This window comes from Aythya fuligula, chromosome 1 (assembly GCF_009819795.1).
Source record: "Aythya fuligula isolate bAytFul2 chromosome 1, bAytFul2.pri, whole genome shotgun sequence".
Taxonomy (NCBI): Eukaryota; Metazoa; Chordata; class Aves; order Anseriformes; family Anatidae; genus Aythya; species Aythya fuligula.
The window spans coordinates 38,757,192-38,901,370 of record NC_045559.1 but is presented as its reverse complement, the minus strand read 5'-3'; the positions used below and the strand labels follow the sequence as shown (position 1 = coordinate 38,901,370).

General features: G+C 39.4%; 4 protein-coding genes across 5 annotated transcripts in view; 1 reads left to right on the top strand and 3 right to left on the bottom strand.

Annotated features, from left to right (window-relative positions):
* The window catches only part of TBC1D15 (TBC1 domain family member 15), a 31,563-nt gene extending 7,939 nt beyond the window's left edge, over nucleotides 1-23,624 (bottom strand). The window contains exons 1-10 of the mRNA XM_032198938.1: nucleotides 23,562-23,624; nucleotides 12,128-12,226; nucleotides 11,822-11,896; nucleotides 11,055-11,193; nucleotides 9,419-9,629; nucleotides 5,629-5,731; nucleotides 4,487-4,684; nucleotides 2,883-3,011; nucleotides 871-974; nucleotides 500-594 (exon numbers count right to left, since the gene is read on the bottom strand). Of these exons, the coding sequence (XP_032054829.1) occupies nucleotides 500-594; nucleotides 871-974; nucleotides 2,883-3,011; nucleotides 4,487-4,684; nucleotides 5,629-5,731; nucleotides 9,419-9,629; nucleotides 11,055-11,193; nucleotides 11,822-11,896; nucleotides 12,128-12,226; nucleotides 23,562-23,585 (1,177 nt within the window). The 5' untranslated portion in view covers nucleotides 23,586-23,624. The remainder of the gene's footprint in view (nucleotides 1-499; nucleotides 595-870; nucleotides 975-2,882; nucleotides 3,012-4,486; nucleotides 4,685-5,628; nucleotides 5,732-9,418; nucleotides 9,630-11,054; nucleotides 11,194-11,821; nucleotides 11,897-12,127; nucleotides 12,227-23,561) is intronic.
* An 11,042-nt stretch (nucleotides 23,625-34,666) lies between these two features.
* On the bottom strand, nucleotides 34,667-47,575 carry RAB21 (RAB21, member RAS oncogene family). The gene is made up of 7 exons (XM_032207904.1): nucleotides 47,211-47,575; nucleotides 40,982-41,041; nucleotides 40,670-40,777; nucleotides 39,026-39,089; nucleotides 38,199-38,253; nucleotides 37,694-37,782; nucleotides 34,667-36,820 (listed from the first exon to the last, which is right to left on the bottom strand). The coding sequence occupies exons 1-7, from the start codon at nucleotides 47,376-47,378 to the stop codon at nucleotides 36,681-36,683; spliced, it is 684 nt and encodes a 227-aa protein (XP_032063795.1). The 5' UTR covers nucleotides 47,379-47,575; the 3' UTR covers nucleotides 34,667-36,680.
* A 21,922-nt stretch (nucleotides 47,576-69,497) lies between these two features.
* TMEM19 (transmembrane protein 19) lies at nucleotides 69,498-84,384 on the bottom strand. 2 transcript variants are annotated; one of them, XM_032198385.1, is made up of 7 exons: nucleotides 84,323-84,373; nucleotides 84,088-84,238; nucleotides 77,136-77,249; nucleotides 75,499-75,636; nucleotides 74,941-75,195; nucleotides 73,650-73,859; nucleotides 69,498-71,306 (listed from the first exon to the last, which is right to left on the bottom strand). In XM_032198385.1, the coding sequence occupies exons 1-7, from the start codon at nucleotides 84,326-84,328 to the stop codon at nucleotides 71,143-71,145; spliced, it is 1,038 nt and encodes a 345-aa protein (XP_032054276.1). In that variant the 5' UTR covers nucleotides 84,329-84,373; the 3' UTR covers nucleotides 69,498-71,142. The 2 variants fall into 2 exon arrangements, with proteins under 2 accessions (XP_032054276.1, XP_032054268.1); XM_032198377.1 differs by having other exon boundaries at nucleotides 84,088-84,384.
* An 18,383-nt stretch (nucleotides 84,385-102,767) lies between these two features.
* Nucleotides 102,768-141,434, top strand: ZFC3H1 (zinc finger C3H1-type containing). Its single transcript, XM_032183307.1, is given in 36 exon segments — nucleotides 102,768-103,396; nucleotides 107,665-108,081; nucleotides 110,501-110,565; nucleotides 110,827-111,006; nucleotides 111,008-111,026; nucleotides 111,686-111,912; nucleotides 112,386-112,509; nucleotides 113,249-113,346; nucleotides 114,250-114,453; nucleotides 115,140-115,304; nucleotides 117,046-117,183; nucleotides 117,618-117,736; nucleotides 118,088-118,234; nucleotides 119,292-119,466; nucleotides 119,638-119,769; nucleotides 120,465-121,013; nucleotides 121,091-121,200; nucleotides 122,365-122,496; nucleotides 123,551-123,672; nucleotides 124,206-124,307; nucleotides 124,652-124,768; nucleotides 125,347-125,530; nucleotides 127,453-127,639; nucleotides 128,119-128,310; nucleotides 130,247-130,484; nucleotides 131,586-131,691; nucleotides 131,771-131,969; nucleotides 132,426-132,520; nucleotides 133,500-133,610; nucleotides 135,330-135,434; nucleotides 135,515-135,680; nucleotides 136,470-136,570; nucleotides 137,726-137,827; nucleotides 138,411-138,450; nucleotides 140,398-140,460; nucleotides 140,586-141,434. Coding segments are annotated over 36 exon segments (5,994 nt in total). The 5' UTR covers nucleotides 102,768-102,771; the 3' UTR covers nucleotides 140,724-141,434.
* The last annotated feature ends 2,745 nt before the right edge of the window (nucleotides 141,435-144,179 follow it).

The following is a 144,179-nucleotide window of genomic DNA, read 5'->3' as shown; positions in this document are numbered from 1 at the left end:
AGCCAGGATCTAATGAATTCAGGATAGTTTAAGTGATTTTTTTGTCAAACACTGTTTCAAAGGTTTGAATACTGTAAGACAACAACTACATCACGGAATGTCATTTTGAAATAAAGTAAAAAAATCCTTCCTGTCTTGAATGAAAAGGTTCACTTGTAAATGGATTTGAAACCCTTTTAAAAAAAAATGTTTAATTTTTAATGGCATAATTACTGATTATAATTCAGAGGACATGTTCTTTAACTACCAGGATTAAGAACAATTTTATGTAAGTTATCGATACAATGTTAATTGTATCTGTAATAGTAAGATGTAAAGCTCTGAATTACACCAAAGAAGTTTCAATGTTGAGCATATAACAGAATTTATGACACCTTTGAGAATAGCAGCATGTTAGTTTTTAGTGGTTTTTCATACATGTTACTCAAGATTATAGTTATTTCAAGTTGAACTATAAATGTTTGAGAATTCAGTTACATGTTTCTGAAACTAAATTTACCTATAAGACTCCGGTAGTCTCTTAATCTTGAATTTCGTTTTTCCTGTTCCTCACTGACAGATTTCCACTGCAGTTTCATCCTGAAATATTCGTCCCTGAAGAAGAAAGATTATTTTGAAACCAAAACATGCTCAGTCATTACTTTTTTTTTTTTTTTTTTTTTTTTAATTTAAGCATTCATTCTACTTGTTATTTGGACTAAACAGGCTAAAAGCAATTTGTTTATGTAACATTTTTCTTTGCACAGAACAATCTTTTTAAGGTCTCAAACACTTCACTGTATTGAACAAACTTTAATAGCTGTCTCTAAAGATGTGTCTTAAGAAAAGAAACTTTTCATGTATTTTCTAACCTAATAAAACCGTACTCACGTTTTCCTCTTTTGCAAATTTGCTCTCTCTTCTTTAGTGCTATTCCAAGGAAAATACCCCAGAAGAAATTTCCATGCCTCTTTTCTTAAAGTATGGCAGAGTCCCTAGGGAAAAATAGATAAGAAACATTAATAAAAAGACCATTTCAATTTGGGGAGGAAATGCTTCTACATGAATACAATGCTTCTTGAAGCAACAACATTAAAAAAAAACTGTTTTCTCTTTCTACATTATAGCCAAATCTTATCTGCTAAGTACATAACACATTTGCAGGAAAAAGAGGGAGAAAATATGATTAAGCAGCAATACAACTTAAGACTATGAAAAAAAATGGAATGAAAACCAGTTTAACATGTCCTACAAACCACAGAAGCGCTGGATTCATCTTTAGAACATAAAACAAACTTTACAAAAGGTATTTCTTTATATATTTTTGCTTCACTGCTTGGTATAAAAACCTTAAGGGCATCACAGATACTAAGAAATTAAAAAAAAAAAAAGTACCTTTAAAATTTATATATTTAAACATGATGCTGTGTAACTGTCAAACATTTGGTCTCTCCACAAATTGATCTTGAGTACTAGCCTCCTACTTCATTTTACTTTTTTAAAACAAATAGTTATGTCTATCAAGACATGGCCAACATACAGATGAACCTTCCATGCAATTCAAAATACCACTGTCTACTCAAGGACACTACTTGCCAGAGATCTAAATAAAACTCATTTTTATATGATAAAAATGCAGTAGCTGAATCCTATCCCACTTAACAAAAGAGATTCTTCCAACTCCTGCAGTATAGTCATAAGAATAAAGCACTTCTGCTACAACACTCTGGAATTTACCAATCCAAGGCTAGTCCGCATGCTGGGGACACAATGCTTCATGCCTCACTGTATTTTTTCACTTACCATTAAGTTGAGGCAAGGAAGGTAAGTGCTGCAAATAGCATCAGCCACTGAAATTTGGTGCTCTAGCCAAGCAGTAACTGGAACTTTTTCAGTAATATGCAAACAATTTAAGAGAATCATGCTCTTATAAGAGAATCTGCATTTAACATATTGGAAGTTACATTGGTTTCAGAGTCATGAATAACACTGGGCACTCACTCGTCTGGCAATGGACAACAGAGAGGACAGAGAAACTTCAGCTGTTGGGAAAAAAGTTTTGTAGAAATCATCATGAAGGGTCCTTAACTAGATGCCTCAGGGCAAAAATATATAAAAGAACAGTCAAACAAGCTGTAAAGGGTCTTAGTTTTGGTTTGCCCTCTTCACAGTTCATTCCTTAATATGTATTTTTAAGAAAAAAGACTGTAATTTTAATTTTATTATTCTCTATCCCTGCTTAAACTCCCAGAACAGGAGACTGCACGCTTATAAACATGCACCAACAGGTGCACAAAGAATGCATGATTAAGGCAGCTGGATTCCCATTAAAAAACCACTTGCTTAAAAAAAAAAAAAAAGTATGTTGGGTAGAATAGCTACAGTATAGTTAAAAGTTTTAAAAATTGTGCTGCCAAGACTGAATTCACATTCACGTTGCAGTTCAATAATAAATTTCGGCAAACGATGAGTACTGAGGGCAAAATCCAGGTAAACTGCTCAGCAAAGAAAGAAGCTTTTGTTGGAAAAAGAAGAGAAAACGCCCTTAAGAAGGAAAGAATAAAATAGATACCCTAACATTGCAGTGTTTTTCTGAAAGACACTTTGATTTCTCCCCTCAATCACTCAGGCCTCTGTCTTTCCAGCTCACTCCCTTTAGCCATCCACTGTAAGATCTCTCTACCTGTACAGCACACTGTCTGGCTGCAAGACTCAGGAGGTATTCAATTAGCATTAAATCATTTTTATAAAGTCTCTCCAGCAATACTGACTGGCTTGTGCCTGAAGTCCTGCATATAAAGCATTACATGTATAAAGAAAACAGTATAACCACAGTTTGGGATGGAGAGAAAAGGGACCAGAAGCTAGCCACAGGTCTTGCTAACTTTAGAAAAACAAGTTACCCCTTTGAATATTGATTGCTTTATGTAGTCAACATTTAAAATTCTTCCTTCGGAATCCATATTCTTCGCCCATTCTTCAGTTGACACAGGCTCTCTTCTACTAACTTCAGGTTGTTTTCCTAGATCAATCTGAAACAAACACAAAGGTGTTCTATGAATCCCAATGAAATGCTTCAGTATTTTTGAACAGTCACACAAAGCTTGCCAGTTCCTTATGTTCAGTTCGACTGTATTTTCCCATGTGCATATTCAAATTCACCTTAGATCCTTACAGTTAGTAACTCTACATTAGCAAATAGCGTGGACCAATGCAGGCAGAAAGAACAAGACACTTTGTGCTAAGAACCTGGCTATCTATGCTACTATTGCATATTTCAGAGGAGGTTGTGTGTTTTAAATAGCCTTCCACCAACACCAGACATCTCTGAACTGACTTCAGCCTAGTCCCACAGACTGAATGCCTCTAAGCAACCTGAAACGCATTAAGTATGTGCAGCACAGCAAACAGGGACAATAGGGAGCTTCACTTCAAAAGCACGTTCTTTTAAGAGAGAACAAACTCAGGTTCATGAATGTTATGCCCACACAGTCCAAACAGTGTGGCTCTAAGATCAAATACATTACACTATCCCTTGAAAACAAGGGAAATTATTTTCAGAACTCCTAATGCCTGAAGTTCCATAGTTCAGCTGTTAGTCTTACTCCAACTTGCATGTTTAAACACTAAAGAATTTAGCAGACAGCTGATCCTTATTTTCTAGAATCATTTAGTAACCACCAAACCAATTTATTTTTCACGTTTTCAAAGTTTTTGACTGAGAAGTCAAGGGCGTTAGCCAGATTAACACAGGTCAGTATTGTTTTTAATATGTAGTTCATACGTAGTTCATACTGTTACTGACAAGCTATTAACACTATTTTGAACTCAAGGAGAAACTGACAAAACAGTGAAACACTAAGAAACATGAGCTGCTTGAATGGTAATCACAAGCATTTAAAATACATCTTTTCCACTGATCAGTGGAAGAAAACAACAGGAGCCCACAAAAAGTGATTCATGACACAATTACAAGTTCATTCTAGTTTTGGTTCAAGCGATACATCAATCTGTACATTTATACACCACAGACATTAGTTATCCAGTTAAATATTTCATTTTAATCTTTTTAAACCATCTTAATTCTCTTAAAACAAATTGAAAAGTTAAAGTGATCAGCCATGGAAGTTAGGTATTAGCTTGCACACCCCAATTTTACTTAATACTGTTTCCTATCTGACCAAAGAGGAAACACTAAGCATGAAGTGAGACAGTTCGGTTTGCAGGGTAGTTATTCTATAAGATAAGGATAATCTTAAAGATAATAATAAGGATTATCCCTGCTTCAGTTGTGAGAATTTTTTTAAGCAAAATTTGTACTTACAGGCATAAAACTGATATTCAAGAAGTGGCTCCTTATCTTAATCTCATCAACAAATGGCAGGGCAGCACATGCCACAATTGCCAAACAAACACCACAAGTCATCAAGCTTCAAGCTTACAGTTCCTTCAAATGTATACATAAAAAGAACCAAAGCATCTGTACTATATTCATTTACACACTCACTCGTGTAATGACTTCAAATCCTGGTTCTTCCTGCTGATTTATCTTTAGCCCTGGGATAGCATCATTAAGAAAGTCTGCCATTTCTGATGGTGGTCGCCGCTGAGTTGAAGGGTCACTTGATCGGAAACTGTCAAAAATATAGTTTGTGACTTTGGAAAATCTTCCCATTGTTACTGTGTATGGATCTTTCTTCCATTTCTGTGTTATAACAAAGAAAACAAGCAAAATATGAAAAACCTCAGATTATTTGGAATTCTTGTACTCAACATAGACAACAAGTCTAATATCTACAGTAGGTCTCAAAGCTATTGAAGTTTCATGTATAAGTATTTTCATACAGTACATTCACTATACAATAAAAACAAGTATGAGATCTTAAGTGTTAAGATAATACTACTGGTTGATTTGAAAAATTGGATAGCAGTATGCTGACATATGTATAAGATCAGATTTAGTTTTTACTTTCCTGTGATTAAGGCCACAAAACATCTTCCTTCTGCCTACCTTCTCTACCTGCACAGAGGAAAAGCATCTTGAAACATCACATACTCTGCTGGCAGCATCACACAAAACGCTTTTCTGACAAGTCAAGAAACTAATGCAATTCACTTATGAAGATTTAATTTATTTAAATGAACCAGTGTGTCAGAACTCTGGCCTCACTAGAAATTTTGCTGCTGACTTTCATAAGGCCACAAACTCCACCTAATGATAACCAGTTTTAAGATTAAAAACCTCTTAAGCAATACTGTGCTCTTTGCTGCTCAATTTCCAGCATCCCTTCAAAAACGTCACAAACCAGGAAAAGAATATTTGGTCAAAGAAAGTTTAAGAAACCCTAGCTGATACATTTTGATAACACCTACAATTTTCCCTCTTTCAATTTCTAAAACTATTTGTACCTAAATGTATACAGGCAAAATTAACTTGAATAGGTATGAAATAGCTCACAGGGAGGTAAAGAAATTAGTAGCATACTAAACTTACAAGTAAGTGTATTTTCTACAGCAAACAGTTGTTTTAGGATGCCATCAACAGTTCCAGAATGGCAATGATTCAGGGGATATTTATGATACAGAAAGGTTGTCTTTTTTCTTTCAATAAATGGTTCAGAATTAAAAAAAAAATCAAACAATGCATACTTGCAGTAAGCCATATGATGGTTCATCAAGGAGATTTTCAAAAGACTGAGACAGAGACTTGTTCTGAGAATTCACAAGGAGAATTCGTTTATCCTGTGGAGATCTGCAAGAAAATTAAAGCATGGTGTTTCTGTAAGTACCACCAGTTTTTCCTGAAAATGTTTTATAACTTTTAAAGGTTTTGGAAGTCACATTTCAGGTTTTGTGCAAGGAAAACAGGCTTGATGTAAGATCATTCTTGTCGAAAGTCCACATGCTAACACATTATACCACAGGACATTCATGTTCCGTAAGATCAGTCATACTCATTCTCCATTATATTCTTTAGGTTTTCAAAATATTACAATGTTGTACAGAGAAAGTACATGTGGGTTGTAAAAGTTATCTTTCAGAGCAAGTATTTTCTACATTTGATAGTGGACAAAGAGAGGTGACATGGGAAAGGACATTTAGTGAGAGACAGTCAACCCCAATACACACACTGAAACACCTCTAATGTAACCGGGCAAATGAAAAGAACCCCTGTCACCATAAGCAGTTAAAGGATTCGCTCTACTGATCAGAAAATCTTACATTAAGACATACTGTTAAACATTTCATAAAGGAATACAAACTGCCTTTCAATGTACAAAAGCACATCAACAAATTTCTAACCAACAGTACTACAATAGCTACTGTCAACATAATTTTAAAAATTATCCCAGTAAGAGTTTATTAACACCACAGCCATTGTGTTGTGAAACAGGAATGCCTCATTACAGCCACACAAATATATTTTTGTGTAGACTCCAAATGCTAAATGAACACAACTGATTTGACTTAATTCACTGTTTTGGGGGTTGTTTTTTTCTTTTTCTTGTACTTCAGGCTTGCACAGTCAGATGAAAACTATACCAAAGGCAGCTGGGACTATGCTGTTCCTTTTTCTTTAATCCTTTTTTTTTTTTTTTTTTTTGTTATCATTCCCTCTACATCCTCGTCACTCCTCTGGTATGGACACCTGATCAATTCATTAATTGGCTTCTGAATCACCACAGTTTACAGCTTAATATAATACAGCAGAGAGAACAGTTCAGAAGTCACTTTGACATACAAGCCTTGGAGTTAGTAGCCAGGCTGGAGAAAGCTAAGCACCTTGCCATCTGATCCTAATACATTGAACAGACTTACATTTACAAAATACATTTTTCTGTTGTTCTCTCCCAAAGTTTAAATCCACCATTTCTAGTTTTAAAAAGAAAAAAAAAAAAAAACCTTTTACTTTTATGATTACCTGCATCATCTGCCATGTTATTAAAGTCAAAGATAAGAATTTTTTAATAAACCTTATCTGTCTTCAATTCCAACATGACAGGACACTGTTAACATTGACGGATATGAAATCCGACAAGAGATCTCATTTTGGAACAGCCAGACACCATAGTCACAGCAGCAACAGTTAATGAAGCTCAACTGGCTTGTGCTAAAAAAGCAGCATAGGGACACAGGCTGAGTCACGTACCATGCCTTTTCCTAACTAAAAGAACAAAAACTTTGTACAATATTTCCATTTTAATTAAACATTTGCTCTGGACAGCTTGTTCAGTATGGGCAGCTACTTAGGTAATGTTCAAAACATATTTGTTTCAAAACATATTTGTGAGCTAGACACTTCAATAAACATTTATTCATAATACTACTGCTTAGAAAGGGTCATCAGTATGGTATTTTCCTCAATATTACCCTGGTGCAGCCAAACTAGGAAAAAAAAAAAAAAAAAAGAATCTCTAAAGCAAGAGATTACAAGTACTTTGTTCAGGTTCAGTTACTTCACACATACCAATTTCAGCAATGTCATGACATTTTATAATGGTGTTAAAGAAATGCAAACAGCTTTGAGGTAACAGAAAGGTATTTTAGGAGAATGCTCTGTCATAACATCAGTACCTGCAATCTAGACAGATGTAGAGGCTGGAAAAACAAGTAATTACATTGCCATCTACTTCTCTATGCAATTCAGAAAATTGAGTATGCATCTTTCCTTAAAAGAGGCTGTTAGCTTATATACACCATATATTAAAGCATAAGTAACTATTAGGAAAGGACAGGAACATATAAAAAATAAAGTTTGCTACTTGCACAAGTTGTGGCATATTCTTTTCAACAGAAGAATCACGCATGACTAGACCACAGACTTTGGTGCCAAAATTACATCTTAACTGGAAAAGAAGAATCTAAGTAAGAAAACTAAAACTGGAAGTTCCTGTTCAACTCAATGCCTGACTTCATGCAAATTTCATTTCCATAGCTGCATCAGCTTTTTGCTTTAACTTTCCCAAACTATCTGCTGTTCCATTCTGTAACGCTCTGTACTTTTTCAGGCAGCAATACTACAGAGCTCAGCACATCCCAAATGAACATGCCCTCAAGTTTCCCCATCTTCCCTGGCTCGGGAACTCCTGAACCCTCCAGTGGGGACACCTGCTGGATCAGACTGCACAAGCTTTACACACTGCTTTCTTTTAAGAACAGACATGAGAGCCTCTCTTTCTACACTTCTCCTCAGCCTGAGGAGAAATGTTGTTTTGCACTGTCCCAGCAGGAATATCCACATTACCTGGCAAGAAGCTATGAAGGGCAAGAATCAAACAACTAATGGATCAAAGAAAAGAATGTTAAAGTGCCCAATCCCTCACCACAGACCATGTGAAAAAGTCTTTTGAACACGAACAAAAATCATTATCTGCTCCATTTCCATTCAGGGACTCACCAATAAGCACCAATTTTACATAGCAATATGAATTACAATTATTTGTACCACATGACTGTGTAGAACTGGAAGTAAATAAATTTGCCATCCAGGATTTCCTAGTCTACAATTATATAGAGAATATTCTTAATTATCTCTACCTCAGCTTCTTAATGCCCTCCTGCTTTTGTGTTCATTAATTTTCTCTCTTGAAAAGCCCACCAACAAGTACCATTTCACCAGCTGGTCTCACCGACTCTGCCACCTTCTCCAAGCAGTTGACAAGTTCAGAGTGTCCCAAATTCAATCACCACCATACTGCCAAAGCCTTTTGCAAATCAATTCAGTGACTACACTACACTCATATCCCATTGGCTTGCACTCCAACCTGACAATATTAACAAGGCCTCAGCTTTACCTACTTGCAGAAGAAAATTCTGACCTTCTTAACGCTCCCAACATGAGAACAGTTCTCCATTAACATTCTCAAAGCCACGTCACTATCTGCCTTCAAATCTTTCATCAGAGTATGTTGTTGCAAGTGATGCTAAAAAAAAACATGTCTGAAAACACAACACCTGTTACACTGATGAAATACCTCATGGTTTCTTCATGCTCTACCTACCCTTTCATTTCATTTCACTGAAAATACTCTAAGTTAACTCACAGGGCAACATCAATACTCATATATTTTACTTATAGTAGGATATCCAAAATTTTAAATGAGTTATCCCATTTAATAGTAGTGGTTCATGAAGAAGGATTTAACTTTAAATTATCTGAGAGTTCCTGAGAAGCTTCTATATCCACAAGAGGGAGCTACACTTCAGCAAGTTCTGAATAGTTTATAAATCGATCCAAGTTTAAAAGCTTCAGCCCACATTCTGAGTGTGTATGTGAATTTTCAGCTTTAGTCACCTTGACAATTGATTCTACTAATAGAAAAGGGACATAAAAGTACCTCACGAAGCATTAATCTGAACCTCACTGCAGAATTAAAAAAATAAAAGTAAACCAACAATCCATACTTTAAATCAGAACTAAGAGTTGTCTGATACTTACTCACTCAGCACAACATGATTTTCAAGGCATTTAATTAGGAGTTTGCTATCTCCATGATGGAAGTGAAGAGCTGGAAGCTTCACATCATCCTTCAGACAGAACACCAAATAAGACCATCCCATGCCTTCTTTGTTTTGTTTGATTGATTTTAAATCTGCCAAACTGAACAGGAACGACCACTTGCTTTCTCCATTTGCATGAGCTGTAGCATCTTAAAAACAAAATTACCACAAGATTTTAGTTTGCCTTCCATTATTAGCAACTACAAAGCTTTATCTGTCACTGTTTCTAAAAACAAACTAAAAAAAACACGAAACTCAAAATCCAGAAATAGTTCTAATAATAAAATATACTGTAATTACTACAACGATTTCTCATTGTGCCTTCTGTTCTGCAGACTTAAAATAATAACCAGTTCCGTCAGACTGCTTCCCTAAAGCTCTGTCGACAATTTAAGAAAGCAATCCAGCAGATAAGCATGTAACTGCTGTATCAAGTATCAGCAGCAGATGAATCCCATCAGCACCTCTGCCTGGTAGTAGTGCTCACTCGAGCTAAATGTAATATACATTACAGTACTGTATGCTGTGCACTGCACACCACGCACATGTCTTGTCAGGTTGCACTCAAGACACAGAAGAAGGAATTGAAAAGCTTCCCCCACACCTCTTACCGTGCAAGTATATATACACTCTATGCAAGAATACTGTGCAAGACTGTATAAATTAAAAACTAAAGGATTGGTTACGCTACTGTGGGACACAAAATTGCCAGATTGCCTACAAGGACTCTGGCACATATCCCACTCTACCCTGATCAAATTACAGCAACTGGAAATAAGCAGAAAGTGGCAGAGCATCATCCCTGTCACTAGTGCCCACTAACACTCACTTTGGAGCAAGATGTACTCTGCCTCTTAAAAATGCAAAAAAGTATTCTATAAACAAAGACTGTGCTTCACCCCCAAACATTCACAATCTTAAATCCAAACCCTGAACTCATAAATGACATATGACAACATACGACTGCTAGCACCATTTAAAACCATCACAGATGGGAGGAAACAAGTGTCTCCAGTTACAGACTACAAGAATCAGAGGGAAAAGCTGACTGGATAATTTTATTTATTTATTTATTTTAAGCACATCTACTGAAACAGTGTAACCTAAATAATGTAGCCATGAAATTATTTTGCCAAAGTACATTCACTACACAAAAATTGGTTTTCTAAGCTTCCACATAAAGAGACCCATGTACCAATATAGCTGTACATTCCATCTCCCCCTGCTGCTCCAATATTGAAATGTATTTGAGTAAACTTTTTTTTTTCCTTCATTTTCCTTTCTAATAAGGCATCTCGTTTGAATTCCATTTGTTTGAAAGAATTTAAGAAGAGCACAATGCACATAAAACTGCTGCATCATTTAAAGATCCTGACAGCATGATGTTAGATTTAACATTTACTTTCTATACACTTCTCTACTAATTTAAGGAATAAATGAGATTGGAAGAAGAAAACAGGTATTCCATTGTGGGCTTTTGTTTTTTTACACACTCATATACTGTATATAGCAGACAATTCTTCAGTTACAGGTTAATAAAAAGAAAAAAGAAAATCCACTTATTTTTGAAGTACCTCCATTTGAATGAGGTTTCTTTTTAAAAGAGACTGTGGTAACCATGTCCCATTCTGCTTCATAGCTATTTGGACGGTCTGCTCCTCGGGCAAGTTTTTCTTTGGGAGCTGGAGTCCACTCTACAACAGAGCTGGAATCCTAAGCAAAAAAGGTAACCATCAAAAAAGCACAAGACATGAAAACTGGGCTAAGAAACAATACAATTCAAGACAGGAAATTTTACTTATGACCAAGACTAAAAGGTTTTACTTAAATCCAGTATAGTGCTAAAATATCCTAGCCTCTCTCACAGACTCTACCAACATAAAACTCTATTTAAATGTAAAACTAAAGCAGAAAGATTAGTAACATTCTCTTAACACTGCTTATATATTACTGGCTCTTGGAACCTCCATAGACTTCTTTATTTACTTTGCATTAGAACAGTGTCCCTCTGTTTTGAGTTTAATTATGAAGAATGAATCACCAGAACCCAGCATAATAGATGCGGGGAGACCAGTGACTGTGATTTGCTTTACACTCATTTGGTCTTTACTATTCAAATAGACAGTTCCCTTCTATTTTATGTATGAACCAAGCACAATCACCTAAATATTATATCCCAGTAACCTGAACCGGGCTGTAGTCCACAAATGAGATTCCTACACATAGCTATTAATACTGATAGTCACAGAAATAGATTTTGCTGCCAGTTATGAGATCATCTACCCAAAAGTTACCACAAAATGGAAACAGAATGAAAAACACTCAAAACCAACAAACATACCTTTCCAGCGCAGAGGATATTAGAAGTATCCAAAGTATCATCCAGTGGCCTCCAGTCTACTATTACTTCATTTTCCTACAATACAACCAATCAATCAATGTGAAGTACACATCTCCCTCTTTACCCAGAGTATGATTCAGGCATAACTTACATTATACATATATATAAATGATGCAGATGGTATCAAACATGCAATGTTCATTCACTAATGAATTCCAGTACTTGAGAACATTTGAGATTTATCAAATACATTTTGTGCTTGGCCAACAAATGTAAGGAGTTCCCATAGTTGTTTAACACCAATACCTTTTCTATGACACGTAGTACTCCTGATATTAAGTTGTCCTGATCATCGTTTTTTCCGCAGGATGAATGAATGCAAACTCCTTCTTGCTCATATACAACCTATAACAAAGAAGAAATCGAAGATTTTAAAACTTTATTTCCTGTTATATTGGCATTTTGATTCACCTACTTAAGTAGAAGCAATCAACTAGCAGTTGTTACAGTTTTCTACCTTTCCTTTTATTTCCCTTTCTAAGACAAGAGTCTTTCACATAAGTCAAGAAAAAATAGAAACTGGAACTTATTAATTCTATTCTCTAAGCAGTAAATTTGAGCACTACACAGCATTTGAAACATTTGAAGGCTCTCTTACATAGCCTTCTCTAAGGCATCTCTTACATAGTTTGCCTTTTCCCCACTTGTTACCTAAGCATGTTGAAATGGTAACCATTTACACTGAATTTACAGCGAACTTTACAATAAATTTACTTTACAGTAAATTTACACTGAACTGTCCTTTTTCTTAGTTTACTAAAGATGAATTCCAAAGACATTTAAAATTGCAGCCTTAAACTAAAAAACAGCCATGTACACTCAGGTTGAATAGCAAAGGTTCCATTGCAAACATAGAATGTGAGTCACATAAGAGTGGCCTGCAGGACTGCGCACTGCCCACCAAACCTCAGCATTCAGATGTTAACTGAAATACAACCAAGGGCAACAGAACTCCAATCATGCTCTTAACAAAATATAATAAAACCAAGAATTGTTCTGTCAAAATTCAGCAGGTTCTTCAAAGCTACATTCTATATAAGAGTTCCTAAGAACTGTATAAACAATATAAAGAAGTTATTTTTTCCACAACTCTTCCAGAAAAGATGGAAAAGTCCCTAATACACCAAGCTAAAATTTTGGGGAAGTGAAATTCATAAGAAGTAACAGTAATTTACTATAATAACTTTAGGTTTTCAAACCAAGCAGAAAACAACACTGCTTTAAGAAATACATATTTTTAAAAGCAAAATAAAATAATTTCTTAACTTATCAGGGAGAGAGATTACGTTTCTTCAGTACTAAAACATCATTATCTCTTTTTCTCAACTTACTCATTCATCAATTTTTTTAAATCATCACAACTGCAGTCAGGCCAACAAGCTACAAGTCTAGGTATGTAAGCTGAACAGCGCTGAAAAATACCAATGAAACTCTGATTTACTTGTCCTTTCTGTTGTATATATATTTCTTAAATTTCTCTTCAATAGAAATTTCTAAAGTGTCAGGTTTAATCACAAAAATACTGCTCGGAAGAGACCTCTAGAGGTCACTTAACTCTAATCTCCCTCTTGAAGGATTATTGCCAACACTTTATTAAATTCCCTTCCAAATACTTGAGGTCTTTTTTCCTGTTCACTATTGCAGGTTTTCTTTCTTCTACCAAAAATGATCCCCCTTTTATTTCTACCAAATACCTGCTTTGAAATTCAGTCCCTGTTTAAACACTGCAACTTTGCACATTCATTTCAGTTTTACCTTCTAGTATTTGGACCTGATCTATTAAGACTGAACCAAGAAGCGATCAATCACTGGGACAGCCGTTTCAGACAAGCCACCCGTTTCAAAGTTGCTCTGGTAGACCTGCACTTCTGCCAATAGTTTTACTATCAAAGTACACCTCCTCAGTCTAGAAACACTTGGTACAATGTATTACACCAGTTACTCCATGCCATCAAATCAGCCCTACTACTAACAGTCTAACAATTCGTGCTTTTATTATTTTCCAACCGTTGATCTCTCAGAAGGACAAACTTTTCCTTTCACAGGAAAAGACAAAGTGACCCCCATGCCCCAGTTCTTTGACTCCATGCCACAGAGGTCACCTAGCTGGAAAGTCCTGCATTGCTCCACACATCTATTCCTGTGATGTGATTCCACATTGCTCTGCGTAACAGATCCACCTCTGTTATGATGAAATCAAAGAACGAGGAACATGCTCAGAAGAAGACATCTGTAAAATAGAGCACTTTCCACAATGCAGTTTATTTCCTTCCTAGCATTACTCAAGAAAAAGTTTCTCCAAGTTTCAAAGGCCAGAAAGTCAAGCTGTCAGGTTTTATCCTTATTCGACAACAGGTATAACCTTGTATTTGTTTTTTCCAATTGTTATAAAGTCTTTAACACAACTGACCTTAGAGTGCCTTTTTTTTTAAAAAAAAAAAAAAATAACTTGTTTCAATTGTTGAAGAAGGCTGAGTCTCTCCAATGTTTTCATAAATGACTTGGATGTAGAACTAGATGTTCTAAGTAACTTTGCAGACAGCACTATAATTGGAACAAGTTGGCTCAACTGAGGGTAGACATGCCTTGCAGAGAGATCTTGACAAATCAGAGAGAGGACTGGGCAATCACCAGCTATATGAAGTTTAACAAGAGCAAGTGCTGGATTCTGCACCAGAGAAGGGGCAGCCCTGGCTTTACATATGGACTGGTGGGGCAAGAGGCTGGAGGGCAGCCCCACAGAAAGGGGCCTGGGGGTTCTTGTCGACAGCAAGCTGAAGACGAGCCAGCAGCGTGCCCTGGCAGCCAGGAGGCCAACCGCACCCTGGGGTGCATCTGGCCCAGCACTGCCAGCCAGGCGAGGGAAGGGATTGTCCCGCTCTGCTCTGCAGTCTCACTTCAAGTACCATGTGCGAAGTTCTAGGTGCCACAACATGAGAAGGACATAAAACTACCAGAGAGTGTCCAAAGGAGGGCTACAAAGATGATGCAGGGTCTAGAGGGCAAGATGTGTGAGGAGCAGCTGAGGCCCCTTGGTTTGTTCAGCCCCGAGCAGAGCAGGCTGAGGGGAGGCCTCATGGCGGCCTGCAGCTCCCTCATGAGGGGAGCGGAGGGGCAGGCGCTGAGCTCTGCTCTCTGGGGACAGCGACAGGACCCGAGGGGACGGCATGGAGCTGGGACAGGGGAGGGTCAGGCTGGGGGTTAGGGAAAGGGTCTGCACCCAGAGGGTGCTCGAGCACTGGGACAGGCGCCCCAGGGCAGTGGTCACTACACCGAGCCTGCTCAAGTTCAAGCAGCATTTGGACAATGCTCTCAGACAGAGGGTCTGATTTTTGGGTGGTGCTGTGTGGGGTCAGGAGTTGGACTTGATGTTCCTTGTGGGTCCCTTCCAGCTCAGGATATTCTATGATTCTAAGTCACACATAGGTGGTAGTCTAGAAGATGCAATAACATAACTAGTTTGAAGAAAAATACGGCACCAATCTTACAAAAGAATACCTAGAAAGTGCTTTAACAATTTATTCCATTACAAAGCATTTTATAAGTCATCATATTTGAATTATCTTAAATATTGAGTTGCTCTCTTTAGCTGCATTTTATGAATTAATTACATAGCTGAATGTGAATAAGTTGGTTTTGAGAGTACGATTTCATAGTGGTAGCACTTGAAGGCTGGCTACACTTGGCTGTGTTTCACACAACGTTCTTAGCAAGCTGAAAACTCAAAAATTCCAAGAGTATTCTGACGGCACGTTACAGCAAGATGTAATTTGTGACGTATTTTTGTTTTCTTGTATGACGGCAATGGCAAGCTATTAGTCCATTAAAAGACGGAAACCAACATTAAATTACACATACAAGTACTAAGGAAATGCCTAAATTAAAAGCCGGTATACCAATAGTTAGATCTGAATAAAAGCCATCCCTCAGTAGGCAACTACTAAAACACTGCACAGCTTGACCTGGCGCACCGTGCAGCCCACAAGGTGTTTGCTCAGCGCCTCACAGCCCAGCAACCAGGCAAATGTCTCATCACCACATGTGGGCTTCTTGAACAGCCAAAAAAACAGATGTTTCAAAACCAGGCAGTTGCAGCAAGTAGTCTCTTGCCTGAACAGCACGTTACTGCAAAATACGTATGATGGGAACCTTTAAAGAAGATGAGGGAGAACAGACAGCAAATGCTGGAGAACAATCAGAAGCATCATTAAAATAGTTAGGACTTGTGTAAAATGTGCAACCACAATCTTTGCAGTGAGCTCCTGGTACGTACAGACAGTGAAGGAAGTGCTATGAGCAGGGCAGCATAATGTGCTCCAGTTGCCCCATTATTAGCAGTTAAAGTAACCATGACCCCCAAAACATAACTTAATCCTATCTGTATTACCTGTCAACACCCTCTGTGCACTAAAGCATCCTGTTCTACTTCAAATCTTGATAACTTTTTAGCTTCAGCGACAGGTCTGATCTAGAAAAGTCTCGTTATCTGCTACGTGGAAGAACTCAGCAGTTTCAGGAGCCCCACCTGTTCAGTTCGTTGCCTATGCTTCTTTTATTACAAGGCAGGAAGGTATGCTACTAGCTCACCTTGATTTTGTACTAGTCCTTATTTTACGTATTTCATCAGTCTCTTTTTCAAAGGCAAGAAGTAGGTGGACTCTAGCTTAATCTTTCATTTCCTTTTCATATGATTAAAGCCATCACTTTTACTTCCTCTATATCTATACATTAACAACCCCATCATGAAAAAAGTTGAAGTTAATAAGCACACAACAAAGGTGACTAGATAAGTTGATGTGCCCCTAGGATTTTAAACCCAAAGGTACTCCTCACCCCAATATTACACCCCCACGGCCACCAGTAAGAAACCTGTGCTCTGCAGAGTCAAAGGACCAGCCGTGGAAACAAAACCCCAGGGAAGCAAAGCAGCACACATTACTCACCTGCTGGAGGCCAGAGAAGTTGTCCAGCCATGAAACACCTAACTACTCTGATTTAAACAACTGTATTCGCTTTTTTCCACGCCTGTTTGAAAGCATATGTTGAACTGTCCAGAGTTCCTCAGGCTTAGATGTTATTACACATGTAAGAAGTCAGACCCTCTGGTCCCACAACTATAATAAAATGAAGAACGAACGAAGAACATTCAACACAAATGCAACTAAAACAAATGAAGATGTAATATGACAAGCAAAACAACTTTACAATAACTTGATTTTAAATACATTTGAATTGTCTTGCAACTGCACATATAATAATTCAAAGGTTTTCAGACATCTTATAACTTACAGACAGTTCTATGAAAAAGTTTCCTTAATATCACAGTAAAATAAGAGTAACCAAATCCAGGTTTATCTACCTATGATATCCTTAAGTTCCTCAAATGTTTAAAGTATTATCACCTAAGGAGTGCTATCACTAAAAGCATCCAGTTGGCAACTGTTCCCTAAAAAAGTGGTGGAGAAAAAAAAATCTTTACGTATTTTTTAATAATCTTAAAATGTCACGCTTGCCAGCTGTAAGCATGAAATTGTACTAGGTCTATTTTCCTAATTCTACAGAATGAAAACGAGACACACTGCCACTTTGATGCAGAATCTTACCAAAAGATAAAAAATTGATGCAACAGTTCCCAGACACTGTTAAGCCACCTGTTTTGTTTGTTGCTTTTTTTTTTTTTTTTTTTTCCTGTAACTGCAGGGAAAAAAGCCACTGCTTGACCTGCTTGTTTTTTTTCCCTGTAAGTACTACAGAAGTCAAAGGCAGATTCACAATTCATCCCAGGCAGTCACGAACAACTCTGTGCCACGTGGGGACAGCAGCTATTCTACCAAGTAAACTGACAGAGGGTCTACAGAAACAGGGAACCACAGCACAAAATTCAGGAAAGCCACGGAAGAGCTGTTTACCACCTCCTATGAAAAGCAGAAGGAAGAAGCAGGATGTTGGCTCACTTTACCCAAGACAGCCCCTAAGAAGCACCCCCCGCTGTGCTCCTCTACGACCTGCCATGGCCTGTGCCTGTTCAGGTTATGGAAAACTGTTCAAGTATTTATAATCCCTGTCCAGCAGAGTAACTTTCTGAAGTCCCACTACTATGCCAGTAACATTTTCTCAGAAACAGGAGGTACCATTCTTAATACTGTAAGGACAGTGCATGGATTTTTTTTTTTTTTTTAATTTTATCGCCCGGGACGTACATCAGGAGGCCTTCACCAAAACCACACTGACAATTACAACATATGCCAGAACACAAGTAAAGTTTTGGATTAAATGCTTGCCGTTCAAAGGCAATTTATGGCCCTGTGCAACCATCTAGTGAGAGATTGACAACACTGCACTGAAAGACAATGAGGTGTGGGCAACAGAAAAGGAGAGCTACCCCACAGCAGGGCACTCCTGCCCTCCTTACTTGCCATTTCCCATCCTGTCTGTGCTGGGCACAAAGCAGTGAGCTGGCAACGTGCACCTGCAGCCCAGAAAGCCAGCCGTGTCCTGGGCTGCACCAAAAGCAGAGTGGCCAGCAGGGTGAGGGAGGGGATTGTCCCCCCTCTGCTCTGCCCTCATGAGACCCCATCTGGAGCCCTGCGTTCAGCTCTGGGGCGCCCAGCACAAAAAGGACATGGACCTGTTAGAGCACATCCAGAGGAGGGCCACAAAGGCTGGAGCACCTCTACTATGAGAACAGGCTGAGGGAGGTGGGGTTGTTCAGCCTGGAGAATACAGGGCTCTGGGGAGACCTTGTTGTGGCCTTCCAGTGCCTAAAGGAGGCCTGCAGGAACGCTGGGGAGGGACTCTGTGTCAGGGAGTGTAGTGATAGGGCAAGGGGGAATGGCTTTAAACTAAAAGAGGGGAGGTTTAGGTTAAATGTTAGGAAGAAATTCTTCCCTCAGAGGGTGGTGAGGCACTGGCACAGGCTGCCCAGAGAAGCTGTGAGTGCCCCATCCCTGGAGGTGCTCAAGGCCAGGCTGGATGGGGCTTTGAGTTTTGGATGGGGTGGGAGGTGTCCCTGCCCATGGCAGAGGGGTTGGAACTGGGTTGTCTTTAAGGTCCCTTCCAACCCAAAGCATTCTGTGTCTATGATACCACATGCACTCATTGTTAGTACCTCAAATTCCTCCTCTTACCTGTTGCACACCAACAACCCACCAAACACGGGACACTTCAGAGAATGGAGAAGCACTGCAACTCTCCAAACTAGTCCCACCTTTCAGATACTTCATATTCCTTCCCCATGTTCTTGAGCACATTCTCCTTTTCTGCCAGAGTATGACCTGGGACCGCTGTCACTCTGCCAGATGCCATCCAGCTTATGACAGACACAGCCTGTAGCACTTGTGCAGTGAGACAGCCACCACGCTGGGGTCACTGAGCAATTGTGGCACTGTGCAAGTCTGGACTCTAACAACTTTTCAACAGCGGTTCTTTCATTTTTGCCTTATATTATAGCATCAGGTAAAGGACCTCATTGTGGATTCAACAGCTGAAGTAGCAAGCAGGCATGCTCATAAGAAAATAACTCTATTAGAAAGTCTGAATGCTCCCCAGACTACAAATTAAGGAAAAAATTGGTCTGTCTGCAAACATTAACAAGATGCTAATCAGCCGCTCTATCTGTTATTTCCAGATCCTGACAGGAGGTAAACAGAACAAAAGATGCAACACCGAGGAAACAAGTACAGGCCAATAAAATAAATCCAATTTAGTCAATGGCTGCTCTGAGATACCTTACATCAACAAAACATAATAAAGCCAAGCTCTAAACTAAGCTAAGTCAGAAGAAATGGATCTCAATTTAAAAATCTGTATCATGCTGCTTTCATTTCCACCTCCCTCTCTGGAATAGCCGAGGTTTCCCCAGAGCACAGTCGCACAACCACTGCTGATCTGTCAGTGTCCAAACTGCACCAACAGCCCGCTTCCAGGGCCCACAGATCGCTATATCTGAGTGCTCTGCAAAGCATCAAGCTAACATTATTGACCAGCATCATCTTTTGCTCCAAAGACACCCAAGAACATCTGGCATTTGAATTCAAGTTTTAGTAAGAGTACAAACCATACCCTTGTACGTCATGTTTGCTGCGCCTCTGCTCAACCTGTTTCCTAGGACAGTAAAATTTCTCACCCCACTGGTCTTAGAAGCGTAGAACTCTCACACAAAGTTTCTAAGCGGGTGGAAAAAAGCACAAATATTCATATTGTGATAAATATGACAAAGCTCCCAACAGTAGGAACCACATATCAAAGAAAATACTTCCTGTTTTACAACAATAAGCTTTTTAAGTTCTGCCTCTGCAGGTTTCTGGAATCAGGTATTTCTGCTACTTATGCAACAACTGTGGGATATCAGCAAACGTAAAAGTCTGGAGTAAGTGCTTGAGACAGATCACAGCATTTCTACCACAAACACTTCTGCAAGAGAAGTCCTTAAGGAATAACTATACAATGGAAAGAATACACAAGAATTTCAGAATGATCAGTGCACTGCTTTAGTCAAACATAACGAAACCTTTACTAAATTAAAAAGAGGCAAAAGCAGGCAGAGGTTTTGTTCACAGAAAAACCTATCAAGTACAAGATATTCAGCAAAGATTACGATTCTATCCATAGTAAATGATAAAGGGTAAAAAAGATATAAATCAAATGCTTCACAGAATAGCACAACCCACAGAATAGGAGTTTTGAAGCCCCAAAATTCAACTAGTTGGTGCAGCAAAACGCTGCTTACACCAGAGCAATGTATATCTACATTGAAAAGTCTGCTGCATACGTGCCAACAAGCTACCTAGGGAACACAAAGCTCATTTTAACAGACTGTATTGTAAATCTTTGTTGATCCTAATATAAAAAAAAAAAAAAAAACTCAACCACACTCCCCCCAAACACTACAGCTTTTACATCACAGTTTAGGAACATGTACGGTGTTATTTGAACACTTGTAGTTGCTACACGCTGGCCAAATAGCTGAGCTTAGACCACGATTTAGCTTCAAGAAAAAGGGCACAAGCAAATGAAAAACAACTTCTGACAGCTCGTGTGCCAACTAGTAATTTGAGGAAGATCTAACAGCCCATATGCTGAAGATAGACTCAACTCCAAGAACATGAAACAAAAATCATTACTGTCTTTAGCCCAGCTGTAATAATAGCCTATACACTGACAGGCTAAATTTATACTTGTCCCCACGCCAACTTTTTGCCTCATTTTCTAACATAGTTTTCTGTTATAAGGGTGAGAGACGGTCCAGAGACTTCTCTGAAATCAGGGAAACAAAATACCACTTGCTAAAGCAACAAAGAAGAGGTAATATACCTGCTTTCATGTCAAAAGCACTGAAACCAAAAGACCTCACTGCCAAGTTACACACAGAAAAACCTAGAAGCTCTAAGAAAGGGCCAAAAATATGAAGTTCACACTGTTCTAGGGCAAGTGGTCATTAATAAAGTATGAGTCAGGACTTCAGAACTCTTCGGCAATAACCTCAGTCTTCTGGAACTGAGTTAACTGTACATAGAAAAGCAGGGAAAAGAACCTTCACAGTAACAAAATAGGATAAAATTCTAAGGAAAGCAGTACATACAGTTACATGAGGTGACTGAACTTACAGTTCATACCACATTCATATAAGAAGCTGAAACTAGAGCTCTGCAAAAAGAGATGAGACAATATGAAATAGCTGAGTTGTGAACCCATTGCTTTTAACGATGTCTGGGAAATAAACACAATGGAAGGAGAAAGTGAATGGGGTCCAACTAAAACCCTCAACCTTATATGGCCTGCTGAAATAAGGTTTCATGAAGTCCGAAACAATGCAGGCTATCCCAGCTATTTAATATGTCGCCCCATGCACTCTGTGGAATTACCTTGTGGAATATTTTTCAAAAAAGAATGAATACATTCAAATACGTTAGTTTCATATTACTATGCCAAATGAGACTAAAGTACCCCACAAGGTAGTACCTACCACTCTCCCAGATATTTACTACCTGCAATACCTCATCAAAACACCTCACAGACAGAAGGAAAAATTGAATCAATTTAGGACACCCACAGTTTGGAAATACACCAAAAAGCAGAACGCCCTACATGAGAATATCTGGTCTGTACCAAGTTACACTGCACATTCCACCTGGATTGAAGGTTTGCTAGTTTGTGAGCCCATCTAACATTCTCCTGACATCCAAAGAAAGAATTTGTGGTCCAGTGCATCCCCCAAACCAAAAAAAAATGAACCCAGCCAAAAATAAATTCACAGTTTTATGTATTTTTTTTTTTCAGCTCACTAAATCAGATCACTTAGAAATCAAACGAGTACAGTATCCAAGCAAGCAGAAGTGCACCATACAGGTGGGGAGAGCCACAGAAGAGTGAAACTGCTTCTCATGACAGCAGTAAAACTTCAAATCAGCCACTATGTGAGGTTTTAGGAAACGCAACTGTCACTTTGTTCTCTGTATCAAGAGCTTTTACTTTGGTGAGATACCATAATTAAAGTACTTGAACACTAAGGACACAATTAGAAGTTGTGTTAACAAGCTGCATTAGCATTGTGGATGCAGAATTATTGGACCATAATCTTGCAGCAACTTAAGAGACTTACAGAAGTCCCAGGTAAACAGACTCATAAAAACGTGAAAAAAAATATGAAAATAATTATTATCACCCAATTAGCTACTGATCTTTACATGGACAAAAATCACAGATTTCATTTGGGCTGGATTTTAAAGAGCAACAAGATTTCAAAGTTTATTTTCCAGGCTTTTTGGAAAGACTTCAAGGGAGCTGCATCGAGAGAGGCATGGCCAGCAGGTCAAGGGAGGTGACTATCCCCCCTTTACTCTGCCCTCACGAGGCCCTACTTGGGAGTGCTGCGTTAGGTCTGGGGCCCCCAGCACAAGAAGGATGTGGCGCTGTTAGAACGGGTCCAGAGGAGGGCCACAGAGATGATCAGAGAGCTGGAGCACGTCTCCTGTGAAGACAGGCTGAGAGAGCTGGGGATGTTCAGGCTGGCAAAGAGAAGGCTCCATTGAGACCTCACTGCGGCCTTTCAGTACTTACAGGGGTCTTATAAAAAGGATGGAGAGGAGCTCTTTACTTGTGTAAATAATGACAGGACAAGAGAGAATGGTTTTAAACTGAAAGAGGGGAGATTTAGATTGGGTGTTAGGAAGAAATTCTTCCCTCAGAGGGCAGTGAGGCCCTGGCACAGGCTGCCCAGAGCAGCTGTGGATGCCCCATCCCTGGAGGTGCTCAAGGCCAGGCTGGATGGGGCTTTGGGCAACCTGGGCTGGTGGGAGGTGTCCCTGCCATGGCAGGGGGCTGGAGCTGGGTGGGCTTTGAGGCCCCTTCCAGCCCAAATCGTTCTGTGATTCCATGACATTTCTCAGTGAGACGAGTACCCCTGCATCAAGACGCCAAGAGCCTCGAATAAGCGGGCAGGTCACCGGGCCTACCCCCACCCCGACCCCGGGGCAGCCCGGAGCCCCCCGGGCCACCCCTCACACACCTCCACACCTCCCCCGCCCGCCCCTGCGCACAGGAGGCCGCCCAGCGCACCGAGGCGGCTCCCGGCCGAGCCGGGAGGCCCAGCACCGGCGGAGCGGGCCGCAGAGGGGCCGAGCCGCGGGGCCGGGCCCTGCCGGGAGCGGCCTCCCCCCGCCGGCCCCGCGCCAGCCGTTACCTTGCCGCTCGGAGGCGCCGCCATCTTGCCTACGAGTGTTTATGGTGACGTTGCGCTCCTCACGTGCTGCCCCCCCCCGCCCCACAACAAGCCCCGTCAGCCCCTCGGCCGCCGGCGCATGCGCGCTCGGGGGGGGACCCGCCCCTTGAATCCCCGCCCTATAAGCCCCGCCCCCAGCAACCACCTCTCCTCGCAGCCCCGCCCCGCCGAGGCCTACACAGGCTTTCTCCTGAGTCCCCCCCCCCCCCCGACTGTACCCACAGAAGCACAGAGCCACTCTGCTATTGAGATTTAATCATCCCCACCTTGAGATTGTGCTTAATTTGTGCCTTATTGCAAATCTGACGTAAAATCACTCTCCAGTTGGTTCCCTTCCATTCTTCCGCAACATCAACGCTAAGGAAACACCAGCCCCATATGCACCGTCAAGCTGCCCTAATGCCAGATTTTTGTTGTCAGTGAAAAATGCAGCATCTTGTAGATGAGATTTCCCTTGGCTTTCAACACCTAACACATTCATATTCATAATGGGATAAAGCCAAATTTTAATGACAATCTCGACAGCGTTAGCAAATGTTCAGCATTTGGATGTGTGCGGGTTTACAAACTGAAATAATTCTCCTGCTGATATCAGCGAATTTTCATTCATCATCTTTAGCTGTAAAAGCACATAATATGTTACTACTTAAATATAAAAAAATAAAGTCTGATTAAATAAAAAAAACTTACCTTTAACCCAGTAAGTCTGAAATATTTGGTCCTGTTGACAGCCATAAATCAAGTTGTTTTTTAAGACTACTTTTTTATATATTCAAACACCTTATAAAATGTTTTGAGCAAGCAGTGTATCCCCCAATTTGTGTAACCCCAATTTTGTTTACTCAAAACAAGTAGATGGGATGCTCACAGGGAAGTGGTTTGCTACTCCAAAGGAGCAAAAGTAATTGGGCCTTTTTTGTCTCTCATAAAATAGCAGTATAATTTGCTTCTGGCTTCTCAAATTTAAAACTCTTCAGCTAGATTAATATCTATACTGTACTTTTGACCATTGAAAAACACTTTTGTAAGTCGTCAGGTACATCTCTCTACTCAAAGCAGGACAAATTCTGCAGTTGGGTCAGATTGCTCAGGATCACTTTTGCTCAGGACAATGTACAACCTCTTGGCACACACAGGAAAACAGCTACAAAAGCATTGGATTCAGCTGCAAAGCATGATTCTCAGCTGAAAGAGAGATCAAAATCAGTGTGTAGGAGTTAGACATACCCAGTGTTAACATGCTTACAGAAGATCCTGCTCTGAGCAAGACAGATTTTGCTTTTTCTCACCTGAGGGTGGGCGAAAGTCTTGCTTACTCCTGACCCAAATTAGGTCTGATAGCTGCTTTTGAAGGAGCTATTTGAAGGGTCATTTAAAGGAAAGCCTGTTCAAGATACTGCCACCTTTCAAGAGACTGGCTTATGGACCAGGGTTAGAGACCAGGCTACAAAAATCTAGCACAGCAGGATCTTGATCCTTGATGAGATTTTGAAGGTAATGTCGTAATCTAATACTACTGAAAGCTGCTTCTTGTAATGTTCCCATGGCTAGAAGCATGCTAACTGACAGTTGATTACAGTGCATCTGTAGGCTCACTAAATTCTAACCTGTGCTCTCCTATGCATCTTCCCTTAAGCTTCCAGCTTTCCCACATCAATTTGTATGGGCACTCAAGGAGAATATAAACATTGTGTAGAAATTAAAAATTGCTAAGGTGTGGTACTGTTAGAAACTCTATATATGAGTGGGTTTGTGTATCTATGCACACAGCCAAAGTTGCTTTGCCAAACATGGAACCACAACTCAAAATAATGGCCAAAGTGTTCTACATAAGGACAGAAGAGGATTACTTAGCAGAGGCCAGGCTAGTACAAAGAAACTCAGCAGAAATGTTTGAAGGAGGTGGAGCTGTGAAAATATCCAGGAAGTGGTAAATTATTTCTAGACTATTTTTCTTAAATGTTTTAATCTAGATAACGAAAATTTAATTAGGACTGGTTATTGTTGCCAGACTTGTGCTGAGGTAATCAGTATTTGTCTAGGGAACTATAGCTCACTCAAAACCTGAGCAAAAAGACAAAAAGCTATTTTCCATCATTTACTAAGAAAAGCAACAGCTAGGGCTTTGGACGCTGGACTTGGAGAAGCCGAGTTATAAGAAAGGTACCCTCTTCAAAAATCATTGACCAGCAAATTCTTGATCATCCCTGAAGCTCAATGGAGCCTGAATGCCTATACCTAACATCACAGTGTTCTGGATACAATGTCTTGAGAAGAAAATAATAATAAATAAATAAGCAAATAAATAAATAAATAAATAACATGAGAAGACAATGACCGGGCTTAGCTTTGAGACTTTATGTTCCACTGATGGAGATGTGTTCATTGCAGCTTCCTTCTCCTTCCTCCAGTCATAGGAAATGAGTTTCTGCCAGAAGATTCCTTGGTGAGGGCTTAACAGTTCCCACAGGACTCTTCCTGGGACTCCTTTCCCACTGCAGTCCTTTCACAGAGTCCCATTCACAAGAACACAGAATTTTCTTGGTCGCACAGAGCAATTTAATCCCTGAGATGCTTTACCACTTTCTAGCTAGTTTCCTAATCTCCCGGATATTCCCCTTGGGCCATTCTCCCTTGTTCTTTTGCAAGCTCTCATTGCATAACATTGAACATGTCGTTATTCAAGATGGAGAGCAAAATGACTCTTCACTTCCAGGTTGCAATATCACAGGATCACAGAAAGGTTGAGGTTGGTGGGAACCTATAGATATTACCTGGTCCAGCCCTCCTGCTTAGAGCAGTATCAACTAGAACAGATTGCTCAGGATCCTGTCCAGGTGGATTTTGACTATCTCCAAGGATAAAGACACCACAACCTCCCCCATCAAGCTGTTCCAGTGTTTGACCTCTTGGAGTGAAAAATATATTTCTTATGCTTAAATGGATTTTCATGTATTTCAATGGGTGCCTGTTTCCTCTTGTCCTGCTACTGGACACCACTGAGAAAAGTCTGGCTCCCTCTTCCTTAAGGCCACTATGAGCACAAGGTGGCATTACACAGATCTATGTCAGCATCCAGCCCCTTGCACACTGCACAGATCTTCTTAGGAAGATCTGTGCAAGGAAGGTACCATCAGCTTGGTGGCCCACACTCCTTTGGATTTTAAGTAGCCATCTGCTCTAATGAGGAATCTTCTGCAACATAAAGGTAGTCACTGACTGTGCAGCCAGAAAGAGTTCCTGGCTTTCCTGTGGTTTCTGTTGCTGTCACAGCTGCAAGTGGAGCTATTATTGCTATGCCAAGAGCTGCAGCAGCTGCTATTGTTCACACAGCTATTTCAGCAGAGCTCCAGGCTCCAGTCCCGTATTCAGAAGTGTCATCTGCCCACATGCCCGACCACATGAAAACCTGGCCTGCACAAGACAAGTACAGATTCTGTCAAGTCCCTCCATCACAGGCTTAATTTGTACAAACAAAAACCTCACAGCAGAGAAACAAAGATACACAGTACCAAAAAAAAAAAAAAAAAAAAAAAAAAAAAAAAAGTTCCCATGACCTCTTTTTCACTTACAGCAAAAGGTTATGTTTCAAGCTTTGCTTTGACAAATGCAACCTATAATTTTTCCAGGCCATCCCAGTTTGTCACAGGTGACAAGCAGACAATAAATGTGGTACTGTCTTGGACTCCAGTTGCAGCAGAAGACCCCAGAGGAAGTTGCAGTCCAGGCTTGAGTTCCTCATATTCTAAGAGGTGCCAGTCCTCAGCATGAATTATATCACAAAGGATATCCCTATCCCAGGATTTACCTGTCACATATTATCATTTTCCACATACAAGAGGAACAGAAAATAAAATAAACCTCCCATCCTACTTCACAATTAAAAGAATAGGAGGGAGACCAGGCTGCAGTTACATGAAATAAACCAAGCAAGCCTGGGGTACTGACCTCCCATCGTCCTTGCTGTTTCATCATTAGCGTGCTTCTGTGTATAACTGTGGTCCATAGCATTCAGGTTGTCTACAGGCCAATATCTAGATACAGTGTGGTGAACACACAGCCATCCCAAGCAGGCAGTGTATAGGAGTTTTTCAAAGGGGAACAGATGGTTTAGGCACATGGATGAGAAGCTGTACTGTGCCATTTGCTCTCAAGGCCAGAAGTCCTTATGCCCGGGCCTAATTTACACAGTAAAAATAAAATGTAGCCTTTGGGACCATTTAGCATCTCCTACACTCAGTTATCATCTCTCCCTCAATGTGAAAACCAAGAAGCTCTTTCCTACCTGTTCCTTTAAAAAAAAACATGCAACACCTAACCTGCGGAAGCAGAGCACACTGGTACATTTATGTTCCATGCTTGGCTTCCTTCTGCTGCAAGGTTAGACAAGGACAGAGACAAAGGAACTACACAGACTGAAATTATAAGGAAGAAAATCCCTTTCCCCACTAGCATTTATTTGCATTTGGAGTGTGAAGGCATAGAGACGTATGCGATATGAAGGCAGTACACAAGATGAGGAGCTTTCTTCAAGCATTTGTGACATGTCACACTTCATATATATACATAACCACAACTGTGAGTTTGTTTGTGAACCAGATTATTATTTTTTTGAATCTGTGCATATCGAATACTAACAGAATTCCAGAATATGAAACAACCTAAAACATACAAGAATCAACATAAGAAAATATTACGGTTTATAAGACTGATGACAAGTTTACAATGTTCTCTTGGTGGGACAAGACATTTTATTTTTATTATTTAAATATAAAACAAGCAGAACAGACACCAACACGAAATGCTCTGTATTTGCCATGCAAGGAAAGATTCACGATTGCATCAGCCACCAGAGAGGAGCTGGAAACTATCCGAGAGTGATGACTAAACAGAAACTGATCTGTTGTTTGCTGAGCTGATTGGCATAAACCAGCATTGCCAAAGCGAGGAATTCAGAGAGCAAAGACAAGCAGTAGTACCCCAAATGCTTCTACATATGCATTACAACACCACCAACCAGAAACGTTTCCCAGAAAGAACAGGAAACCAATAGAACAATTCTTTTAGGGTGGGGGTAGCCAAGGCTGTATTTCATCTTAACTACTCAAGAAGCAATGCCAGATAGGCGTCTTGTCTTTAACAAATAATTCTTTCCTATTTGCCACCATAATCCACTCCAGGGATCACTGTTTCCTATACAAGCTGAAATCCTTAAGTCCTGAAAACCCGTCAAGGTCTCACGGCACCAAGCACTGCAGTATTCACATACCAAAAGGATTGTCAGGATTCCCAGAACGCTCCAATCAAAGCACAATCTAATATTTTAAAACTTCAAACCAACTTTTCTAACAAGTACAGGCACATCTTATGGTCAAGGATTGTTTTATCGTTTTGTTATTCTAACTAAAGACACCAAACAATGGCACGAGCAGAGGTGCATTGGATGCTGCTGCCTCTCGCTACCTGAAACGTTCCCCACAGGACGCTGACCTTGTGAGATGCTGACAGTGTGTGGGAAGAATAAATCAGTGAAAGCACTACATTTACTCAGAAAAAAACTTAAGATCTTACTTTTTTGATCAATAAACTACTCAAACAGAAAATATACCCCTTGATGCAAAGATAGTCAGATTTTTGAAAAGTGCAGACGAAGGGGTTGAGAACAACCAATGCAGCAACTGTGCAGCCCTTCTGTTCCTGTTGCTTGCTACTTTCTCTCAGTGTCCATCCAGTTCAAACCCTCAGCATCTGCCAAACAGTGACTTTCACTGGGGAAGTGTGCACAAACATTCGTTACAGAGGTGGGACATCAGTATACTATCAACACAGCACTGTCGGTAAATTCTCAGTCTTGTTGGTTCAACAGACATGGAACCAAACGTGGTTCAACAGCATCTGCTTCTCCCTTAGCAACTGCTCTGGGTTTTGAGTATTAAAGCTTCATTTTGATGAGTCCTTGCTCACCCTACAGTCCCTGGGGCATGTTAGCACAGTCAGAGCAGCCTTTCTGAACCAGATTTCACCTCTTAAAGCCATCTTTCAGCAGATTATATTCAGATGTGTTCAGACATTGTAGCATGAAAAAAAAAACTTTAGCCTCTTTTTTTTTTTTTTTTTTAACCAAACCTATTCATAAGCCAGCTCTTCCCCAGCCCCCAGCAATTTTCAGAGCCACTTTATTTCAGACTGTTCAGGTTTCAAATTTTATCATTTATTATATGTGAGAGAATTTTCAGATACGACAGTAACAAGTTTTTAGCTTTTCTACCCTATTAGACTGCCCAACTCTGTTTTTTTCATACATATTTTTTTTTCCAATACACATTTTGCACATCTGTTGATCCATTCCTGCTTAGGCACACATTCAGTTTTTATATCAGACATTGACAGAACAGCAGTCATGCTAAAGTTGTTCTTGTGTTCTTACTTTATTTATCATTTGGAATTAATTTATCACAGAACTATCCCTATTTAAATGTGTACAAAATATTCTGAGAAGTATTTGGGAACTTCAGCTGCAGCAATACAGTGGGAAAAATTAAGGCTTGCAAAGCATCTTCTAGATATTTTCAAAATACCTTTTAAAAAAATCTTTTATCCACAAGATACAAATAGAGCATTCCTACAGCATCGACAATGTCATGTTACCTGATGTTAAAAATTGCCACGTCCTTTCCAGTGTTGCCTTCTGTCCTGCTAACATGTTCTTTGGGTTCAGGAAAAAAAAATAATAAATTTGTTTGATTGAGCCTGGGAAGCTCAGTGAGCTTATCTGACGAGAAACTGTACAATGCCTGTATGATCAAGTAGCACTGACAGCATTCAAGTGTTTTGGTATTAAGTGTTTTCTTCTTTTATTTCCACTAATAAACTGCCTCATGCTATTTTTAGTTTCCTATTCTGAAAAGGAGACAACACTTGTTACCTTACAACATGAATTCCAAGTCTGTGGCCCTTTTGGAATGGAGTGCTGGTTAACCTGAAGAGTTTGCAGTCTAAGTTTCAACAGCTCAAAAGGACCTGTTACATGAGTTTGGATCTGTCACAGGACAGTGAGCAAAGATGAGAAGGGGTTCTTGCTATCTCCAATCCTCTCTACTTGGATTTCCTTCTAAGCTACTTTCAGTACCCTAGAATCAGGATTCAGGTCCCAGAGATAGCAAGGACTCTACCAACTTTCCAACGTCTTCCTTCACTGGTTTGGAGGCAGGATACGACCAACTGCTACAGCAGACCAGGGAAGATCATTGCATAATATACTCACCCTCCTCTGTTTCTGTAGTTTCAAATTGCATTGCTTCCAAGTAACCTACAAATGAAGTATTAACCCTCACTCCACCACCACCACCCTGCATCCCCCGAGACATCAGCAGGACTAAGTACATTGAACAGTGAAAACAAGTATCAATAAGTTAAAAAAAGCTCCCCTTAAGAAAAACTGTTCTCAAAAAAAGTTTTCAATTCAGGAAGGACTGTGTATTACTGCTGCAGAAGAGCTACTAAAGCAAGCAGAGACTACAGGTTTCCTTTCTTCTACAGGAGGTATTCTGTAGTAGCGATTCATTAACCATGAGGAACAGGGCAGCCAGCAAGCAGGAAAAGAGGGACATGAGCTCCTTAGTGACAGCCACGTCAGGTCGTGCTGTTTGCCTGAGTGCACAAATCAGTGGGAAATAGAAACTATCAAACTATTCTTTCAGGCTACATTTCAACATCCTGGTATTGGACATAATCACAGCTCTACACTGCCCAGTGGAACGAATGCTCAGCTACTCCCTGCAGTGAGACATTTTGGGGCTGTACAACCTGCCAACCAATTGACCTTTTTGGCCCAGCTTAGTAAACTTGTCAGTCTCAAAGAGCAATCAAAATACATTACCCTGAAATAAATTTCATTTGAAGTAATTTGAACAATTTAGATTTTTAAACATTTTTTTTCTAAGCCAGAATATTTTAATTTATCTTGGACACAATAATGCCTCAGAACGGAGACAGTTTCATAGATTCTCACTTTCCAAGCCAGCTCAAGACGAGAAACATTGCGGATTTCCCATTTCTCAAAGCTGTTTCTCTGTCTCACTCTGCTCTACACACAGCAGCTGATGACAGCTCTGAGAACACAGGAAGGGAAAGAATACACATTATTATTTCATAGAGAAAGCCCAAGTTCAGTAGATGGCTACAGCGCTGAAATAGCACAGGTTGGCCCTAAAGTAAAAATGCCAGTGTTGATCAGAATCCACCCCAGAAAACAGCATGAGCAATATGCCCAGTTAAAAGGGAGATGATTTGTCTTTGTGCTTGTGCAACAACTAAAGCCAAAGATCTTAGTCTTCATCTGCTACTCCCTGACACAACAGCAGTTATCAGAACTTCTTTCAGTGAAGACCAATCAGGAAAAAATCCCAGAATTTGATGTGAAAATTAACAAGATCAAGTAACCAAATACTTCATAAAGGAACATATTTTAATCAATCTTTAGGTAGGGTAGTATCGTGCCCAAAAGCCCATTCAAAATTAGTTGTATTATCTTCTTTAAGGCAAGGAAATACCAAACCAAACCAACCCCCCCCCCCCCCCAAAAAAAAAACAAAAAAAAAAAACAACACAGTATTTCACAGAGGAAAACTAACTTAGGATATCATCTTAGAAAGGTCTGGAATTAGGCAATTACTGAAAGGAGATGCTAGCAGCTCTCTTAAAAGCTGGTTAACTTAGCCCACACAGTCCATTACCAACACCTTCAGTTTTTCCTACCTCTCTTATTCCCTCACTCTATCCACTCATCCCACTTGTTTGCTTTCAGCTTCTGAAGATTTCTGATCTCCATTTATCCTCAAGCAGGCCTTCCATTCCTCTTACTTTCTTTAAACTTTTCTGACAGCACCCAATATCTTCTCTGTACCTCATTTGAGTTCCAAACACATTCTGAGACCTCCTAACTTTCTTAAAAAATTTTCACACGCCTTGGAAGCTACAGCAGAAATTGAAAAGCTGTAGGCAGACACAAGTTAAACACCTAGAGCAATTAAAAGTGGCAGCATAAAAGAGCTAAGGGGTACTTTTTGATGTGGTAGTAAGCACGAATGCTTGTCCATAATGTGTCAATATTGTCAGAGAAAAACATAAATCAAGGCAACACTCCATTACTTAACTGTCTCAAGAGACCAGTCAATGCAGTTCATCTGGACATTAGATTTCCAAATCTTGGAATTCTATGCAAATCCACTGCAAACCACATTAAGAAACCACCCCAGATCTTTAGCACTAGTTACACTCATCTCTGAGTACCACAGATCTGAAATGATTTAGTAGAGCGTCCTTGTCTCAGTTGGCCTACCTGGTCATGTAGAACTTGTGAACTAGTGCCTAAATACATTAAAGCTGCATCCATAAACAACTATTAATAGAGATACAAAACTGCTGCATTCATGTTTTTGGACTTGGGATTGTTAGACATTATTTCAGCAAGTCATAAAACTTTGTATGTCTCTCAGGTATTTATAGCAACAGCACAACCGTGAGCAGCTAAAAGTTGTTTTAGAAAGGTATTTATACTCACATACTACAATAAAAAGGTCTCATACTAATCTCTGTCAAGATTTACCCTGAGGAAGGGAGTTCCATGTTGCAAGCACTTTTAAAGTTGACTTACATGCTGTAGCAAATGCCTGGCTGGTATTACCTATGCAACCATAGAGGTACTTGGTAAAGACATAGGTGTTCTCTTGCACTAATCTTGGGAGAATGAGAAATAGAGAAATAGTTTTCTTGTTGGCAGCAAAAGAAAACGCTTTTCCCTAAACAGATACTTCAGACATACAAACCACGCAATTTAGATCTCAAAGGCAAGATTCCTGAAAACCCAAGCCATGCAGTAGTAACGCTAGGTTACTCAAGGAAGATCCTTGAGATCAAGCATAGAAAACCAAGCTATCTGTACCTCCTTGCACACTTGGTCCATGTGATCTAGATAACCTCTGTAAATAATAAAAATGCCTCTTCCAGGAACAGAGGTACTTTGGCAAGAATGAGTAGCTTATGTTAGTCAGTTTCAAGAACTAATAGTATTCTCTGGTGTCTTGGAAACAAACTTTCATAAATTCATATTCACCTTGAGACATTTACTTTTTCAATTTCTTCCACCTCAAGCCTTTGTTTTAGATACACAAGCTAATTCAGTCTTTTCAAACTTTGAAAGAAACCACAAATATTCTAGTCTATGCCACACATCAGTAGGTAATACTAAGGAAACAGGCTTCAGGTGACATTCACTACTCATGCAATTAAACACAGTTGTTACTTCTGGCTAAGAAAACTCACTGACAGGGCACAATTCTTCCCCCCCTTTCACGGAAGGATCAGTCTTGTTACAAGCATTTATAAATAACTCTGATATTAATCCTTACTGTAGTCTATGGCATTTGCCTGAGACATTAGGCTGTCACACATATATTGTAATACCTATGTCAGAAATACTTTTAGTTTTTTTAGAACTGTACTCATTAGATAATAAACATTTGTGCTTAGCAAGGTATCAAGTTCTACAGATAAAGTCCAGGCCAACTGCAGCTTAGACAGAAAAGCTCCATTCAAGATTTGTCTTGCTGTAGTTTCACTGAATTTAAGGACAGTAACTTCTGACAATTTCTTTTAAAAGGTATTTTGTAAATAATAGTAGTAGTAGCCAAAACTTTTTTTTTTTTTTTAAAAGATACAAAGGTGTCAGCTTATCCCCACCCAAGTTTTCAGTAGTTAATAGTTTTAGTCTTGCAAGTGACTTATGAGTTGGTATAACATGGCTTTGTTGGTGAGACCAAAGTCTCACACCACCCCTACTACAGAATACACTACATTAAGACAGACTACTTAAGTTTGACACTTCAGTAGTCAAACATAACATTCCCTTTGGTAAACATCTTGTATCAATTACCAGGCCAGGACGACAGCTGTCTAGTTCAACAAAGCAGGGAAAGCTCTGCTCTGGAGAAAACAAGCTCTAATGCATTATCTATGCCAGAGCATATCTGCTTCCTTATCAAGCCTAGTGGAGTTGTTTTTTGGTTTTTTTTTTTTGCATCTTTGTAAAATCTGAAATGGGAATCCAAAAATCTGCAACTCTTCTTACAATGAAATTTCAATCTTGAGCAGTCTCACCGATTTCACTCCTCATATCAGTATTTTGTTACTTACAAGACTGACTTCTCTAGTGTATGGATTTGAAGGTACTATTTGTTGAATCAAGCTGACCCAATTTTAATTTGGGCAAAGCTCACTTAAGTGAGATATAATATCAGGATGTTGGCTTAACACAGTGTCGCAATATACACATATACTCATGAATTTTAGATTCACAGCAAGGCTCTGTACAGTCAAGTAACTTTGTCTTCACTAACAAAAACAGAGCACCTTTGCCCATCACACATACAACAACGTCAGAAGAGCACACCAGTGTCAGCTTTAGAGAAAGTACACCGCAGTTTTGGCAGAAAGAAAAGAAATAAAGAGCATTGGGACCAATCTGTAGCAAAGCCATCTATTATTTCAGAGAAAATAAGTCAGATGAAGACAGCACACTTCTTACATGTCAGACTGATTAGTTACTACTACTCCTGTTGTGCATTGTAATACACCCACACCATTAAATGCATTTATATGCAATACTAATTCTACCCTTCAGAAAAAGGAAGGCCAAGGAATATTCTATTTTGTCATAGACATCACCTTTACTGTTTTTCCAAGCATGACAACTTAAGTAAAAAAAAAAAAAAAAGTCAGACCACAAAACATTTTGAAGTTTCAACTACCACCATTTGTTTTCCTTCTGTGATAGTAATTTATACACTTTATTTCTGAACACCCTCCTCCCAAACCTTAAGTGGACTTCAAAAAGCTTTACAAGAGAAAGAGCAAGTCAAGATTAAGTTCAGTTTTGTCTATTATTCCCAAAGTTACAATTGCATCTGGCAGTTCCATATCTTCCACATAATCACTCAAAAATCAGAAGCAGTTCTCATTAATGCCAATTCATTTGTTCACTCAAGCCCTGCAATATAGGAAAAAAATTACGCTCATAAGTAGTTTATAATGCTGTCTTGGGACACAAATGTCTTAGTACAGCTTAAGAGCTTCCCATGCATCTGGTTTAGCGGCTACCAGACAGACAAGGGCTAAATTTGCTTCAACTTTCTGGGGGATATCTGAGAGGCTGAAGTAAATGCAGAGGCAAGATAAATGCATGCTCCAACTGTCTTAGCTGGGAGTCAAACGCCTCAGTGTTAAACAGCAGTCTAAAGAAGCATTCCCTTCCTACTAAGGGGGTACTCTAAATACTGCTGCTTGACAGGAAAAGCTTAAAAAAATGCTGTAGCTGTGAGTTTACCAAAAAAAAGCTGTTTTCAATTTTCAGGAAGGGGGAATAGAATGAGCAATTCAACAGTACACATGAAAAGCTTGCATCTTTTCACTGACTTATTCACTTCACAATCACTGACAAGACTGATGTACATATTTCTGCACCTGCACTTGTAAAAGCAGATAAAATATTTAATATGTAATTTACAATGTATTTTACCAGCTTGGCATACAAGATGAACAGAATATATCAAAGTAGTTGACTGTTATAGGCTTGTGGAGACCCTGCAAAAATATTACTTCAGATATCTGCTAATTTAAAAAAAATCAATTTGCATTTTAGAAGTGATACAATTCAATCTACCACAAAATACAAAGAGCTGCAAAAATGTATACCATTCCAACAACAACGTATATAAGTTATTAAATAATGATCTGATTTAAAAGAATATAAATGAAGCCTTTAAGTAGGTCTTTTCTACATGCATATTATTCCTCATTAAAGAAAAGTATGTAAAAAGGCCATTGGTAATTGCTTTGTTAACCACTGTAGAAAATGCCAATTCTCTGGTCACAGACGCCACTAGTTTAGCACTTAAGGTCTCTGCAGTGTTATGTGTGATTATTTTTAAATACTGTTAATTCTATTACTCCACTGGTAAAGAATGTGTGACTTTGAATATGGCAGTCTTCATATTGAGAGGGCAGTGATGCACAGTTTTGTTACTATCCAGAAGAACAGCACCCGCCGCTGCTCTGTACTTGGGGTTCATCGTCAATGATCTGTACACCTCGCCTTGCTGTTCCTGACTGACTGGAACCATTGCCTCTTGCTCTTTCATCCACTTGAGCAGTTTCTATCATTCCTGTAAATGAAGTGTAGTAGATGAAATGCGTTAGTACTCCCTTGCATTTTTACACAAGGCTCTAAGATCTTAATCTATGAATTATGCACACAAAGACCAGTTCTCTTACTAATTATGCAGAAGTAAGCGCTCTGGTATCTCATGGCATAGTTTTAAGAAAATACTTAAGTGTTCTTCCTAAAGCAGCAAATACTCAGAAGCTCCCGTTGACTAAAGGAAGACCTTAGATGCTCAGATGTTCTGGAGTCGGTGACTTCAAAAGCTAGATTTACCCACCCATTGTAAGAATATTTATTAAACAAGAAACGCAACACACACACACATCACTCCTCAAAAAAACAAACAAACAAAAAACATAGAAATGTTTTGCTTAAATTCTTATTGCTTAAGGACAACACAAATGGGGTAACTTCCTTGTGCTGTATTTATACTGCATATATGTGCATACTGCATATACTCCCACATTCTTTATCATTTGCTTCAGCTGCTGCATAAGATTTGTGTAATAATGGCTTCAAATTCATGAACTGTAATTCAGGAATCTTGTCAAGTGATGTCAAAGATGTTGCAACAGGGTATAAAGTATACAACAGTCAGAGCAATCACATAGAATGACTGCAGAATGTGGAGTAAAATTGAACTCCAACCCAGGACTCCAACAGAGTGGTAGAAAGACGTTCTTAAAGTACAGTATGAATTTGCATCTATACATCAGGCTTCCATAGTTGTTATAACACACAAGTAGCTTGAAGTAGACTCAAGTGAAGCCAGTTCTTCTCAATAGTTTAAAAGTTAAGGATTTTCTATAGGGTTTGAAGCATTCCTGAAACCTTTTCATGGAAGAGCTCTATGAACAAACTAGACAATACCTACTTTTACAAAGGTCAAGAAACAGTTCTTCAATTCCTTTGTTCTGTTTAGCTGAAGTATGATAATGTTTTGCTCCAACAGATTCAGCGTACCTGTAGGAAGGCAGATAAAGAAGAGCTTCATTGCACTGAAGAATGCAGTTTTCCTAAGCCACTTCACATGAAGTGGACAGAACTCAATTCAAAATAAAAACTCTTAATCCACACATGCTGACTTAAAGAGAATTGCGGTTACAATAGAGTGATTCATAAAAAAAAAGATTAATTGAAAATTTCCAGTTTAGAAATATATTTAAACTACAAATGTTGATTTTCAGTGATGTACAACTCACAAGTTACACTTTAGCCAGTGACATCCCAAGACATCCCAAGGCTCAAATATGAACAGAACACTTAGCAGCCAGCGAGCCATGGCTGGTTTACGCTGCCAGCTGTTAAGAGCATCACAAGTTTATTACTCCAGCATAATTCTGCAATGACTGTTTCTATTAATAATTGGTGTGACTTACGTTTCTGCTTCTTGCACTGAAACATGCCTCTCTTTTTCCAAGTCTATTTTGTTACCTGTTGGAAACAATTAATGTAATCATTTTATCCCATCATTTTCTTACAAGCTGTCCTAATAAAAATTGGCTCTGAAACAGGTCTCTATCTAGACTGTGCCAAATGATTTGAAAGTTCCTTTCACTCAAACATACACAGGCAATGAACTTCTATCAAGAGACCAGGGATAGCTGAATAACTCAGTAAATTAAAAAAGAAAAGCAGTGTGTTTTGTTTTGTTTTTTTTTTTTAATCAGACAAACTATCTGTGCCACAGAAGGTAGCTTTCATGGAATATCCATACATCTAACCTCCTGAAGGTGTTTTAATTACTAGATCTGATTTTAAAACAATATTTACATACATTTGTAAAAAAAAATGCATTGAAATATCCAAGTTTTAAGAATTATTCTCCCTTGCAAGCAGGTGATTCTAAAAACAAAGAAGTATCTATCTGTGCCACTAGAAACAGTGAATAAACAAAAAAAAAAAAGGAGTCTGAGTCCTTGCAAGAAATGTATGTAGCACATCTGAGGTTTATGTTCCTTTGTTCAACTACGCAGTCTGCATCTATCTGTACTATGCACTTTCGCCATTAACATTTTTTCCAAACTCTCCTTTTCCTCAGTTGTGATCTATTGAAACTTCTAGCTCAAACTGTGTTTTTAATTTTCAGATTCACATAAGCTTTACCCCTTCACATGCACAAACTGTCAAAGCATTTGGAAGATGTTATTAACCAAAATAAACTTTTCTGATTCAGTCACTAGAATTAGATGTTAAAAGAACTTACCTACTATACATAAACAGATTTCGTTTCCCAACATTTTTCTTAATTCCTTAACCCAGTTTTTTACCTGCATAAAGAATAGAGATAAATTTATTTTCTCTTGATATCCTACTAGTGCTTTGGGCACTGCAGAACTGACCCATTTCCATCATTAACTGTTCACCCTAATCTTGAAACAGACATGTTTAGAGCAACAGATTGACCAAATATTCTTTATATTGCTGAAGAGCCAGGTGCAGATGATTTTAGTTCACAGCTGAAATTTAGAGCAAAGCAACTTCTACAGAATGGTTCAGTTACTCCAGAAATTGAACTTGCATTCACATTAGTCCCATTCCAAAGAACAAGTTCACTACACTGACCGCTTTAGGGCAGGCATGAGATCTTCAGCCACGGGACCATACTAACACATCACAAGTGGTTCCTTAAAGGTAGAAGTACCTGAACCAAACCTGAACCAAGTTTATCAGATTAGATTATAACAGATGCTTTTCCCTAAAGGAACAGATGAATGTTGAGTCAGCTGGCACTAAGGGGTGTTATTAATTTTGCTGTCATGTTTTGAAGTTGGATGGTCACTGCATTGACTTGGAGATGCTATTTTAAGGGAGTTTAAGCTGTAAAGAGAGGCGACCACTCCAAAGACCTAAAAATAGTTAGGATACATGATACATAGGTAGTTATGCAGTAACTTCTGCAAATTAACCTTTCCTCTTACTTCTGAGAGGTAACTTAAATGTCCTCATATAACAGCCTTTTCACTAAGCATGGCTCAGCAGAAAAAGGCCCAAGTTGAACTAGTACTCACAAGTCACAGCTCCACAGACAGGGGCCCGATGCTGTCAGCACTAAGTGCTTCACTGGCCCTACATCAGACTGTTTAAGTTGCTTATTCTGCTGTGGAACCATATCCTGATACTACCTGTATCACTGCTAGCCCAAGCCTAGCCAATACAACGATAACTTCTCACTCCCCTCCACAGAACTCCTACTACTTTTACTACAATCTAATCAGGTCCAGACTCACCTAAGAACGTGTCAATAGTTTTCAGCTGGAACAACAACACAGTAGTACCAGTCTGACATAGGACCGGACAAAAAGTCATCTACCCTGACCTGATCAATTGATTCTGCGGTAAAATAGTTGATCATCAAATTTCATATTAAACAAAGCCTTGGAAGTCTAAATACCTATTCTTACTGAGAATGTAACATTTCCACTGTCATGTATTGTGATTTCAGAGCTCAGATTTGTCAAAGGTCACACCACTTAGTATCTTTTAGCAATTTGATTTATACAGTAGAAATCAGTACTGTATATTATTGCAACAGAGCCACTTTACATTTTATAGCCTGCCACAGTTAACTCATACATTAGTTCTCTAGTGTTCTTTGAATAACTGTACTAGACCTTTATTACGGGTAGACTTCAGAAAATACTAAGGTATATGTACACTTTCATTACATGGCCTGAATTTGCAGATGTAGCAGAAGATGAACACGTGGCAAAGTCAGGTATCATTCCTATAATTGAGGCAAATTAAGCATAGATGCTATTGCTGAAACAGAAGATTCCCATGTATGCACTCATATCACAAATTCCCTCTCAGTTTACATCTTACATTGAGGTAAAAGTCTCTCCAGTACCTTCTGAAAAGAATCTTCATCTGTTATATCATATACTAGAATAGCGCCATTAGAATCTCTGTAGTAGATCGGCCCCAATGCATGGAATCGTTCTTGACCAGCTGTATCCTGCATTTAAAATATTCCTGTTAGCATAGAAGACTAAACAAACGATACTTCAAGAGATCCAAGTACTTCTAAATTTTACTTTATTACAAAGTCCCTAACGTTTCAGTTCTATCAAGCAAGTACTTTTTCAGGAAAACAATTTGTTTAACCAAGAGGGGAGAGGGGACACGCAGTGGAGAGGACAGTGTAGGAAAGCAAACATACCCATATTGCAAGGTTTACTCTTTTCCCACCAATATTTAGCTTCTTTGTAAGAAAAGATGCCTGGAAAACAAAACAGAGTTCAATTTTTTACACACAAGTGTCTCATTTGACTTCAGATTTATTTACTAATGAAAACATCTGAATCAACAGAAGACAGATTCCTCAGTCCAAATACTCCTGGAAGAAATACCCAGAAGGCTGGGTCAATACTAAGCCAGTTAGTCATTTCACTACAGTTTGCCAGAAGTCTATTCGAAATAAATTTGCCTTAAGCCAGTCATTTCCTGCATCTTTTTGCTGTTGTTTTCTGAATGACTTAGGAAGGATACAAGGGTTGTGTGTGAGGAGTTCAAATTCAGAATGCTCACTTTTAAGTCTAATCTGAACTTAACATTTCATGACAGTACACAAAGGAACCAGCCTACATGCCTGCATTTACAGGTTGCAAGAATTCACAAAATAGTTCACTACTAGCAAACTACCACAACAAAATAAAGGGGTTTGAGTTTAGAGCCAAGGTTAACTTCTGTCTTTTTCCTAAATTATACTCAGTTTTCCTTTTACCTCAGTGTGCAGTCAGCTATCAAGCACTCGGCGGTATCTTAAGATACATTCATCACAGATTATTTTAGTCTGGCCTGCAGCATCTCAACACTAGGCCTCTGCATGAGAGCAGTGACCAGGCACCGAGCTGACTAAAAATCACGTGGATGTGGGAAGGGAAAGTGTCATCAGCCAGGTCAGCTGCTTGAACCAGCCTGCTGCTTAACTGCATAAGCAACCAGTACCCGCGCAGAAGACCACAGGAGTTCAATTTACACCAGCCTAAACTGCTGTGAAAATAACTTTCTGGAGTGCTGCCTGTGTTACACTAACCCAAGTCAGCTCCTAGAGCAGCTCCTGTCCTGCTGCTTCTCTGGGATCGGTAGGACTGAAGGGGAGATGATTCAGAAATATTTTCTGGAAAATATTTTCTTCTTTTCTGAGAGAAGTTCACTGCGAAGCTTTCCACAAAGCCTGATAAACAGAGCAGATCCATAGAGAAGACAGCCCGCAGGGAAGAGAAACACCCAGAAACCTTCCCACCAGCAGGTAGAACAGACTGATCCCTGTGACCGCTGGCTGCAGCATACCTCGCGATTCCTGCTGCCCTTCTGGTCTACAGTAAGGTGGCGTACGTCAACTTCAGGAAAAACTCCAGGCAGCCTGTTTGAAGTACGCCAGGCAACTTGTAACAAACAGCTTAACAGCAGCACAGCAAGTCTTACACATCCGGCAAGCTTCAGCGGATTTTCAGGCAAATCCAGAGTACTGCACAAGTTATTTTACAGCTTTCACCCAGCCGTCCCTAAAGATTGTATGATCAGTGCCTGGTCTTCATCTCAGTTTGTTCTACAGCATCACAGCTTAAAAGCCGTATGCTTCAAAGTGAGTTCAGAAGTTTCAATGCACCAGCACTTGGACCACATTAAGAGGAGCTACGGGTTAGGCACACTGAACCAAGCTTGCTTATTTATCTGCTGTACTCAGCACTTGACACAGTATTGTAAATCTCAGAGGAAAAGCTCTTCAGGGCACTGTTGGCTTTTGTCACTATAATGAAAAGTCAGCTCTACTCAGTTGACACAAGTTTCACAGAAACAGTTGAGAAACACGTTTCTGGGCCTCTGGACCAAAATGAAGAAAACTCTCACCGAAGCAGGAGTTATATTTAACACAGAACACAGTATTCACAAGGTTACGTCATCGGGGCCTCAGACATTGGCCCAGCAAGGGTAATTGTGCTATTAATTGTCTGACATATCTAATATTAAAGTGGGTTTCTCACCATAGATAAACCTGTTTTTTCTGTGTTTTTGGTTTTATAATAACCTCTCCTCCAGGTCACTCCAGCTTTTGATACAAATCCTGCCTTTTAACAGTGGGATACCTCCTCTCCTGTACACCCAAGTATTAGAAGGCCAGTACACTCGGATCAGCCTTTTAGCATCTTCTATAAGAAGTGACAGGAGGCAGAGGCAAGGACATTTAGGATTGGCTGTTGCACTTGTTCTCTGTATTAAAACTTGATGAATTTGTACTTTTTAAGATTTAGTTCAATAAGATCTTATCTCTTTGGCTAGGGATCTATCCTAGATCAGATATCCTGATTACAAGCAAGTTTGTATAAAAGGCTTGCTTGATAACAACACCGGAACCTGGTATTAGAAGTGGCTGAGGTTAATAGTGAGCAGAAAGCTTTGTGAGCATACTGTGAGAAACCGTCAATACTGTAATACGCATTAAATGCTTAATTCCCCTGTGTGTTCATATACTTGAAGAATACTGTTAGCAGGCCCAGTTCTTGAATTAATTGGTACGGGTAAGTCTGGCATAATAAGCAACCAGTTAAGTGCATGTTAAAGCCACAGTGGCGCGCACTCTAAGACTAAACAACGAATATCCAACTGTATAAATAAAACTCCCCCCACACAAGTTCCAGTTGTCTCATGAAGAGTGAGGTTATTTCTCTTCATTAATTCTGAACTTAGAGAGCAAAAAGCTCATCAAGTGACAGGCAGGACATGGCACCGTTTAGAAATCTGGGGGGTCCCACACGTAAAGAGCCTTAACTATCAGTTTAAGGCAGCAAGCTCCGCATCCAACCTAGTTTAGAAAGAAAATATGTTGCTGCCAAGAGCATCATAGCCTTTTAAAGCAATGCAGGGCAGACAGCATTAGATAATCACACAAAGAAGAGGACTTGACGTTTGTTCGACTCTCTTGAGACTCCACTAAATTGAGTACGAGAGTTAAGTGTCAGTCACGTCTTGCTTTACAATCAGTAATTCCTTTCCATATTCTTTTCATTACTATGGCAATTCGCTTTTGTTAGGACTTTCAAAAACACAAGTGTACAGGTTCTCGGTTAACTCAAAGATAAGTAATCTCAAACAGCTCTTTGAAGTATGCTCCTGATTTGGGTATTTTGACTCCAGTGTCTTATGACTGGTCTGAAGAATACTTATGCACTGAGAAGAAAAGGATAATGCAATTACAAGAGCTAAAATACCATTTTCTTCACGTGTCTGCAGAAAATCTTTTCCCTTTCCTTTCATTCTTTTTTTTAAGAGCTCAGTTCCACACGTGCCTCAGGCCCTGTTGAGAGGGGATAAAAGGGCCTGAAGACAACAACCCAGCTGGAAAAGATTCTCTTGAAAAAAATAGGAGATGTGCATCACCCAGCCCTTGACTGCATTATCACCAGGCACATAAACATCACACACAGCATAGAACCACCTTGTATTGCTTTTTTCCAAGCTGTCAACATCCAAGACAACTCTGCCAGGTCAGCCAGGTCCCCCAAAGCACTGCAGATCGCTCGATGTGATCAGCATCACCACTTGAGTGGCTCTCTCAGGTTGGGTACTTGGCAGCCCTCCAAATATTTGAGAGATTAGTACACAAAAGTTATATTTATCCTGAGCAATTAACAGACAGCATCCACCCAAATTTTAAAAGGGCAGTTTGACAGTAGGTGCTGTTGTTATTATTAGAATATTTCCAGTGTATTTCACTTGGCCTCAGTTCACAGCTTAGGAGCTTCACTATACGAGAGCACTGACCTCAATGTTTTGATCAGTGGGAACCAACTCTAACTGTTCCACCAGGTCTGGCAGCAGGTTACACGTTATTATTTCTTGTAAAAAAATAATAATAACAACAGCCTTTCCTGCTTCAGCTTTTTTCATATTATTCTGGGTACATTTTCCTTCAGCAAACCAGTAGCTACTTTAATTTCAGTTTGCAGGTCATTGGTGTGTAAGTGCATGACTTCAAGCTAACAAGATTTCAGCAACATGTCCCAGCAGCCTCCTAATCTCGACATAAGGAAGTCCCAGGTCACCATTTCCCTCTCGCTAGCGTTTAGGGAAGGGAGGGGGGGGGAAACCACTCCCTTTCACTAAAAACATCCTTACCAGAAAAAAAGAAAGTCACCTTTGTGTGTGTGCACACACAAACCTCACAACAGAGTAACACCGGTGTTAGAATGCAGATAGGAGAGGACAGATGTACATTTAGATGAAAGGTTCGCACTGCCCAACGTGGCTTCCTGTGCTCTCCCATCACTGGGGTGACGCAGCAGGAAGCACCAGGCAACCTCTCCAAAGCACTTTCCAGATGTCTCACCGTTTTCGTGGTGCAAAAAGGTTGGCACAAGGTACAACAGCACTTCCACACCCCTCACAACTCCCACACCAGCCCCCGCTAAATCAGATTACTGTGGATTGAGGCCCTCATCCCACTGACCAGCAAGATTTACAGGCGGCTCATCACCGTGGCTCCTTTGCTGCATCAGGAGCCAAGTATTTTTTAAATTTTGGCTTCACTGGAACAAAACTCATTTGCTGCAATACTTTGAACTGATGCCATGAAACGGAGCCACTTTACCAGATTAAGCCCTTAATCGAAAAAAAAAAGGAGCTCTTATAAAAAAAAATGTCACTTGGTTGTTTAATCAGCTTCTCCCTATCTTGTTTTCAAAGGGATGTTTTGATTTGGTAGTGAAAGGAGTTACTACACCTTCCTTCTACAACTCTGAGATGCAGAAAAACAAAACCAAGGCAGATTATACCTGACAAGCACATGTTATATACAGTCTGATTAAACGACAGCTGACACTGCATTTTCCAATCAATAAGATGCATGTGGCTAAGGAGGTTCGGAACAGAGAAGCAGGGAACAGGAGGGTGACCTGAGATGTATCATGCAGTTAAAATATGCAGTTAGCAAAGAGAAACCTAGTCACAGCAGAGGGACAACATTTCAGTATCACACGTGAGCATGCGTTCCTATTCCTTTACAAACGTTCTCCTGCCACATAAACAGGGAAAGACAAAAAGCTCTCAGGCTGTAGCATCTGGAGAGGACATTTTAGGGTCAACATTTTGGGCCTGCTTAGAGTTCCCTATCACAACATCTCTGCCCCAATTCACGTTTTGCTTCTAATTTCAGGCTTTCTGCCACAGCAGAGCTACATCCCATAACAAACTACTCTACTACTACCTTGAATTCAGCTACACACAATCACTTGCAGTGCACTTTAAACACGATTGTTTGCTCAACACCACACTTTGGGCAGTGTAACAGCACAGAGTACAACTGCACCCCTGCCACCTACGAGCCACTGACCGCTCCTGTAGCACAGCAAATGTTAGGCACCTCCATGGCAATCAGATCCACAATTAGCCTGGTATAAACACCTCGTCATGCCGAGTAACCCTAACAATAGATGCACCCAACAGCTGAGCACGAACTTGAAAATGTTTTTAGCTATTTATAACAAAAATAGAGCAACAATATCTGTTGGTGAAACGTTCACTGTGTTGTTTCCAGTGCCTCTCTCATGCTTCCTTTGTTTTAAGGGAAAGTTTCACCCTTAAATACTTCTGAGACACCCAACCCACAAGAATTTTCCCCTAGATGTGCATGAATAGCACACAACTACGCAGAGGCTCTCTCCTGGCACCACCTACTATTTATTCTGCGTTGCACAGGAGAAATTCAAAACCCACCACTGGCCCACGTGGTGGCAGGGTTTGTTTGTTTCTTTATTTGCAAGAAAAGCGCATTAAGTGTAGCGAATGATAGATACAGTGCTATACTTCTGTATATATGTGTATAACTGGCAAAAAAAGATGCTGTGTAGCTGGCGTAACAGCAAATGGAGAGGATAAGGGCTCAGAGAGCCCAAAAAACATGCGTGGGTTGTACAAACCATGACATGAAGTTTAAAAACACATTTTCTGTGTCCGTGTATAAAATAAAACGTGTGGATGTTGCAAGGTGGCACACACACCACTCGGTATGAGCGGGTGATGGAAAACACCTCTTTGGAGCAGACACCACCGCACGCCTGTACGCGGAGCATCATTTCTCGGTTGTTTATAAGTTGGCTGACAGAGAGCCAGGCCACAACTCTGGGCGATACCGTGACATGCAGGTAAGCCTCGGGCACCTCCTCAGCGTACGATCCGTAAGCTCTGACCCCCGAGGGCCTCCTGCGGGGGCTGCCCCTTCCAGGCGCGGCTCCCTCGGCACCTCCACCGCCGGGCTGCCGGGATCCGAGGCTGCGGCTCGCAGGAACCCCTGAGTCATCAGCCCACCGCCACCGCCTCCCGCCCTACCCCCCCACACACCCACCCCCCCCAAATCCCCACCAATTCGCCCCAAAAGCCCCGCCCCGCACCTGCAGGGTGGTGATGTGCTTGTCGTTGAACTTGTTCTCGCAGTAGCGCAGCACCAGCGACGTCTTCCCCACGCAGCCCTCGCCCAGCAGCACCACCTTGAAGGAGAAGCTGCGACCCCCGCCCGCCGCCGCCCCCGGGCCGGCCCCGGCCCCCGCCGCCGCCGCCATGGGCGCCCCCAACGCCGCCGCTGCCGCCGCCTCACATCCACGGGCCGGGGGGCGGAACGCGGGGCGGGCCGGAACGCAGCAGGCGCCGCCGAGGTTCCCGGGGGGAAACCGAGCAGGGGGGGGACACCGAGGGGCACAGACCGGCTCCGCTCCGCACCGCTCCCCCTCCCCGCGGCAGGCGGCCCCGCTGCCCGCTAATGGCGGCTCCTTCCTCCTACGTCACACGCCGCCCGGTCACGCGCGGCGCCGCCGCCAATGGGAGGGGCGCGAGGGGCGGCGGGGAGGGGCCGCGCCCAGCGAAGGAGGGGAGGGGAGGGGAGGGGGTAAGGAGGGGCGGGGCCGCCCGCCCGCGGGAGCGCGCGGCTGTGACAGGGCTGCCGCGGGGGGCAGGGAGCGGGGCGACATAAAGTCACTGGGGTGGGAGAAGCCCCGCGGGATCGCCTGGGCCAACCACCCCCTACCGCCACTGTCACCACTGAACCCTGTCCCCGAGCACCACGTCCAGCCTCTCCTTGAGCACCCCCAGGGGCGGTGACTCCACCACCTCCCTGGGCAGCCCGTCCCAGTGCCTGACTGCTCTTCCCGAGCAGAAATGTCTCCTCATTCCCACCCTGAGCCTCCCCTGGGGCACCTTGAGGCCATTCCCTCTGCTCCTATCACCAGTTATCTGTGAGAATAGGCCGACCCCCAGCTCCCCACACCTTCCTTTCACGCAGTTGTGGAGAGCAGTAAGGTCTCCCCTGAGCCTCCTCTTCTCCAGACCAAACAACCCCAGTTCCCCCAGCTGCCCCTCAGTGTTACAATCATGGGCTTTGTTTTGTCCCGCCAAACTTCTGTGCCCTCATCCACATAGGCTGTTAGAATCTAAGTGTTTGCTAAAGCAGTCCATGGTAAAGTGCCTCAAAACTGGGAGCATGAAGTGAAAAGTGACAAGAAAAAGCATTCTTTGGAGCCCCGCAGACGTCGGGTGGTTCTCAAACACATAACAGTCCAGAGCTGGGTGACTGCCTTATGAAATTCAATATTGCCCCTTAATTAAAAGCAATCTACACACACCAATACAAACTACTGCATCGCGGATTCTCTCCTGCGAAGTTCTCTCATGATCTACACATTGGTTATTTCAGCAGTTACAACAAACATACAGTCTTCAGAGAATCACAGAATCACAGAACAGTTTGGGTTGGAAGGGACCTTAAAGCCCACCCAGTTCCAACCCCCTGCCATGGGCAGGGACACCTCCCACCAGCCCAGGTTGCCCAAAGCCCCATCCAGCCTGGCCTTGAGCACCTCCAGGGATGGGGCATCCACAGCTGCTCTGGGCAGCCTGTGCCAGGGCCTCACCACCCTCTGCAGGAAGAAAATCTTGCTGGAAGTGATCGATCTTCTGCCAGTCATACCTTCCATGCAGAGGCAGTAAAACTGACTGGCACACTAGCTGTCCTTCTTTCAGGCTGAACAGATGAAGCGCGTAATATGGGGTTTGGGTCAGGGTTGCCAGAGACACTGGAAGTCGATACTCGAGGCACAAGCTGCTCACAAGGCCCCGCAGCTTGAGGCTTTCCTGGGTAACTGATGGCAAATGCATCTGCTGAGGTGCAGGGCTGCGTGTAAGGCTGTCCTGAAAGTTGTTAGCAAAACCTTTCCTGTTCCTGTAGCTTTTGAGTGTTTTAAACAAAGCCAGGTTCTATGTGCATTCTTTGTAAAGACATAGGGTTAAACTGGCTTTTACTTTTCAGTTCTCCTTCAAATAGAAATAATTCATATATCAGTTACATCTTCTTTGTCAAAAGGGTGGTTTTAATGGGTAATTCTTCATCAGTCTTCAGCCAAGTGTGTGAATACGCAACACTGTGATGAAAATACAGGCACTCTTTAGAGTGAGAGAATTTACCGATCTTTAAATTGCCCCTTGCATGGGAACTAAAGCTTTTAAAAGGGCTACAGGAGAGTCACCCTGCATGAAGCCCATGTGCCGACTGTGCTTGGCCGTAACTGTGAGCATCATTTTTCTAACACAGATCTAACAAAGCATCAGACACCAGCTGAAGCTTAATTCTGGCAGACTGAATTTCTCCAGCAATCCTCTATGGTAGTGCACAGTCAGGAGTGCATCTTCCCGCTAACAAAAAGCTGTTGTGAGTGACTGCTGTGTTCTATCATTCCTGTTTTCCTCTCTCTTGTCTGGAACCTATGATCTTGGATCTTCTTGTATGGGAAGCCCCATAATATCCAAAACTTCAGCCACCACTACTAAGTGAAATTAAAAGGCTAATCTGGCTGAACACAGAAAATTCTGTCTGAGCTACAAGAAGTGTCACATTTGACTGTAATCTGATGTGTATGACATTGAAATCTTCAGGTTTAAATATCTGCGAGAGTTAACAAATTATTTTATTTTAATAGTGCTGATTTAATTTAGGAAGCATTTATTTTATTTCACCATATTCAAGAAGAAAATGCCTCTTCCATTTAATTTGGTGTGCTTCCCCTTTTTACATAGCTTCCTCAAATTACTTTCACAGACCTTCTGCTTTATTTTTTTTTTAATATTGATCTTTTGGTAACATTTTTCACAGCTTTTAAATGAACTGGCTTTGCAAGATAATCTATTTTGTAGATATCTTATAGCCCTGTATGTTTTAATCACCACCCCTGAGATTCATCCTGTCAGCTGCTGCAGAGGCCTGGCAGTCAATAGATCTGTTTGAGAACTGAGCTTGTTGCTAACTGGCATTGAGGTGACAACGCTGTCGTGGCAGTTTTGTGGTGACACAGAATCAGACAGAAGGCAGGGCTTTTGCAGTGTGAGCTCCAGGAACACAAGTCCCCTGCACACTGAGGATGTAGCCGCTAGCCCCTTAGCTTGGGGCTCCATTCACCCAACTTCTGGATAAATCCCTGCTCCATCTGTTTGAGGAGGAATGCCTGGGTGGCCTGGTGGCACGTGCTTTTCCCCACAGCTTCAGTGAAACAGCCGTTTCACCCAAGCAGTGACAGGTTCTGACAGAAACGAAAATGAAAGTCAACTGTGTTGCTGGCTACGCCTGCAAGAAAAACGTCATTCAAGATGTATTTTGCACAAAGAAACTACAATACTCTACATCTTATGATCCCAAAACTAATTGCACCATGGTATCCGTTGCCACTACCTTTTATTTTGCTTGTTGAGGCTTTACACAAGCCTTTGCCTCTGAAAAAATCATCTCTGAATATGAAAATCATGTATTTCTTCTGGCTTGCATTATTAGATCTCTTCATAAAATTAGTAGATGTCTTAACTCTGGTGTAAAATAAAGTGCATTTAGTCACTGTGCAAAGGACATTATACGCTTACCAGTCAAACCAATAACATCATGAACTTCCATGACATTGACCATACAAAACTGATATCTGGGTTAATTATCAGTTTTGTGTAAATACAAGGATGGCAGTTATTTTGAAGGTAACATCAATCTTGTATTGGCATTTTTTCCCTTGAGTAATACACAATTTGTCATAGTTGCAGTAAAGTGCTCTGATTTTATCAGGTTTACTTGGAAAAGAAAGACATCGTGAAATCTCAGCCAATTAATGTACAGTTTTATAAGATCAAATGGCTCTGTGAAACTGTGTAGATATCCATAAAAGCAAAGAATAAGAACAGGGAAAAAAAATAAAAGAAAAAGAAAAAAAAAAAAAAAGAAACCTCTTATCATGAAGTTGGTAATATGGTCTCAATACTAGCAGAAAAGAAAGGTGCTCAGAATGAAGTACATGTATTTGTGTTTCTGACATGACTGATATGAACATCCAGCATGGAAGGAGAGATAGTAAATGCTGCTCTACCAAACGGCTATCACCAGTAGCATCAAACTATCCATCAGAAATATTTGTAGGTATATTTATCTAGGGTAAAGTCCATACTTTGAGTGGCTTAAATCATGATAAGCACGTTTTAAGATATACCAATGTATTAAAAAGGTGCATTCTGCTCCAAAAAGAAAGATGACTACTCAGGTACCTAAGATGAAGGGTAAAGATGAAGGAGAAGAGTAAAGCATATGAACCTGAGCAGAAAAGAACAATTCAGAAATAATGTTGACCCAGGAGAACTTTTTGGAACATATTTTACCCACTCACACAATGCTTATAGCCTCGGTGTACCCATAGTGAAGTACTTGACAGGTTCAGTAATATGCTTGGAGACTTGGCTCAGCACGAGACTTATTTCTAATTTGTAAAGTAAAACAGGGAATCTGACTTCTAGCTAAAAATAAGGCCTGCACGGGACAGTGCTTTGTTTTGGTTTGTTTTCTTGTAGAGAAAAAGATCGTTATTTCTTAAAAGTTCAGCTCTCCTTGTTGAAGAGGAATTATCTGTAAATGTCATTCCTCCCAGGACAAGCAGTTCTGATTCCTTTGCCACTATACATTATCTTTTCAATACATACACTGAGACACATATGACCATGCCAAAACCCACCCCCACTTGGTTCTGATATCTTTTCAGGCTCTACCTACTCTATCCAGTGCTTATTCTTTTCCTGCTGTCTCTGGAGTGGGTGAGGGAGTGTAGGACTCAAAAGAAAGCAATCAGGTAAATGCTTTATTCATTCCTTGCAATTCTGCTGTTCCTCAGGAAAAGAAAAGGAGAGTGAGTAATGGTCTGGGCTAAGAATGAAGAGGAAGTAAAACTTTTTCTCGATTTCTCTCTCCTCTTTTTTAAGTTCTTCCTCTCATATTTATACCTAAAATTTTTCTCTATGTGCCTTGGTTTTTAACAAATTGGCTATTATCTTAAATATGCTTGGCTGACCAGAGTGTTTTTAAAGCCACCCATTAAAGTTGCTGCAGTTCTTGCTGTATTATTAATAATTGAGGTACAATAATAATAATTTTTGTATTCTCTGACAACATTACTCAAAGCAATGTGCAGATGTGACATGTTTGTTATAGGAAATAAAACATTCAAGATGTAACATGTACATGAGAGAAATGTTGTCATCCACAGGAATGTGTTTTGTCAGAACAGCGTAGGTTCAGCCCAGATATTCCCAAATTTGACTGAGTGTAACTCAGTGTAACTATTCTCACATGCCATTTCATTTCCCATAGGCCTTCAATATGAATTTCAATTATTCAGAACTTGCAGAAAAGGACATGGAGACAGCATCTACTGTGCTATTTTTTTATTATTATTATTATTATTTTTTGGAGGGAGGCAGAAAAACAGCATATAACAGCAAGATTCTCTGGGACTTCCCTACAGATATTCCCTGTAGGATATGGAAATTTCTCTTCATGACACATTGGAACAAACTGACTGGCGTCCCATGGAAATTACACAGAATCTGAAAGAAATGAAGAAGAGACCAGTGTGGTGTTTCAGTAATTCCTTTCAGTGCTAACCCACATTCAGTGGGTTCTTCAGTGGGGTTCTTCAGCCTGAGAGCAGCCCTGCTCCAGGAGGTTTGGCTGTGGGGTCAGGGCTTGCACAGAGCCGGTGGCAGCCCCTTACATTTGGGATGATGTCCCCAGGCAGCCCTACCAGCCCCCAGCCTGTGGGCACCCTGAGATAGCGGAAAATACTTCATACAAATGGCTGGGGCCTCAGTTGCTGCCAATACAAGTTCAAAGGTTTCATTTGTGAGGGTTACTCCTCCTGGTTGGCAACCAAGATGAAATCATAAGAGGGTAGTGAGAGGATAAATACATTACAAGTCCATCTACGTTGCATTATATTTATATTAGCAGCTTGGGAAGTGAGCTAGAGGAATAAAAATATCACCAATGAAAAGAAATGTGCTATGAATAGTGTTTCTGAAGCTTCTGTGGGTATCTCGAATAGCTGGAATATAAAAATAATATGCTATAACCTATTTAACAAGCGTAAAGATAGTGGAAAAGTACTCGTGGGACACTATTACTTGTTTTGAAGATGCTATAACTTGTGTCAGTATTATTAACAACTCAGATACAGAGAATCATGAATGCACCATCTCGGCCAGCAAAAGGCAAGAAAGGGAAATTGCTGGGGATCTATAAAAGATCAGCATCCAAACAGAAAATGAGGTTCAATTTCTTCATAAAACTTGTTTGCATTCTGCCTGTATGGGAGAGGAGAAGGAGAGGAGATGGTGTAGAAGTCATCTATTTAAAAAATCTGTATCAGAGGACCAGGAGACCAGCTATGAACTATCAGCTGAATTTCAGTAATGCCTAAATCTTTCATTTTGTAAAACAGTAGAGCATGTGGCATGTGGTAATCTTGTTTTGGACTTGATGCTTAAAACAGATGATGGCATTGAAGATGTTTCACTGGGCATCAGGGACAGAAAAAGGAGAGAGGAAGAGAGGAAAAAACAAACAAACAAACAAACAAACAACAAAACATTCACAGTACTAGGTAAAGAGGTAATTTCACAAAGCAAGAAAAGTTTTTGCTTACAAAGGAAAGTGTAAGTCATAATTGGAACTCCTAAGAGGAGCTTGAAAGGCTAGAAAAATTCTAATTCCATAATTTAAAACGGAAAGATAAAAGTCAGCTTTCACTAAATATCCCACGTGGATGAGCTGAAGCAGAAATTAAATTTAAAAGAGAGAGAGAGGGGTGGGGAGAGGGAGAGGGATTGAAGGCAGGAGAAATAGAAAGCAGGTAAGTCATTTAAGACAGTGGCAGGCAGAATATGAGCAGGACAGCTGAACAGTAGAGGGGAAACCCACTGCTTTTAAAGTCAATAGATTTTAAAATTTCATAGGAACAAAAGCAAATAGCTCCCCTCCCCAGAAGTACATTTACAAGATATGCATTATAAAAGTGTTAAGAAGGAAAAAAAAATAAGGCAAAAATAAGCAGAAGTGCTTATTCTAAATGTGTGCTGGTAGACCAGGGAAATTCCAGAGGAAGGCAGAACTGGTAAGCTCATGTCAATATAAAAAATAAATTAAAAAAAGAAAAAAGAAAATGGGACCCATGTAACTATCAGCTACCTAGAATAATATCAGTCCTTGCCTTGTTTTTAAGGACTGCCTTGTTTAAACAACCTTGCCAATGTTTTCAAATGCAGAAGGCCAGCACAGCTGCTGGCAGGCCTGCGTAAACTTCACAAGGAGTGTAAGGGATGAAACTTTCCACCAGGGTAACCGGCTGCTGCAGGGTACAGCAAAAGATGGGTACAGCAGAAGACGGGGAAGTCAGGGGCACTGTAGGTTCCCTCATGCTCTGTGGTCAGCAAGGGCGATGCTGGGGCTGGGCTGAGGTGAGACCTAGCAGCGTGCTGCCTGCAGATCAGTCAAGAGTGGTAATAAGAGAAAACAGGTTTTGTACTTTCTGGGTGATCAGCCAGAAAATTCTCCTAAAGGTCCTTTCCAGGGAACGGAAACCTGGAAAGGAAGGGTGGATGCTAACAGAGTTCCTCAGGGACATCCTAAGGCTCACTTGTCTCAGTGCTACTGAGCTACAGACAAGCAGTGATAATTGCACAGGTGAGGAAGGGAATGAGCTTCTCTGACAAAACCTGTCTGTTTTGGATCATGGGAAGCTTAATTAATCAACAACACATCTTCATCCAAATCATCATCATTACTGTAACAATAACCAGCCAGTTCAGAGACCAACTCTTTGGCAATGATAATTGCCTATTGCACAGAGGCTTGTTCTGCCTTTTGTACACACGCAGACCCTGACTCATCCCTCCTCATCATGGCATTCATATCTTTGGCTGCAGGGAGGAGCAGGTGACAACAAGGAAAAAAGTAATGAATAGCAAACAATTACATGAAGCATTGGAATATTATGTGTGCCAGTCAACAAATTCTGATGGAAAAATAGGGCTGGTCAGACAAACCTGCAATGAGATTACAGACTCTGTTAGAAGATAATTACATAGCTGTATTAACTTTAAAACTGCTTGACTTGGCACCATGTGTTAATGATCAGAAAGAAAATTACTTCATAAAGCAATAAAGCACAGATTCAGTGCATCAGTAGCTGATTGGGAACTTCAAAGTAGCTGTCACTGGGACAAGTGTCTTTGAAAGCTGATGTTTCCTTTGGGGTTCTTTGGGGTTCCTAAATTTTCTGGGAAGCAAATATAAAATAGCTGCAAATCAAGCATGATGTGGTGCTGTCAGTGTGATAAGAATCAGGCTGTCAGCTGCATGACAAGCTATCTCCTGGAAAGTAGGAATATTGTAAAGGGTGTAAGAGTGACAACTCTTAGGCAACATAAAGAGTATGGGTGTCAAAACCTAACAAGCATCTCAATGTATGACTGCAGCAAAAGGATGATGGTAATTCCTGGATATGGAACAAAGGAATATTGGAGATAATATTATCTCTATATATAGCACAACTAAAACTGATACTGGATTTTGGCAAGCAGCATAAAAATAAGGCAGAGAACAGGAAAGAGCTCACTTCGGCCTGCACATTCATACTGTATCAAGGACAGGCACAAGGGAAGAACTTGGATTCCCACTATCAAGTGGGAAACAAGCCAGACAAATACAGATTCAAAATGAATCAAAAGTTTTTAAACCAGGAAGAACTACCAAGTGAAGCAAGCAATTCCTTATTTCCCGACAGCTTTGCATAAACTTTTGGGAACTTACTGGCATGACTTTGGCCAGATAAAGGTTGTGTTTCAGGCAGTCACCACAATTCACAGGAGACTGATGTCTCTGGCAGCTGTGAAACTTATAAAATTATTTTTTAACACCATATTCAGCATATTTATTGCTGAAATAAAAATAGTCAAACTTATTAATGGCCCAAATAAGTATCACACCTTACTAAAATGTTGTGCATTCATCTAAGACTTCTACAATTTGGAGGGAAAAAAATGCATTCTAAACATATTCTTTATGGAAATAATAGGAGCAATCCTAGGAATACATTATACGGTTTAAATTGAAGCAGTTTATCCTGAAGCAGCCTTCAAAACAAAGAATAAAACAGCTAAGGCATTTTAATAATATCATTCAATCACTACCAATCATATATAAAAATAATTGTTGGACTCTGAAATACATTTCATTTTATATATCCTTTCCTTTGCAAAGTGTTCGTTGTAGTTCTTTCAGTAGAGATACTGGCTATGAACAAGTGAACAAGCATGCAACAATAATTACATGCTCTCCTATCACTCCTGCTCAGTCCTGCATTTTAAAATATTGCATAAAAGGCAAGTGACTGGACACCAGGATTATTATCTTAACTCTTAAAGAAAGTGCTTTCATTTCTGTTAACTGATTAAATAAAGCAGAATCAGTCAGCCTTTTCCTACCACTTATTGTTGAAATTACACTCAGTAACTCAGTTTGAAGAAAGTCACATGGGCACAATGGGAAAAAAAAAAAAAAAAGTGTAGTTCATCAAGGGCAATTACATATTACTGTCAGAAGAAAACATCCCATAAGAGAAAACCTATTGTCTTGCTTTGACTGATTAAATGATTTCTTTTAAAATGCAAAACCCCTCATTGTTGGAAATGGAGAGCTGTAGTGACAGAAATAATTGGTCTCATTTTCTGTAGAGAAAAATGCCTATATCTGGTTGTTCTCCCCAGGCCTGAAGCAGCTGACACTGCAGGGCCCTAAGAGGGGTTTACATGCATCACCTCAGCTCTGTAGGAAACCAGAAACCAGGGTGACACATTTCTGACATCCACATGGTAACAAGCGCTGCTCAGAGCCAGCGGCAATGCTGTTTCTGGCACAAATCTTCCACCTGTCCGTGAGGGAAAGCACTACAGCGAGCTGCTGGTGCATTGCATGCCTGTCAGCTCTGGGTTAAACAGCCCTTGGAGAGCAAATACAGTGCTGTATGCAATTGTGTGCATGTATATATATGTCTCTATATACGTGTATATAATGTTCTGTAGTATGCATATATGTTATATACATAAAAGGTGAGATTAAAGTAAGGATTAACCCCATTACAGTCATTCAAATAACAACCTACAGTTCTTCAAGTGGGAAGCCCTTTGGAGAGAGATTGTCTGTACCAAGCACTTTCTTGTTATTTGGTAAAAAACAGAGCTGATGGCCTTGGCGCAGTGGCCAGGGCAGAGCAGGGGCAGCAGGGGGGCTGTGGTGGGCGCACACGAGGCTGTACCTGCCCCCTGCTCTGCTGGAGCTGGCCTGGGACCATATCCCCACCGGGAGGGGGCTTCCATGGCCTGCTCAGGCCTGAAGTAAAGCCACAGAGAGCAGGCCTGGAGCCACAGCTCGCAGCTCCTTGTGCTGGAGATGTAAAATATATCACTACCCACAACAAAGATGAAGCTGCAGATATGAGACTGTCACAGTTTCCAGTGCTGATTTTCTGTGTTCTCATTCAGGAGTCATATTTTATCTTAACCCTACAGTAACTGCCCTAATACCATTATTACAAAACAACTCTCAAGCCAAGTTGTGTTATGCCTCACCCAGCTGGTTCACATACAGCTTTCCAAGGACAAATGGTGCAAATCTTCAATGTTTCTTTTTCTGGACAGCTGCTCACTTGGCAGCTTTGGAGGAAGACTTGAGACTTTGTAGGCTCATGGGAATTTCATAGGAAAAGTCTGAGGTGATAAACCTCAAAACAGCCCCAGTGGTTCTCGTTGAATGATCACTTCTGGAGGAGTTGCCCTCCCTAACCTGACAATAATGCTGATGATATCATACCATTACGACATGTAGTTAGTAGGTGAATTTATACACAAGCCTGAGGTGGCAGTTGCTTCTGGACTTACATGTAAAAGAACACTTCATCATACAAAATTCATCATTCCCTTAAAAAATAGTCCACTGAATCACAACGATAAATAAAATTTTACAAAAGAAGCAAATAGGAAAGCGAGCAAGTTTTGTTAAAAATGTATCTTATATTTTCTAGGTTGCACTACTTCCAGAAAACAACAGCAAGCAAGGAACTCTCTATCCAGGATCCTCTGATTTTCATCATCTGGACCTCTGTCTGAATCTATATGAAGGAGTAAATCAGTTTATGCAAGATATTAATTATATGTACTTCTATAAGACCATAAACAGTGGTTCTTCTGCGAACTATACATATACATATATATATGTACATATATATATATACACATACATATATATGTACATATATATATATATTAATGACTGAATCTGTGGTTAGGGATTCTCTGCAGTGTTTTTGTAAGTATTTTCTCCCCTTTTGGAGACACTGATGGCTACAAGACATATTGCTGTGTTCATGTAAAACAACAACAACAAACACACACAGATTTATTAACAGATTTCTGACAAACAATGGCATTTGCCAACTAAAACAGCCAAGATCCATCGTTAAAACTTTAACAAAGAACAGCCCTCTGTGGGAAAGCAATGGATGATCCAAGTCGTTTTTACAAGCGCTGATTCAAACTATCATTGCATCCTTGGTTAATGCGTTTTTTCCATGAGTACAAGGGTGGGAGCTTGTTAAGGATTACTGAACAGAACATGCTACAAATAAACCCTGAAGAAGGGACAGAAGGGGTGTGTGTGTTTCTAACACCCATTAACTTTTTAGCAATGAGGGCATCATGGTCCTATTGTGAATTGGCCAAAAGGACTTTTCCTTTGCTGTCCCTGCCTGCTTTCAGTGAGGGAGCAGGCCCCGCTGTTTCACAGCCCGTCAGGTGTGGTGGGACCCCAGTCTGCTCCGCTCTGTAGGTGTTGCAGGCAGGTAACAAAAGACTGTTTGCTGCAAGCCAGAGGAAAATCAAACAGGTGTTATTCACTTTGAATTACGTGCTGCTTCTACAGAGTGAAAAATGGGTATCAGCATCACATTAAAATCCCAAACGTTTTCACAGAATAACCTTCGCTGGCTGAACAGACCCAGGTACTTAACAGCTTCACCTGGAAGGCACAGGGATCGTGGCTACTATGATTAATACAAATAAAACTGTTTTCTTGATGGTTTGTAATCAAGCTGTTTGCAGCTTGTTCATTCATTCAGAATAGTCATACCAGTTCAACCACGGGCTGAAGAAAGCCCTAAACAACTAATGGATACTTACCCATGCAAAAAACATGTTCTGTTTCAAGGCTTCACATTCTTACTTCTCCACGGGGGTTATTGCAGCCTCCTTCTCCCTTCCAGCCTCCTTCAAAGAACCTGGCAGCTGCAGAGTGTTGTTTTGGGTAGTGTTGCTTCCAGGTCTCCAGCACACAGTTAGTTACTTCATATTTCACCTCTCTCTGATATCTGGGTTCCTCTTGTGGATGTTTTCACCTCAGTAATGTGTGCTACATACTGCATGCTTTGCTTTCCCAACTGGGAGAAAAACTGTAGAGTATTACGGGGAGTGTCAGCTAGCCTGAGTGTGCACACCATACAGCCTCATACGGCTACCTCAGAAGCCTATTTTTTTTCCCCAATGGAAATATTTTATGATTGAGCTTCTTGCTGAAAAATATCATTAAAAATGTATGTGAAAAATCTTTTTTCCTCTTCTCATCAAATATTTTTATCCTAGAGAGTAAAAAGATGAAAGTATTTTCTGACAAATTCAAATTCTCACATGTAGTAAGTGCTATTTGCTTGTTCGATAGGTTGCAGTGATCCAGAACACCAGAACTAAGCGTTGGTGTTTTCTTGTTTGTTTGTTTGGTTGGTTGGTTTGTTTGTTTAAATCCTTGAGTGGCTCAAGAAAAGTCCTTCACCACACCTGCATTTATGGGTGATGTTTGATGTATAATTACCAGCAGATCAGACTTGCAGAAAGGTAAAAAATTGCTGGGAGTGCCCCAGAGAGAATTTCACCCTATTTTATTCACTAATCTTATCTGGAATGTCCCTACGCTCTCTACTGGATATCTCTGTACCTGTTTCTATCCCAACTTTTATGCTAGGAGATTTACTAGCCCAACTGTGCAAATACTATCACACTACTCTGGCTTTACAGTGTTACAGCCATGAGGACAGTGTAACCTGATTAAGAGATGTTTCCTGATTTACATACATAAAATGATGCTCACTGAATCTGAAAAAAAAAAAAAAAAAAAAAAAAAAAAAAAAAAAAGAAGGCTCTGTGTTCTGAAACTGGGCATTTTATTATAAATATAGCATTATAATTATTTTTAGGCCACTACACCTAGTTTAGATATGTTTCTTAGCATCTTTAATGTATTCATCAGAGTGAATGGAAATGAATTCTTTACACACTGATGTTTGTCCCTTACCTTTCTTTAATCATTGCCTGACTGCCCTTTAATGATGGATGGTATGCCCCATCCTCACCTCTTCAGGCTTAGCCCAATTGTCTTAAGCAATAATTCTGCTCCCACTACTTTTGCTTTCTTTTCTGGATTGCCATAGCAGACAGAGGTCCAAATGCAGTGGAGCAGTGATTGGAAGGAGGTACGAGGGTGAGAGATGGCAGTACTCAAGTTTCTGTCATCAGATATGATGACTCAATGCACTGGCATTTCTGAAGCAAGAAGAGCCAAGCATTGTCTACATATTTTTGTTGTTAGAATGGGCTTGTTGTAAAGGTAATTCAGTCCTTCAAATGACTGTCACTTTTTGGTGGGGCTTTAACCCACCGATTCAGCTGTGCTTTGTACATGTACATGCCCAAGAGGAATGCAGTGGGTGACTATGGAAGGAAAGGCTGACAGCCCACACTGCTCAAAGTCAGCACATGTGTGTAGACAGTGCCGTGTAGCTTGGTTTTGTGTCACCTGTTTTGTGCCTTCTTGTCTTATACAGTGGCAATAGAGAGTTTAAATGGTGGGACATTCTTGTCTACTTTGTCTATGTAAGTACAGCTGCAAGGGAAATGCTGTGAGCTTCCAAGGGAGATGGGGATAAGTCCAGGTTCAGTCATCCTTTGCCTTTCAGGTGGTGAAAGCATGATAGGAGTTTAAAAATGCTGTATAGCAGGCACCTCGGAGCTGGCAGCTCTATGAGCTCTCACCTCTTGGCTCCTGGACTCCTCAGATGTGCACCAGTGATTAAAGTAATGACAGGAACTCAAAAATTTCAGGAAATTCAGCCTGTAACTCATGTGAGTTAAGAAATTTTCACAGTGTGCAAGTCAACTCCTAATTGTCCAGGCCAGTTCTTGTGTTGATTCTTCCTTCAAGGCATCTAGCACTGGCCAGTTTCCAGGAGGGATGCTGAGGCTTCTGCTCTGATCTGAAGGTACATTATGTTCCTAGAAAGGTGATGTTTCTGCTTGCACTTAACAAAGGAACGATTCAAGATCCCAGAATGCAAGGAAGGACATGCAGTACTTTCACATGGCTGTGTCATGGGAACTACAGCTACAAGTAGATGCCTACATGCCTCAGGCTTTGTTTGGTAGATCCCTACTTCATTTTCATACAGGGCAGGTGTTGCTAGTGTTAAAGGGAGAAAACAGAGGGGTTATAGAATTGTCCTCCTTCAGCAGAGGCATTCGCAAGGAAGGTCTGAAGCTATAGGTGATGACTGGTTTTCTACTCCTCTTCCCACTGAGTGGTAATTTTGAATTCTCCAGAGAAAGATGAGCAATTTCTTGGAACCTGATTTTCCCAAGGTCTATTAGCATCGTAAGGGAAGATGTGAAGGAAACAATCTATCGGTATAAACAGCTTGTTTAAAAGATGAAGGCTGAAATTACCTGCCCCTGACCGGAGGTAGACCAGACCTTCTTGTCTTGGTGGCAGCAAAGTTTGTGTCTACAAAATGAGAGCCTTGGGAGCAGCACTGTGAAGGATTGCTGTTAGTGCAGATTGTTGGTCTGAACAGAGCAGGAACCTAAGCTGTAAAAAAAAGGGATCTGGAAAACTGGAAGGTTTGTGATTTTGGTATAGCAGTAAGGGGAAAAAAAAATGTTTCATGGACACTTTCAGGCCTTTGTTTTTATAAATAAAGGTAGCTGGTGTCTAAAGGATAATACAGAAAAGAGGATGACTGGTTCTCAGGTAACATATTTCATTAAAGGTTCTCTGGCTGGTTGTCAGCTTTGATCTAAGTTTATGTGCAAAATATGGGAACTTTACCAGCAGATAAAACCATCAGACATCACTGAAGTGTGGTGGAATGAAGCTACAGTACAACCTCCATTGCAGAACAGGTGAGGAGAAAGAAATCTGCACATCAATGCAGCCAAATTGTCCCAGGTTACATCAGTCTGCCAGGTTATACCTTCTGCCTACTGCCTCTGTAGTTTATACAATTTATATTATATTCTGTAATTTATAGGCTCAGGAACAGAGCCTTTAGGACCTGAGACCTGTAGACTTTTTTTAGACCTATTTGCAACAGAGTTCAAAGAATTCACGGAGTCAGTACCTCTGTTGAGTGATAACTCTGTTCTTTGGAATGGAAAAACATCGTGAGGAAAAAAGTCATGCACAATGGAGGACAGGATGAGCTAAGGTAGTGGGACAGAGTACCTTCGCATGGCTGTTTGAAAACAACGACCTTACAGGTTTATGAGATGCTAAGGATAAGCCCGAGCTTGCTGCTTATCATGAAATTTGCTTTGCTGTAGCCTGGATAGCCCATGGAGTAAGGGGAAGTGGTGGAGCTCAGCCAGCTGTTCCCACAGGCCTCTCCCACCACCAGGCAAACCCAGGTGCCTCAGGAGGTGACGCTGCAGGGGCGGCGGGTGTCTTGCTGGAGGAGCAGAGCAGGATGGACACTTCCGAGTGTCTGGCAGTACCAGGGTTTTCGGTGGGATATAAAGCAGAAATTTTGGCTGCCTTTGTTGTTTAATTAGATGATGAGACATTTCACAGGGCTGCATAAATGCATGTTCCTGTCAGTTGTCTGCCACATGACTCCTATGTGGGTAAATGGCTCGCCTTATGCACAAACAACCTCCACCAATTTCAGTGAGAACTTTTTCTCTCACAAAGAAGACCACCATGCTGGGAATTGTTCGTATACATTTCTAGTCCCATCAAAGTGGTCAGTCCAGAAAGTTCACAGACCAGCAAGCTAAAAGATACCATTGCCATCAAGTAGTCTGACCTCCCGTCTGACCTACTTGTGGCATCTGCTCTGACCAGTTCTCACAAGAATCGGGGCTTATCTTTTAGATGGATATTCAAGTCACAGTTTCAGCCCATTTCACCTGGAGAACTTTCTGTTGCCTTCAACACAGATTGCTTTAGTACTGTGTAATTTAAAGGAATCTTACTACACCCAGTTTCTGGGTGCAGCAGTTTAAAATATTCTACCACATTTGTTTCTTTAAAACTTCATTTGAAGGCTATCAAAATGCTTTTTCTGACACAGAAAATAAGCTTCAGGGCAAGGAGGATGAGGTGGTGATGGCAGTAATAATGCCATCATTTTGAATTGTTTTATATTTGAGGGTAAAACACAATTCAGCAAAGTTTAAACCAATTGACTCAGTCCTGCAACTGGACGTGGACTTCATGAACTTGACTTACGGGAGCAGGGCACATCTCTGGGCGGTGAGGCTGAGGACCACACAGTTCAACAAGGCCCTTCAGAACCCATTTAACAAGAGCACACCCCTTGGTTGCTATCCCTTCAGCAGGACTGCTCTCATGCTTAAAATTAACCACGTGCTTGGGCATTTTGCTAGCTCACATCTCACTGCTCTTCTCTCTGCAGGGCCAAACCCTGATGAGCCAGAGCTGCGCTGGGGTTCCCGTCGCTGCTGACCTTGGCGGAGTCAAACCAAGAGTTTGACCTTGACAAAAAGTTGTTCAAACTCTGCAGTGAAAACAAGGCAAAGGAAAATCAGCCTGCTGAAAACTTTGACCAACCCGTGACGCTTCCAGTTAAGACTGCTTTATCGTGGTATAGATAAAAGTGCTCTCACTGCTGTGGGAAGTCTTCACAAGAAGTACTAAGCAGGCCGTTCCTTATTCAGGACAGGATAATGTGAGTGCAGGTGGCTTGGCAAAGCTAATTTTATCTTCTGCTTTTCTGCTTTTCAGCTTTAACATTAAAAATATGGAAGGCAATTAATTCTAGGTGCTTTTGGGTAGAGAAGCAAAAGAATCCTGATGTGGATGTGTCTCTGTTGATACAGTCTCAGGACCAATGCCCGGGCTGTATGGGAAGATGCTGAGCTGATGCTTTGGGATTGCCTTCAGATGTAAAGGTGTCTCTCTGCATTAAACTCTTGCCCAAGGGAGGGTATCTCAACACTTTTCTGTAATCTCAGGGCAGGAGAGCAACTAACCTTATCCCCAGCAGTCAGCTTTTTGTTTCACTTTTCCCTCAACCTGGATGCCAAGGGAGACATTATAAGCCCCAGGGGACATCAGATCACGTTTTTATATAGCTATTTGCACCAGCAAGGAAAAAATAATTACACAAACCAGAGCAGTTCTGTGCCACGCACAGAAATGTAAACACTAATGTTGTACCAGCTGCTCTGAAGAGAGCTACTGTTCTGTGGTTCCTCTCATTCACATTCATGAGGATTAAAGAATAGCTGCAGACTGCAGTCCAGGAGGAGCTAGAGCAAAAAACAGAGAAAGAGATAAAGGAAACAGCAATGAAGGAAACTGAATTCTTCAGATAACAGAAGAAAATAAACAGAAAAGGATATGTTTCTTATGCTGCAGACATTTAACAGTCTAAAAAACAAATAAATTGTAATGGTGACAATGCAAAGAGTTTGTGAAAATAAGCCCCAAAAGACATACATACAGGTGCTGGTTTTGGACTTGTAAATTCCACGAAGACACAGGTGTAGGCTGATACATATTCATTGCCATCACTATCATTTTTCTCTCATTTTCTTGCTCAAATATCAAAGCAGAGCTGCCAGTGCATACAGGCATCATTAAAATGAATTTAAGAGACAGCACAGATTTAACAGTAATTTTCAATAACTTTAATTCCATTTAATCTCTAAAAATATTTTTGGCTTACATTTCTAATATTCCCTTCTTGGACAAGAATATAAGTAACCTTTAAACAAAATGTTATCCTGGTAATGGTTAGAAGAAAAATCCTCATCTGCAATGTACTTGCTCTTTCATGTGAAACGGATTATAACAAAGCTTTTACAACAGCAGGATTTTAACTTCAGCAAATGGCTAGACCTCAAGGAGAACCTTCTCAGCGGTTTTAATTTTTGAAAATTAGAGGTGTCAAAAAGCAGTCTTGTATGTGCCTATTAACTCTAGTGGTATTTTACTGTTATGCTACGTATAAATATCAGCAACAGCCAATGGCTAACACTTTCCCCTCTTCAGGGCATTGTTTAAATGCTGAATATCCACATTAACAGGCACCTACTGGCATTCAGGCTGCTGTTAAATGATATGCTCATTTATGATTTTAATTGGATATAAGCTGTTGCATTCAGCCATTTATTCTTTTCAGTTTGGCCACTTGCAAAGTTCGTAAAGCACTTGCTGTTCTAGAATGGCAGATACTGGTTTGGGAACATCAGTAACTTATTTTTTAGCAAAGAAAAAACTTATTTTTTATTGAGAGTAAAGCATGGTAGTTTTAATCTTTTCAATAGAAGCAGTATTTGCAAAACTCTCAACAAAATAGAAGGGTAACAACACTGCCCTCTTACTGTGAAAATAATCATGAATTAAGTGAAAAAATCTGAGATACAGTATCTCTTTCACTCTACATGTGCCAAATATCCGGAGTGAAATATAACCTCTTGGCCATTAAAATACTGAAATTCTCTAACTAATAAGAAATTTGTGGTAAGAGTCTCTAGGCTGTGTTGGGGAATACTGGAGTTAAGCCCTTGTGTATTTTCTGAATGAGGACTTTGTTCTCATCCTGAAGATGCAATTGCAGGCTCAGTCAAGCCATGCACTGTGCACGTCCGAGTTCCTGAGGTTGCATTTGGGGCTGGGGGCAGGAGAAGAGTTTGCCTTGGTAAGATTTAAGGGCACAGGTCCATGAACAGGAGCACACTGTCACCAAGCCAGAGCTTGCAGTCTAATGCAAAAACATCTGCAGGGAAGGACTGGGCAAAGCACAGCACCCTGCATCTTCAAAAATACACACAGGTTTCTCTTTGCCTCTCTCTCTCTCCTCCTGACTTTCTTGTACATGAAGAATGAAGACAGTCCCTCACATTACTTCACATCAGTAAGTGAAGATAGATGAACAGCAGTTCTCCACTGCGGGAAAGAATCAACAAATGTAGTAAAAGACTGGATTTGCAAGAGATAAGAGAATAAGAAAAGGCATCTGAGCTTAAAATCTATATGTAGACATTCTTATATCAGGTGAATTCTGAAGCCAAGTGAAAAGCTGTTAATCAACTCCAAACCTATCTGAATCTTACTGACAAATCTATAGGCAAGCCAGCATGAGAATATTTTTGTGAGTTTAACTTTAAACTTTACAGTAAAATAGATTAAAACATGCTTCCTCTTCGTCTTGTGATAATGGTCTGGGGCATTTTTTTTATCCCCTGGCAGAGCCAGATTAATGCAGAACTGCACAGACCTTGACTTCAATGCTTACATGTTTTCTTACAGGGCCTACCAAAAGCAACAGGACTTCCCAAATCCCAGCACTGAATTACACTCCTACCAGTGTGTTTTGAATGTTCTGCTTTCACTTTTCCATTTTAAATCATGTCAGGAAGAGGCATGTAATGTGACCAGAGGATGCAGGTACCTGTTGGGAGCGGCACACCTGGAGGCACCTGGCAGTTCAGGGCAGGCTCGGGGCAGACTGACACGACCACTGCTTTGGAAGTGTTGGATTGCAAGATCTTTTAACAGCGGGACGATTCCAGGATGTCGGATGTCAACAAATGGAATAACGAAGTATCAGGACAAGGAGAAGCAGTGGCAAAGAACTCAGGGTGACAGGACAGGGCTCATCGCTTCTCTGGCACTGGGCCCAACTCCGCGGGATCGTTGTAGCAAGGGCCCAGCAGCAGGGAGCGACAGAGCACAGCCACTGCTGTTGCCCCACTGACTGCTCCCAGCCCAGTGTTGGTAAGAACAATTATGTATATGATGCCAAACCTTAGGGCTGATACGAGTTTTTATGAAGCCCTTCTGCCTTCAGAGCTTTGCAGCTAGGGCTGCAGTTGCAAAGTCTTTACAAAACCAGCCACTGATTATGAGAGGATATCAACTGATATTAGCCAGAAGACTTCAGTTCTTACTGTTTCTTGCTTTCTACTGACATTTTCTCTAAATGCAGAATGCGTTAATACTTTTTTTAAACTGCTGCCATCCTTGCTAGCAGTGTGGGTTTGAACCTCCAAGTCTAATTTTGATGGGGATCACATTGTGGTGTTTAGTTCTGCTTTACGTTTGTTTGAACAAAGCCACACAAAAAAACAGCCACCAGGAAAAATAATAATAAAAAAGGTGGCAAACAAGTTCCACAGGGCTTCACAGGTTGTTCTGCAAGTCCAGCCAGGTAGCTCCCAGGGACTGGCAGTTGTTTCCAGACTGGTAGTGTTTTCCTTTCTAAAACCCCTTCCCTCAACCCAGGTCAGACTGGTTCTTCCATGTTTCAGCTAAATCCAGTATTTTGTCTGCAGTCAGCCACTTGGTTGGGATCCAGCACTCACCCCTGCTCCAGGATGGTGGATCCCAGGGCAACACAGAGCAACCAACCCTGCCAGAAGGTCTAATAAAGAAGGCCATGCTTGTTCTAAAGATATTTTCAAAGTGATAAATGTGTATGACTTTACTACTTCATATTATCAGTTAGTCACATGGCAAGTTTCCTAATCATACCAGGAAAGCAGAGCACCACGGTTATCCAGCTCGCTGTGTTTCAAAGAAAACTGAGGCTTAGTCCTTGGTTGTAGTGGCAAGGTATTCATACTGACCCAATTCCTCCTTGGGGGTGGAAGTTCAAGAAAAGCTACTGAATAAACGCTGTCCTGCTGGAATTTGCTTTGCTTTGATGCAGAGTTTGACAGACCTGTGAGTACCTAAGCACAAGATGCCACCTGCCTGACGGTTTTACTTCCACATTCCTGTGTTTCATCTTCATTTGGGACTTGCAGTAGTTACTGAAGGTAGCTCCAGGCTTGGGAGCTCTGTAGGGCCCCAGTCCTTGTGAATTCATGTACCTGCTCTCCACACCACAACAGGCCATTAATTCTGACAACTGCACAGCCCCTCCACCCCCCACCCATCAAAAAAAGTATTTAAATGGAGAGAGATTACCCAGTTATGGTAACTTTTGGTACCCTATGGTAACCAAACCTCAGTGAGACCTGGTTAAAGAGTTCTCATACACAAAGTGATTGCAAGATGTTATTTATTAAAAGTAAATTATGCCATAAACATACTTTTACTTGAACTTCTAACACATCTAAAAATCAAGCGAAGAATGAGGACCAATGTTTCATAATTCAGTTAAAACAAATCAAGTGTATCCTCTTGAGGTTGTGGAAAATATGATGTGGAAAAATGTGCCACTTCAATATGAAAGGAAATTTAGTGACAGAGTTACCTCATATACTAAAGGTACCAATAGCTCTGAAGCAAAAATAAATACTCAGGTGTTTTTAATTTCTTTGGTTTTATCCCAGCTCCTCCTCATTTTCCCTTTTACTTCCTGCATGTTCTTTCTCTCTCTATATCATATGGACAGGCAGTACTCCTGTGCTCCTTTCTCATCTCAGCAACTGCTCTTAGTGACACACATCACTTCGGAAGCAGATAATCAAATACTGTAACTTCCTCCTGTAATTATCTATTAAAAAAAACAAAAAAAAAAAGTAATGAAATTTCCATAAGGTGTACCCCAGTCAATACAGTATACTCAGAGTTAATGCTGCCCCTTTGAGAGTTCAAGAGTGCTCAGATCTTTCTAAATATAGAAAATTTAGGAGTGGAAATTTCATAAACAACTCAGTTCTCTAACTATGAAGATATGACAAATGTTAAATTTTCAATAATGGCTTTTGAAGGTCCTACCTGCAGGAGTTCATTTGGATCACAATAATTCATACGATAACAGATCAAAGCATTTCATGCTGCTATGTGTTTTAAATTACAGATGTCTTCCAACTGTGACAAGCTAGTTTTAAAATGAGACTCATATTAAATAATAGTGAAAAGCAGAATCAGTCTACTTCAGTGTTTGACTTGAAAGCATACTTTGTTTCAGGAAACAAAATAATAAAAAATAAGACATTTAATTGAAAGCAAGAGTATCTTACAAAAAAAATGTATTTCTTAATTCTAGAAATGACAAAATATTAATAAAATCTTAAAAGATTGCTAATACAGCGTTTATGTAGAAGCAGCATAAATCCACTCAGTGCATAAAAGTCTCTTGTGTTTACTGTTACAGATTAAGTGCATATATTCCTTTTATAACCATGTACCTTCCCATAGGAACACTGGCATACATCAACCACACGATTTGTTCATTTCAGAAAGCTTTCATAAGGTTGAAATCTCGTCTATATCATTGGAAAATACAATTAACTAGGTCCAATGATAAACTCCAGATTTCAAATGAATAGATTTGACATAGGAGGTGTTACATTTTTTGAATATTCTTATAAAAGGTGACAGAATACACAATCCAAATCAATTTGGACAGGCAATGTACACCACATTTGTAAAAAATAATAAATAAATAAATCAGCTATTTAACACAAATATTCATCTATCTCTGAAGATAAAAAGAAAAATCTCTTATACGTTAATTGTACAGGCCCTACTTTCTGAATGTCTCCAGTTATTATGAGGATATTCATAAAGTTTAAATACAATCTATAATGGCTAAATGACTTCTACATCTTATAATTAACAATGAAAGATGGAATCATCTAATATAGCAGCCCAAGCACCAGAAGTTAAATTCCCCCTTTGAAATGCTTTGCCAGTAAGACTCCTTCTCCCCCATCCCTACAGAGGATAACCTCTGTAGCTTCTTTGATTGAAGCTATCACCTGTGAACAGCAGCCCTGAACAAAATAGAAAAAACTTACATGGCTTAAAAAGAACTAAAGAATATGGGTTACTCAGAATGCTAAATATTATGAAGTAATTTTATGCTTACAGAAACAATGTTCATATTTATCAAAAGATGAATGTGAACGCAAAACTGTAATATTTAATGTTACACAATTTAATAAGTACCACATTACGACAGTGTTAACAATCTTCTTATATAGCATTAATTAAGAAATAAGAATTTCAAACAAACATGGATAGATTTATTATTCTTATTGGAAAAACTAGTGCATTTTTATTCTGAATTTAGTCTTTTGCTTCAAACTTTATTATAGCATTATCGTAGCATCACTTTTGCGAACCCTATTTTCAGGGAGGTGGAGATTGTATCAGGATACAAAATAGGCAACAAGGCTTACTTCTCTTCCCCCAAGTATTTCCTCAAAACCCTACAAACTGCAGATTATGGCAAATACTAAACCAAAATTCATCCATTTCACCCGTGTTACCACTGCATAAAGCTGCAGAGTATTTTGTGCCTGGCTTGAACAGTTGCAGTGCTCTATCACATTGGTAAATGTAGATTAGACGACTTCTATTTCCAGCTTCTTGCTCTGCCATAGAGAACACAGAAGCCAACCCTTCAGCTCCATGAGGATAAAAAAAGTGCTTCGCCTCATTTGGCAATGATCTACACCCACTTAAAGAGCAGCAAGAGCATATTGACAAAACCCCTCCTTTGCCTTGACAGATGGCTACTGCCAGATGAAGCTTGTAGGCTAAATAAGTTGAGATGGAAAGTCCTTTGGCTCTCTCAAAGGTTCAGATCCCTCTCTTCAAGAGAGCTCAAAGAGCACTCTTAGGAGTCTGTAAGTAAGACGGAATATAACTGAACCACACGCAGAAAGCCTTAAACCATTTCAACCTCTTGGCCAGAAACACCATGCCACACCAGGAAGCGCCAGAGCAATGAGTACAGAAGAAAAAAGATTTACTGCGTTGTTGTCTAGTATGGGTTTTCCAGATATGTGCTTGGAGTCTTTTGTTTGGTGGTTGACAACCATGCCAGTGTTCTTGTCAAAACCTGTGAAAAGAGAAAGACTTCCTTTTAAAAAGCCCACCCAGATGAAAAGAAACTTAGCAAGCAAATGTGTGCAACCTCCTAGGTTCAGTTTACCACTGTGGTGCCAAACCTCAGCACGAAAAGACACCAACAAACTGAACTGAATTAGTTAAATCTTATCACTTAGCTAAAACTGGTAGATTCAAAGAATAGGATGTACGTGCAATGTTTTATGTTAGAAATTGTTTCATTTGAGAAGCTGCGCTTCTACCAGGTCTACTAATCTCTTTTCATAGCTCCGTAACAAAGCAAGTTGTTTTTGGCTAATTCAAAAGAGCTACAGGAAAAAAAAAAAATCTTCAAAGCTTTATATTTAAATCCTAACACTTGCTGTGTTTTAGAAAGTCTTAAGTTTTCTCAAAAGGAAAACTGGGACTACTTTTCATAAATACATACCACAAATTTACATATATTGTAGATTCAGAGTGTAAACACATAGAGCAGTAACAGCAAGCCTTTACACTAGCTTGGCTATTTACAAAATATGTATAATCTCAGCTTGGCAACATAGGAAAATCTTGGTCTAATTCTGCATAGCTGATGAAGCAAAGTTTTCATGTGTGTGTGGTATACAAGAACTTTCTTTCAGGAACAGTAGGAAGCACAGACTATTACATAAACCGAAGCTGTGAAGATTACTAATACACAAAACTTTGACAGAAGAGATAGGCAGCACTGTCATATTTAAAAAATAATAATAATAAAATTATTTTAAACTTGTTCTTCTCCAGCTTTCAGAGTCCAGAGCTTCACTTCCATCCACACACATTTAAAGTATTTTAAACGTTTTAAATAAAAAATAAAATAAATAAAAGTATTTTTAAATGTTTTAAAAAACATTTTAAAAAACACAACAGTTCCACAGTTCTTTGTTACCACTGCTATATTTATATATTTTTTCAAGATGCTACAGGAAGACTGGAGTAGATCTTATGAAAGGACATTGAATATGGTTGGGGAAAGTGGGTTAAAATAAAGAGGGACACATAAGCTAACAGAGTGCACAACCGTGAACAGCACTTTTTCGTCTGTATCACACTATGTACAGCATGTATGTGTGTATGGTATGTATTCTCCAGCTTATGAATTTGGAAAAGTTAAGGAACTTGAACACTGTCCCTGCTGCAGCTCAAAAAATAAGTTGCTGATCATGGAAAAGTATCTGAAGAAAAAATAGATGCTGACAAATGCATTAGCTAAGTTTACCATATTCTCTTAATGCATCTGCTTCATTAGAAGAACGAGACATTGCCTGAGTGCTTAAATGTTCCCTCCTTAGTACAGAAGTATTATATCCAAAAATTCCTCAAATGGTTGAGCATTCCATTTTGTTTTGGACTTTACTGGATCTACGAAGAATAGAGCATAAAAGCTGCTGGAAAGCCAAATCTACAACATCAGTTCTCAGTTTGCAGTTCTCACTGTGATGGTAGCTTCAGCGGGCTTCTATCTCTCAGACAGTTCATCTCCAAACTCACACCCTGACTTCTACCAAGAAGTATACTGATAGTAAAATCTGAAAACTTAAATTCTCTCTGCAAAACAGCTGATGAAAAAAAATGTCAGATATAGTCTTTAAACAATTCTTAAATGTAGGACTTAGCCTGAAGGTTGCCTGTATTTATTGTTCATTCACAATGATCCTGAAGATCAATGAGTGAATAAATACTGGAATTATTTATAATCAACCAGACAACAATCTTTTTAAATGGACAAGAATTTGTTTCATTTAAAAAAAAAAATAAAATCAGCTAGTTTGCAAAACACTTAATTTACAGGAAAGAGTATTAAGCAGTTGAAAAAAAAGAATGTAAAATACTGTGCACATCTTCTCAGAGCTCCTCTTATTTAATTCTTGAAGTTGACACTACCGGTAAGTCTCCAGAGTACGAAATGGAGACTCAGCAGTTACCAATTAGTCTGAGTGTATGGATAAAATTAAGCTGACGTTTTCTCTCATAAAAGGTTACCATAATTAAATACACAGAAAAGGAGGAGGCAGTGACTGTTTTTTCCAAGGTAACATGCTGGAGATCTCTGGTCTCTTTCAGCTGTCAGCAATACAGTAATGTAAGATAAACAAACCAAAATGTGCAAAAGGAAGAGGATGAGAGACACAAGGACCAACTGTCCTTGCTCTTGTTTTCATTAGGATGCCCATTACTTTGGCTCTCTTTGTCCTTTGTGATGCTAACTCTGTATTTTTTCCCCACTTAAAAATTACCTCCTCAGCCGTTCCTGATATTTAAGTCCATTTTTAGATTACATTAGGAAAAAAAAAAAAAAAAAGAGTAAGATTCTTACCACTGTATTGCATTGTAGCTCCCAAATACGAGTCAACAACTGATCCCAGCAAGCCAGCTGCTGCACCGAACACAACAATTGGCCATTGTGGCGCGGACACATCCAGGTCACTCACGAAAATGAGCTGTGTTATGAAGTAGGCTGTTCCTACTGCCATGCCACCAAGCAAACTTGAGAGGAGGCCCACTAATGTAATTCCTCCATTAGTACCTAAAATCAAACAAAACCAAGCTGATTTACTGACTTTTTCCTACAGACTTAAATTTATTCAGATGTTTCATATGAAACCACAACTATGCTCATAGTCATATTTTTTTCTTTTATCCATAAGACTCTGCTACCAAGGCTTTTATTTACAATTCCCATGTGATGCTGAGAAGCTTACCCTGTACCACTATGGCTTATGTATTACTTTCCAAGTCTCTAAGGTTAGTTATCAAGAAATATTCACTAGCAATAAATTAAACAAAAGGAGATTGCAAACTTCTCAGTGTCACCTGGTATTCGACTGCTGTTAATTAGGAAGGAAAAAATTTGCTCTAACGCAGAGCTTGAGATGTGCATGCTATTAAAACAACACCTCTTTCAGAAGTATACAAAGATGTATTTCTCCAACACATTTAAAAGAAAGAGCGAAATCCCTAGAAAAGAAGATGAAAGCTTACTGAAAAAAAAAAAAAAAAGAACACTTATTATGAGAAAAAAAATGTCCATGCATTTACATCATGGCCCACAAGATCTAAAACTGAGAACAACATGCCAGCAAGACTCAAAAAACACAGTGCTTTAAGGCTGTAATGTCATCTGCAGGCAAGGTTTCACAGACAGAAGGTTCATTTTACGTACCCTTTGTAGTACATTAAGGGAAATGAGCAATTCGGTTAAGAAGTGAATTTTCTGTAGCATCTGCATTATATCTGTACGTATATATTTATATTTTCTTCTATTGATTGAAATTTTAATGACTGAAAAATTCAGATAACTTGTAGTCTTTGCATTATCAGCAGTATAAAGGCTTCTAATAGTACCAGAGACAAGAAGTGACAGCAGTCACTGAGGATGATTTTAGCTCACAGGATGCTGTGTTGACGCATCTCACAGACAATATGCAGCAGAAACACAACCGAGTAAATCACATTTCACAGAATGCATTCCTGCTAACATTTTCTAATCTCAGATTCCTAATGTTTGCTTTTCTGAGGCTTTTTTTGAACTTTTCAAGTTGGACGCGTAATTCAAAACAACCAAGAAAATATTAAGACAAGAACATGTAGAACAGATAACTCCTCACCTACTGGAACTTTTTCCCAGGTTGTTATCAACCTTGGCTGGCTTTTACTCATAACGCTACCAATCTCTGACGCCCACGTGTCACCAGCAGAGCATGCCAAAGCTCCCAAAAGTGATAAGCACATCCATGATGCTGTGTATTGTTTTGAAAAGTCTATTGGAATTTCACCAGGTCCACTTTCTATCATATATAAGATAGCCAGCTCAGTAGGAACACCGCCATTACAAAATACTTGTAGCCAATTCCTCTGTCCACCTAAAGTGACAAAAACTAAATGTTAGCATTTTCAGACAAAACACATTGAAATGGAACAGCAGAAAGACATATAAAATTAAATTTAAAAAGACAATTTCAAAACAGAAAATATTTAACAATTTACGTAATAGGGCAGAAGAAAAAGGTAAGTTGCTCGCTACATTCAGGGGGATAAGGGGATGGAATGACAGGAGCGTTCTCTTCTTTGTGTGTTACATCTCATCGGACCCTTTGAAATACAGTGCAATATGCAGTATTTACTCTTCACAAGGGATCTGACAGAATCAAAGTGTTAGAGCTTACCTTCTTTGTATTCGGAATCTATTCTCTTCTTTATATCTTTTTTCCATTTAGTAAGCTTTGAAGAAGTAACAAAAAATACAAGCAAAGAAGTGAAGAAACTGTAATTTGCAACTGTAAGGATAAATCCAACCACTAATCCTACAAAGAAAAAAAAAAAAACACATCAATATAACGTTCTTTCATGTAACAACTTAATCTCTTTAGTATGATCTTCATGATAAGTGATTGTCATGATAAATCTGAGATAAATATGCAGTAAGGGAATTACTGAAGCATTTAACACCTGTAGTGAGAACTCCAGAGACATCTTCACTGACATATAAACAGTTACTTTTACCATTTTCTCTTAACTTTCAAAGCTAAATTGCTAATTTTATTGCTACTGCTAAAGCATATGACTCCTTTTGAACACCTTCTGTTGCCACAAATCAGCAATACTGTGCAAAAGACAGAGCAATAGAGAAAAGCCGAAGGATATCTAATTGAAATTTACATACCCTGCCCAAAGAATTTGATTGTTCGTATGAGTAGCATATAGACAGCTGTGGCAGCCTCTCTAACCCCAAGTTTATCTTCAGTTTGGGGATCAAACCTCTCCCCCATGCAAGGTCTCTGAGATAAACCAAATAACCCTCCTCCATATCTTAACAGCTGCTACTTCTCCCTTCTGTTTTCTCTTTTTTTTTTTTCTTTTTTTTTTTTTTTTTAATCTTCTTTCTGTTATTTTCTCAAGTATTTGAGCTCCTGGATGTTTCTTTTCCTACCTCCTCCACAAGAGAGGTCAAACTCACTGCCCACTGCATGATTTCAGTTCTCCCTGACTGAAAGAAAATTAGCTGTGTGCAAAATGAATGCCAGTATAAGCTGGCTAGCAGAGCTGTTATATTAAGAGATAAAAGCATAGCAGAAATCTTTGTTAAATCTAGAAAATGCTTCCTTCTAACTCACACCCCAAACAAGATTTGCAAGATGGGTGACACAGGTGGAAAGGATGCGAGGACTTGCTTCTTTCCACTGACCATCAATTCAGACACCACAAGCCAAAGGTCAGTCACCCTGCCCACAAGTCTTGAATCATATTTCAATGAACATTGACTGTTTTTTTTTTCTCTCATGTGATCAAGAAAAAACATTGCTGAAATTGTCATTGGCTTGAACTGAAGAACACGTTTAATTTTCTTCATATTTGCGAGAGGCCAAAAATGCCTAGAACTGTTGATACTACAGAAAGGAGAACCATGTTATCTTTGCTGGTTTCCTACCAGGCAGGTAAGGCTGCTGACATGGCTCAGTTTTAGGCTATTTCTTTACCACTGCCTCTTGCATTTCATTATCTCTAGATATGTGAAGCGAACAAAACCATGCAGATTTTATTGTGCACTGTACTTAAGCTCAAAACAATCTTGCAGATTTATATAAATCTAATGACAATATTTATCAAATGCATTACAAACAGCAGCAGAAGTTAACTTGACTAAAACATAATTAAAATCACTATAAATTCAAATGTATGCTTACATTTTTTTTTATTATAATAGAACTAGGTAGGAAAGTCTTAAAAGAATATTATGTACAGTAAAAAGGGACTTAATTCAGTTTATTAAGCATTTAACTTAATAACCTCAGAAGAAACATACCTCCCAATGCACCACTGTGGTCAAGACTCTTCTTCTTAACACCCTGTGTAGCAATCACTAGTGGAACCGTGACCGAAAAAAGCCAGCGCCACGGAGAAATTGGTCGTAAATTACCTGGCAATTTAAATAAAATGGTTACAGACCATCCTTATAAACCTTTTTAATGCCTTTATATCTGAAAAGTATTTCTCACCTTGTATACATTTAAAATCTGATCTTAATAGAAATTGAACCTCCTTACCTCTCAAAATAAAAGTATGTTTATGAATGGAAGACCAAAATACCTGCAATTTTCTACTCCTTTTTTCATTCAGCCTTCACAGAAAAAAATACATTAACTAAAATTAACAAATGGCAAATATGTTAGAAATAAACATAGCGAGTTTTTTCATTCTAAAAAGGACTAATAAGCTCAAGAAAAAAATAGCATTCAAAATGTTAAGACCAGCTGAAATCTGTCTGAATAAAACACATATATTCAGATATTAGAAAAAATATGCCATGTAGAACAGAGTTTCAAATATGAATAAAATGCAAACTAAAATCAAAGTTAACAAAACATTAGTATTCCTTTCATGTGAAGAAACTATAAAGCAACTTTAAGTAAACAAAACAGGTCAAGAGCTTCCCTCAAAGATCATGTTTATAGAATCACAGAGTAGTTTGGGTGGGAAAGGACCTTAAAGCCCACCCAGCTCCACCCCTCTGCCATGGGCAGGGACACCTCCCACCAGCCCAGATTGCCCAAAGCCCCATCCAGCCTGGCCTTGAGCACCTCCAGGGATGGAGCATCCGCGGCTGCTCTGGGCCTGTGCCAGGGCCTCACCCTCTGAGTAAATAATTTCTTCTTTATATCTAATCTAAATCTACCCATTTTATTTTAAAGCTGTTAATCCTTGTCCCATCGCTGCACTCCCTGACAAGGAGTCTGTCCCTAGCTTTGCTGGTAGGAAAAGGCTCCCTTTAGGCACAGGACTTGTTCTCACATGTCCATCAGTTGTGTTATAACTGAACAAATCATATCTGTTAATGATGACAATGTTTTGTTTTGGTTTTTATTTTGATCAAAGTTCAGCATACACCACAACATTATAGAGAATGAACAGCACTGTCTGCAGTCACTAATGCTTTTTAGCACTTTTCTGCTATGAAAGGAAACTCCACCTTGCCTTTCAAGCAAAGGCAAATAGTAGGGATTTTAGGAAGCTGTTATTGTTTATCAAAAGCTTTAGTCTAGTAGCTCTCATCACTGAAAAGCAAGCAGACTTCTATATCCCTTGTTTCATCCATGTATGTATCCTGAAATATTCCTAGGACATATGTCCTGCTATCATTTTGTTGTTTGCACCATCAATAAGAATTTTACACTATGTTAATAGAAGGATTTCTACATGGCTGACAGAAGACTCCAGGTGTAGATTCACATCTTTGTGTAGAGGAGACATCAGCGTGTACATAAGCTAGCTAGCAGCTTGTGTTTTGGTAGCTTTGTATTACTATCCCTTCTATTTGTATGGAAATTTTACATATTCTGTAACATATTTAAGTGCTTAGTTGAGTCACAGTGATGCTTTAGGTCTTCTCATAAAACTAGCAGGAAATCCACATTTCCTTTATACACTAATGTTGTCCTTCTGCTAGTCCATGAAAAAAAAACACCAGTTTCTCACATCACCACCAATGATTTGTATTGACATTAGAATGGAAGTTTAGATGTTTGGACTTCTGTTACAATAATAAAAAAGAAAATTCCTCTTTTGTTGCTACCCAAACCATTTTGTTTCCGCACTAAACCTGGCTGAAAACATAAGAACTAGCACACGATCCAGCCAAACGTCTGACTCAGCATCCCATTCTGTGATTTCCTATTCACATGCTTTCTGCCATTCATGATGTATAGAGATGCCCCCTTTCTGTGCTGAATTATAATTAGGAAGTCTTCTTCAAATGGTTGCTGTTACCTACGCTGATCATCCTTGTTCCTTGCTGATCCCGCTGTGGATGTTGTGAGATGGGATGAACACAGTTGTAGGCAGTACTCTTGTACGTGGAGACCCCATGAATTGACTATTATAAAATACTTTTTCTTCCTTACTAGCAATCTATTGATTTTTTTTGGCAATGAAGTGTGTGTCATTCCCCAAAAAAGATGGTAACATATTAAGTAACCTGGACAGTGTAATTGCCCTCCTCCTCATGACCTGCTTGTACTGACTGAACCAGACTACTGACCTCCTTCAGTCATGCAGCATATTAATTACAGACAGCTGTGGTGTAAAATACGTTTATTTGTCCTACTGTTCTCTTCTTCCATTACTACCTGATCACCTTTATTCACAGTAACCAAGCTCTTGGGTTCCCCTCTCCCCCACAGGAGCACATCTCCACAGGGAGAATTTATGTTTCTCAGAACCTGCAAACACATCCATTACCTTTACAATGGGTGTTCTTATGACTTTATTAACCATCAATTTTTTTTTTTTTTTACCAAAAGGGCTAGCTCTAGAAACTTTCAAAGAAAACTAGGAACACTAAGAACAGTAAAAGAACTGAAAAATTAAGCTTATTTCAGCAAGTCCCAGGCTCCCCTGTTAAATAATGACTTTTATGGAAGAACAACAGATGCTATAAACTTTGTGTATCATCTGGCTACCTTTTCCTTAAATACACAAGTCTGGTGTTGCACATCCTGATTTCTATCTAAACATTTATCCTCAAGTGAGCTTGAAGTTATCTAGTGCAGTTCTCCCAATTCTGTCTGTTTCTCTAATCCGTGGAATTTGGGTTAGCTGAGAATCACGAATGATTCAGACTTGTTATTCTGTGCTTTGAGTAGTCCCTCTTTACTGCACATGCACGCACACACAGCCTCTTCCCAACCTGGCAGTAGTATAAGCAATTAACTGCACACCTTGGTCTCTGGAGCCTTGCAGAGACTTGTTTAAAAACATGCTGCATCCAACAGTCATGTCTTCTACTACATATTTACCCTCAAAAGCCTCTGGTATATTTTCTCTGAAGAGTCCCTAGACTAATTGTTTTCCACTTCTATGTTCCACTGTTTACTTTTCTCAATTTTATCTAGAAAAAAATCTCAGCACTGCTGCAATCAAACGGTTATCACCAGTTTCAATCATTGATTCATTAATGATACCACTTTCAATATCCTTATTATTAGTCATTCCTTAATGTACAGGAGTTGTTCTTTCATCTTTTAGCCTTTTATTTATTTTAGCAAGTGATTCTTATTATTTAATTTATTAATTCCTAATAATTAATTCATATTTAGTGACAAGACAATTTCCCTTGGCTTGCACAACATGTTCCCATTTGTCTTCTTCGTGGTGTGGTATACACAGCATAGACTGAAAACATGTATTTATGTTAAGAGTTATCCTTTTTCCAAGAGTTACAGTACCTCACTTAGTGGGGGAATCCTTTCTACTCGTTTGTGTTCTCCGACAGCAGCTGCAACAGAACTTTCACGTTACAGAAGTCCTGAGTTTTCACGAGTGTGGATTTTGGATTTACACGTTTTGCTAAATGAATGGTGCACATGAGTTGAGGGGTGGCAAAATTGACAACACATCTCTCTGCTTCTGTTTGCTTTGTTTATTAGCCACCATAATTTAAACGAAATGAACTTCCTGTGCTATGGCTATATTCAAGTATTTGACTGTAGCTTATTATTTTTCCTCACAGAACAATTCATAATGCATTGCATTAAAATCTATCAATTCATTGCTTTCATAGAATCATATGAAAACAGTTCTACATAATCACAGTTTCTGTATTTGAAAATAATACTGCATTTTTGGAACTGAAGAAAAAAAATGACTTCAGGCCTAGTATTAACATCTAAGCAAAAATGGCTCATCTGTTATCTTTGTTACACAGAAAAAAAAAAAGCCAGTTTAGAATGTTTTGAAGTATTTAATTGGAAAGTAATCAAAACATTTTACAAGAAAGGATTGCTTTTAATGATATTCTCCACTGACAATTTTTATATTTGAACACTTAAACCACCAAGGGAGACTATTTGAACAACTCCCAAACAAAATAAAAATGGTTTTCAAAACTATAAATGGTTTAATTTTACAAACAAAATCAATTGAATAAAAACTACTTTGACGTATTTTATTTTAAAGATACTTACTCATCAAATTATCTACACTGCCTTCTAAAATATTTTTTCTTGAGTTTCCAGTTTGTCCCCTTCTTAGTCATTCAAGTCATTATGATGTGAATTTAAAAGAGCTTGTAGAACAGGCAGACAATGTCCCACTCAGCTGTCATATTTAACACAATTCCATAAAGCACCAGTGTCCATAGCAACTTATCTTCTAAGGAGATGATTTATCATCAACATCCTAAACATATTTGTTTCCTTCTAAAATTCCAGAACACTCACTAAAATAAAAGCTATTAATAAAGCTAATAAAGGAGTTATTACTGTCCATTTAGAGGGTATATTATTTAAGTCATAGGGTGACTCAATAAATCTACCGCCTTAGCAGTAAGAATATAAGTATATTAATACCAACTTATTTTTACTTTAAATTTGAAGACATACATTTCATTGGAAACAATCTTAGAAGTACATATTTTAGAACATAAAAATTTCAAAGTACAAGAAATTCTTGTTATGAGTTAAAAAAAAAAAAGTCTTCTATTTCTGCAGCCAGAGAGCCAAGAAAGCTATTGATTATGTCCTGAACAACACAACTTGCTCTGATAGAATTTCACTTCCAGAAAAATGACAAAGTCAGTAGGTGAAAGTGACATGACTGCTGTCTAAAACATTGTCCCTTTCCATTCTTTTAATCTTGATACAAAGCTCTCAAAAATGTATTTTAAGCCGATGACTATCCCAGCCAGATTTCAAGTGAGTTTTGTTTAAAAAGCCCAGAAACTTACGAAAAGTCAATTGTTGATGCAGCTTTTGAGCTAAAACAATAAAAAACATGAGGGATGATTTTTTGTATCTGCTGTATGAATATATGACATCACAAGTCTAGCATTCAACTGGGTCTCCATCTGATAGAATAAACATTTCACACAGGCACAGCAGCTTGTCTTGTTGGAAAGCTGAACACGATGGTTTTCAACACAATGCTTCCATCAGCAGTACCTACAGTTTTGCAGCTATGCAGGCTCATTGGTTTAAAGTAGGGCAAATGCATCTGACAGTGAAACGCTAGTCATTGCAAGCACAAAGGTTCTCAAGATGAACAAACTTCTCTTCTGTGTACTGGAAAATCCCAATGCCGCAGCAGGCATGCAGGTGAGCCTTGCAGCCAAAGGTTGACTCATAAACTCAAAGCAAAAACACCACCAGGTGTACAGGAAGCGATCTCCAATGCTGTGTAGCCTGGTATTGCTTATTACAAACCAAGTAAGTTCTTGGTATCTTGACTGTGAGCAGTATCAGAACATAAAGAGATTCTCTTGGGCTAGTTAATGAACACAATTTTAAACTTTTAAAACTGACTTTGTTGTATATCCTTAGGGAAAAACATTGTTAGTACTAAGTTACTACTATTATATTTAGTAATTAAGACTGAGATAGAACATATTCAGTACTTTATTATGGATTCTTTCATACTTCCATTTTACACATATGTTGGTGACTTTTTGGTGCTTAACCATTACTATGAACTATAAACAGTAAATTAATAAATGACTGCTTGTAGCATATTTTTATTTGTGGTAAATTTCAGTGCTTTTACAGGTTGAACATCAGTTCTCTCTCCTACTTCATTAAGCCCACTCCTACTGTATGTTTCATTCCCCTTCTCAAGCCAAGGCATTGTCATGGTCTCAGAGAAACAGACAACAGAAGTCCTATGTCCTTGTTCCGTAGTCCCTCTCCACAAAGAGGGGGAGTTGACTCTAGTCCCCTCCTTCCTATCAGTCCTTAGTCCTGTTACATGTGGTATCAGGGTTCTCCACTCTACGAATTCTCAGTCATGTTAGACAGCAAGGACTGGTATACCCTGACTAGTGGAAAAACTGGGAGAGCTATACCTGTAGACAGCAGATGCATAAATTACATCATTAAAAGCATGCTTCAGACCAACTTGGTTACCTCAAAATGAAATTAACAAAACCTGTTTGTCAAGCCTGCTTCTTGCATACCTTCTGTGTGTCTAGCATCCCTCTGCAAGCCAAAGAAGAACTGTCCACATAATACAGATTTAATGCTGTAAGAGACCTAATAGCTACCCTAAAACCTGAAACAGTGAAAACCACTTGTGTAGGGACATCCAACTGCCGCTGCAAGAGGCAGGTTATACAGGTGGTGTATTTATTCTAGCTCCTTTTGAATCCAAGGTGACACCTAGCACCTGGGCGCGCTCATGCTGCATCCCTGGGCAATCAGCAAAAATGCCATGACACTGAAGCTATTCCTGCATGAAATTAGCTGAGGTCTTAAGGATGTGTGTTTACTTGTCCTGGGAAAGCAGTTAAACTCTTCTGGGCTTGAACTGATGTTGCAGGCAGTAGTGCTGTGTTTACACACTACTGTAAAAATGGTCCTAGCAGGACAACAGCTCACAGAAAGTACCAGTGTCCCTGTAACCCTACACAACAAACCCACACACAGCCCGCTCGACTTGCTTAAACGGAGCAGAGCTGACTGTGTGTACCCATGCATCCCTCTCTTCTTGCACTATTTCCTCTGTTTCTCTTTTCCTTGACCCCAGAACTCTTCCTGCATGCCCTGTTCAAAGCCTGCAGGTGCATTTCGAAAACTTTTCAGTAGGCCAGTGCTCACTATCGCTGCTCTCCCTGACAGAGCAGGGTACCAGCTCCCGGCAGGACCCGAGCTGTCAGCTGTACCCAGGAGAAGAGGGCTCTGCAGGAGCCTCTTCCATGTTCCTGGGGCAGGAGTGGGGAGAGGAGGAGGCAAGCTGCGGGCCCCAGCCCGGGACGCAGCCTTTGTACTCACCGTAGTAGGTACTCGCCGTCATGGAGACGATCCAGAAGGCCAGGGAGATACAAATGAGCAAGCTCAGGATGATGATGTTCGCCAGCATCTTGAGGTACTCCTTGAAGAAATCCTCCTGGTAGTACGACATGGAGAGCCAGGAGGAGACCGCCTGCAGGGGAAGCACAAGGCGCAGCGCATCAGCCACACCGCCGCCCCACCCGCCCCGCGGCCGCCGCTCGCCCCCGGCACCTACGGGCATGGCGGGGGGCTGCTCGCCACCACCGGCACGGCGGCGATGGCCGCCCCCCACCCGCCACACCGAGCGCGGCCGGCGCCGGAGCGACCCCGCACGGCGCAGGCTCGGCGGCGGCGGCGGCGAGGGCAGGGACGAGCTGCGGGCGGCCCCCGCCCCGCCTTCCTCCTCACGCCGCCGGCCTGCAGCCCGGGGCCGCCCGGGGGTTGGTGTGGGACGGGCTCGGTGCGGCCTCGCTGCCGAAAAACCCTCCGTGAGGAGCCGAGGGTCACTGCTGCGCCGTGCCGGCGGCCATCGCGGCCGCTGGGGCCGCCATTTCCTCGCTCCCCGCCGGTGCCGGCGCAGGGCCGCGCGTTGAGTGTGCACGCGGTGTGCCCCAGCACCGCCGCTCGTCTACGTGTTAAATGAAAGAAACCTTTATAAAATAAAAATCCACTTTGTCTCTCTGTGGAATAAAACCAGAGGGATGGCGCTTGATAAGGATATGAGTGTTTTGATGAGGTTTGAAAGGTGGTGGAGTTCACTGCAAAGTTCATCAATGCACGAAAGACAGACTTGAAACACTACCCAAATCCAGCGTGGAATAAAAACAAGCCAAACCTGCCCATTAGCTTTTGTGAGGGCATGCCAGAATCACTTGCAGAACACTTGACTATAAATAAAGCTAACACGAGTTATTAGAAGGACTCTACAGCTCCCTCTTCCACGCCTAAGAGGCTTTGCCAACAAAGCCCAGGAAGATGTGAAGCTCCACAACTTTTCCAAACCCCTCCCTTTCTTTCCTTTGATGCTGCTACCTATGAAATAAGATTGTAAGCATCTCAGAAGAGAATTCCGAGGTAACATATTCAACAGTTGTTCTGTGGAAAGCAGGCTACAAAACCTTAAAGCTTACAAACACCCGCACAGATGAGTCATTTTGTGAACACCAATAACTTCAGGTGCTTATTTTCACAGAATTGAAACAGCAGCAGAACAGAGTATTTAAGTATTCAGTGAGCGGCTGAGTAATGGGAAAAAGTTAATTAAAATATATTTTACATAGAACAGATAGCACATTTAGTTACGGGCTTTGGTTGTCTTTGAGGAACAGCAGAAGTTTTTAAGGTTGAAAATTCTAATGAATAATCTTCATGTAAAAATTGATAGTTTTTCTATTGGATTTAAGAATATTTCTGGCACGCTAGCACCTGACTCATCTTCAAAGCATGTTCTGCTTTTCATTCAGCATCTGCAGTAAATTTCTAACAGGATGAGCACACAGTTCAGCTTGTGGAGTCTTTTGCAACAAGAGCTTTGATATATTTTTGTGTTGTTATGAATGAAACATTCTGTTATCACTTTGGGCTGCTTCTTCAGATGTTTAAAATAGTGACCATATTCTGTAAAGGCCTACTGATAGCTGATTCTAGCTAAAGAGAAGTAGGCCTGTTCCAGAGGCTAAACACTTGGGCATTTACAGTGTATTGGCTGTTGGCAAATAAAGACAAAACTTGGGCCAGGTGCCTTGGACAAAGCTGAACAGACTTCATCTTATTTTCTACTATATTTATTGATAACGCTGACTGGGAACACCCATTTTTTCTCTGAAGTAGAGATCCTGAAAAAATTAATACTAATGTAGCAGAACTGACTTTGGTATATCTAGCCTTCCTTTTTACCTCTAAATTTTTAATGAAATCCCCATCTGAGATCTGGATTTGAAATCCTGGGATGAACAGGTGGGCTGCTTTGTAAGAACAGGACACCTTTTGACGGATAACACCAATACAACATTGCTTAGATGCTCCTGCCATAATCTATGTTAATGACTTTTGATCAGAGCAAGATCAACTCTTTGTAGACTGGTGGATAAACGAGTAGCTGCTTGTTTGGCTGTAACCAGCTCACATAAGGGTGTTCATTCAAACACACTGTTAACTGCAATAATGCTTTATTCAATTTATTGCTTACATTTTGTTTTCCAACCTGTTGTATTGGGCTTATGTGGCAAGGTTTTGGTAGTGAGGGGGCTGCAGGGGTGGCATCAGTGAGAAGAGTCCAGCAGCAGCCCCATATTAAATAAGGACCAGTTTCAGCTGGCTCCAAAAGGGACCTGACACTGGCCAGAGCTGAGCCATTAAGCAAAATTGATTATGCCTCTGGGAAAGCTTATTTAAGAAAGGGAAAAAGTGCTGTGCAACAGCAGCTGGGAGGGAGGGATGAGTGAGAACCAGCCCAACAAACCTCAAGGTGAGTGCAGCAGGAGGGCAGGAGGTGCTCCAGGCAGGCAGCAGCAGTTCCCCTGCAGCCTGTGGAGATGCCCCTGGTGGAGCAGGCTGTTCCCCTGCAGCCCATGGGTCCCACATGGAGCAGATTTCCACGCTGCAGCCCCCTCATGGGTGGAGGAGCCCCCGGTGGAGCAGGTGGATGTGGCCTGGAGGAGGCTGCAGCGTGTGGAGAGCCCCCGCAGGAGCAGGCCCCGGGCCGGAGCTGCAGCCCATGGAGAGGAGCCCACACAGGAGCAGGGGTCTGGGGGGGAGCTGCTGCCCACCCGTGGGGGACCTGTGCTGGAGCAGTTTGCTCCTGGGGGATGGACCCTGTGGTACGGAGCCGTGTGGGAGCGGTGCTTGGAGAGCTGCTGCCTGTGGGCAGCCCCCACAGGCTCAGTTCAGGAAGGATGGCATCCCATGGGAAGGACCCAACAGGGAGCAGGGGCAGAGAGGGACTGTGAAGGAGTGGTGGAGATGAAGCATCATGGACTGACCACAGCCCCCATTCCCCTGTGCTGTTCAGGGAAGGAAGAGAGTGGATGGGGGGAAAAGTGTTTTTAGTTTGCTTTTAGTTTCTCACTGTTCTCATCTGCTAACTATAGGCAATAAATTATACTAATCTCCCTATGCTGAGTCTGTTTTGCCCGTGACAATAATTGTTGAGTGATCTCCCTGTCTTTATATCAATCCTTGAGCCCTTTCCATCATATTTTCTCCCCCTCTCCCTTTTAGGAGGGGGAGTGAGAGTGGTTATGTTGGAGCTCAGCTGCCCAGCTGAGTAAAACCACCACATGTGTAAGAGACGGATGCTGGAATTTCTGATGGAGGAAAAAACGGTTCTTGCAGGAATCATACAGCCCTCGCTGGTATCAGTGGGACTGTACAACTATGTGACCATGATGAATCACAACCTACCAGCTGATGCAAAGAGAAGGCATGTTTGCGGAGCTCTAAAGGACCCTTCATCTTCCTTTGTAGCTCCCATACCTGAGCTAAGTAGAACTCTTTAGAGACACATCAGACAATTGCCCTTGCTTATTCACAGACCTTGAATCTTGGCATAAAGCCACAGCTGCTGCTCTTAGAGTTTACAATAGCAAGAAAAGCAAAACAGAATACAGCTCTTGATGCCTGGCATGCAGAGGTGATTTCAGTTACAAATTCTGTAACAACCATGGCATGAATAATGTTGAATTTTACCCCTATTTCAGCACAGAGATGTCTGTGTCATGTGGCCTTGTGCATCCCTCTTCCAGGGTTTTTGATCATATGAAACCTAGATAAGTTCCTGCAGTTGCTTAATATACATTAAGTGTTAGGGCTAAAATAGAAAATGAAAGAAACCTGAAATTAGACTTCTATATTTGGAAACTGAAAGAAGTAGACACGTTTTTGAAAGTAACGAGTCTACACCATTAACTGCTGTTGACCCAAATGCTATGTTTAAAGTCCTGTTTTCTAAATATTGCACTTTGTTTTTACTAGGTCCTGCAATAAAAATAAATAAATAAATAATAATAAAGCAGTTTTAATGGGCAAAAGTTATTTTTAATGTACATCTAGATGATGACAATAATGTGAATTTAGAATTCACATACTTAAAATACCATCTTGAATCAGTTTCAAGTGTTAAATCACATGCAATATGTACATTTCATAAACAATATTTACTTATATTTAAAGAAACATTCCCCATTTGTGCTTACATAGCTAAAAAGCTTGATAATTTAAAAAAAAAAAAGGCAAATAACTGTTGCTTGAAAGCTTTTCACTACACTTTTATATACAAATACATACTTGAAGTAAGAAAAATCTGACAAGTTTTTTAAAAAAAAAAAAATCATTAGACTTATAAGCAACCCGGGTATTTGGATGAAGAGTTCCTTCTGACATTGTACCTAGGGCTACAGGATGCAAAATACAACCAGTGCAGAGTCTAGAATTAAAAATAAGTATGGTAATTTAAAAGGACACAGGAATGTGAGTTGAGCAAAGGCAGCATGACAAACTGAAGATAATAGCATGCTACTGTACATAGCATGCTAATTAAAATTAACTCTTTCGCATTCAGTCTTTTCCTAGGAATAAATGGGAATTTAGGTGATTTGCTGTAATATAGAATAAAATTTTCAAAGTTTCATGAAGATACTTTGAAGCAGCTTTATGTTCTGCTTTTCTTTTCTTCTACTTTTTTTTTTTTTTTTTTTTTTTTTTTTGCTCTGGTATGGTACTCTCCATTTCTCTTCCTTGCTTAAACGTTATTCATGTTTGTGAGGACTCTGTTTTTGTAATGTTATTCTTAGTGGTATAAAATTAGTAGAAAATGCTGATCCTACCATGGAATAATCCATTGTACCTCCCTCAGTAGTCTGTTTTACAAGATAAATATTTTTTTTATAGTAGAGGAAGGATGAAAGAGAGATGGCCACTGTTTTTTAAAAACTGAACAGATGACATTGTTAAAAATTTGGAGATAAATATTGTTTGTCTTATAGTTAATATGACAATGAATGCAAAGGAACCCCTTGGAAGATCTTGATTTTTACAACTTTATTTTTCAACACCACAAAACCCCACCATATTTAGACATTAACTTTTATGCTTTAATTTCCATGTTAACACTCCATAAGATTTTCGATTTATTTTTATTTTTTTACTATATTTTAATGGAATCATTTTTTTTCTCTTTCCATTTTAGGAGGGGGAGTGAGAGAGTGGTTGTGCTGGAGCTTAGCTGCCCAGCAGAGGAAATCCACTACAACTATACAAAAGAGATGTGGATGAATGACGAAGGATCAGCAGAGTTTCAAGACGGTGTTGAGAGCTGGCAGCTGAGGCTCATGCTCCTATGGTATTTGGCACTGAATGAATCCAAGGTGTTTGAGAGCTCTGCCCCATTTGAGAGGCTCCTATCAGCATGAGTTAGGTAGATGCTACAGGACTTTACGGTGGTGCAGAGCACATCTGGGGTTAGATGTGTCAAGCTTTTGAACACATTTGGAGCAAAACTGGGAGGCTAGGCTCCTCCAGGAGGAACCTATCTCATGGCAATGAAAACTGCTTTGAGAAATGAATGCCAGCATATGTTGGATGAGAACAGCCATGGGAATGGCTTCATAGCTCCCCTGTTGTTCTCTATCACCTCGCCAGGCAGAGCACAGTCTCTGTTGACGGAACATTAACTATGCAAGGAAACAGGAGTGGCTGGCTTTTAGATTTAGATAACTTTTAAATGGTACAGAATCATTAAGATAAATACATTTTTAGCCTGTAAAAACACATGTCCTTCCACTTCTGCCACAACGCAAGTGGGTGTAACCTGTCATCCATAATGATTTTAATTAGCAGTTTCATCTGTTTAGGCAGACTGGGCAGAAGTGATGGAACTATGCTCATATATTTTCCTGCATAGATCACACTGTTAGATTTAAGATTTTCAGAAGAACTATATCATGTTTACCTCTACAATATCGAGCAGAATTGGAGAATTCTGGAAAATACTGCTAGTAACAAAGCCTGAATTCTTACAGGCTTGCCAAGCTCCCATTGATTTCAGTTGGAAGTGAGTGCCTGAATATCGAAGGACATAAGCTGTAGTCTTTTTTTAAAGGGAAAATACTTGGAAATGCAGTCCAGAGGAAGGGCAGATGAGGGCTACTAAATTGTTGAGCTGGGTCTTCATATAAAGAAGGCTTCAGGTAAAAAATAAAAATAAAAAAGTAAATCTGTAGCATAGAAAAGAGGATTGCAAATAAATACTGTATTTTTCACAGTGGCAGGCAGAATGCTTGAGGAACTGGTGGAGAAAGGGTGGAGCATGGGAAGAGCCCTCAGGCAGAACAAGTGGCAGGAAAACCTTTGCTGAATGATGACAGCACAAAGAAAAACATTGGTAGGAATGTAGAAGTGATAATATAATGAATGGATGAACAAGGGCAAAGTAGATGCTCCAGCACACTTCAACCCCAAGAGATTTTTGACTGCAGGCATGACTTCCATCAAAAATTTCAAATCAAGTGCATTAACCTCCAAACAGCTTGGAAATGACAGGAAGACCAATGTTTATTGACCTTTACTAGTCATAACAGAAAGAGGCAGAACAAGGATTGAAATCGGGCTTACTATTCTTAAATGACTACTCCAACACCAGACTACTGTCCCTTCTAAGGCCAGTATATTATATGAGTTTTGTCCACACTATGTCCTGACTTCAGGAGCCAGCAAAACCAGCTGGAAATAATGTTCTGATTTTAGCACATCTACATTCCCCCAAATGAAAAAAAAAAAAAAAAAGTTCATAAAATTCCTAAATATTTATTCCCTGTAGAGAAACCATGCCAACAGGCTGTCAAGTCCAACTGTTTGTTGAATTTATGTTTCACTCTAGAGACTAAAAAAGTACACCAGTCTACAAGCCATTGGAAGATGATGAGCAACAGGGAAATATCCAACACACATTTAAAATATAACCTCCTTAATGGGATGGCAAACTATACTTTCCTTAAGCAGTTGCTCAAGAACCAAAGCGCACACAGTGTCCATGTGAAGGGTTTTAAACTAAGACATTTCAAGCAGTTGCTCATCATGCCTTTATCTGCGTCTGAAATAAAACAGCACTGAACCATGCAATGAGCTTTAGCAGGAGTAACTCTGCCAGCATAAAAAACAGGTGGTAGTGCTTCAGTTACCAGGTCTCTAGTCAGGGCATGACTTGTACCGCCTCCTACTCGTCTCTTTTCCAACATTATTTCAATTGCTCTAAGCGAGAGGCTCCACTTCTCTGCCTTTTCCGTGTGAAGGGGGGCAGGATGCTTTCATAACAAACCAGAGCCTTACATAAACTCTGGGATGAAGGCTTTGTGGCTGTGCAATGAATGGTGCAATGCCCTTCGAGGCAGTGAAGATGCGTTACACAGTGTGCAGATCTGACGCAAAACCTCAAGGCAGATGCTGCTAACACCATCAGGCTGATGTGGTTTCTCACAAATTACTATTTTAAAAGCAAGCTTGCAGTGAGAATTGCTGCTTTATTAAAGGAGAAATTGGCTCTCAAGCCCTAGTTAAATGGATTTATTTTCTTTCTTTTTTTTTTTTTTTTTTTTTGCTGCTTGTTCCATATTAAATTTCCATTTTTTTTTAATTGCTCCTGAGAAATAAATATAGAAAATGTTATTTTTTATTAGTGATATTTTTTTTTCAGAGTGGTAAATCACAAAATGCCTCGGGTTTGGGTTACCCTTACCTTGTAGACACATCTTCTTTAAACCAGGGGATGAATTACACTAGTACTAGTATATCATAATCACTGGACAGACCTGCTGTAGGCTACAAAGCCAGCTTTCACTGAGCTGGTAAAGACACATAACAGAGAAGCACAGATGACTAAGGCACTGTCCCTGATAGTACATCTTGCTTCACCTGCCTAAGCCATGACAGTTTGCACTGATTTTAGATGCATGGATGAAAGTGATACAATTGATATTTCCGGTGGTAAGGAAGTTCATTTCAGTTGAATTATCTAATGAATACTGATGTGCTACTGGTAGTTGTGATAAAAATAAAAGGTAGTCACCGCTTCTCACATTATTGAAGGTAGTCTTCATTTTTATTTGTTTCAGTTTATTAACATTAGAGGCACAACAGAGATTATTGTTTATGTACAAAATTCAGGTCTGACTAGGGAAATACAAAAAATAGCTTTCAAAACTCTTTTTTTGCAGTTATATATCCTTCATTTAAATTTATAATCCATTATATAAGATCTAGTGAAGCATGCAAAATGCCTCTTAAATCAATTTCAAAGCAACTTTATTTCACTGTTTCAGGTTTCTAAAAGCATGGGTTAGCAGAAAATTTAGTATCAAAAGCAAACTGAATTTTAAATGGAATGATTTATGGTATGAAGGCAATGGTAGTATATAAGATTATGGCTGAATGTTATACCATGACCGAGAAGCTGGAACATCAATTATGAAGATACAGCTCAAGTACTGAGGGTGTTCTGTTTCTGAATTAGTAACACACACTTTGCATTTTTATAGCAGTTAAGTCAGAAGAGGTTAAAAAAGCTTCACAAACATTACATTCTGCCAAAGTTTAAGGGAGGGGAATAACATGGGAAACTGAATCAAGAAAAACATGAAACCAGATGATCTGCCAGTTCTTTCATATGCAATGAAACATTATATTTATTGAGTGTTTTATTAAACATTTGTAAAAGATGCTTTGAACCCTAACCACGGTCTTTGGATTCTTCAATAAAATCCACGATAATTGTGCTTCAACTTTTACCTCTCTAACTACCAAAGGAACTAGACAGTTCTTGAGGGGATTATCTACCTTTGGGGTGTACCTGGATTAAAACACATAGCATTATGAAGCCTTCCATGCATCTCAGTTATTGTAAAAGCCTGGAATTAATGTGGTCTTGGGACACAGAAGACCTACATACTGTACTAAGTACATAGTAAATATGTACTTATTACAGTACATATGAAGAATTATTTGTTGCATTGTACCTGGACAGTTCAGAGTTTTCTGTTAAACCAGATACATATTATTTATTTAGACAGACATACAGGAGGATAACACATTTGTTAGGTGCAATACAGATTCAGCTACGTTTTGCAGATCGACAAAAGCAGCAGGTTCTCTGAGGCAACAAGCTGCATTTCAGAAGATACGCTCTTTAATAATGAACAAGTTTTCTGTCACTAAATACTCATGCAAGTACAATCCTTTTGATTTTGTCAGTGCAGAATTTTAGTGCTGGTTCACCCAGGACAAACACTTGCACATCCAACTTTAACCACCGCTGGATCTGAAGACCTTTTCACTTTAGGAATTGTACAATTATGTAAGAAATGCAAAGAATTCCTGAAAATAAAACAAAAACTGTAGAGTAAGGAGCAAAAGTTTTGCCTAAACAAGGTGGCTGTAATAATGAGTTAAAAAGTTAAGCAGAAATATCCCTTACCTTTCAATACTTCTGCTCAGTTCAGATTCTGCAGAAGTTGCATAGCACAAATGTTTCAAAAGCAAGATGAATTCAAGTCCTATGACAAAAAAAAAAAAAAAAAAAAAAAAAACGATTTTCAATATTTTCAACAAGTCTTATCAGAAGCAATATTCAACTGCCCATTCAGCTTCTTTGCTGTGATAATTCGTCCATGTTCTTTCAGTCACAAACAGCAAAGTGATACCACAGCAACTCACCCAGCCATGAAGCAGATCGGAAGTGGAGAAATCAAGCTAATAGAAAGGGTGGAGCCCAACCCACTGCTCTCACACCAAGACAGCAATAATTAAGGGATTTCTTTTCTTGTTCTGACTTCAGAGATCCACCCAGTGTCATAAATTGGTATTGAAGTTGCAGGGTGCCCTATCAGTGCACGAAACACTCCAAGGTATCATTTCCATTGTTTTTATCTCAGAAAAGGTTGTATTTTTGACTAACACCCCCCATACCTCCACAGTGCATTCTTAATTTGTTAAAGGAGTCTGCATATACTCCCTAGCATTGTCATAACAAAGATAAACAAAAGATGGTGCTCTGCTTTTCCACATACCTCTGAGATATTTCAGGTTTTGGAAGTCTAGGACATCACCATAACAACTAGAGGTTATCTCATGGCTTCCTGTATTTCAAGTCTTCCTACATTTGGTATTTTTTCTTGATGCCATAGACGCTGGATAACATGAATGCAGAACGGAAAACTACTTCAATGGAAACAAAATCTCAGAAGAAACCTGAAGACAACACAAAGTGAATATTTTTAACATCCTTGATTATTTTAGTAGAATGGGTCATGATTTTTTAAATATATTTTGCATTCTTCTGTCTTGAGACATCCATCCTGCTTTTATGAACCTCCCAAGTGTGAGTCTGTTTAGCTACCTACAATTTATTTTATATGTTTGATTTCTTTTACATCAGCTACTGATTAGTTGTAAGCTGGAGCTGTCCCAGTCTTTTCGAACTAAGTATTTGTGTAAAAAACTTTTTTTTTTTTTTTCCAAAAATTTCAAACTCAAAAGATATTTTGTCAAAAGCTTTTGACAAAAAGTGCTTCCTCTTGCAATTGAGGAATTGAAAGTCAGCACTACCACACAGAAGAGCTTTTGATTTTTTCTTTTTTTTCCTGAAAACTGACTTTACGGTTTCACTGGACAATGCTCAGATCCTAGCTCCTAGATGTAACTAGTAATGAAAAGTGCTCTGTACAGTCAACAGGCCAATAGTACCTGCTGACTGAGTTAAGGTACTATAACTTTTGCAGAAATGGTTAATGTTATGATGTTCACTGACTCAGTGTCTTAGGATCTTAGGACACTCATGTTGTATATATAAAAGTTACGTTGACCCTAGAGAAGCCACTCTCTTCCTATTAATTAATGCAAGGAAGTGCTCTGTGTGCCCCCTGTGTAGTCAGTTAACATTAGGCGAACTGAACCAATTGGTAGAAAAATTTTTCTTTGTCCGTTAATTAAGACAATTAATTAAGACAGAAGGTCTTGATGATAAATGTATACTGCTAAATAAATAAACAGGACTGGGGAGCAGCTCAAGCACTTGACCTCTCTGTAACCCACACTGCTTAATTGCAAATTTATTCTCCAGGAGTAGTTGGACTGCTCTGACCAGCTGTTTCTAGGAGGCCCCCTAGAGACCGGGCTAGTCTTGAGCACCAGTTGCCTTTGAGGCCAGGAACTGGTCCCAAGCCCACTTATTTAGCAGTATGGAGCCTTCTGTACTTTGGAAATATCATTACTGTCTTCTGTTTTCTTGCATTGTTGAAGATGTATCCTGCCAAGTGAAAGTTCTGAGCTTTCCTGAAGATAAAAAAAAGGTTTTCAGAGCTAGACAAAGCAATTCAAATCATTTATTTTTCCTACATATTTCAGATTAGGCTGAAGAGTAACAGTAAAGTGCTGCAAATAAAGCTGAAAACATTGTCCTGGCACTGAGGTTCATGTCGTATCTATTTGCATATAAATTCAATTTTCCAGGAGTGTAGTTCCTACACTTTTCACAGCTAGCAACTGGAAAGTAACATGCACACTCCTTTTTGTATTATAATTTATTGTTAATATATTTTTGAAAATTTAGCTCCTTTTTGTTGGCACATTTAACAGTATAAATTCTCAGGCAGCCTGGTGGATCAGGTCCAATGGGATGCCTTTTTCACCTGGTATGAAAAGAAAAAAAAAAAAGGAAAAAAAAAAAGAAAAAAGAGAACATAAAAAGAAGAAAATGTATGAATGGTATGAAAATATATATATATAAAAAAAGAAAATAGTTGCTTCTGCTGCTTTTTTTGATTGATTTTTTTGATTGAGAAACAAACAAACAAACTGATATTCTGGTCCTGCATCATCTCTTAATTCTTGCTGTACCTCACCCTGTTACATCCCTCCTTTTAGAAGGGAAAGCCCAGCATATTTCCAACTCACAATTAATTGAGAACAAAACCTACTCCCGTTAGCAGCCAGCATTTATCTTCTTTGCTGTCCTGCCCCTTCAATTGGAGACCCACATGACTGTTTTGCTATGACAGAACAACTCTGGACACCATGATCTCAGAGGTGTTCCCCTACAGAACCCACACGTTATCCTTTTTCTAGATGGGTCCTGTCCTCCTGGCTTCTCAGGGCATCTAGCTGCAGGGTGTGCTGTCTGCACTTCTACCAATGGTCTAGAAGCTTATTTATTATTGCCAACCATCTCTTTGGCACAAGTTGCTGATCTTGTTGCTCTGACTCGCACCTCATGCACAAGGGCAATCAGCCACCCCTTACACTGGTTCCTGATACACCTCTGGGGTTGTGCATGATTGTGGGTAGCTTTGAGAACAGTGCAGCTGCTTAATGTCATCTGGTGCTCCTGTTCCAAACAGCTGCTATGCTGAAGGTCTGCCACAAGCCCTCTCTTTCAGTAATAGTACAATGCTAAACTTGTGTTTCTCCTTATGATGATATCACACAAGAGAATGCCTTAACTGATCAACCAGCCAGGAGAGCAGGCCCTTCTGGCCTGCAGGCTCCTGAACCTGTTCTCACCAGCCTCATCACCACCTGCTTTTCTTTCAAAACCATCTATTTTACAGGACCTGCCCTCAGGAGATGAAAATGCATGCTGGCGGGGCCAGGGTGCCTGTTACACCTCAGTTCCTTTTGGCCTTCCCAGGACAGCTGCTGGCTGCACCTCAGGTTCCCTTCCCTTCCCTTGCTGGTGTGACCCATGCGCTGGCTCACCCTGGCAAAAGGGGGTTAATTACAGTAGTACAACAAGATTAGTTTGCTCTACATTTCTCCAGTAGCACATAACCATACTGCAGCACCAGTCCTGTTCGTTTAGTCTACAGCATTAGGCAAAGGGTTCAAACCAAAAGTGCAGCACACCCAAAACCACAGAGTCCCGTTGTGAATTTGTAAGTGGATTTTATACAGATGTCCAAATGCTGTAACTACAAATACTGTCTTGTAATCATAAATGTTCTCATGATGGGTAGAGGCTTACCTCTGCAGACATGCAGATACTACCGTCACCAAAAAACTCTTGAGAGAACTCCTCAGTTCAAAGTGCCCCTCAGACTACACAGTAACTGAGGGACTAATTTCACAGGAGAAGTTGCCCGGATGGTCTGTAAAGCCTTATGGTTCCAACAGCATTTACACTGTGGACCTGTTGAAAAGAGGAATTTTTTCATTTAACTAGACTATCCAAAATTTGTGAAGAAACTGGCCTTAAATAGGCAGATGCTTTACTATGGCCTCAGGAGCCCTGTGAATAAAAAATGTGCACTATCACCTTATAATGTTTCAATGGGTAAAGCCATAAGGTTCTTGCACACCCCACCTAAACCACTGCATCAATCCAAGCTACAGATGACTAATAATGTTATGTGGAATTATTGGAAGGCTCTAATTAAATGTGTGAGGATTATTCACTTGCAGGTGAAAGAAGCCTTTATAGAACATTCCTCTGAACTGTGTCACTCTTGGGAGCCCAGAGACTTGGGTCTACACGGAAGTGACACACAGATGACTGAAGATCAACAGGATGGAACCCATAAAGGCGCCATGTCCTCTAAGAGTCAAGTCTCTACACCACCACATGAATTATAAAAACACTGTTCTGTTAGTTTACCACAATGGTAAAGACTTAGATGTTGTGAAATGTTGGGTGTGTTAGTGTCACTCATCACTCTAAAGAAGGTGTCTCCATGCATCCTACAGCATGTAGTTCAGTATAAAGACAAGTTTGTAATTCCCACAGGGCAGAAATTACTTGTCCAAAATTATCCCTGATGACAATAAATAGGAACTGACTCAATATACATAAGCATGAAGCTCCAGCTCTGCCATCCACCTGGGACTGGATGCACCTGAGAACAATTACTACGTGAAAGCAAATGCAACATACTACATGGGGCACAGTAATTGTACCCAAACTACTAATTCTTAGAATGATACTAGACAGTTATTTGATAACTCACTAAACTGTAAATTGAGCTCGTCTTCTATACCTCTCACAGGACCATGTTATATTGGGTATGTAAACCCAGCTATTTAACATTTGACATCTCTTCCCTCTGAATATTATCAAAAAAGGCAAGCTATTTCACAGCAGGAAAATTTGGGGGCTATTATGCTTCCCATGCATGAGGTGGCAAAAGCCACCTAAGCTAGCTATTACTTAAAGCAAATTGGTAATAACACTGCAGATCATTTTTACCAAGTAACAACTGAGATGACTGGCATCTGTACAATCAAAACAGATTAAAATTTGGCTTTATGCTGGCTCATAAGGGTGAAATACATATTGTAGTTGGAAAAGACTATTTTAGCTACATGACAGACAACTCCAAAAACATTTGTGATTTGAGTGAACACATTAAAAAAAGAGGCAGCCAAAGCAAAACAACCCAATAATTGGAAAGAGTGGAACTGGTTTGAAAACATTAAAAAATGTAGGGTTTATAGGTTAATATATATATATATATATATATATATATATATATATATATATATATATATATATATATATATATATTACTACTACTGGTTGTATTGTATGTGTTTATTCAAATAATTATCCGTATGGTAACACAGTGTATTAAGAAGTACAGAGGTACTGCTGTAACCACAGTAATCCCAGACTTGCAAATAGGATTTGTGTACCTTGACATGAAATGAACAGAGAATGAGAAATCCAGAAGCTGATGCTGGCATATGCCTAAGTCCAGAGGCAAGGACAGACAAGACAGCAAGGTGGTCTTCAGTAGAAGAGCCACGAGTAAGACACCTGCATCTTGTCTGCAGCACCCTGGGGATCTCTAAAGATTGTGAGAGGATAAAGTCTCAGAGTGGGGAAGGTGGCAGCAGGCCTCCCTAGGCTTAAAAGTTTGTCAAGGACACAGCAGTCTGACAAGAGAGAGAAGCTGAACAGACATCGGTTGATGCCCCAGGGTTGCAGACAGAATCATGAGGAACACATTGCTCCAGCTGCTGTGACAGTCTCCTCCTGTGCAGATGCCGCTCTGTCACATCAGGCCCCTAGCTAAGCAGAATGTATTTGCTGTAACTTTATGTATTTTTGTTTTAAGTCAGTTTGTGTCAGCAGAGGGCTGAACCTCTGTGTGCTCTGTGCTCTCTGCCTGAGCTATAAAAATAACCTACTTCTGCCTGACCTGAACCTGCGAAATAGACTGCATATTTATTCCATAACACCACAGAAAGAGTGATTTGCTTGAAAAGCGTTTTGTCAAAATGCACAAGAAGTGGGGTGATACATTCTGCGGTATTTGCACTTGAGAAATTACCACTTATGTAACATGCAGAATTCATATAAATTGAGATGACAAATCATTTCTTTCCCAGCTAAAGAAATGCAGTCTCAGTCAGACAGACTCACAGTTATGAAGGACAGGTTAAGAAAACTCCTGGTCAAAGGGAGTCACTTATTTTTATCCCCTGTGGTGTCTCCAACAGCTTATATCTTCACTCAAGACCAGTACAAATAAATAATTATTCTCTTATGACCCTTCATTCCCTCCATCCAAAAAGTTCTTTAGTAAAGGCTCCTTTTACTGTTGCAATAGCTAACTTCTTGTGTCCAAAACCAATTTCATCATCCTTTGCTCTGAGTATATGCTGTAGGAAATACTACTTTAAAAACGTTCATATTGAGGACTATTAAGAACTGAGAAAGACTGCAGAACGTGGTAACATATTGTCTCTAATTGTTTCCACAGTGCTTTTAACAGATACTGCATGTTCATATAGATGAAAATGCTATAGCACACTTTCACTTCCCTCATCAGAAAAAAAGTCTCCTGTGAAGTTGATGCGAGGTTTATATTTTTCACTTCTCATTCCAACACGTGACATGCAACCCATGGCAGTATTTACATTTGATAGAAATGGTACACTTGATTATATTATTTTAAAGCATACTAATTTGAACTCAGTTTCAGATTTTCTCTTAAATATGTAGGGAAGTAGTTAGGAAAAATGTGAAAATATCAGAATATTGGACATGGTTGTGTTTAATCATCTCTACATTTGTATACCTATCACATTGTAGAAAAAGACCACAGACTTTTGTTCTGTGAAATAGCACAAACATGACATTGGCTGTAGCAACCATGATCCATAAAACAATTCTCTTATCTGGAGAGGAATCCAACTATAAGATATTTTTGTTTAACAAAATCACATGCATATGTTAAAACAGGAAATGAAATAAAAACACTACAGAATATTTCTAGTTCTGTATTTAGATCAACCATGATTACAGGTGTACACAATTTAAAGAATTAAAGAAAAATAATTATCCCAGCACAGGACAAAATACACATTATACACTCACTGTGGTCTTTGGTGTTGACCTAGATATATTACTTTTAAGTACAATACAAACTCAGCAGAAAAAGCCTACAGTCATCTTTGCCTTAAAGAGGACATGAGCTATGCGGTTAAGTTTCTGACCTTGCTTGCTTACTTCTCAACATGACGTTAATTTCTATGAGCCCTTACAGAGAGGCTTGTGTAGAGTTTCAAGTGCCAATGAAGGAGTTCCTCAGCTGTAAATCTCAGGGATAAAGGAATGGGCATTGATGTTCCATAGAAGAAATTGCAATTCTTTCTAGCAACATACAACCAGAAGTGAACTTCCACTTGAATATGTGTATTCCATCTGAAGTTATCTGCAGCGATTATTTTATGTTCCCAGAAATAAAGCCTCCTCCTCCAAAGGGAAAAAAAAAAAAAGCTTCTTGTATGTACTTAATGAAAGACTGAACTCACAGAACCACCTCTTCCACCAGACACTATTATAATCTCATGTAAAAACCTGAAATCACATTTTAACATCTCCCAGATTTTAAAGAAGTCTTTATTAGTAACTGATAGGTATTGAACAATTGAACGCTTGCAAAATGTCGTTTGTTTTCTCATCACTGAGTGATGGTTGTGAGTGAATGGTATCAACATGGCTGATGTATTTTTTAGTATTAACTCAGCATAGGTATCAAAAATAAAGATTAGAGTCTACTTTCTGGTTTGAAAAGCTCTTAGTTTTCTGTAAAATGTCTGATTTTTATCTCATACCACATACAAGCATCTCCCATTTTTATCTTGTATTTCTAACTCATCCAACGAAAGATTTCTTAAGGTATTTGAGATAATTTGCTCAGGATATCTCATGGTGAAAGATTTGATTTAAAGCTTCTCATGAGACAAGTAATTTCTATCTATCAGTGGGCAGCTATCCCTTCTATTCGAATATAATTCATTCTTTTTCTCAATCTTACTGTCTCCTCTTATTTGTCCTTCTTTTTACATTCATGTGTGTTTTGAAGGTATTAACTGAGTTCAGTAAGAACTTATGTACACTTAATGATTATTTTGAAATTGGATATTCCTTCTTAGATATAAGTCTCTAAGCTTCTTTCTTAGGAAGATTTATTCACACAGGCTTCTTAGATGAACTCTGAGCAAACATATGACAACAGTCAATGAAGTGGAAACACCACATGAAGTTAATTTCCCATACAGCTGCTACTTCTGTGCCACTACCTTAGTTTTGTAAGCATTTTCCTTCCCCTCTTAAAAGAGGCTGATACTAATATCCTTCTGGTGTGTGAGAACACTTAGGAAGAAAGTTAACTGTAAACTAGAACCAGATATATGCAAAATCCTGGGATGCCCAAACAATGTCTGCTGGGAGGAAAATTTCTGCAGCTTATCATTACTAGATGTGGTGAAATCAAAACATTTAGAACTACAGCAGATCAGATTGCAGACACAGAAATCTGACGCTGCTCCATACCTTGCCTGACCTACAGCAGAATGCTTTCAGTATGTCTTATTCTGTTCTAGTCTAAACAAAGCTCATCCTCCTGCCCAGGAATGTAATCATTGCTTGCCTGAGAGTGCCTTGCTATGAGATGAAGCCCTTGAAATGCACACTTTGTACCAGAATACTCAAATCTTGAAGTCAGATAAAAACACGTGGTACCATTTTATTAATTTTTATGTAACTGCTTTCCGCTCTGAAACGCTCGCTTTTTACTTCTGCCGTGGAGGCTGGTAGAAGAGGCGAGCCTCCCTGAAACCTCTGAAGGCAGCAGCAGCTCAGCCCTGGGAGGGCCGGCGGGCAAATGGCGCCCGGGCGGGTGCGGGACACCGCCGGGACACCGCCTGCCGCTGCTGGAGAAACCTGCACAGCCCGGGGCAAGCCGGGCACCAGCCCCACCAACGCAGCAAGGACACCCGCGGGTGCACGGCGAGAAACCCCCGCTGCCCACACCGCTCAGCACCCGCCCAGCCAGCGCCCTGCCCTTCCCTTCCACAAGATGGCGGCCACCCCCCCCCCCCCCCCGAACCCCTTCCCCAACATGGCGGACCGAACCCCATTGGCTCCTAGCGGAGGCGGGATCGGCTTTCCCTATCCCTCCTCGGGGCTGAGGACTACATCACCCAGAGACCCCCGCGCGGGCACCCCCCCCCCGATCTCCCAGCCGTTGCGCAATCCGGGCGCTGTCTCGCGAGAGCGCGGCGCCGGGCGGGCGGCGGCAGTCGGCGGCGGGGCGGGGCGGGGGCGAGGCGCGGGGCCGCGCTGCTCTGCGCTGCGCAGGAGCCGCCGCCGCTGCTCGCGCTCCGCCTGCCCGGCACCGTTGGCCTGGGGGCCCCATGGCGGCCGCGGAGGCGGCGGCCGCGCCCGCAGAGGCGGCGGCGCTGGATCCTAGCGGGCTGTCCCCGAAGGAGGAGGGCGAGCTGGAAGACGGCGAAATCAGCGACGACGACAACAACAGCAGCAGCGGCGGCGGCGGCGGCGCCGGGCCCTACGGCGGCTCCGAGCCCGGCGGCCCGGCCGGCAGCGCCAGGCCCTACTCCAGGCGCCGGCCGCCCCCCGGCCTCCGCGGGGGCCTCTCGCTGTCGTCGTCCGCCCGGCGCTTCCCCCGCTCCCGGCACCAGCCGCCGCCGGAGCTGGGCCACCTGCACGGGCACGGCGGCTACCGGCCCAAGGACTCGTTCCGCTCCCACCCGCCGCCGCTGCCGGCGCCGCGGATGCCGCCGGGCCCGCACCCGGAGGGCGGCCCGCGGCTCTCCTTCTGGGAGCGCAGCCACAACGCCCTGGACCGGTTCCGCTTCCGAGGCCGGCCCTACAGGGGCGGCTGGCGCTGGGGCAGGAGCCGGGGCGGCGAGCGGGGAGGCAACCCGCCGGGGAGGCCGCCCGGAGGAGGAGGAGGAGGAGGAGGGGGAGGCGGCGCCGGCTTCGGCGGCCAGGCCTGGAGGGAGCCCTCGCCTCGCAAATGTATCCTTCGGAGCGGGGGGCGGCGCTGCCCGGCGTGGCCCGAGGCTCTGGGGAAGGAGGGAGGGAGGGAGGGAAGGAGGGACCCCGCCTGCTGGCAGGGTCTGCTGGCAGGCAGGGTTACTGCTGGGAGCTGCCTTAGCGAGAGGGGGGAAAAGCGTGGCCCGGAACAAAGCCCTGTAGCCCTTCAGGACCCGGGGGCTGCGTTTCCAGCCCCAAATTGCCAGCCCTTCTGTTAGGAAGCGGGCTCGGGCTTTGGCGAGGCGCTCTGAGCGGATATAATTACAGCGGAGTTGCTGTAAAACGCTAAGCTTGTTAATTTCCCTTATTGGGCAACGAAGGATCCGCTGCCTGTTTTTTTTTTTTTTTTTTTTTTTTTTCATTTTCGCTTACAGGCCCGCAGAGGTTGTTACGTATAGCTAAAGCCAGCTTTACAGCTAAACCTCGCTTGACACAGGACTCTGTGTGCTGAGTGCGTTTCCTATGGGAGGTTGGGGAAGGTGGGAAAGCCACGTTTCTCTGCAAAGCCATGCTCTGTGTTTCTTGGAGGGTGTTCTCCTCTGATCGCTCCTAGAGAGCTGATGAGGTGGCTTTGAACACTTTTAACACTTTCTCCTTGTAAGAGTGGGAACTGCAAAAGCACTGGAAAAACCTCTCATTTTCCAAGACAGTTATAGAAAAAACAACTCGTGAAACATAACTTAGGGGCAGCGTGGCACGGAAACGCAACCACTTGCCTAACGGAACACAGGCAAATGTAAAAAATGGAAACCAAAAAAAGTGAAGCAAGAGAAACAGCAGTTAAAACTCCTAACTCTGTTCTGTTGTCTGCTGTACTAGTAGTCAAAGGATGTGCCTTGTTTGCTTGGCTGTGCTGGCAGTCCCAAGGAACAGGGATTTTTTCCAGCTTGTGCCAGGGCTTAAGGCTTTGAAAGCTGATCATTGGAGCCTTGTGTTACTTTAGATTACTTTAGGTCCTAGATTATTTATCAGTGTCAACTGTTCTTCTTTTGGAGTGGGAAGGGAATATGTAAACTAGCAATAAAGAGCTATTTAATCTCATCTCGTTAGAGCATTACCACTGAAGTCTTCATAACTCTTCATTTGAGGATAGTTTCTTGAGAGGCAATGCGTGAAGATGTGATTTGCCCATGGTAACATAGTAAGATGGTTCTAGTGCTGAAAATGGATGTTAGATATCTCTTGATTTGCAGTGTTGCTCTAAGCACCAGAAAATGATTACTTCTTGTAGAATGAGTAATTTGCAGGGCCAATCTATTGATCATCCTAAGCAGACTTGCAATGCTTGTTAATACTGATACAGTCTCCGTGTCTGCTTTTAATTAAAAGACCAGTCAGAAAATAATTCCATTTTCAAACCAAAAGCAGCAAAGGGGAGAATCTTTTATCTGCAATACTTGAGATACGCTCTTCTGCTTAAATGTTATAGGCAATTTAATAATGCTATTGCTCCTGTATGAGCCACATATAGTTATCTGTGGGTCATATAATTAAGGAAGACCCATGATTTACTCTCTAAAATGCATTTTTTTCTGTATTTTTCATATTCTTGCCATCTAAAAGATTTGGTATTAGGGTATCCAATAGTTCATTGGCATGTGAAGTGGTGCAGGGAAGCTTGTGATCTGGAGTGGTATTTGGAATTCCCCAGGGAAATTGAGAAGTTCAAAGGTGTGCTAACAGAGAAATTTTTTTATTTTATTTTTTTTTTCTTTTATCCATGGAACTAGTACTTTGTGTGCTATGTAGAAGTATAAATAGGGGTAAATCAGTGACATGGTGGGGCACTTACAGAACTCTTTTTACTCTTCTTCGGACATTATCTTTTAATAGGTTTATCTTTTTTAATTTCCTAGCAACTTTAATATATTATTGGATGGGCATTCAGCAGAAACTCATATGTAGAGATTTGTGGACTTCTGAGTATGAAACATGGGACCAATGTATGTTTTTTTTTTTCCCTGGTGAATTATGAACCCTTCAGAGGTTTCTTTTTTACATTTTTCTTCACTTCTAACCCCAGTATCATCAATTGGTCTCGTTTTTGGTTGTAGAATGAAGGCTCTCAAGTGTTGACTGAAGAATAAGTGTTGTTTTAGTGCATTCCTGCCTGCCTCTCATAGCATTCCACCTACTCTTGCATTCTATGTGTAGAGTTATGTATTTAAAAAACAACAACCAACCAACCAAAACTCTATGAAACACTGTCGTGGTTTAACCTGGTAGGCAGCTAAGTACCACACAGCAGCTCACTTGTTCCTGCTCAGTGGGGTGGAGGAGAGAATTGAAGAGGGTAAAAAATGTGAAAATTTATGAGTTGAGATAAAGACAGTTGAATAAACTAAGAAAGAAATGGGAGGGGAGGAGGGGAATTGATGCAAACAACAACTCCTCACCACCAGCCAACTGATGCTTACACAGTCCCTGCACAGTGGCAACTCCCCCGTGCCAGGAAGTTCCCCCAGGTTTGATCATTCAGCACAATGCCACAGGTATGGGACATCCTTTGGCCAGTGTGGGCCAGCTGCCCTGGCTGTGTCCCCTCCCAGCTCCTGGTGCACCCCCTGCCTCCCCGCTGGCAGGGCAGTGTAAGAAGCTGGAAAGTCCTTGGCTCTGTGCAAGCACTGCCCTGCAACAGCTAGAACATCAATCAGCGTGTTATCACCAGATTTTCACCCTGACTCCTAAACACAGCACCATACCAGCTGCTATGAAGTAAATTAACTCTGTGGCAGCCAAAACAACGAGAAATGCCAGATCTCTGATTAATACCTTTTTCGGAAGTTCTGGCACAAGCTCAAAAAAATACCTCAAAATTTGGTCTTTACCCAATTTGAGATGACTCCGGAAACTATTTATAGATAACTTTTAGATGTTAAATAGCTTAATAAGTCTATTGTGAAAATTAGCAAGTTTTCTTGGGACTCAGAATCACTAATCTTTTTTTAGAAGCAGATTTGCAAATATGCTTACTATGTGATTTGTGGTTATACTGCTCCCAGTTCTTTATGTTATGGATGTATTTTCAATATATTTATGGAACTTCAAATTATAGTAGTGTTTGCTTTCTGGATTGTATGTAGTTTAGATGGATTACTTTCTGCTTTTTTGTGCTGAAGCTGAAGAGATCATTGTAATAACAGGAAATGTTTTGCAATACGGGAGTTGTTTTTGTAGGATAGATACCAAGATTCCTTAGGCTTGTAGTGAAACATCCAAGTGGGTGATGAATGTTGTGAGTGAGAAACAAAGTTATCGTCCTCAGTGCTCAATATTTTTGCATTCGGGGGATGCCTATTTTAGCTTCTAGTTTTACTCCATATATTGGTTTGAGACATGATGTTGATGAAAAAGCATTTTCCATAACTTTGTGAGTCAGTTGTTATCACGGAGGGTTGATACTGGAAGTTGAATGAGTCAAACCTGACTCAGTGTCCTAAGTATTTTTTCCTGGGGGTAATTATTTTATTGGGTTGTTTTTTTAATTGTAAGAGAGCTTTTCAAGGTAAAAGAAAGTGAACCTCTGATGGTGGGAATTTCACCATAGTTGTCTAAGAAATGTTTCCATTGTCTGCTTCAGACAATGTGTCAAGAAAGTTTGTATCCCTTGGGCACACATAGAGAACTTCTTTCTGAGTAATTAGTAATTCCAAACCTTCTACCATTTTGGATGTTTTGATTGCAAGTCTTGGCCGCTGTTTTTTCTTCCTCACAGCTGTTGATTGTTCGGTGCCTTAATTTGTTTGTTGAGCTACAATTACTGCAGCCTTTAATTGCTCTGTGGCTAGGTCAGAGCATTTTAGGAAAGGATAAAATGAGTGAGAATGAATTTAACCTATCTTTGTCAGTGTCGGCTGTGGGGTCAGCGATAGAGTTAGGACCTCTGGAAGCTTGACTTGTTCCTTGGAATGCCAGAAATGTTCCGTATCGCAGCAATTGTTCCTGGGAGGGTACCGTGACCTAGAGAGAGAGATTTCTCAGCACTTTGATGAAATTCCTGGAATAAATAGAAAATCTTAAATTTTTGGTTTGAGAAAACATTTAAGCCGTCCATATTTAATAATGGATGCATCTCTTATGTGCTGCTCTTATTTTATGGGTGATATTTTTCAAGCTGGCATTACAGTAAAATTAAAATTTATCAGAATTGATTATGACAGAAGAATTTGTAGTCTAGTCCTTAGTGGTCGTATCTGTGCTATTTAAGGTCATGTATGTTCTTGTCTTAGTTTTCTTAACCAGTAATTCAGCCAAAACTTTTGGGAGGTCCCCATCTAGAAAGCAGAACTACTCTTCTAAAAGTGAGAGCTCTGTGGAAGAAAGCTTTGAGGATTTGCTCTTGAAGTATAAGCAGATCCAGTTAGAGCTTGAATACATTAATAAAGATGAAAGACTGGCTCTGAGCAACAGGGAAGAAAATGAACATGATGATGATAAAGCGGTGGACACTGAGGACCAAATAACTGTAGAAACTGACAGTATTACAACAGATGCTATAAAAGAAGTTTCTCCTGAGGAGAAAAATCCGGTTATAGCCTTTCAGGCATTTGAACTGAAACCTCTCAGACAAAAACTGCCTACTCCAGCTGAGAGGAGCAGATTAAAAAAAGTCAAAGAAGGAACAAAGCAGGTATCACAAAAATCTGAAGGCACAGAATCTGCCCAAGGTAAGTAATTGTAAAGTTGTTTTAGCTTGTAAAGTTCTTTTTGGTTGCCATTGTTTCTCATATATATTAAGTGTTTTGGAATATTGTATTAAAATATTAGTTTTATTTAAAATGTTATTTGTAAGTTAAAGACTATTTCCTTCCAGTTTTATGTAATTCGTTGAAGTTGCTTGGAAGCATTTTTTTTAAACAGGTTCTGCTGAGTTCTGTCCTTCAGCTTATTTTTAAGTCTAGCAAAATAAGGCAATTATTTAACTTAAACTTACTATTCTGAGGCTTCATCTAGTTCTAATAAATGATTGCTGTGTAGAGGATGCACTAATGCGTATCACTTGTCATCTGATGTTAGCTAATTTGTCAGTGTATGTAAACTATCAATTTGAGTGGGAAGAGATTAATTAAACAGATGGAGTAAGAAGAGACAAATTAGTAAATGGATGGAGTAAGGATCCATGTGAGTAGTAAGAATACGAAGAAAGGTAGGACTAAAACACAGTCATTCATACGTATCTTCAGTATGAAAATTTAGAAGAGAGCCTGTTTAAAAAGACAAAATAAAACACACAACTGATAATTCCTAGATAAACCACCTCATTCTAGATACCTTTCCCCTTGTGTCTTTCCTATTAATAAAATAAAAAATCTTGCTGTTCTTTGAGAGAATGTAGTTTTCGATGGGAGACATCAGGAAAAAGTGAGACTCTGGCCACAGAAGAAAAAAAAAGTAGCTTGCAGGAGGATAACAGCAAGGCAGGAATAAAAAGGAAAGCAGTCTCAGAAAAATCCAACTTCAAAGTTTAGAAGCACCGAGGATGAAAATACAGACCATATGGTAGGGAAAATAGATTCTGTAATGTGTATTAAGAGCGTCTGGATTTTTGTGCACCAGTTAAGCGTATGACAAAGGTGGTCTGAAAGCAGACAGATCTGTAAGACAGAGGCCTTTCTGGCAATGTAATGCAGGTTTCCTAAGTAGGAAAAACCTGGTGCAGATTCATAGCTATCAAGTGATTGTATGCTACTTAATTACACATTTCTTAAGATATTAGCAGCATTCATTTTTCCTATGACATTTATTTTAATTGTGTCCTGGATGTTTTTCCAGGCCTGTTCAAGTTGAAGAACTTTTATATTAAAACTGAGGGAAGTTTGTGTCTTTTTCTGGAATTAATTTTTTGTGATTTAACTCCACTGGTAGTGGCTTTACATTGTTCCCTGCTTTCCTTCCCTTGCTGCCCATTAGTCTCTTCAGCCTGTTGTCCTCTTCTAATCTGAAAGGGCGTTTTAGTTTGCATACCATGTCCTTATCTGCATCTTGTCCCTTCCGTCCTGTGGACTGAATGGTTAAGATCTTTGCCTAACTTTTTTGAATTGTTTTGGAATGGAGATGGGCATTAGCTATTATTTTTCCTCTTCCTGTGTGTTGGAAACATCCATACATGTACAAGCAGGAAGACATTCATTTGTTAAATACCATTTTTGTTTAGGTTTGAGGATTTGGTATATTTTAAACAATGTTTCTCTGAATGTTATGGAAATAAAACATGGGGAAGAGTAAAAGCTTCACTGAGTGCAATTTACTTTCTCCTGACGTGACTTGGAAGGAATCTCTTCGAAGAAAGGCTAGTATAGGAAAAGATTGTCAAGCTTCTCTCTAAAAGTTTTTCTTCCTGTGATGCAGATAAATATAATTATATATGTTTATATCTTATTTACATTATATTATACATTACAATATTAAAATGAACTAATTATGCTCAGTTCTACTAATCATAAACAAGTTATGAGATAACATGTGTATAATATATATGCATATAAAATATATTAATAAAGAAATGCATGTTTTTTGAACAGTCTAATTTGTCAGCATACTAATGTTCACCAGGAAAGCATTACTATTTGCTGTTTGTTTCCATGGCACAGCTTTTTCTTTCTTTGGTGTGAAATGGAGCAAATGTCTTCTTATTGCAGCTTTGAGCCTTTATTCTGCAAAAGACTGACCTGTTACTCAAAATAGCTGCCAGGGGAATCCGAGATGCTCGGGACACCAACTGATATGAGATGGTAGCATAAAATGGATGGCAAGAAGCTTTCTTTTCTCCTGGTTTCCTAATCTGTTTTGCTCTGCTTCTTGGCGAAATTTATGTCAGCTGTAAGAGAGAAGGATTATTAAAAAAAAAAAATGGCAAGTCTTGCCTTAGGCTTATGCAATCTGATGTAGATTTCAACAGACCTGTCAAGTTTATATTAGTGTGTTTTAATGTGCTCATATACATACAACTGCTGTTCTGTTTTACGCAGTGTACCAATGATATTGATGAAATATCTTTGCATGGATTCAAATCTGTACGTCATTTTAATATAGCTTTGTTTCATGAGAAACAGCTTGCTTAAAACCACGGTATTTTTCTTTTGGAAGGTTCAGAAGACAAAGAACAAACATCAGCGCGAAAAGTTAGTGGTTCAGATGTGGCATCTGAAAAGGTAAGGAAGTATTCCTTTGTGAATGAGGCATAATTGCGTTATGATCTCATACCTTTTTCCAAACTACTCAAACATTTCAACTGTAGAAGTAGTTCATTCTTCAAGAACAGCACTTTACCAACAGAGCAGTATTTTTAAGCTTTTTCGTGGTAAAAATTTTGGACAGACTTTAACGGACTTTCAAAACAATGTCACTTATTAAATGACTCTTCTTCACTTTGTCTCATCATTTCCTTTTTTTTTTTTTTTTTTCTCCTGAAGAAGCTGCTTGATGAAGAGGAAGAGATGTCTGAATTGCAGCTTAGGCTTCTTGCACTTCAGTCTGCTAGTAAAAAATGGCAGCAAAAAGAACAACAGGTGATGAAGGAAAGCAAGGAAAAACTAACAAAAACGAAAACCGTAACACAAAAAGTCAAAGCCAGTACAAAAACACATTCAACAAAAAAAAACGAGTGCTACAGGTAATAAGTTTAATGTTACTGAAATGGCTACCAATGGCAGGTACTCTGAAGTAGAAATACATAGTTACATTGTGTGAAAAAATATTTGTTGGTAGTTGAGAAGCTGGACATGAGCCAGCAATGTGCACCTGGAGCCCAGAAAGCCAACCATAGCCTGGGCTTCATCAAAAGTAGTGTGGCCAGCAGGGTGAGGGAAGGGATTCTCCCCCTATGCTCTGTTCTCCTGAGACCCTACCTGGAGCCCTGCGTTCAGCTCTGGGGCCCCCAGCACAGGAATGATATGGAAGTATTATAGCAAGTCCAGAGGAAGGTCATGAGGATGACTGTAGGACCTCTTCTATGAGTTGGGGTTGTTTATCTTGGAGAAGGGAGACCTTACAGCGGCCTTCCAGTGCCTAAAGGGGGTCCTCCAGGAAAGCTGTGGAAGGACTTTTTGTCAGGGAGCGTAGTTATAGGACAAAGGGAAATGGCTTTAAACTAAAAGAGGTTAGAGGGTAGTCCTTTCCAACCCAAAGCATTCTATGATCCTATGAAATAGTGGGTGATGAGCTGTTAATCATTCTAGAACCCTCTTCACCTACTCAAAGCTCCTCAAGAATCTAGGGTTTGGGGGACTATTTAGTTAAGGTGGAGTTAATTGCATATCTTTCTGTTTAAAGCCAAGCAAACTTTAAGGAAACAACAGACAAAGACATCAAAGAAGATACAGCAGCAAAAGGAACTAGACAGGCGTCAGAAAGAAGAAGACCAGAGGAAACAAGAAGAGGAAGAGGAGAGACGAAAGAGAGAAGAAGAAATCAGAAAAATTAGGGACCTCTCAAATCAAGAAGAGCAGTACAATCGCTTTATGAAGCTAGTTGGAGGAAAGAGGAGATCAAGAAGCAGGGTAATGAATTTGTAGTATGGTATTCAGGTGTTATGTTTGGGATTTGTAAGTTTTCTTGTCTTTGTTCCCCCTCCTGATTTCACCCTCACCTACCTTTCCTTAACACCTTAAAAACAAACAAACAAACAAACAAAAAACCAACAAACCTCAGGGTGTTTTACTTATTTTAATCCCTTTCTAGACAGATGTTCCCTTTCACTTGTGTAAGATTGGTTTTTATTTCCTCCTGCTCCCCTCACCAAAGAATTGAAGAGCTCCAGTTTCTAAACTGGCTGTTTAAAGTCACTGCCTGCAATGGATTTGATTAGAAGTTGATTTTCAGTTGGCTTTTTTTTTTTTTTTTTTTGAATAAGTTGAGTAAATTGTATTTATGAAATAATTAGAAGACATAAGTGCCTGTCTCTAAAATTTGTTTTGCTCTAGAAGAATGACATAAGATCAGTTAAATAAAATACTCTTTTTGGTGTGTTTAGTCTTCAGATACAGACTTGAGATGGTCTTTGGATAAACCGTCTGTGGATAGTGCAGGAGGCATATATCAGTATGATAATTATGATGAAGTTGCTATGGATACGGATAGCGAAACTAACTCTCCAGGTAAGACTAATTTTCAGCTTTCTTGTATATTAAATAGTTTAAAACAAAAAAAAGTTAAAAAGTAGGAAATGAGCTGCTATTTTAGAAGGAAAATCGTTCTCTTGAGGTGCAATGTGCACTAACTTTTTAATGTAGGCTGGTTTTGTCTTGTTTTAACACTGGCTTTTTTTTCCTTTTCACCTCTGCTGTAGGGGTATCTTGAAAGTCTTCAAGGTTGTACTGTACTCGCTGCAGCACTAAAATCTATGGTTTGCATTCAAAAGCAGTTGTGTAGAAAGCGAGGGCCCTTGGGTGTTGACTGGATAGGCAGCAGCTTTGTAGAAAAGGGCGTGGGGGTCCCTATAGATGTTAAATGGAGCTTGAGTCAGCTGTGTGCCTTTGTGTGGTAAAGGTGAGCTGCAGTCTGGGTTGTAGCACTGTAGCACTACTGCGGTAGTCAGGGGTTACGCTACTGTGATACATGGCTTAAGAAGATATTCTTGCAAATTAGATGAGATATGTGGGCTAAATCATCCTGAATCATTACCTTAGTAGTACTCTTTGGGAGTACTTCTATTTCATCTGTAAAATAGAAACTGTACAGTTAACTATTTTTTGTGTGTGAAATAAATGCACTGTGCTGTGTTTTCAACTGACTTGAAAAGTGTTAATTTAAGAAAGCCCTCCTTCTGCTGTGCTAAGTCAGCTGAAGTATAAATTTGAGTTATTGTTCGGTATTTCTTACAATTGTTTTTATTAGCTTCCTCTCCAGCACAGCCTCCTTTCTTTGAGTGTCCAATGGCGTATTTTCCACCTCCAGTACCACCAATTTCCCTGCCACTTCCGCCTCCAATTCCAGTAAGTAACCTTGGAAGGAATGTATTTGAAAATGTTAGTAGTTCTCATTTTGTGTCTTATTTCTAATGGAAATGGTTCGGATTAAATGTAGTTTGTATTTGAAAAAAATCTGAGCCAAGTGGTGACTTCCTTTGGTTATCTGGAAGTCTTACATTTTTTTTTTTTTTTTTTTTTTTTTTTTAAAAAAAAAAACTTTTTCAGCTACTTTTTGCCTAATCGGGTTTCTGTTCAATGGAAGTTCTCCTTATTGAACTCATTTTTTCTCTTATTTGTTTAGTAGCATTAAAATCTTCCTTTACATCAAGCAAAAAAGAGCTTGTTACCTAGCAGGGCTGGGGGGAAGCTCTAGCTCATCCCAGTCCTTTCGAACTTTGTGCCTTTTGACTACATGCTGTCTTTGAGTCACAGAGTTCCCATGAAAATAGTTTTTCCTCATCAGTTTTCTTCAATGAGCTGTTCTTACTCTACTTAGGAAGGCAACAGAAACTTGCTCTTCTGTGTCATGATGAAGTTTTGAATGAAGGAAGCCTGTAACTTTGTTGGTTAAGACAAATTTGTAAAAACCTTTTAAGGACTGTTTCTGAAGCAGTGTGATATAATCCATTAGCCCTCACCTATCAAGTCAGCCATATATCTTTGGCTAGACTATACTTTTGAATTTTCATTTATAGTTTGTATGTCTGCACTACTTTCACCATCCAAATGTAACCTTGTTATTTTCATCTTTTTTTTGGGTTGTTACAAGCGTTCAGCACCAGCCTTTGACAGTAGTTTAAATCTGCTGCAGATCGAGTTAGTTTTAAACAATTAAATAATTTAGATATAGCATAATCTTTACTAAATAATTCTAAGGAAATAGTAAACTTCAAAAGTTTTAACCCCTTGTTTTTCTTTTTATCTCAGCCTGTGCCATCTTTGAACCAACTTTATATGGAGGGTATTTCCTGTGTTTCTCTTGATCCACCTCCACCTCTACCACCTCTTCCACCTGAGGAGCCTGAGCAGCCACCAAAACCTCCATTTGCAGATGAGGAAGAAGAAGAGGAGATGCTCTTACGAGAAGAGCTACTCAAGTCTCTAGCTAACAAACGAGCTTTCAGATCCGAGGTACTTCACTGGTTTTTGAATGTACATGTAAACCTCTAGGTGGCATTCTTGACCAAAACTTAAATGTGACCTCCTAAATAAGTATGCCTTTCTGATAACTTAAAAACCAACCACCAACAACAAAAAACCCCACAATGAAATACCCATCTTCTTCTGTCCCCAAAAAGAAACCAGAACAAATCCCACCCCAGGATATCCTTTGAATTGTAACTTGCAGCTTGTCTTCTGTGAAAGAATTATGAAACATCAAGGTACCAAAACCTTGAAAATACAGAGTGAAGTGGGGTTTTTGTTTTCAGTAAAACTTTTATTGCTTAACTGTCTCAGAGTGGTTGGTAGACAGCTGCAGGTTCTAATGCTTAAGGGTGTTTGGTGTGTTTTTTTTTTTGTGTGTGTGTGGAAGAAAGTTTCTGGTTTTGAAGGTTTGGATTGTTTTTGATGTCATTAAAAGGTCACCAGTCTTTCACAGTTGACTTGTGAACCATGGATAACTTAAATACTCTGGCATGCCTTTCTGGCAGTATTGCAAGATTTGCCTAATATTTTTGGATAGTCTGTTCCATACATGTCTCAGAACTTGAAATTATGATTTAGGCAATACCACATTTATGCTTACGTTTCCATGTCTTTTAAAGTAGCTGTGTATAACAAGTGTTTTTATGACTATTCTTGTTTTATTTTGTTAGGAAACTTCCAGTAACAGTGGTCCACCTTCCCCTCCTGTTCCAGATAATTTGCAGTCTGTGCCAAGAAGCAATCTGTCTGCTGTCAGTATTAATACTGTCTCTCAGCCACGGGTACAAAATACAAAGTTAGTTAGAGTACCAAGGCCTCCGCGAGCAGTGATCACAGTAAGGAAATACTTGTTTTTTCTCTTACTAAGACCACAAGTTGAAGTTGTACTCAGTTTGCGTGAACAACAAATAGATGTGATCTTTTTCTACTGATACAACACAGAATGGTGGAGTGATAATTTGTATGCTTTTCTAGAAAGAATTTGACACTGAATTAAGAATGTAACCGTTTAAGAAGACATCAAAACACACCCACACTCATCTGATCAAAAATTTTACGATTTTCTTTTTCCTATACAAATGGCATTCCTTTCTATTAAACTAAACTAAAGCTTTGAACTTACTAATGAAGTCCACCTGCAGTGCATGCTTAGTCCACAGAACTGGGCTATTGTTAGTTCACGTTAAAATGCTTGAAATACAGTGATCATCAGGACCTTGTTGGTATAATTCTTTTTCCTGCTGCTGGCCAAACAGTACCTCCTTTTTATACTGGCATCTGGAGCATCAGTCCTGTTCCTTACTTAACTTTCTCAACTAGTTGGAGAAAAGCTGATTTTGACCCTCCGCACTGTCTTTTGCCTAGAAGGAAAAATGAGGGAATTTAGGGACAGTTTATGCTTCCTCACTGTGCCAAAACCAGTTTCATGGCTTTCATCTGTGAATACTGAGAGCCACTAATAGGGAACAGTTATATCAGGCATTAGAAGATGTGGAGAAGGGTTGGATGCCCAGTTAGATCAAACAAGATTTCACTGGCTGTAGTACCACGGAATACTGGGTTTGGGAGGACCAGAGTTTTGTTCTGTTTTCCTGCACCAATGAAAACTAGAAGTCTGCCTGTATACTGTGTGATGGTAGTGCAAAAACTGCAACTGTAGTACATTCAGAAGAAGTAGATGTGATCCTTGTTTTCTTTCTGGACAATACTCAGAATATCAGAAAGAAAGAAACGTAGTAATTGAGTGTGTTCCACTTCAAAAAGTGTAGTTGTTTTTTTGCCATGTCTAGAAAATTTGGTGGTGTCTTGTCCTGAGGTAAAGGTTAGGTCTGGACAATTAAATACAGATGAAAGTTTAAAAAAGTTTAAACTGGGAGATGGGAAGAGAAGTCCTGGAAATGTGAACTGAAACTGCGTCTTTCCTGTGATGCAGTTGCAGAGCATCTGAGGCTTATCTAAACTGCTTTATTCCTGCATCATTCTCTGCTGGAATTGGCAATCCTCTGATTTTCGGTGAACTGTTTCAGTTAGTAATGTTGGTAAAGCGTGATTAATCTTGTAGCCTGCGTTCTTTCTGTGCAGTTGGCGTTCTGTCAGTTTAACTGCCTGAGCCGCTAGCTCACTGGAAGTTCAGTTAGACCTAACTGTGGGCAAAGAGGCATCGAAAGTGTGTGGAGGTCTTGTACGCCTACCACATTTCTAATGCAGACTTGATTGTTATTTTCCAGTTTACTTGCCAAAATTGCCTGCAAATGGTAGGTGATAATTTTCCTTAAAAGCAAAATAATTTACTGATTATAGGAGTGAAAGGTTTGAGATAAATGTGTTGACCGTGGAGCCAGAAATATGCTACAGATACATGGGAGTAGTTTGAGAATGTTGTTCCATTCATGTTACAGTATCAGGGATGGGTGCTAGTGGAGATGCACGAATTCTTAGTTTTTACATACAGTGTGGAAATGGTGTATCATGTTGTGCCATGCTAACAAAGGATTTTAGCATCTATTTTCTCTTCTAGTAAATAAATAATCGGTCATCTCTTAACTTTTTCTTGATATAAAAACTTTTTTTTTACAGCTTCCAAAACACAAGTCTGTTGTGGTTACATTAAATGATTCAGATGATAGTGAGTCCGATGGAGAGCCATCTAATTCAACTAACAGTGTGTTTGGAGGACTAGAATCCATGATAAAAGAAGCAAGAAGAAATGTTGAGGTAAGCTATCAGTATTTAATAGCAAATATCAGTATTTAATAGCAAAATAATTACAGAATATACCTATGTATACAGAATTTAAGCTTCTGAGTTGGGTCAAGAAATATTTGGATTACAGTAGAAAAGGTCAAGAGTGTACTCCAGATTGCTCTCATTTACATTGCAACTTCTGTTGCACAAGCTGATTGAAATCTTTTTGTTAAGACTTCATCTTGCAGATACAATGTATAATACACAGATACAGTATAATATATTTTGATGTCACTTGTTTCAGTTCAAATTCAATACGTAATGGCAGAAAAAAACACTGGCATGAAAGAACTTATAACCATGAACAGTTTTAAGTTTGTGCTGAAAAACTGCTTAAAGATAGCAGTTAATAGCTGTATTTTAAACTTGTGTGAATAGTACTGACTTGGACTTCTTTGTAAAAGGCTTCAAAAATCAAAGCCCCTCCAAAATCGGAAAAAGAAAATGATCCAATGAGAACTCCAGAGGCTCTACCAGAAGACAAGAAGATAGAGTACAGACTCTTAAAAGAAGAGATTGCCAGGTACAACTGAGTTTAATTATTGCTGAAGTAAAATGTATTCCTTGTATTTCTTTATTAATGTATATTTGTAGTTGGAATTAAAATACGAACACCTTCGGTTTGAAGACCTTCTTTGTTTGAAGATCTTGCCGTTACGTACAGTTTTCCCACCATCAGTTTTTAGACAACTTTAGGAGTCTGAGGAAAGTCCTTAGATTTGAACTGACTTGCAGTAAATGATTGCAGTTGTGGAAACTTCTTTTTCTTTTAACTTGAAGTCTTGCATTGCTACTGTTTTTCTTGAAGATTTTAAAGCAATTGGGAATAAATGCTGAAGCTAATGAACATCTTTACTTTTAACATCTGTTTTAGCCGTGAGAAGCAGCGTTTAATTAAATCTGATCCACTAAGGAACAATTCATCCCCTGCAAACTCTGATGGTGAAGTTGATGGAATTGGGAGAATAGCAGTAGTGACAAAACAAGTTACAGAAGCAGAAGCGAAGCTGAAGAAAAATAAGTAAGTCCTGGCTTGTCCAAGTGTCCTAGCTTGTTTGGTTAGAAGGGTGAAAGTTTTTACATACATGTATATGTATCTTCAGTGTGTAGCTGAAGTACAGCAAACCTCTATGGCTTTTTTTGCTGTCGTTAGCAATTCAGCCTTGAATTCTGTTGCTGTACAAAAGGGCCTGCATTGTAGGGCCAGCATGCTGCTTGGTAACTTGTAAGTAGGATTCTTAACACTGACTGTTTTCAGTTGCATTTACACTCAGTGACTTCATCCATGCTACCTAATAACTCAAATGTGAAAACAGTGGTTTTCACTCCCCAGTACATTTTGAGGGTAGCATATTTTTGAAAAGATCTCTCTGATATAGATGAATTAGTGTTTTCTGCAGAATAGGCATGTTGTTTGAAGCTTGTCACTTACATCTTTTAGCATGCCTCTTCCATGTTTCTCACCCTTACAAGTAACTGGCAAAGATCATAAGTGCTTTGCATACTTCTTTTCAACTTCTCACTGTGTTGATTTGTGTGGGCTTGTGAAGAAGCTGGTGTGTTCTCTGTATAGCATGTTGCCCTCTCCTCCCCATCATTTATTCACTTCTATCCATCCAAGTCTTTATCTTCCTTTAATGCATAACTTCATCTTTAATTACTGTGCCTTTGTGTTTTCATACCCACCTCAGGAGATTACAAGATTTTCAGGGCATGAGCATATACCCTATGAAAGAATGAGCTTGTTACTTAACAGAAAGCAATAACATGTGTTTTTTGCATGGCTTAATGTGAAAAACTATTAAAACAGCCCACTTGCTTACCTTCTTCTGTCCTTATAACTAAGATATTTTCATCTGCTTTGAACTGCTGAACTTGAATACTGAAATCTTTTGTATATAATACTGATGCCTATTGTGTTATAGATGTTGAGACTGTTTGGAGAAACTTAGCTCTTTGTCACTCATCAACAAACATAATTCTAAGGTCTTAAATTACCAAGGTTTCAGGGGAGAAATGATATCTCCAAGAGACCTATCTCTGGAAAAAAAAATGTAACATGACTTTTCTACTTTTAGACTTCTGTTGATGAAGGATGAATCTGTCTTGAAACATTTGTTGCAACAAGAGGCCAAGAAGAGAGAGAATGTTCGAATTGCTGAAAACAAAATTAACAAATTGGCTGAACAGCTACAAGCAACAGAGAAGATCTTGAATGCTAATAAGATGTTTCTCAAGAAGCTTCAGGAACAAGTAAATTCTGAAATGTTTCTATTTATTGTAGCTAGAAATCTTGGAATGTGAAGTTTGATTTTCGGAGGCAGTAGGCTTGCTTTGGAGAATTAATGCATTCCCATGAGTTTTCTTATTATGTGATCCTATTTGAAAACTTGCATCTTAGTATTATATTTTTCTCTTTTTAAGATTCATAAAGTTCAACAACGAGTAACAGTAAAAAAAGCTCTGGCATTGAAATATGGGGAAGAACTTGCTCGAGCAAAAGCAGTAGCAAGTAAGGAAATCGGGAAACGAAAACTGGAGCAAGATCACCTTGGAGTAAGTCTGCTGCATGCTGTTAAACAATGTTGCACTTGAAAAGTAGTAGCAATTTTGATTAGGAAACTTTGTTCAGATGGGATATCAGAAAAAAACAGGAAAACATTTCAAAGAACATTGGGAGTCTTCATAATTTGTCTCCTCCATTTTTGAGTCAACAGGAAAAGCATTAAGCATTTTTAAAAAAATAAATTGTTCATAGTCTACATGTATTTGCTGAAGGAATGTTGTTAATATATAGATGATGTTGTTTATCTGTGAAGAAAGACAAGTCCTGTTTCTAGATATCACTGATCTTATTAAAACTATCTAGGAAAAGCACCAAAGTGGGGATCTGATTTTGTTACTTTGAAAAACAAACAAAACAAAGAGGCTTATTTTTGTATTTTATTTTTTTTTGTTTGTTTTTGCTTTTCCAATCTACGTGTTTTGTAGCTCACCTTTTAACTAGGACTAGAACTTCTACTGAAGGCTAGCGCGTGATGTAGGGTAATTCTTATTGAAAAACCTGCAAACGTGCCAGTTGAATTGTGGGAAACTTTTGTGGTTTTCCTGCTGTTTGTTGAAATCTTGGCAAGAGTTTAAAAATATTTTTATAAACTCTTGAGTTAAATATCTTGCCCATGTTTAATTTACCTCCTGTCAATAGATCAGTAAATGTGAAAATGAAATAAAGGGATTTTTTTCCTTTTCAGCCAAGCAAAATATTGAAATTGGAGAACTCCCCTGCATCAAGTCCAAAAAAGCATTCAGCAGAATTGATTGCATTAGAGAAAAAACGACTGCAGCAATTAGAGTATGAGTATGCTCTGAAGATTCAGAAATTGAAAGAGGCTCGCGCGCTTCAGACCAAGGAACAATCCGATATTGCACCTCAGGCAGAAGAGGAATCTGAATTTGCATTACCTCAGCCATCACTTCATGATCTCACACAGGATAAATTGTCTTTGGACAGTGAAGAAAACTACTTCGATGATGAAGTTCTGTCTAACTCAAACCGAGAACGAAGGAGATCTTTCAGAGACTCTAATTCTTATACTAAACCAAATCTTAAACACATGGACACTCCAAAACAAGAAACTATAAACAAACTTTCTAAAAAGGCAGCGGAGGAGCCTGAGCTTTTCCTTGGGTTGAATATTGATGAACTGAAAAAACTTTATGCTAAAGCTGACAGCTTGAAAGAGCTGTTACTGAAAAGTACTGCCTTTATATCACCCAAGGAAGATCTATTGTGTGGTCAGGTAAATGCTCTAACAGTAAATATGAGGGTGGTTTTTATTAGCTTGTGCTGTAATTCCTATATATGTTTGTTTTGTAGGAAATTTCAGTGGATATGGATTTTGTTACATCACAAAATAAACAAACTGAAGCAAAACCATTTCCATTTGGACCGTATCATAGTCCTCTTCTAGTATTTAAATCCTACAGGTATGGACACTAACAGCTATTTGACTTCTGTGTATGTGTTCTGCTTTTCTTTTATACCCAGACATGTACAGAAAGACAAGTTGTGATGAGGAACTTGAGCTAGAGAAAATTGTTACAGGATAGAGAATTTAATGATTTTAGGTACTTCTTCTGTTAAGCAGGTGTCCCTCTTGTGCAGTATGATGGTTTTATTGCATACTGTTCTCTGTAACTGGATTATTTTGAATTGCAATTTGAAGCAATCTAAAATTGACAGTAGAATATTTCAATTATGCAGTCCTTAAATTTATGTAGAATTTACATTGTCCAAGTTAAGATTGAGCCACTCAGGTATTATGTTTCTGGTCAGTGGAAGGAAGAAGGACCACAGTGATTTGTCTTGATTTAAAATAGGCACCTGCAAGTGTAATTATTTTGACACATCTGTCTTTTGACCAAAAAAAAAAAGTCTTTTTCATAGTTAGTAACTTTTAGAAAACGAGATCTGGAATTTCAGTAGGAGTGGAGTTCTATCACGTGCTTCAGGCTTTTTTTTCCCCCTCCACTGTGAAGTAATAAAAGAGGGAAGATGCTATTTTTATAGGCATATTCATTTTATCTTGATGTAGATATATGGCTTCCTTAGAGAGCTAGGACTCCCAAAGTTGACATGGTCAGACTTTATTTACACATTTAAAACAAACATAAGTCTACTCATATCAGACTGTTTGTTTTTGTTCACACACAAATTCTAAAAATCTGTTGCAAGTTTTTTCAAGTTAACCTTTTAATGGTTCTCTTTGTACTTCTACTTGATATTGATCTAATACTCATTAGAGTGTGGGTAAAGTTATTCTAGAACTAAACCAAAGTTTAATTTCAGTAATTTGCTTTCCCTGCTGGGTGATTACTACATTTCATGGCTTTATATGAATTCAGTTCTGCATGTAAAGGAGAGGAGAATATTAGAGCAGAAGCAGTTTAGAAATGCTCTTTTGTTCCATTCCTCTCCTAAAGTTTTCCACCTCCTTCATATATTACAGGTTAGCAGTGTTTATGATAGTAAGGGTTTTGGAAATAATAGATTTAGTACTGAGAAATTGTTTTTTAAATCTGTTGTGTTGAATAAAATTCATGTCTTCATGTTTGTATGCTTTATCACAATAATTTGCTATTTCATTTTAGGTTTAGTCCGTATTTCCGAACCAAGGAAAAACTGTACCTCAGTTCAGTAACCTATAGCAATATGATTGAGCCAAAACAGTGTTTCTGCCGTTTTGATTTAACAGGCACGTGTAATGATGATGACTGTCAGTGGTGAGTTCTCTTTATTTTGATTTCATTTGATCTAAATTTGTTGTCTGATTCAAGATGGAAATAGGGATGGTTTTCATTTCTTCAAAAGGTCTGAATTTGTGATCCTATGGACAAGTTCTAGAAAAAGTTAAGTTTAAATACCCTGTTTCAGGTACTTGGTTGTCAGTAAAAAATAAAAATAAAAATTTTGTATCTAAGCCACGAAGAAAGGAGGCTTTTTAGATAATTTTTTTTTTTCTTTAAAGAAAAAAGGCAGTATAGACTGAGATATTTCACCCTTTGTTTGCCTCGTACTTTAGACAGGGCTCCTCTTGCTTTATACCTTCACGATGGTTTGATGTTACTCTGAAGTTTTGGGTAGTAATTGGTAATGTTAAGCACAGTAGAAAAGTATTGTGATGTTAATGGGTGTAAAGCTTATAACAAGTATTAAATGAGTTTGTAAGAAGATACTATTATAGTGGAATTCTGGTTTTCCAGGAAAATACTGGCTAAGATATTCCGTTCCTTTGAAGCCTGGTGTTAAATCTTAAAAATAGTTTGTTAAATGGTGTTGCAAAGTATATTTTAAAAAGTTGGTGGAACAAATGGATATGAATTAGTCTACACTCTCCTTGGAAGCTTCTAATTACTGGAAAAATACTACAGGAGTGCACTTCAGCTCCTTTTTTGCCCTTTTTGGTGGCAGAAAGCTTTCACATTGTTTTGTAGTTGTTATCAAACCATACTTTGAATGCTTCAAACAAGGTTACAACTAATTCTTGTAACTAACCTGTTTGAACCAGAAAGTTCTAAATGAGTGTGCAGAGGCTTATTCTAATGAGCAAGACTGTACTGAAATAACAGAGACTAGGGTTAAGTTATTGATGTAGGCTTATGTTTAGAGAAGGCCCAGAAACATTTAATGAAAATTTCAAAGCAGATTATATTGTTTTACATGGATATCATTTTCTTCAAGAATTACCTGAGCATGTACTAAAAACAACTTACTAATTATGGGCCTTATTAAATTGTTGCTATGATAAGTATTTAATTGCTTATTTGTTTGTTTTAGGCAGCACATGAAAGATTGCACTCTGAGCCGAAAGCAGCTGTTTCAGGATATTCTTTCTTACAATTTAGAACTGATTGGTTGTTCAGAAAAAAGCACAGATGAGGAAATCAGCACTGCCACAGGTTTACAAGAATCTTTTGCTTACTTTCTCATTTAAAGAGTTATTTCTGAAGGGAATGGCTTTCATTAAAGCTCTGGGAGCAAGTACTTTGATGTAAAGCAGCATGTAAGATACTGCTGTATGGGGAGGGGGAAATGTTCCTCTAATCGTCCAATTCAACGCTCAGGAGTGGGTTACCTTAATGTCTTTACACAGAGGAAAAACCATATTGATTTGTGGAGTGTTTCACTCAAAGGACTGGGGGCTCAGAGGATGGGGGAAGGACTAGGGATAAAATCTTGCTCTATTTCCTTAGTACTTTTTTGTAACTACTGGACTGATCTGTTTTGGTGGAGCTGGAATTCTAAGATAATGCTGTTGCGGTATAGGTAGTTGAACATGAGAACTTGTTCAGTTTTTGATTTGTGATCCAGTGTGTTAAATTACTTTATCTCTTGAAGCAGTCATACTTCATGAATGTTGTGTTAAATTGCTCTTAAGTTGCTTATCTATTTTCATTTGTGTTTACCTAAGATACAAACATTCTTGTTACAGAAAAATACGTTGAAAAACTTTTTGGTATAAATAGAGACCGTATGTCAGTGGATCAGATGGCTGTTCTTCTGGCTAGCAAGGTCAATGAGAGTAAAAGTCACAGTAAGTAACTTCCTTGATAAATTAAATACAATATAAGCTTTTTAAATTCTATAGGTACCTTAGTGACTTCCTAAACAAAGAATATTCCTTTTCTGTCTTGGTTTGTTAATTATGCTTGTGGTAGATTAAAAATGACACTTTGTTTTAAGGACCTAGTGCAATAGCTTTGGAGTCAAGTTTGAAAATGTGACTTATATGCTCGAGAATAACAGATTTTAAATGCTGTTGAAACTTAAAAATTTTGCAAGTGCAACATGTATACATCTATAATCTTTATCTTTAAGGACATTTTAATCTTAAATACAGAAAAGTAAAATAATTGCTGTTACTCTGTTTGTTTACAGCGCCTCCATTTACAACATGGAAAGATAAAAGGAAATGGAGACCAAAGTACTGGAGAAAACCTCTATTAGATAGTAGCAGCAGTGAGGAGGAACAGTCTGTTGGACCTATTAAATATGGTAATCCAGAAGTGTGGCATCCATTAAAAAAAAAAAAAAAAAAAGTGGAAAAATAGCTACAAACCTCTTCCCAACATTTAATTCTTAAAGTGGTTCTTAAGAAAACCAGTATTTTCTGTAGTTCTTTTGACTTCCTCATACTTCCTGTATGCAAACATTATTTTGCACAATTGAGTCAAGTTTGACATTAATTTGTCATACTGGAGACAAAACAAATAACTAGTATAATTTGAGATTGGAAGTGTAAATGGAACCTCTGCCTGTTCTTGAAAGTGAAGAATTTATCTGTAATGTTCCAGCTTTACCAAAGGACCAAGTTAGACTTTTTCCATAGAACTGTATATAAAAAAAAGTGAATCTTTGTTTTATCTTAAATTGTAGAATTAGTCTTTGGTGGTGAGGTCATTAGGGGAAAAACAAAGTTCCTCTTAAACATCAAACCAAGGCAACGTTTACTGTATTTATTTGTTAAATATGGCCAGTTTTCTACATGTTAGAAGTGTCACTCCTTGTATGAATTCTAATGTGACAAGTCACTTCTGTTTTGAAAAGATTTTTTTTGTTGTTTTCATTTGCAGCCCACCCTACAGAACACAAAAAGAGAGTTCCAGCTCTTGATGCTGTGGTGACTCCAGATGATATCCGATATTTTACAAGTGAGACCGATGATATTTCCAACTTGGAGGCAAGTGTCCAAGAAAACCCCTGTGATGTACAGCTTTGGATTAAACTTGCATACAAGTACTTGAATCAAAATGAAGGGTAAGTCTGCTTTTTAGATATTAGATTTGCTTTTTGCTTTACCCACACTGCTATGATCAATTTTCCTTTCTGTTGCTGAAGAACTTTCTTCAGCAAATCCACAAAATTATTACATAAAAACAGTTGAAAACAATAGGTTTCCTACTGTATGTGGTATGGTGTATGATTAATAAATTACAATGGCAGTTGATCTTTTGGTAGATTCTGATTCAGAATGGAAGTTGGTGGAAAGCAGAATGGGAGAAATAATTGTTTGAAAAGTGTACAACCTAATGTATTCCTGAGATTAAAGTGGAATGCTGTACTTCCAGTGTTAAAGTAGGGGATCAATAAGATCACATCAGTTTCTCCTCTTCAGAGTAAAAATGGTTAGAATAATGTTAGAAGTGACATCGATCAGTAAGATTTCTTGCAAGAATACTTCTGCTATATGGTTTTATCCATGTAGAAATTGTCCAGTTGAACAGTTTCTTCATATTTTTTTTTCTCTTGCATTTCTGAGTTTCTTTAGCTTCTTTCCTCAAATTACTCTGCGGAGTATGACAATTTTTATTGGCAATCTGATAACTTCATCAGGAATTCTGTCAAAATGGTTTCATTCTACAGAATGATGTAAATAGTGAGGTACTAGCTTCAGGCAGAGGAGTTGTGGGGAGACCAGCTGTTGGAAGGAGGAAAGGGAGTGGAGAGGAGTAGCCATTCTAAAAAGTAACGTGTAAACAGATAATGGAAAATGTTAGATAATTTTAGGTGTATTAGTAGCTGCTTGAACACTAGAATGGAGGAATGTATGCTGTGTGCTGTTTGAATTACTATGTAACAGTAACAAAATACTAGCAAAGCATGGAAAGGCCAGTACACAAGGAAACTGCTACCAGCACATGGCTGACTGAGGAGATGTCTTTTCTCAACGAACTTTTTTTATTTTAGAAAGAAAACAAAACAAAAACAAAACAAAACAAACAACAAACAACAACAACAACAAAAAAACAGGGCCTAATGGAAAAGGATGCATCCTTTTTCAGAGTACATCCTCCCCAAGACCATGTCAGTATTACACTTAACTGAGTGGTTTTGTGGATGGCACTGGTTCTAGGCTTGTCATGATGTGCTCTGTTAAGAGAAGGAGTACAGGGGAAGGTTTGAGTCCTGTACATAATTGTTTTAGTTTTACTTTGGAACATGTGTTCTTCCTCTTATAAATGTCTTTGCAAATTAATTTCTAAAGATGTTCTCAGAATAAATGTGGTCTGAAAAGATCTCAAAAGCTTTCTGTGGTTTTATGGAGGTTTGTTTATATAATGAAGCTTAGCTCTGTGGTTTGCAATTCAGTCGCTTATTTAAACTAATCTTGTATTATTTAATTATCATGAGATGATACCAGTCATCTCAAAGTAAAATCAACTTTTTTTTTAGCAGCTTAGAGGTAAATTTATGACATTCAAAGAAACATGGAATAAACACTGTCCTTGCTGACATACGAAGTAAAATATGTAATAAAAAAGAAAAAAAAAAGTTCCAACTTTTAGCCTTGAAATTTCTTTTCAGGTTTGAGCCCTTATGATATGAATACCTTTGTATGATTGAAGCTTGGAACTTCTGCTTCTGGATAAATGATACCTATTCTTAGTTAAACTGGCTTGTTTTTTATTTATTTATTATTTTTTTGGGGAAAACTGATTTTTCTATGCAGTCCAATAATTTCATGTAATAACCCTTGAAGAATGAAAACTTGCTGAAACATTGAAAGCTTCATAATAGGAAAGGACAATACATCTTTAAAGAAAAAAAGACAGCTGACTGTAACTTCCATTCTAATTATAAGCATCCACTTTCCTATTTTATATTGATTTAAGTCCTGATACTAAAAAAAAAAAAAAAAGTAAAGTAGGTCTAATGCTTATTTATTTAAATTTTCACAGCTCATCATCTGAGTGTTTGGATTCTACTTTAAATGTTTTGTCTCGAGCTCTTGAGAACAACAAAGAAAATCCAGAAATCTGGTGTCATTACCTCAGACTGTTCTCAAAAAGAGGAACAAAGGAGGAGGTACAGGAAATGTGTGAAACAGCCGTGGAATATGCCCCATCCTATCAAATCTGGTGGACAGTAAGTAAAAGATAAAACTGTATATGTCAAGTGCTTGATGTAGGTATGCATTTTCTACTGTAGAAAATGTTTGTTAGGGAAAGTATGAAAGGAGAAGTTTGACTTGAAAAAGATGTAGTGTTAGTTTATTTAAAACCTCTGCAACACTGCTCAGAAAACGAAGTGATTCAAAGTTCTGTTTGCAGGATATCTTCAAATTATCATGCTTTCCTCTATAAATCATCAGTTATTTAAAATTGTTTAATTTTTTTACTTAGGCTTGCAAAATTTAAATAGTCACAAAGATGCAGAAAGTTGTTCTTTAATATTTTCAGTGTTTTGTGTGGATTAGCGTGACGATTCAGTGTGTGTGGGGGAAGTTTTGGTTCATAAGATGGTAAAATACATTATTCAAAGTATGCGATTCATGAGATTTTAAACTTTATCTTGAAGCTTTTGCAAGTATTTTGATTTTTTAAATATGAATTATTTGTCTCTAGTTCTTGAATTTGGAGAACTCCTTTGATGGAAAAGACTATGTATGTGGGAGGATGCTACAGTTCCTAATGGAAGTGACAGAGAGAGAAGAAAATCCCAATCTCTTGTCCTTCCAGCTTCTGGAGACTCTCCTGTACAGAGTTCACTTAAGCCTGTTTACAGGAAGACATCAGAATGCTCTTGTTCTGCTGCAGGTAACTTCCAAGTTATCACCCCAGGTTTTGACTTCATACCTTCATCTTTCTTATGTATGTGGCTCCTAATATGATCTTTAAAAGAGCTGTTACTTCTGTTTGCTGAAGGAATCTCCTAGGGAATTCTGTTTTAAAGTATGTCGTTGTAAAATTTGGGTATGCCTTTTTTTTGTTACCTGTTTTTTGTTGCTTGGGTTGCTAATACACAAAGTTTATTAACAAAGGAGGGCTAAACCTCAATACTTACCAAGGAATTGCTTTACTTTTTGATTTCTGGTAAGCAGTAGAGCAGTCCTGTGAGGTACTCAGATGTTTCATGTTACTACAGAAATGATCAAATCAGTAACTTTTCGGAAGAACATAGCGTGATGTTATTTTACATTACTGTTCCTGCTCCAGAACTTGATACGTTAATGACATGTTAGTGATACAGTGAACTCCAAAGTCTTATCTCAGGCTTTTATTGTGACTGGGAGAGAATTCAGAGTGCTTTTTACTGTTTTGTAGTCTGTAGAAATGGTGGATGACAGTAAGTGCTGAATACCAGCTTCCACTAAAAGTTGAAGCTGCTATTTCAACTGCAAGCTTTTCATTCCTACCAGCAGGTGGCACCTGTGGCTTGCTACACCTTAAAATATTTTTCTTGGTTGTGTGGTGTAAGGCTGTAATGTTTTTTTTTCTAGCTCCAGTTTAAATAGAAAACTGTAATGCTGTGTTGACTTTCTCCAACAGCTATTCTAAACACAGCAGTACTGATAAACTATGAATGTTTGACTGAATGAACAAAAAGAACAGAGTGGAAAAAAGTATTCGTCAAACTGAAATGAAAATCTGGAGTATATGAGGGAAGAGCATGGGTTGTTTTCCCTTTCCCAAAGTATCGTAACAAAACCAAACCTTTTTTTAATATTCACCTGTAATGTGTAGTTAAAAGACTATCTCAGGGAGACGTTATTTAACCACATTCAATAAGAGATGATTTCTAAGTATAAGTGTTATTTCAAATTGAGTAGTAATACTTCTCTTTAAAAATTTGAAAGAAAAATTGGTACTGTAAATATTTTGAAGGGTTGAATAAGTGAAACATTTCGCAAAGTTCAGCTTTTACCTCGGACCTTATAAGTATCTTGTAGAATTTTGCCTAAATTTGCAAGTACTATGACTCCCTTGAAAGCGCATTCTTTGGTTGGGCTGTATTTGTCCAAAAAAAAGTTGGCATATCTCTAGCCATGAGAGTCTGTTCTGTTTTAGGAGCAGTTGTGTTTAGACTGTCTAATAGCTTGTTCTAATGATTTTATTTGGGATCTGCCAATTTAAATGGGCTGTTTTGTTTTTCCATGTTACTTTAAGAAAAGGTATTGGAAACATTTCTGAGATGCAGGGTCCTGGTTCTGATTTTCCTGACCAATGTCTCTAGAGATGATAGTGCTTTCAGGAGTCTTGAAAAGCTGTGACTTAATAGCTGTCTAACTAAAACTTAAAAAATAAAAACAAAAACAAAAAAACACATAACCAAAACCACACAAGACCCTTAATAGGGTATAGCAAATGGTATCCAACTCATACATGAGTTGTCTCCAGAGGTAATAAATAATTTGTATGTAACTAACTAGATGTAATTGTCACAGAATTAAGTAGACAAACGTTGGGAGATGCATGGTTTCAATGTTTCTATGTTCCCCTTTCAAAATAATGATCTTAGCAGTTTTTCCTAAAACTATTACTAGAAATTATGTAGCTGTGTATTACTTGAACATAGTCACAGATTCATTCAAAGCCAAATCTAATCATGATTGATAGCATGAATTATTTCCTGTCTTTTCTGTGGAGAAGTTTTGAGAACATTAAAACTACTCTTCCTGTTTCCTCTTCTCATTCTTAGATCATAAAGATTTTATATTGAAAATATATAATGCATTTCTTCTGATCTTTACAGAATGCCTTAAAATCAGCAAATGAAAAGATAATATCAGAACGCCTTACTGTAAGCGATCGTTGCTTGGCTTGGCTGGCTTACATACATTTAATTGAATTCGGCATTCTCCCAGTCAAGTTCTATGATCCTGCTAATGTCGGTCCTTCAAGGATAATGAACAAAGAGCCATTTTTAATACCATGGCAAACAGTTCAAGATGTGAAGACTGATCCTGATACGCTGTTAGCTATGTTTGAAGGTAAGATTAAGGAAGTAAACTGCTCACTGCATTACTCACTTCTTACATATCAAGAAATGTTATACTTCTGGAATTTCATGGCAGTGTGATATTGCAGCTATGTTAAGTCATTGGGATTAATCCAGTGAATATTTCTTCTTGATTTGGACAGAAGAGTGAGGAAAGTCCATGTTTTAGGTACTTAGCACACAAAATTTTTCATGTATGGTTCAAAGCCATAGCTTTTTTCCATGAACTGTGATAGTCTATCAGGATAGAGAGCAGTGCCTTGTGCTAGTATGGCATTGCTTATTTTTGGAGGCTGAAGAAAGCATAAAACCAAACTTCTGTGGTTGTTCCCTCTCTTCTTCTACTCCATCCCCAATGGGATGTCTGTTGAGAAGGTACTTTCATGGAAGATTATTGTGCTTCCTTAAAAGAGGCAGAGCAAAGTGTGTGTTTGTCTGCATTTGGAGTTTAAGTAAACTGAGAAACTTAAAGATCTCATGAAGGTAGTAGAAGAAATTGAATTGATTTGTAGTGCTGCCGGAGGGAGACTTTACATTAGCATTGTTTGTATGTCAGTACTTAGTGTTAGCTGCACCAATATTGAATTGCCTGTGAGAACGTAACTATGCTGTAGACAGTAATGCAGTGTGCAAATGAATATTCAAGTATAACCTGGAGGAGTGGATGTAGACTAGACATAATGTGGTGTTCAGTATTGGGTAACTGGTGTATTTCTTCTCAACATAAAAAGAGAATTAGCACATATTAGCTGTTGTCTCAGTAGAACTGATTTCAGCAGCAATCCTGTATATACTGGAATGTAGTTTTAAATAGATGGTGATAAGCTACTATGTGTAATGTAGCTTTAACACTTCATTGATGGGATATTAGCTGTTCAGTGGGTTTGGGGTTTTTGGTTTTGTTTTTTTGCTGTTTTGTTGTTTTAGATGAATGAGGAATGACACTTTTGAAAGACTTTTATCATTGTCTCAGAAAACTTTGCATGCTTCTGTATTTTTGTGGTTGTTAAATTACAATTTTTGTTAAAAGTTTTGAATAACTTTGACATTAATTGAGGTCTAAGGTCTTGATTTTTACATTGTTGTTCTGAAGATGCAGTCAAAACATGTACTGATGAGAGCCTTGAGGCTGACAAAAGAATAGCTGTCTGCTTCCCACTCTACAGAAACATGATAGCTTTGTTGAAGCTTCTTGAAAGGTAAGTTGTTTCAAGACATTTTTAATACGGAGTACTCACCTATGTGTCCTTGAAAACTTAACTGTTACTTTTATTCAAGGTGGGAATCTGCTGCAGAACTTTGTAGATCTTTATTGGAGCTCTGCCCTAACAACTGCCCACTCTTGGAGAGTATGGCCACCTTGTACGTGCAGATGCAGCAGAGCGATAGTGCCTACCAAGTGTGGATTGGAGCATTTGAGAAGAATCCTCAGAATGCAGAGATCTTTTATCAGTTGTGTAAATTCCTTATTTCACAGGTAATGCCACATCCCAAAACTCTTTTTGTTGGTCTGCTGGGTTTATAAAGTTTGGGTTTTATGTGTAGTTTCAAACATGTAGGAAATTGATTGTTCTTAACAATATTTTTGTAATGTGTAGTTCTGCTTTAATATAGAATTGGCAAGATTAGTGATGTTACTTAATGTAACCAAAGTAATTTTACTTTAATATACAGTGCTAAATCTGTAGCTCAGTTGTTCACTCTAATGCACTGTTAATCTCCTTATTCAAGAACATTAGATAGCAACAGTAAACTCACTCTGTAATATGTTTTCTTCTACCTGCTGACTTTTCCCATTAGGTTTCATTTTTTGAGAGAATGAAGGCAAAGGAGCATTACAGAGAGAGACATTGCTGGTTATTGTGCTTAAATTGTTCTTGTCATCTTCAGGTTGATGTCTAATTTATTTCTTTATTTAAAAAAAAACAAACAGGAAAGGTCAGGCAATGTTCTTCCACTGTTACAAGATTTTGTGGGAGCTTTCTTTGAGAATACCTACCAACAGCATGATCCCATGGATCTCTTAAGGTATGTATGCAATATTATTTTCTGTTGAAATTTTGGTAATACTGGCATTTTCTCAAAAAACAAAGCAGTCTAGGATTCTTCTGCTTTTAGCTCTGGCAGGTTTTGCTAAGACTTCATTCAATTATGGTTTTGCGTTTTTGAAGCATTATAGTTGTTTGTGTTTTTATACTAAATTGTAAAAGCATAAGAACTTACAGGTGAAACAGCTAACAAGTTTCATCTGTGGATATGGGGAAAAGGAATGTGATACATGCATGCTGAAGTAGTTTTTTTTTTTTTTTTTTTTTTTTTTTCAAAGTTTGGAGCTTAAAACTGCATACTGCAAACTTCCTATTTAGGCAGTTGTAAAAGCCCTCAATCCAGAGGTCCAGCATGCTTTTAATCAACAGATTATTGCTGAAAAGGTACATGTTGGTAATCGGTCTGCTGAAGCTCCACCTGAATGTTAGGCACCTAATTGATTATAGTGAACCTTGCATATTTCAAAACTTCAGGAAATCTGTCAAAGCTAACTGCCTTTGAAGGCCTTCAAAGGAAGACCTTCTTTGTTAAATCTTACACAGATGAGACTGAGACTTTTTATCTCCAGGTTATGTGTTAGGTTTTATTACTGCTTGTGTTTGTTTACATTGAATGTAGTGCTGGCAATGCAGTGTAGATGTCTATAGGTAGATAATTATATCCTAGGTTTTGATGTATTTTATGAGGGGCAAGGTGGGTGGTGGTGGTGTCTGAGATCTAGAGAAACATTTAACCTAGAGCCTAATATTGTAAACCACTTTGTATATAAACCATTTCTATTTTTTATGTAATGTTCTCTATATAAATCTTTTATCTGGATAGAGTTAAACTAATCTCTAAGAAAAGTAGGTGCGTTCTTAATACATTCCATGAATTGTATTTTTAAACTGTTACGTTTGTGGAGGAATCTTCAATGTTAGAAGGATATTCTCCATTACTACTACTTTTTCTCTTGTAGATATCTCCTGAATTTTCCAATGCCAATTGAATTTACAGCGCCTCTCTATAAAGAACAGCTTACAGATGATGTTGTAAACCAGCAAATCCCATATCTGTGGCAGATATACTGGTGAGGCGTTTTACAGTATTTCTGAGGAACAGCTAGTAGGTCTGAGTAAATTGAGTTTTCAATTGCAGAACATTCATTATTTGCCCAGACATGTGTCACTTGAGGTTCTTTCAATAAATGATCTGCCAGTGTTCAGAGAAACTAACTGGCCGCTGCAAAGCATAGACAGTTTTATGCAAGTTTTATGCCAACTGCACAAGTGGCTAATTGAGTTTTTCAAGTAAAGGGGCAAATGTGATGCTTCAGGTGATGACTAAGCATTGCTTAGAACTCCAACACTTTCAGCTTTCAGTTGACGGTGAACTTTTAAACAGGTAAAACGTGTTTCATTTCAAGATAATGCCTAAGGTTTAGATTAAGTTACCTCAATGTTAGTTTATGGTATTGTCCATGAATTCCAACTAAGTGTGTGTGTATATATATATATTTAAGAAATACTTACTTCTTTGCAAGTTCACTTATTAGATTTCAGTACTTAAACAGTGAAGTATTGTTAGAAAGACGCTTGAGGTCACTGTTTCGTCATTAGTGACTTTAACTTGAGGTCACAGGAGAATCTGAGCTTAGGCACTTGGTCCTAAGAGGAAGAATCGGTGCTTTTGAAATATGTGCCTAAATTACTTTTAACACCACTTTCAAAATTCATTTCAAAGAGTGGTTGTGTTGGTTCAGTTTTGCTACATAGTAAGTGCTTAGGGATTTGGGCCTATATGTTTCTTCTTTTCAGGTGCAGGTGGCAAAAGATATAAAAGTTGACTTTTACCAGGTGAAAATAGTGTGAGATTACTAGAGCCTCAAAAGATCAAGGGACAATGTTTTGCCCAGAAACATCATTCATCTTATATCTATATAAAAAAGTATAGACATACGTCGTGCACACATGTATGTACAGACACACACACATATATATATTGAGCAAAACTACTAAATAGTTCATAGTTCTTGGAGAAAACAGGCCTAGAATCAGGCACTGATTATGTTGCTCTAGTTAGTAGAGTTCTGTAGGAAGGTCATTGAAACAACCCTACCCTATTTTGCATTTCTTTAGTCTTCATGCTTTTTTCTCTTACGACTTACTGGAAGTCTTAGCTTTTATTGTTAATTTACACCTTGAAATGAGGATTGATAACTGAATCTTAGGCAAAAAAAAATGTCTCCTGTGTTTGGTGAGGTCCCATATACTGTTCTGACTACGTTTCTTTGAGGAGCTGGTTTTAGTTTAGTTTTGACTATTTTGCTTTTTTCTTTTTTTCCCTCTGATATGATCAGCGTGTTCCAGAACACTTACTTTTGTTGTGAATTTCACGTCATTTCTCAAATGGTCTCTTGTAATACAACTTTGAAATTTTATTATTCTGGTTCTTTCCAAATGGAATCTCAAGACTCGTCTCCATTCTGTAGCAGTCAAAGCATCCTTATGATAACGATTAATAAAAGAGAGAAGGCAATGGATGCATTACAAAAGAAGACAACGGATAATGTTTCTATTTCAGTCAAGAACTGTATTTTAAACTGCACAGTTTCTGCATTATTCCTTACTTTTACGTGCAGTTGAGATTTGCTCATTGTAATGCATTGACTGTTAAAGTTAGTCCATTTTGGTGTTAAACTGAAAACTGTTTTTGTGCTTCTTAGGGAAGTTCTTGTTTCTTACTCTTCTATATTAAGATTATATGTTGTGTGTATAACATCATATTTTTAAACTTTTGATATAAACAGTTTGTGCCAGTCTCTTCACACGAGTATTAGTGAAGCACTGGATGCCTACGAAGCAGCTCTTGGTGCAGTGATGCAGCAGGAAATTGTTCAGAACATCTGGCTGGAGTAAGTTCTTGAGACAAAAGTAATTTAATCTCAAAATTAAGTGAAGGCCACCAGAACAATTTTTTTCTCTTTTCTTCCAGTTACCTTGTTTTTATCAATAGCAAAGTTGTTGGATCCAACAACAAAGTTCAAGAATTCAAGCTTTTTACTGACCTAGTGAACAGATGTCTGGTTACAGTCCCCACGCGATACCCAATTCCTTTTAGTGCTGCTGATTATTGGACCAATTACGAGTTTCATAACAAGGTAAAAATGTTTCTGGGGACAGTTAATTAAAAAACAAAGACTGATATCCTTTTAATGAGCATCTGTAACTTACTTGTCAAAATAACAGCATCAGAGCATCAGTAGTATATGTATACCGGGAGCTAGGAATTAGTAGAACAACGTACTTGAGGAGAGTAGTGTTACGAGCAGAAAAATACCTAGCAGTGACTTTCAGAATAAAGAGTATGTAAGGCTAAGAGAAACTTCAATATAAATAAATTGCATGTCTTGATACTGTGTGAATACAGCTATTAATGACAAACTACTATTTCTTTGATAAAAGAGAAACCGGAAAGGAGAGAAGAGATGGTTGAGCAAGAAGGGTCAGCAGAGCTGTACCGCTGGGTGATGGGAGCAATATTTAAGCTGTCGGTTTTGATCACAAAAATTATAGTGTCTGAGAAACAGAAGAAATAAAGTAGAAAAGCAGGAGAGAAAGATTGAGTTGAGCACTTCCGTAAGCTTTATTCTGTCAAACTTTTATTCTCTCTGTGAAAGTCTTGGGTCCCATTTTGCTAATATCCAGTGCATTTCTTTTTATTCACTAAATACAGGCAGGAAAGACTAAAATCTGTGGTATTAGCAACAGTACGTTGATTTCTTAAATGAATTGATGTTTGTACCCCTGAGGGATAAGGTTTGTTGTTGATAAGGTTTGTAGGTGGTAACTCACTTCAGTCACAATGTTCATAATTCTGTCATCCCATTACTCTTAGCAAAATTAGACTGCTGTGAAGTAGATTAATATTTATAATTCAAATTTTGCAGGTAATTCTTTTTTATTTGAGCTGCATTCCAAAATCTCAACATTCCAAAACCTTGGAAAGGTTTTGTTCTACTATGCCTGCTAATCCTGGACTTGCACTGAGGTATGTAAAAACACCTGTAATCAAGAGGAACAGCTGGCTAATACCCCTACTGTTTTCTGTACACGATGCACATGATTTGATTTCTACCGCAAAAATACAACTCTTCCTCTTGTTGCATGTTGCTTGAGGCACATTGTGCCTTTTGATACTATCTCAGTCTTTTTCTAGTATTTGAAAGGGTTCTGTTTTATCTACGGAGAGGTTATAATTATACAGGAACTATTAATAAATATATTCATGTTGTATATGTTTACAAACATAAATTTCAAGAGTGTAGAGAAAGGTTAGATACTATACTAAAATCTTGTTACTTAATATCTGCTAAGAGTATAGTTTCAACATGGAGCAAAATCAAATGGATGCATCGGTATTTAACAGTGCTACCTGGAGGTTTGATGTTTATTTAGTGAAGACAATCCTTAATTCTGAAAAAATCTCATGGGAATCAAGGGCAGTTAGAGTAAACATCACATCAACTCTTATACAGTATTTCAAAATGCACTCATCCAGGATTAGAGAATCCATATTTTAACATATTCAGCTGCAGTGAACTCAAGAATATTGTACGAAGTGCTTGAAAAGACCACGAGCGCTTACTATTCATCATCAACAGGGACTCCAAAGATTTCAAAGCCAGATTTGAGAGGAAAAAAAAAAAAAAAATGTGGTTGGCCACAGGTTGGGGGGTGTGGGGAAATAGACACACCTACATTGAGCATAGGAAATCGAATGGCTGAGTTTTACGTCAAGTTGAAATTCTGTCTAGGTGGAGCTTACAGCTTCCTTAGACAATGTTGATACTGCACAAAATGGGTGAGCAGAACTGTCTGCACAGTATTTTGTAGACACGTGACTGCGAAACTAATCAGCCTTCCTTCAAATATACAGTTACCTCACACATGCTAAAACCAGATCGTGTAATGTGCCAAGATCATGTTTTCACACTGTGTAGTTACTCTCTGATGGTGTACCTTCTTTTTTGTTATAAGAGCATGTTCAGTCGATCTTGTGTGATGTCTTGCCTCTTTTTCCTACCTGCAACTCTTGGTTGAGATTAAGTGTAATATATTTTGTGTAATGTGTATGGATCTTTGCATTGCTTTTCTGTTCCCAGTGATTAGAGCAGTGTTCCTTTCTCATGAATGCCTTTTACAGACTGCTTCTGCGATACTGGGAAGAGAGCAATGTTCAAATTCTGAAACTGCAAGCCAAGATGTTTACATATAATATCCCAACATGCCTGGCCATCTGGAAAATGTAATGCAACAGTCATACATCTGTTTTCATAGATATTGCTTTTGTTTATAAGGTTTACATCACAAAGGTAAATCTGAAATGTCCTTCAAATTGGGCTTGTGCTGCAAGTCTCTTTCATTATTTTATTATTTAAGCAGTAACTTTGTTACAACAGAGGTACTGTCACATCTTTAAAATGAAAAGTGGAATTTCCCTCTTGGGGAAACTTATGTGAATTGATATTATACAGATAAAGATGAATGATATATTTACAAGTTGCCTTTTTAATTCAACTATTGACTTCTGTCTCCCCTCTCTACCCTCCCCTTTATATATCACAATAGCAGTAATCTCCATTATCCAGTGATGCTGAACTGATCTTTTTCTTCAGTGTTTGTTCATAATGGGGAACCACTGAAATGTCTTGCTCATGTAAGGTTGTTTTTAAAAAACGGTTATTTTTATCTTTTCACTGTAGATTAACATCATTGGAAGTTAGTTCTTCTCAAGGAATTTGTAATTCCATTGCACAGTCAGTATTCTGCCAATTATGGCATTTAAAATAATTCAAGAATAAATATTTTTGTGTGTTTCTTTTCCTCAGAGCCATTGCTGCCGAATGCTTTCTAATGGGACAAAGAGAAGTAAGTCAACACACCTTACTAAAATGAAAAATTGCAGAACTTTTTCATTCTTTTGCTTTGTCCAAAGCAATGGTCATTTCTTAAACCTAAGAATTCTGGATAATTGAAATATTCTGTGTAAACACAGAAGCGTTTGCTTCAAGTGTGAGAAGTATCTTTGTCAATCAAGGTAGAAGGGATTATATTTTTAGTACTTCTGCATACTACTTGTATCTTTCCTGTACAGGGAAGTCTATATTCCCCCCTCCTCCCTTCCTTTTTTTTTTTTTTTTTTTTTTTTGCTTAACCTGGAGGAGATGGCTAACATTTAAAATGCAGTAGAGGGGAAAAAATCCTGTTGTGCTGGAAGATAACTAATGACTCCCTACCTTTGCAATCAGTTGGAAGGGTTTTTCTGCTAGGCAAATGTGTGTAGAGAATTTGAATGATTTCCCATGCCCCACTTACACCCTAAAGCTATCATTTCCTTTTCTCCAAAAATAATAAGCTTACTCATTGCCACTTAATGTGTGTGGGTGTGGGGGGGTGTATTTTTATCTCTCTGTACGCAAATAAGAAAGTTTTTTTTAGCACAGCAACAGAGTGAATCACTTCTCAGTTCAAACAGAATGGGTCTTTCTGGTATTGTTGCTGTCACTCTAAATATTCTGCTTGTGGAGAGATGCTGTGTATTAGGGGGATCATGAAGACATGGGCTTGTTACTCACCACTCATTTGTGGCATTTCTGAGCTGCTTCTCTGCTGTATCTTGTTACACGTCATTCTTGCAGTGACTGGTTCTCAGCATCCTTCTCTTGTCAGTAGACTTTCTTTTGAAACAGTACTAAAATTTTAACCGATTCATGCTAGATTCACATATGAAATCTCTTTTCCTTTTTTTACTGTTTCCTTGAGTCTTTAAAAAAGAACACCCCTAAGTAGACAGTTATTTAGTTTGTAAGATCAAATAGTTCAGTCAGGAGACATCAAAGACATGGCTGTGTATTCAACCTTAATTCTGTCTCTGTGTCGATCGTTTGGTGTAATCTCTAATTAGTCACAGATCCCTGCTTCAGTCATTGTATTAGATGGACTGCATTTTAAGGCACTCCCTATCGTGAGACTGCTGACTTACAAGATCCCTGCATTATTTGGTTTTAAATTTGGAAAAATATATTTATAATTAATTGAGAAGAGAACCCTTAAAGAATATGAACCAATTAGAATTCAGGCATATGTGAAATATTGCAGATAGCTGGAGCTTCTAGTTAAGTAGGATATTGTTTGAATTATGATTGAGATTCTGGATTTATAATCCCTGGAGAACCTGTCACTTGCTTCCTTCAGCAGATCATTTAAAGGATTGCTAAGAGAATATACAAATGTTTCACAGTTTAAAATGCTAACAAACACCAATTACTTCTTGATTGGAGCTGGTACTCCAGATAACAGTAGCTGAAGGAGGCTGGAGTAGATGCTTGAAGAAGGAGAACAAAAAAGTTCAATGCAGACATAAAATGGAAAAATAAGTCTTGCTGTAGTTGCAAAGACATACCGATGAAGTGCAGATAGATGTCAAAAAAAAAAAAAAAAAAGGCTATGAAACAGTTATTTTCATTGCAGGGTTGGGATTGTATGCAATAGTAAGAAAGACCTTGGAGTTGTACACAAGTGAAAGTTACTGAATAAGCTGCTACATTCCCTGTGCATGTTCCATCCTGTGCAATGAATAAGGCAAGAATCTTTTGAAGAAAAATGAATGTTCTCATGTAATCAATCATTTGCATACAGGGGTTAGAATTAAGGTCAGACATGAACTTGTATTTTCTTTTAGTAGTGACAATAATGCTTGAATTTGAAACTATTAAAGTTGATTTAAAAATTCATTGCAACTGACTTTTGTGCTTCATATCACTCATTTTGATCTCACAACATGGTACTGACTTAATATTTGTTTTTATTTTACAGGTCCATCATTTATATCAGAGAGCTCTTCATAAGTTACCTCTATGTGCAACACTGTGGAAAGATGTAATGTTTTCTCCTTATGATTCAGTTTGAGGTTTCATATAAATTTTCTGCATATCCCATATCCTTAGATGTGGTGATGCTCAAGCTCTGGCTAAATCTTATATCTGCTTCCCCATCTCTTACAGCAACTCTTGTTTGAAGCATCAGGAGGAGGTAAAACTGATAACCTGAGAAAACTAGTTTCCAAGTGCCAAGAGGTTGGAGTCAGCCTAGATGAGCTTTTAAATTTAAACACTTGCAGAACAGAAAGCAAGAATCACTGAACACTGGGTACAGTCAGCCATAAGTCCTGTTAAATGCCAAAATCAGTTGAATGATTCTTCAGGCTGATCTGTGCCTAAGATCTGCGTAAGGCAGATGAGTATTGCTGAGCATATCAAGTCTTCAGTCTGCTTTCCTTGAACCTGGAAACAATTAACATGACCCTCCTCTCTGGAAAAATGAACTCGCTGTCTGGCCTCGCTTCTGGGCCCTGCCAGATTCTCATAACATCATGTACGTAAGTATAGTTAATCAAAATGACAGACATTATTTTTTCATGTTTTCCTTTTATTTTCTGTTTTCTTTGTTTTGCTGTTCCTGATTCACTTGACACTCTCACTGATGCCTGAGAGATCTGTGTTTGGGGTTAATTTACTGGGCTGTGTTTACAGTAAAAAGCAAGTAGTCCACTTTGGGTTTTTCCTTTTTTAAACCTTTTTTGAGACTTTTTCATTACAGGATTTAAAACAAAAGCAGCCGCTCTTAAGGAAAGTGTAACTGCCGTGGCCACAAGTATGCTTCTTGCACTTGAAGGCTCTAAGAGGGTTGCTTACTGCCCTTTTCTGCATTGGACTCACGGCAGAGACTATTAAACTTGAAGATTAAAGAAACTATTGCAAATGCCAGTGCATCAGAACCTAAGAGTGGTCAATTATGTGCAATTTTTGTAAAGAAATTTTAATTTATAATAAAGTTTAACAGTTTAAAGTTAATATTGATCTGTTTTGTATTGGTACTACCTTGCAGCATTAGTTGTTTTTACAGAGATTTTCAATAGAACCTGACCTTATTAAAAAAAAAAAAAAAAAAAAGGAAAACAAAACATATATTTTGTCTCCCTTCTTTTCATCAAAAGGTAAGCAGGTGTGGTTGAATTACTGATTGTGGATATACAAAAACTACATCTATGGTTTTTTTTCTTCCTCTTGCCTCAGATACACATATATTTGTTCCACAGTGACTGTTCCTTTCAAGAATGCTATGTCAGTAAGGGAAAGTGCATTTTATATAATTTCATTTTCAGATTTACTAAAATGAGGCCCTCTTTCTACAGTCAGCATGTACATGGCAGATACTGCCAATCTACTGAACTAGTTGTGGGACTCTTCACATTGGGGTGGCTTTCTACCTGCTTTCCCTCTATGCAAAATCGTAAGAGGGTTGTGATGCTTCTTGCATAGATGAGTTATGCAGTTGCCATGAAGACAGTGAACAAGTGGTCTTAATGTTTGTGAATAAGGGCAAGTGCTCTGTGACATAACATCTAGGAATTTTCAAAACTCCTGCTATATATGAGCTACACATGAACTATCTTAAAAGAGGAAAGTAGTAAATACCTTTTTTCAGCTTGGGGAATGGAGGAAGATTACATGTTTTAAGTAACTTTGTTATTTAAACATGAACTACTAAATAAATTAAACTTCAAACACCTGGTTCACTGGTCAGACTTATTTGCAGACTACACAACCACTATCAAAAAGCTGACCCAAGCCCCTTCTTCATTGTGATGCAGTAGTACCTGATTTCTTCAAATTTGTAATACAGTTTAGAATGAAAGAAGTCTATGAAAGCAGAGTATTTAACTTTTAATAAAAAGCCTTCAAGTATGGTAAATGTTGGCTTATACACATTGCCCCCCCTTTTTTTCCAAACACTTTTTCTTCATAACACATAAATGGGTGCAGTATTTATATTGTGACTAAACAGCAGAAGAGGTCAAAGCATAAAAGTAGAGAACTCAACAGGGTCAAGTGTGCAGTCAAAACTGAGTCCTTTCCGTGTTGTGATGTGCCATTAGTTAACAAATTATAAAACAAAACAACAACAACAACAAAAAAATGTATATTAAGCCATCTAGACATTCTGCAGATGACACAAAACTCTGGGGAGTGGCTGATGATGCACCAGAGGTTGTGCTGCCATCTGCAAGCACCTTGGTGGGCTGAAGAGGTGGGCTAAGTAGACTTACTTGGAGTTCAACGGGAAGTGCAGAGTCCTGTACCTGGGAAGGAACAACCCCATGCACCAGTGCGCTCTTGGGGGCCACCCAGTTGGAAAGCAGCTTGGCAGAAAAGGGCTTAGGAGTCCTAGCAGGAACCAAGTTGAATATGAGCTAGCACCATGCCCTTGCTGCTATGGGGGCTCATGGTATTTTTGACTGCATTAGGCAAAGGAGTGTGAGGGGTTCGTGAGAGGTGACCCTTCTATTCAGGTCACATCTGCAGTGCTGGGTGCAGTTCTGCCCTCACCCCCATCCCTCAAGTGAAGGAGAGAGACATGGGCATGTCTGTGAGAGTCCACTGCAGGGCCACCAAGGTGGAGAAGGGCCTGGAGCTCCTCCGCTGTGAGGAGAGGCTGAGAGCTGGGCCTGCTCATCCTGGGGAAGAGGAGGCTCAGGGGGATCTTGTCAATGTATACAAAAGGAGGGTGCCAAGAGAAAGGAGCCAGTGCCTTATCTGTGGTGCCCAGTGGCAAGATAAGAGGTGATGGGCACAAAATCAAATACAAAATGAATGCCTACTACCTCCTGTAAATCTTGGTGCTCCCTAGCACCTAGTGTTTTACACAGTAGTCCTGGATAACTGTGGTGTGGGTTTATTGGCCCTGAACATCTGGCATTGGCATCTGTTGGGTGCAGAATGGGGGTGGGCAATGCAAATCCCTACTGAGTAGACTGCACCTCATCAGGGCTGGTCACCTAGTGATGAAGATGGCTGTACACACAGCTGGGTGTGGTTCCCTCAGCCAACACAGCAAACACAGCGTATGGATGGCTGCTTTGGGAATGAGTGCGAGAAGAAGTGCCCGGCTCCGTAGCTGTGAGTAGGCATCCCTGTTGCCCAGCCTGTATTACACATGCCCGTGTGCATACACGTACATACATATATACACCACTTCTCCTTGGTTTCCTTGCAGCATGGCCCATTGAGTCCACGGTTGTGAACTAATTGCTCAGAGACTATGACAGCAATTAATAGCGCAGGCCAAACTACTGCAGGTCCCATGCCAACTGATGTATCTCAGAGCACAAGAGAAGCAAAGACTTGGTGGTGATTTCTGCTCCATGAGCTGCCCATTGCCTTATCTCTAGGTGAGATATAACTAGCCTTATGTCCAGAACACATTAGCATCACTTCACTGCTTTGTAGCTTAAAGTGTCCTGCCAGAGGTCTTGCAATAAAACTTCCCAAACACAATGGAGCAGTAATTAAACCCTCTTCCACATCAGATGTCACTAAGAAGCATCTAACTGCGTGATCCTCTGGCTCATTAGCTCAGAAATCGAATGTTAGGAGTTAAAGCTGTTGCTCTCCGCAGCTAGCAAGTCATTTTGCAGCAGCATCTGGACTTTGAATTGCTGTCATTGTTCATGTAATTGCACCTAGCTGGTTTATATGTCTGCTTGTAGTGCTGAGTTAATGCTATTCCTACATGAATTGCATTCTGGGCTTTGTTGG

What these genes read in the sequence shown, in the direction of transcription:
- RAB21 (XM_032207904.1), bottom strand. Translation starts at nt 47,378, where the DNA reads ATGGCGGCGGCGGCGGGGGCCGGGGCCGGCCCGGGGGCGGCGGCGGGC. An exon ending in AGCACATCACCACCCTGCAG is followed by an intron (nt 41,042 to 47,210) that starts GTGCGGGGCGGG and finishes TTTGTTTTCCAG; the next exon opens with GCATCTTTTCTTACAAAGAA. An exon ending in GTTTCTTGACCTTTGTAAAA is followed by an intron (nt 36,821 to 37,693) that starts GTAGGTATTGTC and finishes CTTCATTTACAG; the next exon opens with GAATGATAGAAACTGCTCAA.
- TMEM19 (XM_032198377.1), bottom strand. Translation starts at nt 84,328, where the DNA reads ATGCCCGTAGGTGCCGGGGGCGAGCGGCGGCCGCGGGGCGGGTGGGGC. An exon ending in GACGGCGAGTACCTACTACG is followed by an intron (nt 77,250 to 84,087) that starts GTGAGTACAAAG and finishes TTAAATTGCCAG; the next exon opens with GTAATTTACGACCAATTTCT. An exon ending in AGCTACAATGCAATACAGTG is followed by an intron (nt 71,307 to 73,649) that starts GTAAGAATCTTA and finishes CTCTTTTCACAG; the next exon opens with GTTTTGACAAGAACACTGGC.